The following is a 143,348-nucleotide window of genomic DNA, read 5'->3' as shown; positions in this document are numbered from 1 at the left end:
AAACAAGCATATATACTATATATTATGAACTATATTTTCTTTCAATGGGTGGTATTCTACTTGTTTCCATAGTAACCAAATAACAAGCAGGACTGGAAGTGTCTCAGCAGTTAAGGGCATTGGCCACTCTTGCAGAGAATCTGGGTTCTATTCCCAGCACCCATGTGTTAGCTTACACCAATCTGTAACTCCGGTTGCAGGGAACCTGACACCCTCTCCTGGCCTCAGACATACATGCAGCCAAAACAACCCATTCACATAAAATAAAAATAAATCTGTGCCGGGCGGTGGTGGCGCACGCCTTTAATCCCAGCACTCGGGAGGCAGAGCCAGGCGGATCTCTGTGAGTTCAAGGCCAGCCTGGGCTACCAAGTGAGTTCCAGGAAAGGCGCAAAGCTACACAGAGAAACCCTGTCTCGAAAAACCAAAAAAAAAAAAAAAATAAATAAATAAAATAAATAAATAAATAAATAAATCTGTAAGAAACGAGTGACTACCCATCATGCTTTTAGCCATGGAAGCAACAGTTAGCACAGTGTTATCCCTCTCCCTCAAAGAAGGCATAGCCATAAATGAAATTATATGATTATATTATATTAATAATAATAATAATATAATAATTATATTATTTCCTTTCTGACCAAAGGGCTAGGGCTGTAGTGTGGCCATATATTGTTTATAATATAAGAAATAAACTTGTCTGAAGATCAGAGGACAGAGGCAGCCACAGAGTTAGCCATAGAGGTCAGGCAGTGGTGGCACACACCTTTAATTCCAGCACTTGGGATCACACACCTTTAATCCCAGCACTAGGAAGGTTGAGACATGAAGTGACATGGCTGGGCAGAGAAAGGAGTATAAGGCAGGAGGAGACGGGAACTCACTCTCTTTCAGGCTGAGGAGTTGATAAGAAGTAGTGGTTGTGGTTTGCTCTGCTTCTCTGATCTTTCAGCTTTCACCCTGATATCTGGCTCTGGGTTTTTATTCTAAGATGTTGTTTGAATCATAGATGGTCTTTTAATAATAATAAAAAAAAACCCAGTACCAGATATCAGGGTGAAAGCTGAAAGTTCAGAGAGGCACAACAGCCAGCCACTAGTTCTTACCTCTACAAAATCCTCAGCCTAAAGAGAGCGACTTCCTGTTTCCTCACACCTTATATATCTTTCTCTGCCCTGCCATATTACTTCCTGGGATTAAAGGCATGTGTGCTTCCCAAGCAAAGGCATGAGATCTCAAGTGGTGGGATTAAGGGTGTGTGTCATCATGGCCTGACCTCTGTTTCTCTCCTATACTGGATCAATCTCTTGTAGCCCAGTGTGGCCTTGAACTCAGAGAGATCCAGATGGATCTCTGCCTCCCGAATGATAGGATTAAGGGTGTGTGCCACCACTGCCTGACCTCTATGTCTAATCTAGTGCCTGACTCTGTCCTCTATTCCTCAGGCAAGCTTATTAGGGTACACAATAGATTACCACCATACGACAAATTAGGATTCATATAACACTGTAGCTCACTGGAACATAAGGCTAGCATGTGTGAGGCCCCGGGTTCAATTCCCAGCAGTGCCAGAAGAAGAAAAAAGGAAAAGGAAACCTTGATTTCAGGTTGCCTAATAAATATTCTTTCAGACCAACCTTTCCCCAAAGCCATCAACTCAAAATATTTTATAAAGTTAATGGCTTTGGGGGAGAAGTCATTACAGTGGATTTACTCAAGACCTGTGAGAAACTGAGGAAAAAATGAATGCCAAAGGAAATTTGTGCACTTGTATGATGTTAAGACATGGGTCCGTTGTATTTGCCAGTTAGTGATCTGACCCTTCCTACAATTACTGACCCTTCCTAGCTGTGTGCACTGCTTTGCAAGGGTTTACTTAATATAAAAACTCTATGTGAACATCTTATTCCCATTTTGTGGACGAGGAAATTAAGGTATAGAGGAACATCTCCCACTTCTTATCTAGAGATTGTCCCCTCTCTGTCCCTTCCCTCCTTGCCCACCACTGGAAAACAGGGATCCGGGGCTAGAGAGATGCCTCAGCAGTTAAGAGTGTATATTACTCTCAGCATACACACACCCTAACTAACTCAGCTCCAAGGGATCTAACACGCCCCTCTGGTCTCCCTGGGCGCCTGCACTCATGTGCACATACCCCAGCAGACACACAGACAGAGAGACACAGCAAATATTCTACCAATGACCAAAATCATAGCTAGAATCTCTGGATAAGGGCAGGGTATGGTGACACAGGACTATAATCTTTGGATTTGGGAATAAAGGCAGGAGGGTTAGGAATTCAAGGTTACCCTCTGCTATGGAGGGAGTTGGAGGCTAGCCTAGGCTCCAAGAGATCTTGTCTCAAAAACAAAACAAATTTATTTATTTATTTATTTATTTTTTGCCGGGCGGTGGTGGTGCATGCCTTTAATCCCAGCACTCGGGGAGGCAGAGCCAGTCGGATCTCTGTGAGTTCTAGGCCAGCCTGGTCCACAAAATGAGATCCAGGAAAGGCGCGCAAAGCTACAGAAAAACCCTATCTCGAAAAACCAAAAAAAAAAAAAAAAAAACCCACAATTTTTTGTTTTAAAAAAAATCACTATTTTTCAGGTGGTGGTGACACACTCCTTTAATCCCAGCACTAGGGAGGCAGAGGCAGGTGGATCTCTTGAGTTTGAGGCCAGCCTGGACTATAGAGTGAGATCCAGGACAGACAGCCAGGGCTACATAGAGAGAATCCTTGTCTCAAAAATAATAGATAGATAGATAGATAGATAGATAGATAGATAGATAGATAGATAGATAGATAGATAGATATTCCAGTTCCAGGAATTCACGCTTACTTCTTTCTCCTTTTCTTTTTGTTTCTCTCTTTGTCTCTCTGTTTCTGTCTGTTTCTCTCTTGTGTTTTTAAAATTGTGTAACGTATAGCATTCAAGAGCTCTTGAACTCTTTGTGTAGTGGGGCTGATCTTGAATTTCTGATGTTTCTGCCTCTACCTCTCAAGTGCTAGCACCATGTCACCATGCCCAGCCATATTTCATGTCACCATGCCCAGCCATATTTCATGTCACCATGCCCAGCCATAGTTCTTTAAGAAAAGAGTCTAACTAGATGCTGAAGACATGACAAAGGGAAAAAGTGAGAAATGACTCCCATTTTACAGGCCATCAAATCTCTCCCAGGAAAGGAAGAAATTACAGCTGGTCTCTGAAAGAGTCAAGTCTATGCTTAAAGCTTAACTGGCCTCCATCTCTCAACTTGTTACTTCTTGTCCTCCCTGGAGGGAAGAAGATAAATTCCCTCTGCTCCTCCCAGGCAGGCAGGAATGAAGATGCTGTTTACAAAGTACTTAATTAGCTGGTGATATTACTCATCTTAATTTGAGAGAATTAGCTTCAAACTCACCCGCTGTAGGACTACTGGTCTACCTTTGTTATGCAACACAGGCCAAGTTCAGAGTTCAGTGTCTAATAGGGAAGAATAGACCAACTGAACTCTTCCAAGATGAAATTGCCTTCTCTGTCCTAATACCTGCCACACATAGCGCTTTTTCTGTTGGCCATTTCACCACCCAGGCAGGAGTGGACAATCATGCCAATCCATTCCCTTTACCAGAAAGAAGCGGTCTTATTTGATGGACAGCTAGTGATGTTATCTTCCTATTTTAAAGCGTTACAGTGATGCTAGGAGAGACGGCTCAGTGGTTAAGAGAACACGCTGTTCTTCTAGAGGACTCAACACCCACCATGGACAGTTCACAACTGTCTGTAACTCCAGCTCTCCCCAGGCATCTGCATTTACACACGAAAATAAAACCATTTTTTTAAAAAAAGTATTTTATTTGCTGACTTTCGAAAGAGGGTCTCTGTACATAGCCCTGGCTATCCTGAAACTTATTACACAGATCAGGCTGGCGTCTTACAGAGAGATCCTCCTGCCTGTGCCTCCCTGGTCCTGGAATTGAAGGCGTGCACTGCCACACCTGGCCCACTCCTTTATATTTAAAACTAAAATTGTATTACGTGTCTTGGTGTATATGTTTCTGTGTGTGGTGGAGTGCACCCGCCATTGTATAGGAGAGGAAGCCAGGAAACAGCTTTCAGGAGTTACCTCGTCCCTTCCATCTAGTATGTCCTGGGAAGTGAACTCGGATTATCAGGCTTGGTGCCAAGCACCTTTACCCACTGAGACATCTTGCTGGTCCCAGTTTTAATTTTTTGTGAGCTACAATAATTTCAGTGCTTCTGCAGAAGTAACATGAATAAGGAACCCGGCTATCTATTTTCTTTAGAAAAAAAAAAACAAAAAAACAGTGCTTGAATCCTATGCAAAAGATAAGCACCCAAGAGTCAAGAACTTCGAGTTGGGCTCAGCGGCACACGCCTTTGATCCCGACACTCTGAAGGCAGAGACAGGCAGATATCTGAGTTCAAGGCTAGCCTGGAATACAGAGCAAATTTCAGGACAGCCAGGGCTACACAGAAAAACCCTGTCTCAAAACAAAAACAAACAAACAAAACAAAAAGCCAAAAACCAAAACCAAATAAAACAAAACAAAGAATTAAAAAACAAACGAAGACTGAGACGGCTGGAAGCAGGTTTGCCTGAGGTTTCCCGGCAGCGCAGCGGAGGTGCCGGCCGAATGACCTGGGATCCCTCTGGGCTCATTCATCCCCACATCTGGGGTCCTGAACCCTTCCCTCTGGCAGCTACCCACTAAGAGAAGGCCAGTCAGAGAGAAGGACAGACATAGACACAAATAACTCAAAACTATGGAGCAAGGGTATCAGGGAGATCATGGACACTCCCTATGTAGGATGACCTTGAATTTCTTCTATAGCTCTTTGTCTTTACCTCCCAAATGCTGGGATTATAGGTGCTTATGCCTAGTTTGTTGGGTGCTTGGGATTAAATTTAAGGCTTCATGTGTTTGAAGAAAAGCTGGGTACCAACTGAGCTGCATCCCCAGCCCATGAGTTGATCTTTTTGATAGAGGAAATAGAACTTGAGCAGAGGAGTTAGGTGATCTTAGCTTCATCACTGAGGAACCTTGGGCCAGTATTTTTAACACTCTGGTTCGGTTCCCATTTCTGTAGATTGAGGTTAATATTTCCTGTCTTGTAGATTGCCATGAAACTCAGAGCTGTTTTGTATAAAATGCCTAGCAGAGTGGCTGGTACACAGCAGGTCCTCAATTACACCTGGTAATAATCACAAATTAATCGACGGGGACAAAGCACTTACGAGTCATTTCTACCGAGTGTGATTGGTGTGATTGGATGGAGTGCCGGAGAAGAAAGGAGCTCCACAGGTGTGAGGGTACCCAGTGCCTTGGCAATTAGGCCAGAGTTCAATCTCACCTCCTAAGCCCCAGGCAGCTTGTCTGTGCCACTGAACTCAGCATACCTAACTACTGAGCAACACCAGTAGCCCCTCTCCCCCAGCTTTCGATGAAGCACTTACTTAATGACCAGCTAGCAGAAATCCACATACAGAATAACGAATGTATATGATCTTGGCTAATTACTGCTTACAACTGGCTTCATGAGGGTGTTGTGAGGTTTGATCGAGTTTTGGTTTTGAGCCTGTGGATGTTCATGCGGGGCGAGCGTGTGTACAAACCTACACCAGGGAAACTATGCAGCTGGTCAAGAGGCCTGGCTTCTGTGTGGCTGTCCTCACGGCATCTTTGTTACAGCATGTCTCGAGCTGGCTCTGTGTTGTGCACATCTGTTTTGGCTGCATCCAGTACAGTATTGGACACACAGCAAATGTTCAGTCAATATTTGTTACATAGATAAAGTGGAAATTGCAGAGACATATGCTGTTCTTCAGATATATACATATTTGTCTATCTATGTATCTGACACACTTTTCTCCCTGTTCCTGGGGCCAATTTCCCATGTAGCCTATCAATAGAGTCACATCTAACTGCTTCTCACCCTTTTGGTTAACATCAAGTGTTGAGTCACAGCTATGTATAGCTGGATCATTGGTCTAACTGCTGTCCTGAGGAAGCCTGGGATGGAAATATTCTATATTACACAGTACAAGGCTATTGGTTATGAAGGATATTGAAAAGTGCTTAGAGTGACTGAAGAGTGAATTTTGGCTTTTGTTTCCATTAATTTAGATTAAAATAGCTACATGTGGCTAGTGGCTATTGTTAACAGTCCCTTTGAGGAATGGTGAGAGAAGATCTCTTGTAACCCAGGCTAGCCTTCAACTCTCTTATGTATCTGAGGCTGCCTTGAACTTTTGGTCCCAAAGGCTGGAATTATAGATGGTTCTATACTCTCTCATGTTGGCTATCTCTTGTACTTTTCTATACCATAGTCATCTGGTAGATGACAGACAATTCTGGTGGTAGTTATAATTGGAAGGGCTTCTCTCTAGTAGTCTTATATCACCTTTTGAAAGAATATTCCTTTTGAAAGATTTATTTTTATTTATGTGCATGTACGTACGTGAGTGCTTGTAGAAGCCAGAAGAGGGTTTCAGATCCTCTAGAGCTGGAGCTATAAGCAGCTGTGAACTATGCAATGTGGGTACTGGGAATTGAACTTGGGTCTTTTGGGACCAACTGCTCTTAACTGCTGAGCTATCTCCACCAAGCTCTATCTTCAGCACCCACCTTCTAAGTTCTTTACTCAGCACTCAGGAGCCAGAGACAGGTGAATGTTGAGTCTGAGGCCAACCCGGGCTACATAGCTAGTTCTGGACCACTGACCACTATTACACGGTGAGATCCTATCTGAAAAGTAAGCAACCAAGAAGAAAAAAAAAAAAAATATATATATATATATATATATATATATATATATATATATATATGTTTGAATACACACTTATATATGAATGAAGTGAGGCTATGATACAGTTCCGGGGAAAGGTACAAGGTCCTAGGTTTGCTCTCTCATGTCATATACATCAATTTATATATAATACAAACATATATAATATATAAACAATATATATGTTTCCATGTGTATAAATAAACACACACATATAAAGTAAAAACTCACTATAATTAAGTCACCATTTAGAGTTTTTAAGTGGTAAAATAAAATGTGGAGTGGTAACTATGTTTAAAAAACGAGCTGGGCGGTGGTGGCGCACGCCTTTAATCCCAGCACTCGGGAGGCAGAGGCAGGCGGATCTCTGTGAGTTCGAGGCCAGCCTGGGCTACCAAGTGAGTCCCAGGAAAGGCGCAAAGCTACACAGAGAAACCCTGTCTCGAAAAACCAAAAAAAACCAAACCAAAACAAAACGAATGGTTCTCTGAGCACTGAAAAACCTGTTTCCCTTTTCAGTTTAGTCAAGGACAGCACAGAGGAACAGGTAGTGCTGGTGTGGGCATGAAGGTCTTAGCTTCTTTGGGCGTAGAGTAAACAGGATGAAGAGGATCTGCTGCCCCATTGAGCTCTACAAGTCTGAAAACCTCTTGGATATAAAACTGTGGATTCAGCTGGGTGATGGTGGTGCACACCTTTAATCCCAGCACTTGGGAGGCAGAGGCACGTGGATCTCAGTGAGTTCCAGGACAGCCTGGTCTACAAAGCGAGTTCCAGGACAACCAGGAATGTTACACAGAGAAACTCTGCCTCTAAAAACAAAAACAACAAAACAAAACAAAAAACAAACAACAACAAAAACCAAAAAACTATGGTTCCTTCTGTGCATCTAAAATTGTATGTCACATTCATTACTGAAAAGAACAATGTTCTAAGAATGGTTGTTATAAAAACATCTAGTATTATCAGCTATATAAACCTTTTTAGTTTAGTGGGGTTTTGTAGCTATGTAGCCCTGATGGCTTCAAACTCACTGAGATCTGCTGACCACTGTCTCCTGAGTCCTGGGATCAAATGTATCCACCACCACATACAGCTACAGTTTAATTTTTATGGAGTTAGAGATTATTTACATGTCATTGCTATTTAAAAATGGAAATATCTGAGAGCACATAGAACCATAATAATAAAATTGTATGCTACCTGATTAAAGGACTAATAATCCCGTTTATGAACTTGTAAACCCCTATAGTTATATTCCATTTTTGAACAGGAGTTTAAATTCTAGTTTGTGGTTTATTTTGGAGCCATTTTGAAGGTCCCCTACCACCTCCACTAATGAGAATTACCAGACTGTACTATATCACTGATTTCAACTCAAATCATTTCATAGATATTAATATTTCCTATTTTCTCACTACTCCAGAGTAAGGTAAAATGCTTTTTAAAAATGATTTAATCAGGGTGTGGTGGCGCACGCCTTTAATCCCAGTCCTCAGGAGGCAGAGGCAGGAGGATCTCAGCCAGCCTGGTCTATATATTGAGTTCCAGGACAGCCAGGGCTACATAGAGAGACCTGGTCTCAAAAACAAAACCAAAATCCAAACAACCAAAACAAACAAAAACAGCCAACCAACCAAATCTTTTAACTGGTTAAATTATATTAGCCAAATAGGGTAGACTTAAAATTTCTGTGCCTCCAAGTTTCAGATGCACAGGAAAAAGACAGGGCCAACCATAGCTTGACTGCCAGAACACTGAGCAGTAGGTATAGCTTAACATTTCAGTGTCCTTGGTTTTTGTCTCAGGTAGCCCAGATTGGTTTTGAACTTAAATAGCTAAAGATGACACTGTCCCCTCCCCCCCTCCCCCAGACAAGGTTTCTTTGTGTAGCTTTCATGGTCCTGGAAATAGCGCTATAGACCAGATTGGCCTGGAACTTGGAGATCCACCTGCCTCTACCTCCCCAGCGCTGTGATTAAAGGCCTGTGCCACCACTGCCTGGCTGACAATTTTTGATCATTTTGCCTGCATTTCCCAAGTGTTGTAATTATAGACATGCACCACCAGGCCTAGCTTAGGCACAATCAGCACAGGATGGCCCCTGTGTAGAAATTAAATTCTATTTCTACCTAAAAGTTTCATGAACATAATATGTTTTTAATTATAGAGAAAAAGAGCAACACTTTTTCTTTCTTTTTTTTTTGAGATGCGGTCTGGCTATGTAGCCCAAGGTGGCCTGGACTTGACTGTGTAGCCCTGACTAGCTTTCAGCGTTTGATACTTCTGCTTCAGTCTGCCAAGTGACAGGACTAAATCCCAGGCTTTTATAAGTTTGTAGACAATTCAGCCTGATTAAGTTTAGAGTGTGTTTGACAAAACAGAGAATCAAAGTGCATGATCTAGCCGGGTGTCCCTCTCATGGTTAACTAAGGGATCTCCAATCTGGCGGACCAGATCTGCTGCGGGACAGACTTAAGTCCTGCAAGAGGCCTGTCTGTCTTTACAGTACGTCTAGGGGAAACTTCCATGCAATTCCAAGGGTGACTCAAGGGTCACTGGTAAACACGCTGAGTAGTGTGCAAGGCCCACTCTGTGCGCCGTGCGGCAGGGCAAGCCTGTTCCCCAGGCCTTGCACCACTGGTTATGGAAGAGACAAAAGAAACGCTCTGGCCTCGCCCTTGCGGAACTTAAAAAGTGCGACTGGCAAAGGCAGGGCGTGTAAAAATTCAACGGCAGTTAAGTGGAGGGAAAGCAAAACAAAGAGAAAAGCGCTTCTGTATAACAATCGCTCCTTTGTGCCCTACGGGGCGGCCGTGGAAACTTGAAGGACTTTTTAAACCGAGAGCCGGAGGGACAGACAAAAAAGCCCAACTAAGATGGAAGAAAGGAGGACGTCCTCGAGTGGGAAATGCCAGGTGAGGGCCGAGGGCGGGTGGAGGAGAGCCTCCCCCGGGCGACAGTGGAGGGAAGCCGCCACTGGAGCGCGGCCAGCGAACACCCGGAAAGGCCGGTGGCCACCGCGGCCGGTCGGTTTAACCGAAAGGCGGCTTCCCGAAGCCTCCATTGGCGCGGCCGGGGCCCAAGCGCGGAGGTCGCCCCGTGGGGGCGGGGGCGGAGGCGGGGGCGGGGCCTGCGCGCGCAGGCGCGCTGGCGGGCGTGGCCCCGGCAGGGGGCGGGGCGCCTATATTACGTGCGCGGCGCCGCCCCAGCGAGAGGACGTTGCGTGCTCGCTCGCGCCGGGCGAGTCTCCGCGTCTCGCCTCGCGAACTCGGTGAAAGGAATTGGCGCCGTTCGACACCAGGCGGGTCCGCTCTGCAGCACGCAGCCATCTCCAGCCGCAGCCGCCGCCCGGGCCGACCAGCCGCCGCCGCCGCCGCCGCCACAGGCCGAGGGAGCCAGCCGCCAGCGGGGAACCGGGGCCCTCACCATGAGTTCTTCGCCTGTTAATGTCAAGAAGCTGAAGGTGTCGGAGCTGAAGGAGGAGCTCAAGAAGCGGCGCCTCTCCGACAAGGGCCTCAAGGCCGATCTCATGGATCGACTCCAGGCCGCGCTGGACAACGAAGCCGGCGGCCGCCCCGCCATGGAGCCCGGGAACGGCAGCCTCGACCTCGGGGGCGATGCGGCCGGGCGCTCGGGGACGGGCCTCGAGCAGGAGGCCGCGACCGGCGCCGAGGACGACGAGGAGGAGGAGGGCATCGCCGCCCTGGACGGCGACCAGATGGAGCTGGGCGAGGAGAACGGGGCGGAGGGGGCGGCCGACGCGGGAGCCATGGAGGAGGAGGAGGCGGCGTCGGAAGACGAGAACGGCGACGACCAGGGCTTCCAGGAGGGGGAGGACGAGCTGGGCGACGAGGAAGAGGGCGCGGGCGACGAGAACGGCCACGGGGAGCAGCAGCCCCAACCGCCGGCGGCGGCGGCGGCCTCGGCGCAGCAGCAGCAGCAGCAGCAGGCCGCCCAGCAGCGCGGGGCCGGCAAGGAGGCCGCGGGCAAGAGCAGCGGCCCCACCTCGCTCTTCGCGGTGACGGTGGCGCCGCCCGGGGCGAGGCAGGGCCAACCACAGGCGGGAGGTAAGGAGCCGGCGGAAGGGAGGGCGGCGGGGCGGGCGCGCGCGGCGGGAGGCCCGCGTGGGGACCGTGCCCCAGGCCGGCCGGGATCGGGGGGGGGGTGGGGGAGGGCGGGGAAGCCCGGGGCCGCCGAGAGGATCGGCTCGCCATGCCGGCGGCGCCTCCATTATGTATGTCGGGCGTCGTGGGGGGGGGGGGGGAGAGCTGCAGCTGCCGCGGTGAGGGGGGGGGAGGAGCCGGGGCGGGCGGGCGGGAGCGGCGGCCGCTGGAGCGCTGCGTGCGCGCGGTTCAGGCACATGTCTGAAAAGGGGGGGGAGGGGGAAAGGTCCCGGGGCGGGCGGGCGGGCTTTGGCGGCTCAGCGCCGCGGTATTGTGCAAGGGAGCGCAGGGGCTCGGTGTGACGTCACTTCCGGCGGGAGGCGCCCGGCGCGGGGAGTGGGGCGGAAGCTCAGTACAATGCGGCGGCGGCGGGGCACGCGGGCTCGGGGAGAGGGGGGAGGGGAGGGGAGCCCACGCCGCCCTTCCCCCTCCCCCCCGCCGGAGCGCGGCGCGGCGCACGTGGGCCCCGGGCCGCATCGCCGCGCGGTTTTTATCCTTGAAACGCTTTCCGGAACCTGGGGCTGGCAGAATTAGTCGCGTCTTTCGACTGCGTCACTGTCTCCACGCCAATTCCAGACTGATGAACGTATTTGTATGTTTTTAAAATTCCCATTCGTTGCGTGGGTTACAAAGTCACCGGGCCAGTCTGGGAGAAAAGCAGTAATAGCTCTTGAGGCTCCAAACAGAAAGGGGTGCTTTTCTCCGCTATTTAGTGTGCGGCCCGATGTCTTAAGGCGGTGTTGTGTGTCGTTATAGGAGACGGCAAAACAGAGCAGAAAGGAGGAGATAAAAAGAGAGGTGTTAAAAGACCTCGTGAAGATCATGGCCGAGGATATTTTGAGTACATTGAAGAAAACAAGTACAGCAGGTAGAGGATCCTAACCTAGTTTTCATGTCTCACCCATTCTTTATGCATGGTGGGAAAAGCTGTATCAGGAGACAATTCTGTCTTTCAGAGCCAAGTCTCCTCAGCCACCTGTTGAAGAAGAAGACGAACACTTCGATGACACAGTGGTTTGTCTTGATACTTGTAAGTGAAGTGGACTTTCCCGCTCTTTTTAAGTGCAGTGTTATTTTGGTTTTAAGTGTTAGGAAAAGTGTGCTCTTTAAAGTAGAGAAAACCCGTTAGAGATTTGTTTTAAAACAGGAAGGTAATAATAGCTCATGTTCAGGTTACAGTCGTTTAATATTTAGCACCACTTAGGTTGTATTGGTATTTTTTACAAGTTCTACTAATGGGTAACACTTTTATGACTTGGAAGTTCTCAAAACTTAGGGATGTATAAAACTAATACCGATTTTTGTTCAGCTTTCAGAAACTTGTTTTTTAAAAACCTGCCTGTAACTTGTCCTTAGATAGGTAATATGATAATTTTTTTCTGTGGAACTTTTAAGTGAGCTATTTGGGCTAGTTGAATAATTACTAATGATTTTCCCATTAGCACACAAGTCTATTCCCTCTTCTAAGGATTGTAATATTACCTTTTCAATAACTGCTCTTCTGTTCTCAATTCCAGTTCAGTAGCTGCTGCTTTAACAAACTAAGTTGATTTCTTCCAAAGACCTGGGGCAGCAGCAGTGGGCTATCTGAGCCACTAGCTTTCTTCACCAGCGAATGGTATCAGTGGCAGCGCTGTAAATATGCTCCTTACCCAGTTGGATTGCAATTGAGTACGAGGAAGTATTGCAAACCATGAAATGGGCTTTAGCTGTCAGATTTGTATTTTGATTCTTTCAGGAAGTTCGTTATTAGTTTAGTATTTGATAAGGATGTTAACGTTAGGTGTGAACAGAATAAAAAAATAGATCATTAAATAGAGTTAAAGGTTCCACAGGGTGGAAAGGGGTTAAAAACTTGATTCTCATGTTTCCTTATATAAATTGTGTTCAGAGTCCTGAGAGTTAATTAAATGTAAAACTTGGCTGGTTTCTGACTGCATACCTTTTACAGTCAGTTAAGTCTTGAAGAAAGAGAAAGGAGAAAACAGCTGGTTTGGAAGTTTTGTGGTTTACTGAAATGTAAAGAACTTTGGGATTCACAAGGTGTTTTAGCCATGATGGAATGAGTGGTTAACATTGCTACTTAGGAAGTAGAGTTTCTAGATCCAGTCAGCCAGGAATTTTATGTACAAAGCTTGAGAATTTCAAACTAGATGAATTCAATAATAACCAACAGCTTTCTAATGTAACATCAGTTGGCGAGTGAGAATTCTGAGACGCTGTGCATAATGAGCTCTAGTGACCCAGAGATGGCCAGGCTAAAGACTGGATTTGTATAATCCAGGCAGCAGTTAATTCCTAGTTGTGATACTGTACCAGGTTGGGTAAAGCAGACCTAAAAGGCTACACGTTAACTGTTTAGAGCCAGGTTTGTGGGTTGAGCTGGCTTCCAACTTTTCAGAAATGAGTTAAGGTTCTGGACCCTGGTGTTAGTCTACAAAGCACAGGATGAGCAGCTCGCCTAAAATATTTGGTGGTGGCGTCCCTTCAGTTTTTATTGTCACTGGTAAATTCTACCTGGTTCTGGCATGCTTCACTGCTGTCCTCTACTGCTTGCCTCTAAATCAAGGTAAAGAGCAGAGCAGGTATGTATTGATGTTGCATTGTCTCAATCATTTTACATACTTAAAGCACTTCAAACTTCGGTATTAATTGGCAGTTGACTTTAGTACACGATTAAGACTGCCTTGGTGGGAGTGGGGCTCAAAATAAGAGTAGGAACAAAAGCATGATAAAAAGTTCTCTGCAGTAATATATGAGAAACATCTAAATTTTGTCTACATAGCTGAAATACATTGGATGTCAAAAATAATTTGGCATTTGATATAATTTCAGATAACTGTGATCTGCATTTTAAAATATCAAGAGACCGCCTCAGTGCTTCTTCCCTTACTATGGAGAGTTTTGCTTTTCTTTGGGCTGGAGGAAGAGCATCTTATGGTGTGTCAAAGGGCAAAGTCTGTTTTGAGATGAAGGTAAATGGAATTTTGTGACTTCTCAGGAACTTACTATTGATTGGTTGTACAGGTCAAAGGGACCTCTTAAGTCTTCTCAGGGTCTCAGGGGACTGTTTTCTATTAAATTTTTTTGATATCAGAATATAAAGCAGTAACTTATGTTGGGCTATTCCTTTAAATCTACATTAATTCAGACCTTTGTTAGTGCCATATATCAACTTAGTTCTGAATGGGGGAAGGAATGTGATTAGCTCAAGATTGGATGCTTTCTCTTTGTATTAATAGTGTGGAAGAAGGCGGCCCATAGCCCAAATGAAATAAGTTCAAGGGATGGTCTTGTTTTACAGCCTAATCATGTTATTTCATTTTTAGGTAACAGAGAAGATCCCAGTAAGGCATTTATATACAAAAGATATTGACATACATGAAGTTCGGATTGGCTGGTCACTAACTACAAGTGGAATGTTGCTTGGTAAAGTTTACATTTCAGTGCTGTGGAAGCATAAATGTTTAGGATCTGGTTACAGTATTAAATGAGATCTAGAAAGTGTTGTAAGCTTTGATTTTTATCCATTTGGTGTTAACTATTTTACAGCTAGAAAGTACAGGCAAGGATAGTTTTCCTTTTTCTTTGTTCTTCTGTAATCTTAAAGATGGTTAAAATAGACTACTTTTGACATGTAAACTGTCAATTTAATATATATCCTACCAGACTGTAAATCATTTAAGCATTTGGTATAGAGGCAGATCTGTCAGATTCTTAGTTTGTCTGCTCACTAATGGTTCTTTTAGCATACATTTTAAATAGGTGAGATGGGTCTTTAGGCTGTTTAGACGCTAATTTTAAGTTTTTGTTTTTTCTTTTTAGGTGAAGAAGAGTTTTCTTACGGGTATTCACTGAAAGGAATAAAAACATGCAACTGTGAGACAGAAGATTATGGAGAGAAGTTTGATGAAAATGATGTGATTACATGCATTGCTGTAAGTTCTCTGTATTTATAAATTAAATTCTATCAGTGTGATTAAATTGATTAGTTCTGGGTTAAAGACAGGAGGGGCTTGGGAAAGGAGGCTCAGGTCCTGCTGTGAAGTGTGAGTATGCATCTGGATACCTGGCAGCCATGTGAAATCTTAGCACAGCAGGAGGCATCTAACTTGAGTTTAGGGTGGGAGTGGATAAGAAACAGCCTCCAGCTCTAGGTTTAGTGACAGGAATATACTTGACATGGAACAAAAGCACTTGAATTGAGGAAAAAGACATTTCAAGGATCACTAACACATTTTGACAGAAAAATAAGAATGGCCCGAAAAACATCCTCTAAGGCCTGAAACATGTTATGTTAACTGCAGCGTGAATGAACTTCTGTGTATCTTGAAGTTTAGAAAGCTCTGAAGTTAGTTACAAGCTGTTTTTAAAAAATTCTGTTCAACAGAACTTTGAAACTGATGAAGTTGAACTCTCCTATGCGAAGAATGGACAAGATCTTGGTGTTGCCTTCAAGATCAGTAAGGAAGTTCTTGCTGACCGGCCACTGTTCCCACATGTTCTCTGCCATAACTGTGCAGTTGAATTTAATTTTGGTCAGAAGGAAAAGCCATACTTTCCAATACCTGAAGACTGTACTTTTATCCAAAATGTCCCCTTAGAGGACCGAGTTAGAGGACCAAAGGGACCTGAAGAGAAGAAGGATTGTGAAGTAAGTTATTTTTAATGTGGTATCTGCTGATGGTTTGATAATAGTGAGCAAGGCTAAATGATGGGTAGATTATAATACTGTTAATACTTACTGATGAATGATTGAGTAAAAGTATCATTTGTTTGCCCCCTCCCCCACTGTAGGTTGTAATGATGATTGGCTTGCCAGGAGCTGGGAAAACTACCTGGGTTACTAAGCATGCAGCTGAAAATCCTGGGAAATACAACATTCTTGGTACAAATACCATTATGGACAAAATGATGGTAAGTAAAACTGAAATTTAAAGTGTCTAGAAGAGAGTGGAGGGATAATTCTGAGGGAAGGTACTACTAGTACACACTATACTGGCATTAATCTTAGCACTATAACAAATAAATGGGCTCAGAAAGTAACTGAGGTTAACCATGGCTTGTGTTTTCATTCATTATTAATATCTGTGGGTAGAATTTTTGCTAAAACAAAATAGAATATTAAGTAATCTTTAAGAAACTAACTTCCAGTGACTGCTCTGCCTAAGTTAATTCTTAACAATTTGAAGAGAAAAGCCGCCCCCCTCCCCCTTTTTGGAGCAATGATGAAAGGATGCAATTGAATTACTTGTAAAATGGTACCTGGTATTCTGTATGTAGTTTAAAACTTTTATTAAATGTAACTTGAAGTATACAAAATAAAACATTTTCGTAGGTGGCAGGTTTTAAGAAGCAAATGGCAGATACTGGAAAACTGAACACACTGTTGCAGAGAGCCCCACAGTGTCTGGGGAAGTTTATTGAGATTGCTGCCCGCAAGAAGCGGAATTTTATTCTTGATCAGGTAAGCAGTAGTTTTGAAGTTTTTGTTTTTTTTTTTTTTTAAAAAGGCTAATTGATATAAGATTAATGTCTTTAACTGTTCACTTTTCCCCTTAAGACAAATGTGTCTGCTGCTGCCCAGAGGAGAAAAATGTGCCTGTTTGCAGGCTTCCAGCGAAAAGCTGTTGTAGTTTGCCCAAAAGATGAAGACTATAAGCAGAGGACACAGAAGAAAGCGGAAGTAGAGGGGAAAGACCTACCAGAACATGCTGTCCTTAAAATGAAAGGCATGGATTTTTTTTTCCTTTCTGTGTGTCTGTGTGTTAGTGTCTTAACCATCAGTACTTCTAGAGATGATACTAATCTTGGTAAATAGAAATGTTTCACATTTGTAATTGGTTGACAGAATAACAGATATTCAGAGATAATAGTAGTTCTATAAGTTTAATCTGACTTTATTCCCTGTAGGAAACTTCACCCTGCCAGAGGTGGCTGAATGCTTTGATGAAATAACCTATGTTGAACTTCAGAAGGAAGAGGCCCAAAAGCTCTTGGAGCAATATAAGGAAGAGAGCAAAAAGGCACTCCCACCAGAGAAGAAGCAAAACACTGGCTCAAAGAAGAGCAATAAAAATAAGAGTGGCAAGAACCAGTTCAACAGAGGTGGTGGCCACAGAGGACGTGGAGGATTTAATATGCGAGGGGGCAATTTCAGAGGCGGAGGCAAGTTAATTTTAGTGTTCTGCTTAATTGAAATTTAAAAATGAGCTGAGGATCTTACAGTTAGGATTGTGAAATAGAGCTAAGTAGGAAGTTAATTTCTTAGATAATTCTATGCTACCATGTACAAGTAGTGTATAATTTTAAACTCACGCTAGGTACACAAGTAGATAAAGTGGCATTAGTTGTTTCTCACTAATGTTATAACTTGACTGTATGAACTCTTGTATGGCAGAACTAAACTAAATTCTGCTTCCATTTAGCTCCTGGGAATCGTGGTGGATATAATAGGAGAGGCAATATGCCACAGAGAGGTGGCGGTGGTGGAAGTGGGGGAATTGGCTATCCATATCCCCGTGGCCCTGTTTTTCCTGGCCGAGGTGGTTACTCCAACAGAGGGAATTACAACAGAGGTGGAATGCCCAACAGAGGGAACTATAACCAGGTAATGACTCCAAAAGATGCTGACATCTATAATTTGTCCTAGAAAGTTGTAGGTGGCATTGACGTAGTTGTGAGACAATTAGTCCATTGATCTTTGCTTTTTAGATATACTAACAGTAGCAGTCAGTGAGCACGGGTGTAAAGGGTTTCTGCATGCCCCTTAAAAGTGTCCACCTTTGCTTCAGAGCTCTTCATTGACAGATCTCTTTCCCTTTCTTAGAACTTCAGAGGACGAGGAAACAATCGTGGCTACAAGAATCAATCTCAGGGCTACAACCAGTGGCAGCAGGGTGTAAGTAATTTCTTAAGTGATTACATAAATTATAGTGCTTTATGTTTACAAGATTCAGATGGAAGTTCTTAGGGATTGAAGTGTTCCATATATATTAAGTAGAACAAGTTGTCTATTACTGTGTTATAAATTGTAACCATGGATAGGCTGGAGTTAACAGTTTTGAGATAAAGTAATATTTACTACATATGTTTTACTATAAGGTTCTTTTTAATAGTTTTAATTACATAAACTAACCCCCAAGTCTTGTTTCTTTTTGTAATGTGTATTGGTAAATAATATGGATAATTGGTAAATTAAAACTAAGTCTGTGGTCTGATAGAAATTAAGTGTGACAAGTATAAATTTGTTTCCAGCAATTACTCTGAATTAGATCATTGTCATTTCCTAAAAACAATTTGAGTGGCTTATTGATGTTTTTTTCTTTAAAAACAAAATTTTCTCTTACAGCAATTCTGGGGTCAGAAGCCATGGAGTCAGCATTATCACCAAGGATATTATTGAATACCCAAATAAAACGAACTGATACATATTTCTCCAAAACCTTCACAAGAAGTCGACTGTTTTCTTTAGTAGGCTAACTTTTTAAACATTCCACAAGAGGAAGTGCCTGCGGGTTCCTTTTTTAGAAGCTTTGTGGGTTGATTTTTTTTTTCTTTTCTTTTTTGTACATTTTTAATTGCAGTTTTAAAGTGAATCGTAAGAGAACCTCAGCATTGTGCACGATAAGAGAATGTGTCAGTATTTCAGGGTTCTACATTTTATCTGTAAAATGTGACTTTTTTTTTATCACAACAAAAGTAAAATGTTGCTTTGTACCTGGTGTCTTTTATTAAGCATTTACTCCCCCATTTCTCACAGAGAATAACAGTCGGGAGTCATTGTCACAATAAAATAGCAATGTTAGCAACCAGATTCATGGAAGGACTAAGGTCCTCATGAATTGCATAAGATTCTGTACTGCTCATATTACACTCCATCCTCTCTGTAAACTGGTGGGTAATAGTGGAAGGGAAATTTCTGACAAACCGGGAAGGCTATTCTTTTTTTCTGTTTAACAATGGAATTGGAAAAATTGGGAATGAAGATAAAATTTGGAACCAAGGTTGAGAAGATGGAGTGTATGTAGAAGGGCTGTTAAAAATGTAAATTTGGTTGCATTATATGTGGAGGCTCAAACTTGTGAAGGTTAAATACCATAAAATTTTCCATTTGTTCTGCATTTTGATTCTGAAAAGAAAGCTGGCTTTGCCCATTTCTTATTAAAAAAAAACTTGTTGTAAATCCAGTTGTCTAATGGGATCTATATGAAGTTAGCTATGTCTGTATGCCCTTCTCCCACAAAATACTGTATAACTAGTGTGCTTGTAGTAGTTAACTCCACCATCTTTGTAAGCTAATGAAATTGTGAGTCACCCATTTATATCTTTTAATCATGTCAGTTCTTGAATGGGTATCTCCTTAGCCTGCTGATTTCTTTTTCTTTCTAAAGAAAGTGGGTGGAGAAATTAATTTAGACGTTTGTTTGCAATAAAAAGAATTCATTTTACTCTTGTTTGGGATTCTCGCCATCAAGGTTCAAAATCCCTTTATACTACAACTCCCAAGAGGAGAAATTAAGTGTGTGCTTTCTGGACAGCTTATTCTTTTACTCTGTACTTTAGAACATTTAGGTTTTAAAAACTTAAATGTATACTGACGATTTATAATATAAAGCTGAATTCTTCCCTTCCCCTCCCCCCCCCAAGACGGCTTTTAACATTTATGAGGGGCAAAGGTACTGGATGGGAGAAGTTAATGCTCAGTTGATCATGTTTACAAAATGCGAATGGCTGTCCTCACCTGATTATATACATATGATACATGAAACTTTGGGAACAGATGCTTTTAGAAGCCATCATGCAAGCCGCTAGTCATTGATTTCACTACTACACAATACTGCTAACTTAACTAGCTATGTTGATAACATTAGATCCCCAAATTGTAATTTTATTGGGTTTGCACAGAACACTTAAACCTTCTAAAGGAGCCTCACTATGTGAAGTGAGGAATGAGGAGTCAAACTGTAGAACTAAAACTAGAATTTAGTCTAGCGTGCCAGTATTTTTTAGCCTGCTTCTGGTAAGTTCAGGTTTTCTATATTACTGGTTGCTTTAGGATTTTGTTTAGGTATTTTGAATCAGATGTTTTTTAAAATACAAGTTTATTATACTGTACTTGTGGATATTGCTACAGCTAGTTTTAGAACAAGTTGCCATAGAAATAACACTAAAAGGTATCTTGGCATCTAGGTATCTAGCAGTAAACTTACTGCTAGCAATTACTAGTATGAGTAACTGCTGTATATATACATTATTAGGACTATATTCCTAACCTGAGGTACAATTCAAAAAACTTAAATTTAGATCAGTGTTGATCCTAATATTTTAATTTGTGCCTTTCAAAAACCTTGTATAGATAGACCTCTTACTAGAGACTCAAAAGGAGAAAAAAGGGTCAACTAACAAAGTAGGACTTGATGTATATGTAGCCCAAAATATCAGACAGGGAAAAAAATAAAATGCTTTGTGGGAGTAGTCTCTACACTAAGAATTAGATCTATGCTTGTAAATTCTCTTAAGTAGTTGAGAAAGAGTGAAGGCATACAAAATCAGACCTGAAGGAAAGAATTGACTTAAAGTATGCCCAGTTGTAAACAAAATTGAAACACTGGTTTTGAAACAAATGTTGACTAGAAAAAACCAGGAGATTGCTTTTGGTTCAAGACATAATTTCAATCAAGCTGAGCATAGCAGCAAAGACTTGTCATGAATCTATCTACAAAGGAGCAGAAAATTTACCACAAGCCTGGGCTATATGTTTCATAGTGAGAGCCCTTTAAAGGTACTCCTTTCCCTTCAGTAAAAAGTACTTTTGTAGAAAGTTAATGAAATCCAATGCCTGCTGAGCAAAAGTGGGGGAGGGGGGAAGGTGGCGTGGCTACAGTTGTAGATCAGTGGTAGAGTAGAGCACTTGCTTAGCAGTACTTAAAGGCAGTGGAGTTGGTCAACACTAGTATTTAGGAAAATAGTGTAGATTACTGGCAAGGAAATGTAAAGGTATACAAGATAGAACAAACTTGGTATGGTCTCAGAAGTTTCTGATGGGAACACAGTACATATTGAGGACCTTGGCTGTGACTAAGAAGGCTTACTTAGCCTAAAAGCAATTTTTAGATTTATTCTAGGAAACTCGGTATTTTTAACTTTGTATTTAAGGTTTCCTGTTAATGGGAATTGATGACTTTTTTTTTAAGCTTGCTCATTAATGTAATTATGAGTCTAATAGAATAGACTACACTGCACAAAAATACTTGAATAGCTTTTTAGGTAGTATATAGTTGGATGTAAAAGCCTAGTTGTGTATGTACATCAGCGTGAATATAATTTTTTTTTGAAAAAATGTAGAATAAGCTTAAAACTCCTAATATCCTTTTTACATAAATGTAATATATATATTTTTATTAAAGTGAACAGAATTTGTGGCAGATTACATTCCAGTATTCATTCAGTTGTTTTCCCTAGAAAGATATGAAAAAAATAATTTACCTGAAGTGTTTTTAGTAAAATTGATAAGATGGTTTGAGACAATTTTTTTTCTATATTAGAATATTTAAGGGTACCTTGGAATTGGAAGTGATGTTTGGAAACTGCGAAGTTGTAACTTTTTTTGTTGTAATAGTAGCTAAGCCAAGATTGTTAAAGACCCTGTGTGGTTAGAGATACCTATCCATTGAGGGTAGAGCTAGCCTAAGGTCACTTGAAAGGACTTATTATAAGCCACAGATGATGGAATAATAGCTTTGTGGCTTGTCTAAAACACTCAGTAGCTCTCCCTAGGAAGCCTTTTCCTTGCATGATTTGTAGTTTGCATTTAATATATAAAGATGGAAAAGCCTAGCCAGTTAGTACTTTCTAAGTTTTTAGTACCTAGGTTGTTTTTTGTTGTTGTTTTTTCCCTTCCTTATTTAGTATGGGTACATGCTTGTAAAAGACAAGTATTCAAAGAACTTTGGCTAACTCATGTTGGAGTGGCCTTTGTCTCCTTAATCCTTGTCACTAACCTTTTGTTCCAAAGCCCTTGGGTGCAATCTCTGTATAGTGCTGATTTGAAAGGAGTATGCACCTTTTGAGTTTTGGTGTAGAATAGTGGTTAGAACCAGGGATCATCTTTCCCCAAGATTGATTACTTAGAAAATGAAACATCTTAATTTATAATTACAAGCCCAGTGCCAGTATGGCTAATGGGTGTGGAAGATAAATGTTAGGCCAGTAATCTGTTACCAGGACATTGGTTTGTAGTCACCTATCTGCCTAATAGCTTGGGAAAGTTCTGTATGCCAAAATTTAGTATATACTAGCATAGCAAGAGAAGTGGGATGGAGAGTTTCCTTTTGAACAGCTGGGCCTGCGTATGGGGAGGGTACTGTATTCAGGGTCATGAATGACATTTTAGGGTACTGTGTATTCTGGAAAACTGTCCTCTAGAAAGGTTCCAGCCATCTCTTTTGACACTTTTGAACACCTTGTTTGGCAGTGGCATAATGCCATATTCAACCTCTAAGTTAGTCTGGGATTTAGGTTTGTGTGAGCTAACAGCTGAACTCTGAAGTGTTGGCTTGCTTTCCTTTGATCATCCCATTGGGTAAGACTACAGAAAAGAGTTTACCCACTTTAAAAAAAAAAACCATCCTACACTTGGACACCTAAAAGTTGGTACTGACAAAAATTGAAGCCATAGACCAAAATTTGGTATGAATTCAAGTATTAGAAGCATACTTACATAGACAGCTAAGTAGCTAGCTAGTTGATGGGAGAATCATGGACAAGTAACAAGAATCAAAGGTTCCAGCATACTTCAGTTTTCTTGCAGCTTAGTAATAAAAACAATGTGTTGATTTAAATTTCATCTCCTTTTTCTTAGTCTGTCCATGTGACTGTGCTGTGTGAAGAGTAAAGGGGGCCCAACTAAATGTGTTCCAGTGATTCTAATAGGTATTCAAATTAATTGCTGCTTGTATGTTTACCAGTTATGCCAGGTTTCCAGGATTACCTTACACAAAGCTATTGGCAACCAAGTGGACAGGATACATCTTTAAAGATCTTTTCTAATTTTGCCTTTTATATCAGGAGTGAAATGTTTGGCAATTGACAAATTTTGCATAGGTTTACAGGAATACATTTAAGGACTTGACCCAAGTCTTAAGTTTTTAAGACATTTGTTACCCTCAGGCTTATTTATTGCAAAACAGTGACCTTTAGGGTACTTTCTGCCTTTGCTTACCAAATTTCTGTCTTGACACTAGTAATACCAGGTTTAGAGGTCCAAAATTAGATCTGAATGAAGTAAACTGAAACCTACAAGATGCTAAAATTAATGGGAGACTTGGTATGAACTTTGGTTGCGCCATTCCTGAGGCATTTACTATAAAATATATATATAAACTATAATATCTAAGTGAAATCAATGGGAGGACTTGCTTTCAATTATGATATGGGTTTATGCAGCAAAAATAGCTGCACTCTCAAGGCAACCTAATGGCTTTCAAGGGTTTATGACCATGGTTCATTTGAGAAAAAGGTGCAGAAAAACTTGTAAATGGGCATTAAGTTTCACTGGCAATGCATGTTTTCACATGGTATAGAAGCATTTGCTCTGGAAAATCTATCAGTACATGCAGATTAGTCTTCCAGTGGTGTGCCATAAACAGGTGCTTTAGAGATAACAGTACTTAAAGGTTACATTGTTCTACACTTAAAGTGAACAACAGAAATCTTGTCCAGCTGGTAACCGTAAAATCTTTGTCAATGTCTTACTAGAAACTGGAAGGGTATAGTTGAAAAACCCAAATATTTGCAGCCACATGTGCTTATCCAGCATACGTGGAGAGGCTTAGATAGGATTTTACAACTTTTTATCTAGTAGTGCTTATTCTATAAACTTAAACTGTAATTAATGCATTGAAAACTATCTCCCTAATTCTTGTTGCAACAGCTTTGTTTTCTCAAAATACTTAAAAATAGGATTAATGTTAAGATGCATAAAAAAATACCAGTATTTGGGTGGTAGTAGTGGATACTGGCTATTATATTGACCTGATATAATTAAGACCATTAAGCTGCTTCAAAATTGATTCTAGAGGACTGTTATAAGTCAGAATTATAGAAATTGTTTAATTTTCCTACTTACTAAGGTCTGCGTACCCAAAGAATAGTGCATATTTAACATGACTTTTAAAGGGGTGCTTTGACACCTGTCACAGATTTTTATCTAGGAATTAGAAGGATTCAAACCCTATTTGATCCTTAGCTCTTTCCTGAAAAGTGCATAAACAGGAATCCTGAATTTATTATATAGACCTCCGCATTATATAATCGAAGCAAAGGGAAACCACCGATGGAGTTAGAGGTACGTAGACTAAAAGGATGCTTGCAAATCAAATACTGGTTTTAGCATAGTTGAGATTATTGTTGCCAAATTCAGCCAGGAAGTCACAAGTCTAGAAAAAAAGCTGTTCTATTAAATTTCCCTGAGGTCCTTTTACTGAGATGGAAAAGCCAAGGAGTCAAAGAGGGAGGGGTTGAGGGAGGGGAGAAAGGAATAAAAACAGCCTAGGATTGGTAGATAAAACTAGCAAAAAAACTTCAAAACAGTACTAACACTACAATTCTATTTTAACCAGCTATTTAGCTAGTACCTACTGCTATATCACCTAGTATGAAATTCGGATTATCTGAACAGTGAAGAAGCAGTGAGCAGAGAGGTCATTGAAGGTAAGTTGAGTTTTAAATATTTGCAGTGTAAGAGTTTGGATTGGGATGGACATGGTATGGTGTCTTGCTTAGACTTGACCTAGTAAAGACACAACAATGGAACTCAAAATTATGCCTGGGAAACGTAGGTGTGGTGTACATAGGCTGTGGCCCACTGAAAGTCACCTTTTATAGGAGATTGCACACCCAGTTTCTGAGGAAAATGGAAAGTTACCAAAGGTTTCTGGCAAACATGGAAATTGTGGTGTGCAGGAGGTCTCAGTTGTCATTGTTTAGATGGGATGACAGGTTGAATTAAGCTGGGCATAGTAATTCATTCCTGTAATACCAACACTGGGATGCTTGCAGAGAGAGACTGTCAAAGTACAAGATTAGAAACATTAGTGCTCATGGAAGTATATATAATGGCATGTTGCAGGCAAGTCAATAAAACTAAAAGCTTTGTGGCTCTTTTTATCCAGTTTCTCCAGTTGTGCTGCTGTGTGAAACTGCACTTTGTAAGTATCGAAGATACTGGAAATGTTAGCAGCCAAGAGAGGTTTCTCTTTCACGGTAAGATACAACTGCAGTATGAGAAAGCTAGGAGAACTTAAATCAGCAATTGTTAGTAGAGAGCATAAGAACACTGTGTACACAGCTTGTTAGAATACTAGATTGACCATTTAACCATTGACATGCTGCAAACTCACTTATCAATGGCTAAGTCCTAGGGTGGCTACAGCTGAAAACTTTTAGTAGCACATGTGTACAAACCGTTATTGACTGGTAGTTACACAAGTCTGTACCCTGGCCTTCATGGTGATCAAAAGGAAAACAATCTTTCCTGTTTAAGGATGGATGGAGAACAAAATAGTTTCAGACATTTCTTCAGGTCATCGTAACAGTCATAGGACCAGTAATGGGCTTGTTCAGTTACAATTTCTCCTTCATTCTGTTTGTTTTATTGCATTTGACAGATGTATAACAAGCATACTGTACTGGCGTCCAAGACCAGAAAAGGTTCTCATGCAAGTGACACAAAGGCAGTTCACACACATTTAAGAGTTTTTTTATTGTATACAATAAGACATTTGTGGTTGATCCAAAGGAGTAGTTCTCTGGGTTTCTAAGCTCAAGGTTGCTCAGTTGCTGTCATTGCTCTTGATTTTTCTTTCAGGATCAAGGTGGGTGCTTTCATATAAAATCTTATTTTTAATTCCTTCTCTGGCAATTCTTTCTTGGATTCTTTGCTTAGCAAAATTATACCTACAATGGAACCTTGTAAGAAGGAAAAATGAATAAATTACTAGTTCCTATATGAATAACATAAGGGATTTTAAGTAGTTTTATACAGATTTCCAAAATGACTAACCTGAAGCTGTATTTAAAGGTGTTCTTTCAAAATACAAATGTTTAAAAAAAATAAGTACATAAAATGTAAACTTATGTCACCTTAGATTAATTGTATCTGTTGTAGAACATGATTATTCTGCCATTCATCTGTTCAAACATTGAACAGTCATAGGATAGATTTTGATAAATAACTGCTTAGCTGAGTGAGTGTGGTGGCTCATGCCTTTAATCCCAGCAGCACTCAGGAGGGGAGGAGGCAGGAGCACAGAGAAAACACCTGCCCACCAATGATTTCTGAAGGTGGTAGCGATGCACACCTTTAATCCTAACACTTGGGAGCTCAAGACCAGCCTGGTTCCAGGAGAGCCAGGACACAAACCCTGTCTCAAAAGAAATCTGAATTTTCTGGAATATCCAGCAAACATACCAGCATCCTAAAGTCACCAGGATAAATCCTCCTACTCCAACATCACATGATCTTCTAATTCTACCTGTCAAAAAGAAGCGTGGTCAGTACAATTATGTTCTATGGAGAAAATGTTTCACCACAGAAATGTTCTATAGGAGAAATACTCACTGGTCACTAAGAAATGTCCAAGTCCAGCCACAACAGATCCTAATGAGCCATAGAGTATAGATTCTCGTGCACATGGAATGTTCTCAACATCTAAAATTCCTAGGAGCTTAAAGGTCTAGGATAAAATGAAAAAGAACCTAGACTGAACAAGAAAATAGTTTTAAGAGTTAAAGTACTACTATAAACATCACCATTTATTAGATACCTGCTTAGTGTGCTATATCTAATTTATCGTTTTGGGAATCCATACATTTGAATATAGTGCTACTTAAAATTCACTCTGGGTGAACATAGTAATTGCAAGAAATAGTTAATATGGTTGTATGTATTTGACTTCTAGTATAAAGTAACCAAATATTTGTCCAAGGATATTTGCCACTCACTGGCTCAAGGATGGGGTGAAAAAAACGGAGTTTAGTTTTGATATTCTTAGCCTGACACCTTGTAGTCTGTGATTGTCATCCCAGCAATCCGGGAAACTTGCAGCAAGAGGGCTGCTGTTGAGTCAGAAGTTGGTCTGAGCTCCAGAATTAAAAGTCTCAAAAGCACAACTGCAATATCAATATTGCAATTTAGAAATGTAGCATGTGTTAAAGAAGACACTCTGTGCTGGATCCCAGCACTGGAAAACAAGTCTGGATAACTGAATGACTTCTACAATGCCATTCAGTGCAGCTAGAGGATTGCATAAGACATGGTACCTACAATGGGAGTGATGACTGGGGGAAAAGAGCAAAAGTAAAAGGCAGGTCAGGTCCTTTAAAAATGGGGGGGAGGGCTTGAACCTCACCTGTCTTACTCCTTTGGCTCAAGATCTGCTTGAAGATGAAATGTGACTTGATTCTCATTAAAGTAAAAGTATGCTTTCCAAGATGGTTTCTGTTTGTTTTTGCTTGTATCACACACCAAGCTTTGTGGGCTGTCTTCCCTTCCCATACAGAGTTGGAAAATGTCTCGCCATGAGATCACATAAAAAGTAGGTCATGACTTAGTGGGGGATTCATTGCCCTAAACTGGAGACACTGAACACCCCTCATTCCCTAGAAATGGCTTGCTGTAGCAGAAGAATGATGGGGGGGGGGAGTTACAGCATTCCTTTGCATCCAGGACATCATGGAATGGAGTCAGTGCTATTGATGGGAACTCGAGTGTCAAGAAATTGTATCACCAATGCCCTTAATCTAATCCAGACCTTTTCAATTGGACGCCCTCCTGTGATAAGCACTGCAACTTATTTTGCTCAGACAGTTCAGATGAAATGTAGATAGTATCAAAGCTCTCAATGCAGTTGGAGTATACTTGGGCTGGCTCAGCCCAGGCTGTTTGTTCTTGAGGGAACAGGTTATCCCAAGCTGCCTGGTATCCCCTTAACTCCAATTTCAGGGGACACTTGGTCCCCAGGCATACATGCAAATAAAACAACTATTAAAGAGAACATTAGTGGCGCTGCAAAAGGGTCACACCTGGCCTTAAGCTTCTCCACTGAGGAGTCCCCTGTGGTTTTCCCAATAACCCTTTTGTGTTTACCAGAGTCCTGCCTCCTGAAGGAGGATGGGTGCTTGGGGCGGGGATGTTAGAGGACAGTAGCTGGTTGGTGGTGGTCCTGCCCTAAGGTTTCTAGGGGTTGTATTCTGTCTCATCAGGAGGTGTGCTGAGCCTTCTCACTAGCACCACTCTTCTTTACATCCTCAACCAAATTTATCGGGGACTGTGGGGAGTTCTTAATATATTCCTGCAGCCTGCAGCACAAGTTACCACTTCTGTTCCCTTTTATGGCAAGATTACTAGCACCACCTAAAGGGCCTCTAAACAGCACCTGCATGGCAGGGTAATAACTGCTGGCAAGGCCTTGCAAGATATGTACACTTAGAATTCATTTCAGTCAGCATTCATTTGGAACAATTTACAGTAATGTCGGCTTGTTATTCCACTGGCCTGGATGTGCCCTCTTAGGTAGTTTTAACGTTTCTTCCTCGTGGCTCAAGTTTTCCAACTAAAGGCTATTTACCCGCTTCCCTGTTAGTGAAACTTCATTGTGCTTATTCATTTTGTAAGCTGATAAGTATTTTCAAAGTTTTTGTCATATCCACATGAAGCTGCTGCAAGTCTACGTGACGTAGTCTAGTCTTGAAGCAAACCACGTTTTACCTTTGTTGTACTACCAAACTATCATTCCAAAAGTAATAGTTTAGATCTCTTTAATTCATAAAAATGTATCTGGTGACATCTTTTAGACATTGCACCATGAGCTTTTGATTTTACTTGGAAGGCAATCGTAACCACTGCTACCAAGGAAGGCCCATATGCTCTGCTACGAGCTTTGTATCACATTCTCCACTCCGGGCACACCTATCTGCTCACAGCCATTCTGTGAAGTATAGCTGTTCAACTTCTTAAAGAGCAAGGACTGTCCGTTTTGGTAATAGAGCCCAATACATGCCATACTCAATGGGTTAGGGAATCTACCTCAGTGTGCACGCTTGCTTGTATGTTATGCAAGGAGACTGACACATTAGCCAAGGCTGGCCTAGAACTCATGCTGCCTCAGCCTCCTAAGTGCTGAGATTACTGGTACGTGTCACCTCGCCCAGCTCTTGGGAAAATTCTCATGACCTCTCTACTACCAAAGTATAAGGCGGTGCTAGGTTGGGATTAGTCGCCGTTCTCATGCCGATCCTGCCGGTCTGCTCTTCGCTAACCTGAATCAATTGGCAATTGGGACACTCACATGCGGGATGGGAGGACTGGGCCGCTGGGACAGCTCACGGCCATGGGGGTAGGACTAGAACCCGGGCGCCCTCCCCCGCGTGACCCACGGCGTGCTTTACCTTCCTCTCCGGTTCCTGGGGCTCCCGCGCGGCAGCCATGGGTGCCAGCCGTCAGCCCCGCCCCGCCCGGGCCCGCGACGGAAGCCGCAGGCCCCGCCCACCCTCCCGCGCGGCGGCCGCCATCTTAGGGAGCCTTCCCGTGCCCGCGCCGCAGCCCTCCGCGGCCCCTCCTTTGTTCCGTGGGGCCGTCCACAGTTTTCCCAGCCCCGAAACCGGCCGTCAGGGGCGAGGCGGCAACCTGGAGAGGCGCCACCGGCTCCCGTCCCGCCAAGTGGGGTCGCCCGAGGCAGGGAGAGCCGAGACTCGCCTTCCCCCAGCCCCGCCTCCGCCTCAACCGCCATTTCCGACCGTTGTGCGCGCCCCCGGGCCGGGCGCCGGGCGCGCGCCGAGGGCGGGGCCGGGGCCGCGCGTTGGGCGCCGCTTTGTCCTCCGAGAGGGCGGGAGTCCGGGGTTTGACGGCCCGCGCGCTGCCGGAAGTCGCCTAGCCCTGCTTCCGTAGGCCGCGTCCCCTACGTGTCCTTTGTCCTGGCTCTGGTGACCTTGGCAGCCGCCGCGGCCCCAGCCTGTGTCCCTCGCGGCGGCGTCCGGGCGCTGCAGACCCGCGCCCCTCCCCGCTCGCCCGCCCGTCCTCCCTCCCGCTCGCCCGCCCGCCCTCAGACGGAGGAGGTTAAAAATAGCTGCACGCGGCTCGCCTGGAGGAGACCCGGGACAAAATGGAGGCGGCCGCTCGCTAAGGGACATGCGCCAGGCTGCGCGTGTCTCCCGCCGGCAGGGAGGGGGAGGGAGGGAGGCCGCGGGGCCACGCGACGGCGACCTAGCGGGAGCGGGCCCGGGACGGGCGGGTCGGCGGGCCTGACTTCCCGCCAGTTCAGCCGCGGTAGCGACGCCGCTGTGGGCCGAAGTCCTGGGTCCCGCCCGCGGCCGCCCCCTTTGTTTACCTCTGGAGCTCCCGATGTGGCCTCTTCCGTCCCGATCGGTCCTCCCCGGAAGGCGCTCCGGCCCGGCATTGTGCACAGTCATGCTGCCTTTGACGCAGCGTGCTGCACAGGCCGAGGGGACACCACCCCGACCAGCCTCTCCATGCTCTTGAACCGCTGCCCGACGATCCCAGGGTGGAACAGCGGTTTTATAGTCTCTGTGTTTGCGCGTGGTAGAGTTTGTATTTTTAAGTTCTTTTTTAAGACACAGCAGTTTAAAAGTGGAAAGGGCTCTAGGGAATATAAAAGGAACCGCTGTGTTGACGGCATTGGGATGCTCTGCTGAAATTCTTGGCTAGCCAGGCTTTGAATTCTTGTCTGGAAGGTAATAGTTAAGGTGGTAATGTTCCATAAAGGAGAGAGGAATTCTTTTGAACCCCTAATTGCGCTGTAGAGGACATAACTGGAAAAGTACCGAGGAAATAACTTTCCAGTTTTATTTATGACTGAGAAGTTGCTAGAGTAGACCGACTCGGAGTCCATTTCACTTATGTTGGATGTTCTCGTGGATTCGCTATATTACAGGTTCTTAATTTAACAAAATTGCATAAGATTCAGTTTCTTTGTTAACAATTGAGAGTGAAAAGTAACACAATTAGCTGTCACCTCTTCTTCTCCCTGAAAGTGTAGATGAAGAAAACCAATTGCACCTCAAAGGGAATAGAGTTTATTCTGGAGCCAAATATGAGTGACCATGGCCCAAGAACATGGAATCAGACTGTCCCCAAACCACATTCAACAATAGTTTTATGAGGTTTATATGTTAACAAATGGAAACATCAGGTAGGCCTTTTATGGGATATCTCTGGCTATCGGCTCTCGATTTTATATGATGACATTCTTAGTCTTTGGAATTGGTGGAAACTAGTGTTCTGTTCGTACATTCTGAAAGGACAGTCACAAGGATGTGTGGCTAAACATAGAAGTGGGCGGTGAATGGTTATTAAGGAGGCTAAGGATAGCCTAAGATGCTTTGGCTCCAGGCCTGCAGCATTCCAGGTCTCTACTATCACAGTTAAATCAATCGGCCTTGTAGAATTTTTAACTCAGGAGGGAGGTGAATGTGGGTGTGTGGCTTTTTTCCCTTGGGAACTATAGTTCACAAAGGAAAAGAGCAGTTTGTTGTGATTTTCCAAACTGTTTTCCTTTTCTTAGTTAAAATTATTGCACGAATACATAAATTATTCAGTCCTTTAAAATACCGTGTGGCTATATTGGCTCCCACCTGTAATCCCATCACTCAGGTTGAGAGAGTAGTGATTTCTGTGATTGTTGTGATTTCAAAGCTAGCTACAGAGTGGGACTCTGTCTCAAGAAACAAATTGATAAAGAACTCACTGGAGGGTATTTGCCGACCCAGGGCCTTCTTTGGAGTTTGATAGCTAGGACTGTTAATACACATACGCAAATTTGAAAACCTACCATAACCTGCCAGAATATATGGGGTAAAAAGTGCAGCCTCGAGGGGCCCCCAGCTGGATCAGGCCCTCTGAATAGGTGAGACAATTGATTGGCTTGATCAGTTTGGGAGGCATCTAGGCAGTGGGACCAAGTCCTGTGCTCATTGCATGAGTTGGCTGTTTGAAACCTGGAGCTTATGCAGGGACACTTGGCTCAGTCTGGGAGGAGGGGACTGGACCTGCCTGGACTGAGTCTACCAGGTTGATGGAAGTCCTCAGGGGGAGGCTTTGCCCTGGAGGAGGTGGGAATGGGGGGTGGGCTGGGGGTAAGGGGAGGGAGTGGGAGGGGGGGAAATAGGGGAACCCGTGGCTGATATGTAGAACTGAATGGTATTGTAAAATAAAATAAAAAAATAAAAAATTATTAAAAAAAAGAAAAAAAAGTGAGAAAGACAGGAAAAAAAAGTGCAGCCCCCAACTTATTGTAAACATCTTTTTTACACTCATCTATCTCTGTGTGATTGTAGTGGGCCTGCCCTGTGGGCAGCACTCTCGTTTCTACCTTTGGTCATTCTTGAAATTTTTTCCTGTAATGAGTGCAGTTGTGATATAGCAGAAAGCAATTGTTTACAAAAGCAGAGAGGTAAGTTAAATCGGCAGGCAGTTAGCCTTTAGCTCAGGGTCATACTGTTTAGGAATTTGGGCTGGTCCAGAGACCAGTTTTCCTTAGGAATTTATATGGCTAGTCCAGAGACCAGTTTACCAAGATAGTTTTAGTATTCTTAGGAATCTTTTGATGAGATGGCGTAACTGTAGTTCAGTAGCCTACTACACTCTGTCATGTGGGTCATAGGAATCGAACTCAGGTCTTCAGGCTAGGCAACAAGCTGCTGCGCTGTCTCACCAACCCCTACTTACTTTCTTCGTAAGACTCAACTTTTCAAAGCTTTTGTGCACTTCCGTAGAATTGGCTGTAGCTCCATAGTAGAACATGTGCTTAACATGAGTGAAGTCTTGGCTTCCATCTTCAATGGATCAATAGTTGTGATGGTGTTCTTAATTCACAGCTGCTCTATCCAAACGCTGCATGGCTGTTCTAGTTCAGTTGCTTTGCTAATCTTGTTGATGGAATTTTTCAGTTTTCAAATATGTAACTTTTCCTGAAGGGTCACATCTGCCAACATATTCTCTCATAGTTTTTTAAAAAGTATTTATTTACTTGCAGGTGTGTGCACTTGGTGTACGTTAGTGCACGTCCCATGGTGTGCATGACGTCAGGCTTGGCAGCAAGCTCCGTTACCAGCTGAGCCATCTGTACCCCCCCCATATAGTTTTTTAAAAGACACTGTTGCTAGATATAGCACTCTGGGTTAGCAGTTATTTATTTTAGAGGGCTTGAAATACATCTTCTGCTTTCTTGGATTTGAGAGTCCCTAATAAGAGATTTTTTTTTTAAGATTTATTTATTTATTATGTATACAACATTCTGCCTCCATGTAACCTTGCACACCAGAAGAGGGCACCAGATCTCATTACAGATGGTTGTGAGCCACCATGTGGGTGCCGGAAATTGAACTCAGGACCTCTGGAAGAGCAGTCAGCGCTCTTAACCTCTGAGCCATCTCTCCAGCCCCCTAGTAAGAGATTTGATGTTGTATGTTTCTGCCTTTTTAGCTGAGTTTACATGCCCCCTTCCCCTGCCCCCAGCTCCTCATACTGTTTTTTGCTTTGTATATTGACATCTTGATGATGTGTTGTGGAGAGGTTCGTCTCTGGTCATGTTTATTTAGAGTCCTGAGTGTTCTTGTGTGTGAATGTCTATTATTTCTCTAGAAATAGACATTTACACACAAGAAATTTTGTTGGGAAATTCGTTAAAATTTCATTGAGTAAATTCTCTATGCCTTTAAGTGTATGTGTGTGAGCTCCTAGCTGCAGATTCTTAGATTTGAGCCGTGTGTGTGTGTGTGTGTGTGTGTGTGTGTGTGTGTGTGTGTGTGTGTGTGTGTGTGTGTGTGTGTGAGCTTCTAGCTGCAATCTCTCTCTTTTTTATGTTTTTCTTGACAGGGGTTTCTCTGTGTAGCCCTGGCTGTCCTGGAACTCGCTCTGTAGACAGGCTGACCTACAGAGATCTGAACTATTCAGAGATCTGAACTCAGAGATCTGAGTGCTGGGATTGAAGGTGTGCTCCACCACTGTGCGGCTTTTAGATTTGATGTCTTGATCATAGCCTAGAATGCTTGAACCATGTGGTCATACTCATTACCTATTTTTCCTTGTTGCTGTTGAATGCAGTATTTAATCAACTTTGTTCTTCATCCCCTGATAGTCTTTCTGCTTGGTCGAGTCTATGGATTATGCTTTCCACTGTGTTTACTGTCTGTTCAAATCAACTGCCTATTTATTGTTTTTTGGAGACAGGATCTCACTATGTAGTTTTGGTAGACCAGACAGCTCTTTTCATTCTAGTATTCCCAGTACCTTTTGTTGAAGAGGCTGTCTTATCTCCAGTGTGAAAAAGAGGTAGCCGAGGCTAGAGAGATGACTTGCTGTTCTCAGGATCTGACGCCCTCCTCTGACACCCTCCTCTGGCCTCCACTAACACCAAAATACAAATAAAGGAAATCTTTTGAAAAAATCAGATGACTGTAGCTGTGTGAGCTTATTTCTAGATCCTCTATTCTGTGTTTGTTTATATGTAAGGATATGTTTGTGTAGTCAAGACAGGGTTGGATATTCCTATAATACCAACACTGGGGAGATTGAGGCAGGAGGATTATTGAGATTGAGGCAAGTCTGGGCTACAGAGTGAGATTTAGGCCAACCTAATCTGTCTGTCTTCAAAAGGAGAAGAAAAAGAAAAAAAATTTAATGTAGATTTAAATGCAGACGTTAAGAGGGGAATGTTTATTAGGAAAAGGATAGTTACACACACCCAAGAAAAGTAGGTTTAAGGCAGAAAGAAAGGGCATGGGCATGCAGCATTTAAGTAACTGAACAAAAGCTGTATATGATTTTGCTGACTTTGGAAGTTATATTGTCCATATCACTTAAAAGATTGAGTGAAATGTTTTAATACGCTTAGATTTATCTCAGAAACTTCTTTAGTAAATGAGACCATAAAGTAGTTTATGAAGTGCACTTTACAGACTGGCAAGATCAAAACATATGTCACAGAAAGTCAAAGGAGTTCTACTATGCCCAGGTCACCAGCAGGCCAAGGCACATCATTTGCTGCTTGTGAGATTCTCAGAAAAGCACTCACAGGTGAGACCTTTCATAAGGTCATACTCTCCACCTTAAGCATTGTTCATAATATTCTTACTTGAAATCTCTCTCAGAAAGGAATTCTGAGAAAATGTCCATGCAGTCATCTTCGTAGCAATTTTTATTAGCTATGTAGAAATCATGGCTTTCTGCAGGCACAACTTAAACTGAATTCTGGGATGAGGGACTGCTTTCCCTTCCCATGCCTCTTAATGCCATGGTGGGGCCCACTTGTGGTTCCCTGAGATGGCCAGGTAAGCCCGTATCTCAATACACAAAGTATGGTACCTGTTCTTAACTGTTGGGCCTACAGAGTACCAGCTGTGAGGTGTGTGAGGTGTAATGGACAACAAAAGCAGTATTATTTCAGATCTGAGCACAAGTCAGGCATGATGGCTTATGCCTACAATCCCAGCATTTAGGAGCCTGTAGGAAGATCACCATAAATTTGAGACCAGCCTGGGCTACATAGCAAGATCCTGTCAGAAACAAACAAAAATCTGGATATAATAATAGGTATTTTATTTGTAAATCGTTAAAAAAAATTTGCTAATCCAAGACCTGTGCAAAATTACAATAATATAGTCTGTTAAAATGAAACAAGATTATTCTAAAATTAGAAACAGGAACTGTGGGGAGGGAGGGGAGTATAACTTGGGGTAGAGAGCCGGAAGCAACATGGGTAATGCCCTGGACTGGATTCTAGAACCAGATCAATAAAGGAAAATTAGAAATGTAATTTTAAAAGATAGTCTCCATTTCCAGTAGCTGAAATGAATGCTATTTTAATGTGGATTAATTCTGGATACTTTTATTTCAGAAAATTCATGAAAGCTTCAAGTTGATGGAATAACTTAATGCTATATCCTCCATCTAGCTTCGGCCATCAACCTTGGGCCTATTTTATTTCATCTATCTCTGCCTTTAATTTTTGTTTTTGTTTTTCCAGACAGGGTTTCTCTGTGTAGCTTTGTGCCTTTCTTGGAACTCACTCTGTAGACCAGGCTGGTCTCGAACTCACAGAGATCCGCCTGGCTCTGCCTCCCGAGTGCTGGGATTAAAGGCGTGCGCCACAACTGCCCCGCCTGCCTTTAATTTTTTTCTTTCTCTCATGTGTGTGTGTGTGTGTGTGTGTGTGTGTGTGTGTTGGGGGGGGGGTTGTCTGTGGTCACCATGGCTAGCAAAGTATCAATCTGAGGGAAGGAAAAGGCAGTTTGGTCAACAACGCTAAGTAGCCAGTGTTGATTCATACTTTGGGAGTCTGACCCCTAGTAGTTTAGGTGTATTAAGCATAGCACAATTTGGTGAAAGGTTTCCTGGTGATAATTAACCCAATCCTGTGCACACGATAAAGCCCAAAGTAAGCTAAATAAAGATTGGATGTGATGACATTGAAACTCCATGTAAAGCACACATGACCGCCCCTTCCATAAAGATGGGTTCTAGAGATTGAGAAAAACAGGCTTACAATAAGGGTCTGGGGAAGCTGGTCAGTGGTGGTGCAAACCTTTAGTCTCAGCACTCAAGAGACAGATCTCTGAGAGTTTGAGGCCAGCCTTGTCTACAGATCGAGTTCCAAGGTAGCTGGGGCTACACAGAAACCCAGTCTCAACAACAACAACAAAAAAAAAAAAAAAAGAAAGAAAGAAAGAAAAAAAGAAAAAGGAAGAAAGAAAGAAAAAGAAAAGAAAACAAACAGAGAAATTGAAAACAAAAACCAGTAAGGGCTGGGAAAGGATCCAGTGTGGTCTTTGCCACACAGATAGCACAAAGGTCACCAGGGCATTAACCACATCCGCTCCCAGCCTTCTGGCCAGGTAACAGGTTATACATCCCGTCCCTTGAAGGAACACCCTGTGTGTTTAACATTCCAGGTTTCCCGTAGCGCTGATCTGTGAGCACCGAGACCTCAGTGCCTCCTCCGTGAGTGCATGCACATGTGGAGGCCTAAGGTTTGAGTGGGGAGTCTTCATGGATTGCTCCCCACCTTACTTGTTGAGCAGTTGTGTAGCAGTTTTCTCTGCGCTGAAACATTCCATTCTGGAAGGACTGGCCTTAAGACTTGGGAAATAACCGACTCAGAAGTGTCTGGAAGTCCCCTAAGCTAACCTGATTCACAAGGCTCCTCCCTTCCCAAGGTTACATAAGCGGTAAGGAGCCGGAGCAGAGGAGGCGCTCCACCTGTCAATCTGCCTGTACATCATGCAGAACTCCAGGGTTCCAGCTGTCGGGAGTTGTCAGCCAGCCTTCAGTGATGCAGCCGTCCATATTCCCGTAACAACCCCAGGAAACTCATTGGTGATATCGTTTCTTTGATGAACTTGGTGACATCACGACCTTGGTCTGCCGTCAGTTCCCTGTCTGGGGTGGATGGACATTTGTTCACTCCCCTCCAGGATGGTGTCACACAGCACAGGTTCCCTCGATTGAATCTACAGCTTGCTGATAGGGCTGGTTTGTCAGCCAACTTGCTCTGGGGATCCCATCTCTGCTTTCCGAGTGCTGGAATTCCAGGTGGATCAGGATCCACATGCCCACCTGGCATCTGTGTGGGTTATGTGTGCCTTAACTCCAGTCCTTATGTCTGTGCAACAAGTGATTGAACTGCTGAAGCATCTTTCCAGTTCCCCATTTAATTTTTGTTAAAATATTTTTATTTTCCTTTTTCTTGTTACTGCGACAGGTTCTCACTCAGTAGCTTAGGCTGGCTTGGCACTCATTAGATAGCCCAGACTGACCTCAGACTTGCAGCTATCCTCCTGCCTCAGCCTTCTAAGTCCTAAGGTTATAGATGTGGGCCACCATGCTCAGCTCTTGCTAGACGGTAGAAGCATTACAAATAAATAACTTCAATGGATTATCCCAACCGATACCATCAGCTGGACCAGCTTGCATTTGCACTTACTTGACATCTGAACAAACAATTATTTGTTCAAATCATGGCCCCGACTGTCAGGATATTTTTGTTTGTCACGCCCCTTGCCTGCCATTTCCCACTGGCCATTTATTGGAAGAAGGAGGCAGGTAATTTTCCCTTATCGTTTCCTCTCTGCTGGGGCTGGCTGACTGGTTTTAAGTTGCTCCTGCATCTCCCTTATTCCCGTGAAGCCACAGTGCAGCACCGGAGGTGTCTCTGAATTCAAGTTTAACTGTTGGGGAGACTCCTTCAGAGAGGTGCCATGGGCTCCTTGTCCCTCGCTTTCAAAGATGGGGGTGACCTTTGAAGATCCCTGGGGTCAGCCTGACCCTCTCAGTATCTGTATTACTAACTCTGTCGATAACTTCAGCTTACACAGTGACTTCATTTGTAGCTACCTCCATTTCCCCCAGGTTTTTGGTTTTTCGAGACAGGGTTTCTCTATGTAGCTTTGCACCTTTCCTGGATCTCACTCTGTAGCCCAGGCTGGCCTCAAACTCACAGAGATCCTCCTGCCTCTGCCTCCTGAGTGCTGGGATTAAAGGCGTGTGCCACCACCGCCTGGCTTCCTCCTAGATTTTTAACTGGGGTTACTATGAAACTAGCAACTTCCAAGAACAAGCAGTGAGGCTTTGGGGTGTGGGCGCAGGGTTATATCAACACGAGTGTATACGCATGCTGTGCAAGAGCTGTTCTCTCAGTCCTTAGCTTTTCTTTTCTTAAAAATTACATTTATTGGGTTGGGGATTTAGCTCAGTGGTAGAGCGCTTGCCTAGCAAGCACAAGGCCCTGGGTTCAGTCCTCAGCTCCCGGGGTGGTGGGGTGGTGGGGTAGTGGGGTGGTGGGGTGGTGGGGTGGGGGAATTACATTTATTGCCGGGCAGTGGTGGCGCACGCCTTTAATCCCAGCACTCCGGAGGCAGAGCCAGGCGGATCTCTGTGAGTTCGAGGCCAGCCTGGTCTACAGAGCAAGATCCAGGACAGGCACCAAAACTACACAGAGACACCCTGTCTCGAAAACCTCCCCCACCAAAAAAAAAACTACATTTATTTATTTCCTAAGCCTTTTTTCTTCAGCCTCCATTTGTTCTATCCTGAGGTTTAGTTATGAAGGCTTATGAGATTTTGTTGTACTAACTTATTAAATAACCTACAACCCCGGCTAGAGATGTAGCTCAGTTGGTAGAATGCTTACGTAGCAAGAGGCCATGGGTCCATCTCCAGCACCAGTGATCAGGGCCTGATGGTGCCTGCCTGAAATCCCAGCACTTGAGAAATCCAAGGTCATCCTCCTCAGCTGCATAGTGAGTTTGAGGCCAGCCTGGACTACACGACACCCTTTCTCAAAAACAACAATCTGTTTTGTCTTATGTGTGGAGGATCAAGCCCAGGGCTGATCACATGCACTATCAGCAGCAACCTCAGACCCCCAAGCTTAAAGGAGGAGAAAGCTACAGAATTTCACTCCTTTGCTGTGTTTACATATTGCGTCCCACCTTCCAGATAAGGTTTGCCAGCATCTGCACGGACTTCTGTGGATTATTATCAAAGGGTCATACATTATCTTTCCCTTTTCTGATACGCAGGAGGGATCGTCAAGCATTGAAAATCCCTGGTACCAGTATGAGCACAGCCGCAATGGGCAACAAATTGCGCACCCTAGTGGCCAATGTTTTTATTACCTCGTTAATCGAGAAAAAAACAAAGCCAGTTCTAAAAACTGCACTGAGTATTTGTGTTACGAAAAGATTCTACAACTAAATGTTTTACTGTGTGTGTGTGTGTGTGTGTGTGTGTGTGTGTGTGTGTGTGTGTGTGTGTGTGTGTGCGCGCGCGCGCGCGCGCGATATAGTATTCGAGTGCCAAGGTGCTAAGGTGGAGGTCACAGTAAATTTGAGACAGTTCTCTCCTTCCTCCTCGTGGATCCCAAGGATAGAACTCCAGTTGTCAGGCTTGGCAGCCAGGTGTTTACCCACTTCGATATCCCACTGGTCCCAGACTCTGCAAATTTTTGTCAAGTATGTTTTTTAAGTTTTGTTGTTGTTGTTTTAAAATGAAACACAGGTGCAGATAATCGCCCCAAACCAAATGTATAGCTTAATGGATCCTCTTCAGGAAAACACCCTTGTAATTACCACCTGGGCCAAGAAATGCAGTTTGCCAGCCTCAGCCTAAGAGGACATGTGTCCCATCCAACAACAGGTGGGCAGCTATGCCCTTAATGAGTGTTCTTGAAACTCATGAACCAGTGGACACCATGCCCTGCAAGCACCTTCCGGAGACCCAGGACAAGATGGCACCGGCGGCTTTGTGACGTGAGATTTTTGACTTCTGAGCAGTCAGGCACGGGAGCTGGGGGTTGGAGTGTGGAGGAGGAGGAGGGCAGGGAGAACATCCCTTAAGAACTGTTGCCAAACCTCAGCCAACTCCAGAAACACCCAAGGAAATGGCCAACGAGCAGAGGACCGACAGACGTGGTGATCGCCCGCAGGTCTAAACTCCCTGCAGGGAACGTGGGACTATTGTCCGGGACTCTGGGAAGAGCTGTTTCTCAGGGAACTTATCCTGCCCGTTCCTTCCCAGGCTTCTGAGAGTCTGGGAGGTTTGGAAGGAATGATGCTGCCTTGAGTTTGGCGAGTCTCTCTGGCAGACCTTAGACCTCACCCAGACAAGACTGCTTGCCTTGGCTAAACATTTCAGCTCTTTCCATGCGTGGAAAGAACTGGCATGATTATAAACGTGCCAACCCTTCACGATTATCTTAGTTTTCCAAGTAGCAGAAGCTGCTAAGCCTGGGGGACCTGTGGCTTTCGGATACCATTGTTAGTAATCCGGTGTAGACTGACAATATCGGGCTGCTGAACCTGAGTGTTCTGCACGTTCTGGAGTCTGCCTTGAAGACCCCAAAAGGCAGCTGCTTCTGACTGGACGAGCTGAACTTCACCCGGTGCTATGGCTCTGTTGCAGAGCGCCTCCAAGTGGCTGTGTGAGCGCCTCCAAGTGGCTGAGATCCCAGCTGGATCTCAGTGGCCACTGAAGACACAGCCAGAATTCAGACGCCTCGGCCTTACTTAGAAGATGTCCCAACTTCGTCCACCTCAACTTAAATGATGAGGTCACTCTACATATTCTGACTGTGTGGTGATTTGTCCGAGACACCTATAAGCACTTGGTCCCTGTCGGTGGCAACGTTTGGGCAGGTGGTGCCGTCTTGCTGGAGGAAGTGCATCATTGGCGGCAGGCTTTGAAAGTTCATGGCCTTGCTCCACTTCCAGTTTACTCTCTCTGCTTCCTGGTCGAGGTTGAAGATGCGATCTCTCAGCTGCCTGAGCCAGATGCCTGCTGTAGTGCTCCTCACCCCGGAGCCACCGTACAGCAAAATAAACTCTTCTGTAAGTTGCCTTGGTCATGGTGTTATCATAGCAACGGAATGGTAACTAATACAGACTGCTTTCTGGAATTCCCCAAGCCCAACGACCTGCAACACGCAGCATTCAGCAAATGCTGTAACACAATGCCCAAACTCGACTCGAACTTGGAGAAATTTGCACACCACCAGTTTGGGGGTTCATACTAGATGCCCCACTGCTCCGGTTAAACCGTCATGCCAGGCCAGCTTCGGCACCGAGCAGAATGAGGAGCTTTGGGGTATCAAGACTGTGTGTACCACAGTCTGACACTGGGTGTTTTTCTTGATTGCTTTCTGTCTTGGTTTTTGCCATAGAGCTTCTGACTGAACCTGGAGCTCACCAAGTTGGCTAGGCTGGCTGGCCAGCAAGCTCCCAGAACCTTCCTGTCTCTGCACCCCCAGCCCTGGGTTACGGGCTTGGTGCTGTTGCCTCATGTGAGGGTGGAAGCCAGGTCTTCATGATGTGTGGTAAGCACCCTGCTGCCCCAGCCATCTCCTCCGCCCCTGAAGTATTGCTTTCTTAATCATAACCATTCCTGTCAGTGTTGTGCCCTTAAGAGCCAAATATCGCCAGCTCAGAGGTCCAGCTGCCAAGTTGTACCAGGGTATGGTGATATTTTATTTGTACTGAAATGTAATTTTAATTTTATGTTAATAAAGTTGCCCTGGGGTCAGAGCTATTAGAGCCATAGCAAGAGCGTGGTGGTTAGAAGAGCTAGGTAGATTTCTGTGTGTTCAGGGATACAGCCAGTATTGGAGACATACGCCTTTAAGACCTGGAGGGCGGTACTTACAGGCAGTGATGAGGCAGTCATGTGTTTGGGTTTACAACCAATGAGAAGGCAGAACAGAAAGACTATTTAAACACAGACAAACAGGAAGTAGCTCTCTCGGGGAAGCTAGGAGCACTGCAGGAGGTAAGATTTTATCTCTGAGCTCTGACCTCTCGGCTTTCTCTTTTACATTGGCTCTGTGTTTCTTATTTTAATAAGACGATTGGTTACATCTACATCTGGCGCCCAACGTGACAAGAATCCATTAAAAACTGCTTGGGGCCGGCTCCCTAGCCGGAGCAGCCGGCTCCCTAGCCCCAGCCCAGGTCTGCTTGGGCTCAGGCCGGACTGTGAGCTGCTTGCTTAAAGCCAGTGCTACAAACAGCTCAGGCCTGCCCTGCTAAACAGGGCCCCTGCCTGTAAAGCCAAGCCTTGACTCGGCTCAAGAGGGAACAAGTGGCTGGATTTAAGCTTTAGCCAGCTACACTTTCACTTTCACTTTCGCTTTCGCTTTCTCTCTTGCTTTCTCTCTGTCTCTCTGTTTCTCTCTCTCTCTCTCTCTCTGGATTCACACCTAGGACACTAGGTGGCTCTTTTGAAATTCGCTCGGATTTCTACTGTTCTACGCAGATTTGGTAAGTCATAAAGGAAACTATTTAAAAGACAAATTTTTTTCCACATTTAAAAAAAAATGGGTTTCCTGTGTACATTGGAAGAATGGGTTTTGTTTGAAATTTTAGGCAGTCTGACAATGGAACAACTATATGAAAAGATTAGTATTATGGGAATTATGCAGTTTATCACCATGCTTATTCTCATTTTAGTATTTAAAAAGATAGTCGATTTAAGTGCCAGGATAACAGCTTTAGAAAAACCTGTTAAACCTGTAAAAATTCAGACAGGAGAAATTAACAGTGAAGTTGGTTCAAGTTTGGATCATAAGGTTACAGAAAGAAAGCCTGTTTTCACACAGTCACCCTTAATTTATCCTGTAACCGTACAGCAGATGCCTGATCAAATGGCTACACAAAATATCTGGGCTCCAATTGAACTGATGGATTTTAAAAGGTTTAAGGAGGCAATAGTATCTTATGGCATGCATTCCCCATATGTAAAGCAAATGTTAAACTCTTGGTCAACATATAATAGGATTATACCACAGGACTGGCGGGACCTTGCACAAGCTGTTCTGGAACCCAGCCAGAGACTTCAATTTCTAACGTGGTTTAAGGAGGAAGCTAGAAACGTAGAAAAACAATGGACGGATAAAGGAATACAAGTTTGTCAGGATCAGCTTATTGGAGAAGGCCAATATGCTTCAATACAAACACAATGTTTATATGATGTTCAAACCCTAATTTTATGTCGAATGGCAGCCTTGAATGCATGGGACAGAGTTGAGGAACCAGGAAAAAAACCTGAGTCATTCACAAAAGTTATGCAAGGCCCAAAAGAATCTTTCACAGATTTTTTAGAAAGACTGGCTTCAGCAGTAAACAGAATGGTCTCAGGATCAGAAGCTAGTAAGGCAATAATTGAAGCTTTGGCATTTGAGAATGCGAATGCAGCATGTAAAAGAATAATCAGGCCCTTAAGGGCAAGATCTGCACCTTTGGAAGATTGGATTAGAGAAACAATTAATGTTGAGGTTGATGAGCATAATGATACGTGGGTAGGAGAAGTAATTTCAAAAGGTTTGAGGAGTGTTAGATGTTTTGGGTGTGGAAAGCAAGGACATTTTAAAAGGGACTGTAAACAGGTCATTCCTAGAAGCAATATTTCTTCAAGGAACAATGGCAACAGAATGCCCCTTCCTTCTGGAGTATGCAGAAGGTGTGGTACGGGAAAACACTGGACCAACGAATGTAGATCAACAAAGGACAGACAGGGTAATCCTTTGCCTCAGTTTTCGGGAAACTCCCGGAGGGGCCTCATGCAGGCCCCCATAGCAAAACCAGTTCAAACCTTTCCTGCAGCTGTAGAGGAAATCCCTGCTCTGAGCGATTAAATAACCAAATGACTATTGGAATAAATCATGCTGGTCAGGATGATGAAACAGAGAGAATAGAAAATTCAGGAGAAAACATAAAGAAAATTTTTTGGCAAACTTCTATTAATGAACAGAGACCAAAATTAACGATAAAAATAAATGGTGTTTTGTTGTCTGGTCTGGTAGACACAGGTGCGGACATTACCATAATTGCACCAGAATTTTGGCATCCAGCTTGGCCTCTTCAGGAGGTAAACGTTCAACTGTTAGGAACTGGGACATTATCTGGAGTGAAACAGAGTGCAAGATGGCTGGAATGTATAGGTCCAGAAGGACAGAGAGGAAAATTAAAACCATATGTCGCTAACATAGCTATGAACCTGTGGGGTCGAGACTTGTTGCAACAATGGAATACTCAGATTAAAATCCCTCCAATCTCAGAAACAAATCATAAACTAGCACATGTTGCTGAGAGAAATATTAGAAGGCATTATTTTGAATGGTCACCAGCCATCCATATTATACAGGAACAGGGCACAACAACTGATAATCTTCCAAAAATACCAACAGCTCTACCTTTAAAATGGTTATCAGACAAGCCTGTATGGGTTCAGCAATGGCCTTTAACAACAGAGAAACTCCAGGCTTTAGAAAAGCTGGTAGAAGAACAGTTAAATGCTCAGCATATTGAACAGTCAACCAGCCCTTGGAATTCTCCTGTATTTGTTATTAAAAAAAAAATCTGGTAAATGGAGAATGGTAACAGACCTTAGAGCAATTAACAAAGTAATTCAGCCAATGGGCTCTCTACAATCTGGAATTCCTTTGCCTACTCTGTTACCAAAAGGATGGCCTCTCATAGTTATTGATTTAAAAGACTGTTTCTTTTCAATACCCTTACAAGAAAAAGACAGAGAAAGATTTGCTTTCACAGTGCCTACTTATAATAATTCTCAACCGGTTAAAAGATTTCAATGGAGGGTCCTCCCACAGGGAATGTTAAATAGCCCAACTCTGTGCCAATATTTTGTACAACAGCCATTGGAAGTGATACATAAAAAATTTCCTAAATCTATAATTTATCATTATATGGATGATATTTTATTAGCTGACTCAAATGCAGATACTTTAGAAAGAATGTTTGAAGAAGTAAAGAAAATTTTGCCTTGCTGGGGATTACAAATTGCTCCTGAAAAAATACAAAGAGGGGATTCTATTAATTATTTAGGATATAAAATAGAGCTACAAAAAATTAGACCCCAAAAGGTGCAAATTCGGAGAGATAGACTACAGACTCTTAATGACTTTCAAAGATTATTTGGAGATATTTCTCATCTACGAACTATTGTTGGGGTAAAAAATGATGAACTGACTAATTTGTTCAAAACCTTAGAAGGTGACAAGGACTTAAATAGTCCAAGAGAATTATCACCTGAAGCTGAGAAAGAATTGGCCTTGGTAGAAAAGAAAGTACATGAAGGGCACGTGGATCGTATTGATCCAAAGCTGGATTGCATTTTGGTTATTTTACCTTCTAGGCATTCTCCTACTGGAATATTAATGCAGAGGGAAGATATTATTTTGGAATGGATATTTTTACCAAATAAACCAAATAAAAAATTAAAAACTTATGGGGAAAAATCTCTGACTTGATTTGGAAAGGAAAATTGAGACTTCGTCAATTAGCAGGAATAGACCCAGCAGAAATTGTCGTACCTTTAACTAAGGAGGACATTGAAAAATTATGGACAGAAAGTGAACCTTGGCAAAGAGCTTGCAGTAATTTTTTGGGAGAAATTAACAGCAAATATCCCAAAAGCAACAGAATTGATTTTATAAAGAGAGCTGATTGGATCTTGCCTCGAATTGTACGGCAAAAACCCATATCTGGAGTTCGTACATTTTATACAGATGCCAACAAACAAGGAAAGGCAGGTTACAAATCAGAAAATTTAAGTAAAGTGGTACAAAGTCCTTATAATTCAGTGCAAAAATCAGAATTGTATGCTATTCTGTTGGTATTAATGGATTTTTCAGAACCTCTCAACATAGTAACTGACTCTCAGTATGCTGAAAGAGTGGTATTACATATTGAGACTGCAGAATTTATCCCTGATGCTTCAGAATTAACTTCACTATTTATTCAATTACAAGATACAATCAGGAAAAGGAGTCATCCTTTATATATAACTCACATCCGATCTCATACTGGTCTGCCAGGCCCTTTAGCACAAGGCAATGATGAGATTGATAAATTATTGATAGGAAATGTGCTGGAGGCCTCAGAATTTCATAAAAAACATCATGTCAATAGTAAAGGTTTAAAAAAGGATTTTTCCATAACCTGGCAACAAGCCAAAGAAATAGTAAAGCAATGTCCTACTTGTTCCTTCTATAATCAAACACCATTACCGGCAGGATGTAACCCAAAGGGTACTCAGAGAAATGAAATCTGGCAGATGGACGTGTTTCACTTTGCAGAATTTGGAAAATTGAAATATGTACACCACACCATTGATACTTATTCAGGATTTCAATGGGCAACTGCTTTGAGTTCTGAAAAAGCTGATTCTGTAATCACTCATTTGGTAGAAGTTATGGCCATCATGGGTATACCTGCACAAATCAAAACTGACAATGCTCCATCATATATCTCTGTTAAAATGAAACAGTTTTTTGCTTATTACAATATAAAGCATATTACAGGTATACCACATAATCCTACAGGTCAAGCAGTTATAGAAAGATCAAACAGAACTCTAAAGGATATGCTAAATAAACAGAAAGGAGTAACAAAAACCCCCAGAAATAGACTGCATAATGCTCTATTAACTTTGAATTTTCTCAATGCCAATGAGAAAGGAACAACAGCTGCAGAGAGACATTGGATAATAGAAAAAACTACAGAGTTAAATCAGCCTATATACTTTAAGGATGTGCTGACCTCAGAATGGAAACCAGGGTATGTATTACGTTGGGGACGAGGTTTTGCTTTTGTTTCTACAGGAGAAGATAAGCTGTGGGTACCATCAAAATTGATAAAGGTTCGATTTGAACAAGAGAAACCTCTTAATTAGAGGAGATGATAGTTCATCAACCAGCATGAACATCCAATTTAAACTAACTTGTACAGTAACACATGCCTTTTCATTTAATCAGATAATAACTTGCCAAAAGGGAACATCCCCAAAGTTAGTCTTGGGGAAAGGTTTTTGTTTTTGTCTTTTAGGAGGATGAAGGTTAAGGAATCTGAAGAACACAAGACAAATGAGACAACTGAAGAAAAGGGACAAATCATCTATCCCAGGAAACAGAATGAAATGGCGTATGGGTATATATTATCTAAAAAAAAAAAAATTTATGTCTTCTTAAATGTTTGTTTCTGCTTTTCTCTAAAGATTTAAAACTATTGGTCTTCTAATAGTCCCAGTTCAATTAAAATTTAAAGCTGACTTTGGAGTTGGAGAATGGCTCTCTCCTTCTTTAAACTCAAGCATGTTGTTAAAAGGAAAATACAAACTCCCTGTATCATGCCAGAATAAAAGAGCCATTTTCTGCTATGGGACAGGACAAAAGCCAAATTAATTAAGGGACTATTCTATTACTAATCTCAACTCTTTGATTCTATTCTGATTCTTTAAATTTTTCTTAAAGTATAAATTTTATATCAAAATTTACAAGATTAATATATATAGATATATATATATACATTTTAAACTTTGTTAAGATATGAATGGTCATATAGAGTACTAACTAATTCTAGAAAAAAGGCTTCAATTAGCTGCATATATATGTCTTTGTGTTTGAGTCTCTTATCAGTTTTCTGCAGGAAATCATGGCCAGGCCTAACATCAACTGAAGTCTCCGGAAAGAAGATGGGGCCCCACAACAACAAACACAACAACAACAATTCCACGTGGACAATAATAATATCACTGAACTGACAAACATCATCTATAGATCAGCTTTGAACTACAAGGTGCTCAGAGCAATTTTGAGATGACTAGCTGAGATGATCCAGTCTCAAAGACTACTTGAATAAGGACTTGAGATAAACCCTGAACTTTGGCTTTATACATAGACTGGATAATAATGAAGGATATAGTTATCTTTCCTAGAATTTGACAATTAACCTAAAATTTTTCTTTCAGGATAAAGATAACTTCGCCCATACCCAGCAGGAAGCAATTTTAAGAATGACGCCCACATTCCCAAAGAGGTGGTGTGGGGCGGGTGGTTTTTTTTTTTTTTTTTTTTTGGTCTTTTTAATGGGTTTTGGGTCTGGGATAATTTTCATTGTTTAGGGGGTTTGGTTACAAGTTGTTGTCAAGGGTTAGGAAAAAGGCTAAGCAAAGGAGATTAGATTTAAGGTTCTTGTTTAAAAAAAAAAAGAAAGAACGAAAGAAAGAAAAGAAAAGAAAAGAAAAAGACAATTGCTAGTTTTAAATACTTTACATTATTACCAACTATTAGGATATAAAGAAATGAAAGTTAGTAGTTATAGACATTACAATAGAAATTGTAGTCATATCAGATACGTTTTAAAAATTGAGCAGATATATTTTAGACAGGTCATCTTCAAACCCTTCAGAGATCTACCGAATATGGCATTTAAAATGTTTTAATAACTTAGAAATTTTTCTTTTTTGAGACATGTCGGCTCCTGGCAGTACCAATCTACTTCAGAGAAAATATGGGCATTGAAGAAACTGCATATGGAGTTAACTTTTATTGTGGCAAAAGTTAGCCACTGGACAACAAAGTATCCTCAAATCAACAGGACAAAATGGACAGACAGAACACGAAACAAAAGACTACCGATTCCTGCCAAAACAAGTGTGGTTATGGCTTTATCAGAAGGCATCTTCTGAGGCCAGGACAATATGGCACCATCCCTGAAGTGGCCTTCACAATCTGGAAAAGGTACAGTGCCCTTTTCTTTGAAGGCAGCTGAACAGGCAGTGGGCCGATGGCTTCTGTTGTGCAATGGAACAGCAACTGAAAGCTCACGCCTCTCAATAGTAGACTGGCATTTAATAGAGGGATGTGGAGAAGAAGGGGATGCTGAGATGAAGCCATATATACACAGCCAAGAAGAATGGACAGCTGAATTCAAAAACCATCAACAATTTCCAGAATTTAAAATCCTGAATCATGACATGACACTAGTGGAATTCAGGTGTTTCTGGTACATGGACTGCTCTCACCCAATGTGAGGTTGAACTGTTGACCTTGTGTACAACCTACTTCACAAATGAGTCTGTCAGATACGATAAGCCTATAGGCTGAAGATGATGCCCCAACACTGCTGAGAAACCTCAGGTGACTGTCCAGGCAGCTGGCTGTTTCTGTCAACTCACAAAATTTTTGGAAGTTGCTTTTGTGCACTTCCTGTTTTTATTTTTGTTAGCTAATATTATTTCCTTCTTGGGTCTCTGAGGGAGTTGAAGATTAGTTAGTTATAGTTGAAGATTAATTAGGATAGAAAGTGAATTAGATACATTTTGGACTTACTAAAATAGGATAGATAAGGGAATTATTTTCTCTGATTTGTCAAATACAAATGGACTAGACATCGTTTAGGTATTTGTTACTTGTATATATTGTATATAGTTATTGTACTTTTGTATATAGTTTTTCTTTTGTTAGTTATAACCTTTTGCCTTTTTTCTTTTTATTAAAATAGAAAAGGGGAAATATGGTGATATTTTATTTGTACTGAAATGTAATTTTAATTTTATGTTAATAAAGTTGCCCTGGGGTCAGAGCTATTAGAGCCATAGCAAGAGCGTGGTGGTTAGAAGAGCTAGGTAGATTTCTGTGTGTTCAGGGATACAGCCAGTATTGGAGACATACGCCTTTAAGACCTGGAGGGCGGTACTTACAGGCAGTGATGAGGCAGTCATGTGGTTGGGTTTATAACCAATGAGAAGGCAGAACAGAAAGACTATTTAAACACAGACAAACAGGAAGTAGCTCTCTCGGGGAAGCTAGGAGCACTGCAGGAGGTAAGATTTTATCTCTGAGCTCTGACCTCTCGGCTTTCTCTTTTACATTGGCTCTGTGTTTCTTATTTTAATAAGACGATTGGTTACATCTACACCAGGGTGTGCAAAAAATCCACGAATACAGTGAGGACTAGACTTTTTCTATCTGAGGGGTAAATAAGGATACATGCTTTCTGATGGCAACTTTCTCTTTTACTTCATCTTAAAAAATCCTTTCTGAGGGCCCGGCGGTGATGGTGCATGCCTTTAATCCGAGCACTCGAGAGGCAGAGCCAGGCGGATCTCTGTGAGTTCAAAGCCAGCCTGGGCTACCAAGTGAGTTTCAGGAAAGGCACAAAGCTACACAGAGAAACCCTGTCTCGAAAAACAAAAAACAAAACAAAACAAAGAAAAAAAATCCTTTCTGAAAATCTCTCTTCTGCCTAGCTACTCATCCTCTCTTCTCAGCTGCCTATGCACACCCACACACACACCCCACACACACACTCACACTCACGCCCTTTTAACAGCTAAACTCTGGGAAGTTATATGTTACATTTTCAGGGTCCAATCCATTCTTATAACACATGATAAGTCACACAGTTTTTCTTTTTCTCAGGTTAGGGAGGTCACACTGACTGCCCAGTGAGAAAGTAACACTTGGTCAAGCATGTAGCCTGAGTGGTCAGGGTTCCCAGACAGAGAATGACATTGAAACTCAGGACTTAACAATAACAGGTATTTGACTGAACCTTGAGCGGTTGGAGTACGTGCAGAAAGAAAATTATTGCAGTGGGTTATGTCTACCAAAGTTGTTTCAGTTCTGACATGGATTCAGCAATAAACACTTGGAACTTTTGTTTGTGTAGTCTCTGCAGGGGCAGTTAGTCTGCTTTGAACTTGTTCTGAAATCTAAAATTAGCTATCTTTGTGACTGAGAATACTGTTACTTTCCTGTGTCAGTTATGAAAAATATTCTAGTTTTTTGTTTGTTTGTTTTTTGACACAGGGTTTCTCTGTGTAGCTTTGGTGCCTGTCCTGGATCTCACTCTGTAGACCAGGCTGGCCTCGAACTCACAGAGATCTGCCTGCCTCTGCCTCCCGAGTGCTGGGATTAAAGGTGTGTGCCATTGCTGCCCAGCTCTAGTATTATTTTTATTCATCAGAATTATACAGCTTTAACAGAAATCATCTTCCTGGCCATCCACAACTGTAAGTGTGCCCAATGATGGAAAATTTTCATGAAATAAACACACAAACAATGGGGAGAATACACATAAATGTTTTTAGGGAAGAAATGCAGTGGCCCCTGAGAAAAGTTACAGACAGGAGCAGCCAGTCATTTACCATCAGTGACCCCATGGCCTTGCCAGGTGGGGTTCCCCATCAGGTGGCTCTGGTGGGTTGACCTGTTGAATACTATTTGTCACCTGCTGTATACTCACTTGGCCCTTAGCAACCCAAGTTTTAGATCTTCTGAAATTTTAGGTGAGCCTATCATTTCAAAATAATATTTAAGCCAGAGGTGGTGGGATATGCCTTTAATCCCAGAGGGAGGTGGGGGGAGAAGGAGAGAGAGAGAGAGAGAGAGAGAGAGAGAGAGAGAGAGAGAGAGAGAGAGAGAGGCGTCAGAGGTACAGAATTGGTATAGGATTTGAAGGTTCAAGATGCTGTTTTCTAAACCAGGTTAATCTGAAGTTGCCTTTTAAGCTCTAGGTCCCACAATGCTGCGTGAGGCGAGGAAGTCTGGTCGTGCCTTTCTGACTTGGCGCTCATCTGTGGCCCCACACACTGGTGCCTCGATGAGCTTTCCTAGCGACTTGCCTTGCTTTCGGAAGTTGGCGCTTTGCTGATCGGATCCGTTCTTGGGAAGCTGGAAGGGGTCAAACTGACACTGTCCCTTTGACACTGTGGTGTCGTTTATGTACTCGAGTGTCACGTGTTTGACATTCTCTTTAAAGTGGCCCTTCACAGCGACCCATAATGCCCTAGGAAGAGCAGCTCATCCTGCAAGTCAGCCACACACACTGGAAGCCGCAGCCGGTTCCCGAAGCTCTGCTTTCATCCTTAGAAATTGTAAAGACTCGGGTGTCGCACCTCTCTAATAATACAGTGTATGTGTCTAGATTGCTGGTAAAATAGGCTCTTTCTGTCTTGAAATAGCAGCAAGAAATCAGAGAAGCTGTGGCCCCGGGTAAATGAAAAGCACACCGGATCAAAGCGACTGCTGTACTAATAATACATAATCAACCACAAGAGACTTACTTTGGGGCCGGCAAGTTGGCTCAGTAGGTCGAGGCCCTTGTCACCAAGTCTGATGACCTGAGTTCAACCAACTCCTGTAAATTAGTCTCTGACCTCCACATGTGCAGCATAGCACAGACACACACAGACACACACACACACACACTTCCAGGAGTGGCTCTCTCCCACCACCTTCACACAGGTTCTAGGGATTGAACTCAGGTTGTCAGGCTTGCTTGCCAAACACCTTTATCTACTGAGCCACGTTGCTGGCCCCGGGCCTTCTGTTTATTTTATGCTAGTGGAGGATGGCTTTCTGGGGCCAATTCTCTTCCACCTTGTGGGTCCTGTGGTTCAAGTTCAGATCATGGGGTTTGGCAGCGACGCCTCTCACCCCGTGAGCCATCTCAGCAGCCAGTCAGGCGTTTCTTTCATTTGTTTATTATTCATTTTTAATAATAAAATTATTATTTTATATTATATATATATTATATTTTATATTCTTCTCTCTCTCTCTCTCTCTCTCTCTCTCTCTCTCTCTCTCTCTCCCTCAAACCAAGATGGTGAGGGACTCTTGTCCTCTGGAACCTTCAGGCCAAATAAACCCTTCTTCCTGTAAGCTGCCCTGATCATGGCATTTCATCACAGCAACAGAAAAGTACCTGAATCATCTGTTCACCTTTTTTTTTTTTTTTTTAATAATCGAAATTTTTCATGTCGGCTGGTGAGATGACTCAGCAGGTAAAGGCCCTTCTTGCCAGGCCTGATGACCTGAGTTCGATCCCCAGGACCCACACAGTGGAAAAAGAGACCCCAGCAAGTCCTTCTCTGATCTCCACACGTGTGTTATTTAGTATTTTAATAACACAGCTCTTATTTATTCTTCGATAATTTCATACATGCAAAAGATGCATTTTGATTATGCACACCTCCAACTCCTTCCCCCCAGCTCTGCCTGGGACCCTCAGCTCATCCATGTCTCCCAAGTACCCCCAATGGGTCCCTCTCTTTCTTGTCCTCTCCTTTTTAATGTTTTAAATAATAGCCCACTGAGTCCAATGGTGCTGCCGGTTGGAATGTTGACTGGTCTTTTCACCGCGTCTTGTGTGGGTCACAGCTACAGTAAATTCAGAAGTGCAGTATCTATACCATGACTGGAAGAGAGCCCCCCACAGCACTCCAACCTGTTCTCCAGCTCTTTCACGCTTCCTGTCCCCTTTTCTGAGAGGTTTCCAAGCCTTGGGGGTGGGGAGGGCATGTGTTTGATATAGATGTCCCATTAGGAATGAAAGAACACTCAGTAGACTTTTTCTGGACACTTTGACCAGTTATGAGTCTTACAGTAACTGCTAACCACTGCAGACAGAAAGCCTCACTGGCCAAAGTTGAGGACAGCACTAGTCTATTACTAGGCAATTTGACAACATGGTATTTAGTAAACAATAGCAGTAGGTCCCTTCCCAGGGCCTGGGACCTCCTAGCCATGGGATTAAAAAGAAAGATTTATTTTGCTTTTAAATATGTGAATGCATGCATGTCTGCCTGAATTTATGTATATGTGTGCAGGTCCAAGGAGGCCAGAAGTTGGGATAGGGATCCCCTGGAGCTGGAGTCACAGGCTGTTGTGAGTCACCTGACATGGGGGCTGGGAGCTGAACTCAGGTCCTCTGCAAGGGTGCCTCTTAGCTGCCGAGCCGTCTCTCCAGCCCCAAGCCACGGGCTTTGACAGGGTTGACAACGCCAGGTCTGAAGTCCTTCCTGTGGAACAGTCCTCAAGTGCAAACGTCACTAGTTACCCCCTTAACCTTCACGCCACTGTTGCTTGGTGGGTCAGTGTGCAGCACACAGTGCTGGCTGCAGGGGTCACCGCTGACGTCTTGTCCCCCCCAATGGCCTTCGCAGAACCTTCCGGTATCATAAAAACTAATCAGCAAGGAGGATGTTTTCAGGTCAGTCTACGCCCTGCATCCAGCATCTGTTGTGTCTTCAGCAGTGGGGGTCTTACCCTCCGGTTCTGGTGGGTAACAAACAAGAAGAGCACCTATGCGGCGTTAGAGACCTCTGAGGTCTCACTGGCCAGGAACTCACAGGGAGGTATCCCATGCCTGAACTCAGATTTCCTTTAATAACCCATATCTTATGCTGGGTGGGGTGGTGGCAATGGGGTGTCACTGTCCACACATGCAGGGTATTTATTTTTAAACTCTTTTTTTTCTTTGAGACAAGGGCTCTCTATTGGGGAAAATTATAAAGGCCACTCCACGTAGTTAAAAGGAAGATTTATTTAGTGGATGACTTACAAATGAAGGAATGGATAGGTCGCGGGGGTCTGGGGAAGGCGTATAGCAATCCAGCGGTGTTCTCTGGAGCTCTGCACAATCAATCTCCACCATCCAGGGTCCAGGCGCAGAGCGAGCGCTTGCCCATCCAGCTCTCAGGTTTCCAGCACCTCCCCTCGCCCCGCCTCGTAGGCGTGACAGTTGCCAGAGTCTCAATGGGGGTTGGAGCTTCCAGATCCAAGCTGGAATGGCTACCCACTACAGCTCTCTATGTAGCCCTGGCTATCCAGGAACTTCCTATGTAGACCAGGCTGGCCTTGAACTCACTGAGGTCTTCCTCCTGCCTCTGCCTCCAGAGTGCTGGGATTAAAGGCATGCGCCACCACCTGCACCAAACTCCTTCTATTTTTTAAGTTATATTTTAAAATTATTTTACAAAGCAGTGAGACTCCACAGGGCTTTCACTTGGAGTTCGGTGTCTTGTTTTATTTTGTTTTGATATTGGGTCTCACTAGGTAACCCTGGCTGGCCTCAGACTCCCAGAAATCTGCCTGCTTCTGCATCCCAGGGGTATAAGGACTTTTCATCCATCCTTAGCTTTTATTTACTCACCCCACTTCCTCCTCTACTCTTTATATTATTTAACTTTATTCCAGGAAAAAAAAAAATATCTGTAAGTCACGTCTATTACAGGTGGCTCCCCGGTTTTGCCTATTTTTGCCACCAGGTGTCGCCACAGCACACTTACCCATGCTCCTTCCCTTGGCGAATTCCTAATTTACTAAGTGCGGCAAAAAAGTTCAGTTACTCAAAAACAAACAAATAAAAAACTTGCATTTAGTTGTATCGTGCAACCCAAAATAGCTCAAGACTCTAATGAAGATTAAAAAGAAAATAAATAAAAACATTAAGCAGGTGAAGAGGGAGATATAAGAAAACCAATAAAATAGGAAGGCCAGGGAGGGGGTTCTCCTGCTGCCTGTTCGGGGCGCCAGGAAGATGTGTAGTTTTCTTTACCACAGTCCTTCGGCCAGAGGCACCGTCCTGAATTTCAAATGTTACTGCTTTGAAATTTTAAGGCCAAGTGTAGTGGCACCAGCCTTTAATCCCAACACTAAAGAGGAAGAGGCAGGAGGATCACTGTGAATCCAATTGAGGTCAGCCTGATCTACTGCATACAGAGTTCCAAGCCAGCCAGGACTACACAGTGGGACGTCATCTCAAAAAACAAATTAAGACCGCTTAGACAATGCTTGTGGATTACTAAAATGCGTGGGTTTAATTCTGAAGAGAGTCCTAATATGGAGGGTACAGGCAGGTTCTGCCTGTCTTCTGTGAAGATTAAAAAAAAAATCCTTGTGTGGACAGGTCAAGGGCTGAATGAGTTTCAGGCTGTGAGTGCCGTGCTCCAGGCTCTGGGATGGACGCTGAGCTTCAGGGGCTTACGGAGCATCCTTGGGATCCCCGGCTATGGAAGCCAAGCTGTGGTATGGGCCAGTGATGGCCTCGGCAGAGCCCAGAAGGCTGCCCCTTCATTTCCACGGGGCCTCCAGTGAGCATCGTGATAGTTGGATACGGACCCGGCCGCTTTGCTGTGGAGTGGCCCACGGGAGCATGGAGGACATTCAGCAAAGACCAGAGTGGGGAAAAGGAAAAGCTTTTCACCGTGAGCACGGGACTGGTGGTGTTTTAGCTGCTTGTCTCTGTCTCCCACTGTGTGGGCATCAGGAGCAGGTGAATGGCTTGAGAGAGTGGATGGTCTACTCCAGGACGGGTCCACTGCGGGACCACTGCACCTTGATGCAGATGTGCAAGCTGGAATCCACAGCTGTGCTGGCAGCGGGATTGCAGGAGGACTCTGCCTGGTGGCCAAAGTTGGCCACTTGGTCTCGTGGGAATTTGTTTAGTGCTACACCCTGCAGGTCGGAGGAGAGAGGCAGGTAATTTGCTCCAAGGTAGGCAGGAGAGGTAGGAGGGTGTGCGTGCGTGCGTGCGTGCGTGCGTGCGTGCGTGTGCGTGCATGCTATGAGGGGGCAGGGATGATAACTAAAGCCCCACCTCATCATCTGAGAATGGTTTCTATGTCCACTGGAATCCCTAATTTGCTCTCCAAGGCTGCCCCTCCCTAGAGATCTGCTCACTTCACACAGCTAGCTCTCAAGTGCCTGGGTGGTAGCTGAGCTGTCCCCCTGCATGATGCAAGTAGTGTTTTGCAAGTTTCTGTGTTCTTTGCGATAAAAGAGGCCCTCTGTGTCTGTTACCACGTTTTCATCTGTCGCTTCGCTTTCTCAGGGTGGTGCCCAACAAGCCAATGTGGGATTCGCTGTCCTTGACTTGTGTAAGCTTGATTATCACCCTGACAGGATTTAGATACCACAGAAACCCACCTTTGGGCATGCCTGTGAGCACACTTCCAGCAGGGTTCAGCTGAGGAGGAAAGACCCACTCCACAGAGTGGGCAGTGTCAGCCGGGCAGCGGCGACGCACACTTTTGATCCCAGCACTTGGGAGGCAGAGGCAGGCAGATCTCTGAGTTCGGGGCCAGCCTGGTCTACAGAGTGAGTTCCAGGACAGCCAGGGCTACACAGAGAAACTCTGTCTCAAAAAGTCTCCCCACCCCATCCCACTGCCCCCCCCCAAAAAAAAGAAGAAAAAAAAAGAGTGGGCAGTATCATCCCACGGCCTGGGATGAATAAATAAAGGAGATAAATAAAAAGGAGAAGGCATATAAGCTGAGCAGCAGCAATCTTCTCTGCTTCCTGACTAGATGGGGTGTGCCCACCTACAGCAGGGCCATGGTGGACTGTGCCCTTAAACTGCCCTCCCCCCCAAAGTCAACCCTTCCTTCCTAAGTTCTTTTCTCCAGGTGTTTCGTCTCAGTGATGGAAAAAGTAACCTACTTGGTATAAAGAGATGTTAGCTCCTAGGAGGTTACCTAACCTCAATAAGAATTATTTCTATCAAACTTCCAAAACGGTCAAAGGAGATATTTATGAGGGGCCTTTGTAAAGCGTACAGCTCTAAAGTTGGTGTTGCTTTAACAGTGTACAGATAACTGTGGCCCAAGAAAACGAGAGGATGAATTACATCCTGACTGGAAGACTCTAAATAATACATACTAGGCTTTAAGCAGGCAGCCTTCCTAGCCCAGACTCCCAGAAAAACTGAGCTGGGAGGAAAGAGATAAAGAAATGAAGGTGAAGTTCACTGCTGGAAAATCATGTGTTTTGTATTGTGTGTGTGCAGGGTGTGTGCCCATGGGCTCACGCAGGCAAGAAAAGGACCGTAACTCAGCTCCCCCCATCCGATGCTTCTGATGTGTTGGTATGATTCATGAGCTGTGACGCACATGTTACAGCCCTTACCAGCGCCTTGCTAATAGTAATTCTTTTAAAAGGCGACAAAGTGAAGCTGAGAAGTTACACCATTCTCCTCTTCAGTTTGGACTGCGGGGCGCGGGGGACATGGTCTTGCTGTGTTGCCCTGGCTGGCCTTGACCTCGAGGACTTGTTATTCCTCTCAGCATCCTGAGCGGCTCCACAGCAACTGAGGGCGGGATTCCAAAGCTTGAGAACGAGTACAGGATGGTCGTGACTTCTGATAGGGAATTTACAAACCTCTAGCCAAATCCAAACATCTTCCCACTGTAAGGCCAGGCAACACACCACAGTGGCAAAGTCAGGCCCTGTGATTTTGTCACCAATAGGTGCCAGGCAACTCTCCGCACATGCGCAAGGGTGTGGGTAGCCACATTTATTTATTTTTTCTGAGACAGGGTCTTTCGGCGAGCCCGGAGCTCAACAAGTAGGCTAGCTGGCTGGCCAGCGAGCCCCAAAGGTCACTTTCCTCTGTCTCCTCAGCTTTGTGATTATAAACATGCAGCACCATGGCTGGCTTTTTAAAACACGGGTTCTGGGTCCTGAACTCGGGTCCTCACGCTTGAGCAGCAGCTCACTGAGCCACCCCACCAGCCCCGCCACAGCTGCTTCTGTATCACTCAGCAGTTGTTCAATGGTCCCACACCCGTTACTCCTTGATGCTATTGAGAGTTAAATTATTCTACCGACTGTTTAGTCCTGCTATTGGATGGGAGTTAATCACATATCTAGAAATATTTGAGGGCCAGATAGATGATACAGTGGCGAAGAGCGCGTTTTGCTCTTGCAGAGGACCTGAGTTCAGGTCCCAGCACACAAATCAGGCGACTCACAACCGCCTGTAATTACAGTTCCAGGGCATCCAATGCCTTCTGCTGGCCTCCAAGAACAATGGCATTCATGTGCATTTACCCCACATAAACAGATATGCAGATGCACAATTTAAAAACACATGGGTCAGAGAGATGGCTTTGAGGTTAATATAGCTGGTACTGCTCTTGCAGAGGAGCAGGGTTTGGTCCCCCGCACCCAGTCCAGTGGCTCACAACCACCTATAACTCCGGCTTCATCAGGATTCTGATGCCTCTGTCTTCCATGGGCACCTGCACACACATGCACACACAGAGATACATACATATACACATAATTTAAAATCTTTTTTTGTTTTGTTTTGTTTTTGAGACACGATCTTACCATGTAGCTCTGGAACTTGCTCTGTAGACCAGGCTAGTCTCGAACTTACAGAGATCTGCCTGCCTTTTGCCTACTGAGTGCTGGGATTAAAGGCATGGGCCACTACGCCCAGCTAAAAACAAATCTTCAAAAATAATAAAATAGAACAAAATATTCACAGTATTTGACGTGACTTGTCTCCTTTATGATTCTAGGTATTTTTCCCCAGGGCTGGGACTGAACTAGAGTTAGTTTCCTGTGGCCTACCACTGAGCTGCTTATAGACCCCTGCATTTATTTTTTAAATGCGTATCAGAGCATTGTTCTGGCCCAGAGAGATGGCTCAGCCCTTCAAAGACTAGGCTCACAACCAAAAGTATCAAAGCATTGTTCTTAGCGGAGGTCCAGAGCTGGTATGGTGATGCACAGTTGTAGTTCCAGCTGTTCAGGAGGCTGGAGCAGGAAGGTGACTTGAGCCCAGGAGCCTGGCACTATCAGGCCATCTTGTCTGAAGACAAATAGATCCATAGACGTCACCAGACTGCCAAGGAAAGCTAAGCAAGACATCGAGATACCATCAATTCGTTCCAAAGCCGCGTTTCTTTGCAGCAAGTTTTTGCAACACACTGTTAATATGACTCAGACATCAGAGCATTGTCAAAACACTGGAAACTCAATGGGGCGCGGTTGCTGGGAGACTAAAGCCCCGTGAAATGGTTACTTCTTCTAAAACAAGGAAAGGAAGCAGGGAATGCCCATAGAAGGTTAAGATGGCTTAAGATTGCTCTCACCAATACTGTAAAAACATTTAGGGCTAGCGACATGGCTCAGCAGCTAAGAACACAAGTGTTCTTGCAGAGGGCCAGAGTTCAGTTCCCAGTGATTCACAGCCTCCTGGGACTCCAGCTCCGGGGAATCTGGTGCCCTCTTTTGGACTCCATGGGTACCTGAAATCACCTGCACCACCACCACCCACCACCCACCACCACCACTACCACCACCACCCACCACCCACCACCCACAACCACCACCACCCACCACCATCATATACATGTAATTAAAAATGTAAAGTTCTTGCAGTGCTGAGGACCAAGCCTAGGGCCTTGTGCATTCCAAGTAAGCCTGTCACCTAGCTATGTCCTCTGCCCTCTCCCCACAGAAACTAGAGGGGGGAGGGGAGCAACGCCTTCTGGGGTGATCATACCCACTTCCTGATCCTCAAATGCTCGCTTGCTAAGTACTTTCTGCTGGGTATTAATGTCACACAGCATCTTAGTCAGGGACACTGCTGCTGCGATGAAAAGCCATGGCCAGACAACTTGGGGAGGAGAGGGTTTATTTGGCTTATCCCCATATCATTGTTCATCATCCAGGGAAGCCAGGGCAGGAACCTGGAGGCCGGAGCTGATGCAGAGGCCATGGAGGGCTGCTGCTCACTGGCTTGCTCCTCATGGCTTGCCCAGCCTGCTTTCTTATAGAACCCAGGGCCACCAGCCCAGGGGTGGCACCACCTACAATGGACTGGGCCTTCCCATCAAGCACTAATTAAGAAAATACCCCACAGCTGGATCTCATGGAGGCATTTTCTCAATTAAGCCTCCCTCCCTCTTTGATGACTCTAGCTTGTATCAAGTTGACATAAAACACCAGCCAGCACATGCAGGGTTCCTCACGAAATCACTGGCATCTCACTTTCCACGGCAGCTACCAAGTTCCTTCATGCTTCCCATTTAATCTCTGTGCCCTTGAAGCCGGTATTACAATAATCCCAGTTTTACGGCTGTAGAGACCAAGGCTCAGAAAGGGAGGAATCTGGCCCTTGGCTGTGGTTCACAGTGGTTTGTGACTCACAGTGCACAAAGACTTGAAAATGCTCCCTGTGAGGCCGGCCATTTCTGTGGGCTTGTGTGGTGCTCCGGAGTGGGGAGGACTCCTTCCACCCGCTGCTGGGACTGCTCCTCCAACCTGCCCCCCACCCCCACCAGTGGCATGCCCTGATGCAGTGGTCAGGAGATGGGGATAGCCTGTGGCCTTCGGACCCTGACTCCAGCTTCCCTGAGTGGCCCAGAATCAGAAGTGACAGTGGCAGTCACCGTCTGGGGGTCTGGAGACACTGATGAGGTCTCATGCGTGTCTGAAAATGGCCTACATCATAACCTCTGCAGAAAGAAAACCTTGGGACGTCCCGTGACGTTTCTGTCCTCGACCAGGGCCCACTGACACCTCAGGGTGTCACACACATTTCTAGCCCCTGACAAAAGCGAACATCTCATATGAGTGCTGTAGTTTGGATTTTGCATGTTGTCCAAAGACCTGTGCATTAAAATCTTGGTCCCTAGGGTGGCCCCACCGGGAGATGGAGGAACCTTCAGGACGTGGGGTTAGTGGAAAGTCTTAGGTCACTTGGGGGCAGGGTGTCTTTGATGGGAATTATGGGCCTGGTGTCTTGTTCTTTTCCTTTCTGGCCACGAGACCAAATAACTCTTCTTTATGCTCCTACCACAGGCCCAAAGCAGCGGGACCAGTTGATTGTAGCTATTATAATAATCCCAGTTTTATTATAATACTTATTTATCTGGGACCTCCAAAACTATGAGCAGAAATAGACCTTTCCTCTTTGTAAGCTGATTTGTCTTGGGTGTTTTGTTACAGTGTAAGAAGCTGACTTAACGCACCTCCTCCTTTTGCTTCTCAGTGAACCTTCTAAATGGGATTTTCATTTTCCTAAATTTTGACACCTCACCAACTTTATCTGTGCTGATATTGCCAAAGTGGAGCCTGGGCCGCGTTGAGTTTAAGGGAAATTGTTTCCTTTAAAAAGGGACAGCCGGGGCGGGGGGGGGGGGGGGGGGGGGGGGAGAGTACGCCTTTAATCCCAGTACTCGGGAGCCAGAGCCAGGCAGATCTCTGTGAGTTTGAGGCCAGCCTGGACTACCAAGTGAGTTCCAGGAAAGGCGCAAAGCTACACAGAGAAACCCTGTCTCGGAAAAAAAAAAAAAAAAAGGGATCCTATCACTTACATGGAAATAGGAACGCAAATGTCCTGCTTTCCCTGTAGAAATCTAAGCTGCCAACTTAATACTTTGTTGCAAACTTGATCCTCCCGTGCTTTTTAAATTTGGATGTCTAGGAAAACCAAATTCTATTTTTTTCAGCATCTTCAGCATTTTCAACAACTTCATGCTTGATAAAAGACGAAGTGTTAATGACTTAATTCACACACTGTGGAATGTTCCAGTTACAAAGTGGTAAGACGTCTACTATAAAGAAGTAAAGCCTGGAGCAGGGATGTGGCTAAGCTCGTGGAGTGCTTGCCTGGCACACAGGTGGCCCCGGGTTCAATAGCCGACACCTTGTAAACCAAGCTTGGTGGTGTGCCTATCATCCTAGCACTCAGGAGGTGGAGGCAGGCGGGTCACGCAAATTCAAGGTCTTGTTCAAGGTCAGTTTGGGGCTACAGGAGACCCCAATCTCAAAATAAACAAATAAAAAATTTAAAAATCCATTTGGGTTGATTGCTTCCCAGAAATTCTGTATTAAAAAAGGAGCAATCTGAGAAATGACACTGTTTTGTCTCTGACATGCCAGGAGAGTAGGTCACGCTTAATAGATTCTAAGACAATGTGTTTTTCTGTTCTTGAAAATGCTTTTGTAGGAATGTAATGCTAAAAATAGAGATGGAAATAACATTCATCAGGTAAAAATACAGTAATTTAGAAGGCCTTTTCGGGTACTGTGAGTTCTAGGAAGGGCAATTTTCTGCTGGGCGCTGCTGTTCTGACGACCCACTAGATCTTTCTGGTACAGGGATGCTTAGCACCATCAGGCATTTTAACTCACATTGTCTCAGTGACTGACACTAGACACAGTCGTCCCTCGATACCCATGAGGGCTTGGTCCCAGGACCCCTCTGCCTATCAGTCAGAGTCTGTGAATCCCAAAGTCATGTGTAAAATGGTGTCTCTCATTTGCCTACAATCTATTCAATTCTCCCATGTACTTTAAATCACTTTTTGGTTATTTATGATACCAGTAAGGTGTTTGCTACCCAAATCATTATAATAATTTATTTAGGGAAGGCTGTGCATATTTAGCATAGACAATATATATATATATATATATATATATATATATATATATAATGATATAAATGATATAGATCAGTCTAGAGTTGGTTGACTCCATAGCAAGGACACCATAGACATAAAGAGCTGACTGACTATGTAACAGACTGAAGAGAGGGAGCGGTTCTCTCTCATCCATAGGTATAAGCTGACTTTGGTTCTGAGAGATTTAAATTTCTGTTAAATTTCCTTGTCCATCACTGTATGACCCTAACAAACTGTGTTACGTCATCTGCTCCACCAAAAAGGATGCATGTTCTTGCCTGAAAGGGATTCGGACATGATGAAGAAGAGATGCTATTGCAGTGTGTGTGTGTGTGTGTGTGTGTGTGTGTGTGTGTGTGTGTGTGTGTCTGTGTCTGTGTCTGTGTCTGTGTCTGTGTCTCTGTGTGTGTGTGTGTCTGTCTCTGCTGAGAAGCTTGCTACTGTTGTCCAGAGGGGATCATGTACATATTTATATAAATATGGATATGTTTCTGCTTTCTTCTAAATACCTCCATTTCTGCAAAGCTTGGGTGTAACAGTAGTCACAGTGATGTCCCATGTCCCATCTCTGAATCAACCTGACCTCCCAGGTCTTGCGCCCCCACCTACCTAGCTAGAATCTCTGGTCTAATTCTCGTTTTCTGTAAGAAGACCTTTTCTGTTTCATTTCTTTGGCCTGGGGTGGGAGTAGGTTATTTGATGTGACAGCTGATGGGGCTGGCAAGATGGCCCGGGGTGGGGGGGGGGCACTTTCTGCCAAGCCTGATGACTTGAGTTCAATCCTTGGGACCCACGTGGTGGAAGAAGTTGTCCTTTGACCCCTAAGGACACTGCGGTATGTATGTGTGTGGGAAATAAATGCAATAAAAATTATAAATTGCAATGTGACCTCTGAGGCCTGGCCCTCCTTGAAGAGGAAGAGTGAGCTGGACATGAGCCAAACTCCATCTCCCTCCCCTGAGGGCTCTGATAGGTCTGTAGAATTTCTTTGCTTCAGACAGAACTGGGCTCCCCAAGGCACAAGAACCTTTAAAGGGAAGGCGTGGTGCTGCACACCTTTAATCCCAGCACTGGGGAGACAGAGACAGGCACATCTCTGTGAGTTCAAGGCCAGCCTGGTCTACATAGTGAGTTCCTGGACAGCCAGGGCTATGTAGAGAGATCTCACATCAAAAATAAAAAGAAAAGCATTCCCAAATACGTATAACAATAGTGACTATGGATATCCTATGCATAGGATATCTACTGCTCCACCTCTCACAGTCAACAGTGTGCACGCTGGTTTCACGTATGTGTGCCTTCCCTTTCCAGACATTATAGTGTTTCATACTTAAATTCTTCAGCATAGGTTTCAAGAAGACAGTGACACACATGGCCTGCCGGAGTCCCCAGGCGATAATCTGGGACAAGCTGAGAAACAGCTATCAGAACAGCTATGGACACTCAAAGCAGCTGGGAAAAGGCCACACCCAGGGTGGCAGCTGCATTATCAGAAGGGGACGCCAGGAAAAGGGCTTTCTTCTGTTCTCAGTGCCGGGCACTGGGCAATCCACAGAGCAGAAGCAGATGCCCCAGCAGTCCGAGACCCTCTATGAACTGCACGCCTGGGAAACAGACCAAGTGTCATGGGACTGTATGCTGAAACCTGACCAACAAGACCGAGACACTGCATTCAGTCAACTGAAAACCTAGTAGGAATCAAACTATACAAGGGAACTTTCCCAGAGACTCCAGGTAGTGTGTGGGTCATTGAGAAGGAGTGCACAGAGCTGTGACCAGCTCGGAGATTCTTCTGTGAAGTACAGACATGGACTGGACCAGCATCTGTGATCTGACCACACAAAGGAAGACAGAGAAGGGAGAACAGAACTGCCCACGAGGAACTCTCAGGGACGAGACAGGCTTCTGGGGAAGGACGTCAAGACACTCAAGACTATATCCAGCAGTCATGTCTGAGTTGGTTACTCTTCTGTTGCAGGTGGATCTCTGTGAGTTCAAGGCCAGCCTGGTCTACAGAGCAAGTTCCAGGACAGCCAGGACTACACAGAGGAACCCTGTCCCCCAAAAACAAAACAAAAAAACAGCAAAGAGAGGGAGAGGGAAGGAGAATAATATGCACTGCTTTTCTTTCTCTTTTTTGTTTGCTTGTTTTTTGAGACAGGGTTTCTCTGTGTAGCCTTGCGCCTATAGCTAGGCAAGAGGTATAGGTAGGACTTCTGGGCTGAGAGAAAGGAAGGAGGAAGAGATAATTGAGGCACAGAGGAGATGCCAAGAGACATGGAGGGAATCAGACATACAGAATAAACAAAAGGTAGACAGCCACATAGGCTGGGTGGCGGTGGCGGTGGCGGTGGCGGCGCACGCTTTTAATCCCAGCACTTGGGAGGCAGAGGCAGGCTGATCTCTGTGAGTTCGAGGCCAGCCTGGCTACAGAGTGAGTTCCAGGACAGGCACCAAAGCTACACAAAGAAACCCTGTCTTGAAAAACAAAGAAAGGAAGAAAGAAAAGAAGAAAGAAAGAAGCCACATAGTAAATGTAGATTAATAAAAGCAGGTTAATTTAAATTATAAAACTTAGTGGGACAAGCCTAAGCTAAGGCCGAGCTTTTGTAATTAATAATACGTCTCCATGTCGTTTTTTGGGGGGGCTGGCTGGCGGGACAGAGAAAGACCACTTATACTTATGGTTTGGCTGCTCCCCACCCACCTCAACCGCAGTGGTGGGAGGTGGTAGTGCCTGGTGGGAGGTCTTGGGCTTGCCCTTGAAGGGGATGAACAACTCCAGCTTCTTCCTTATTGTCTTAGTTTGCTTTTGGACCACGGGACGACTTCCACAGCATCTGCGGGCAGCAGGCGTGAGAACAGCTGAAGGAGTAGCAGCATGCACAGACATGTGGGGTTGCAGTCAGACCTCCTTCACGCTTCCTGCTGTGGGGTTCTTAGCCGATCTCTGAGTTAAACTGACACGAGACAGACTAACAGGAGAAAGACTATTTTAATTACATTTGTACCTGGAGTCACACAAAAGACTCCAGGAAGGGCCTGGAGGGCTGGAAGGAACAGGGGGTGGGGCTGTTGGTGGTGGGTGGCATGTCCGCCACACCTGCCTCTTTTCCAAAGGTGGATGTGTTTACCATCTCCGTTCTCACTTGTTCACGATTGGTTTTCTCCTGGTTTTTGGCAGAGTCTTGCTGTGAAGCCCTGGGTGGCTGTGAATTCATGATTCTCCTGCCTTAGCCTCTGGAGCCGAGGATTAGAGATGCGTCTCACCATACGCAGCCACTTTTTCACTTTTAAAACCTTGAAGTGCTTTCATGTTGCACCCTGATTTAGGTGGTGTTCATTTTGGTCATTACAGCGGTGGGTGGGGGCGGGGAGGGTGTCTCTAGGAGGCTTTGCCTTCCTTGGAGAAAGTGGCCACCGAGTGAGGGGTCCATGCTTCATCTCGGGCCACCGAGGCAAAGTTAAAGAAAGGGGCTTTCCCCGAGTAGCTGGTTCTTTGTAAGCACGCAACTCGCCCAAGGGACAGGTTTTGGGATGCCATGTTCTGAACCCCTTCACCTACAGGTGCTATTATCCCAAGTGGATGGTTTTACCTCTCCTCTGTTTCCGTTTTCTCAATCAGTAAAAACCGGACTCTTCACCCAGGAATCGTTTCCTGTGAGGATTATGTAGTAACTTATTCACAGCACATTGGCTTTTTGCCAAGCATGTGCTAAATTTTATATGTATATTATAATACATCAACAAACCATCCATAAGGCCTAAATCTGCCGGCCAGTGCAGCCTGACACCCAGGGCCCTGTCCAGTGTTGCTTAGTTGTGAGGCAGAGTAGGGACCTCGGGACCGTCTCATCGTGTCTGAAGTCACTCCCTAAGGAAAGGGCTCAGTCCCCGCACCACCCTCCCCCCTACTTCTTTTGGTTGAGATAGGGGCTCACGATGTCCCAGGCTGACCTCGAACCTCTGAGTGCTGGGATTACACACGGTGCCACTGTGCCTGGCTTTGGCACACTGACTCCTGGACCTCAGGATGCTTGGGGGGCGGGGGGGGGGTGTCTCTGGATGCTAGGGCATCCTCCAGAGCTAGGCTGGCATTGTGGAGTCACCCTCCACGTTTCCTTGGCAACCTAACCGGAGGGGACGGGCTGCAGGGCACACAGTCCCCCCGAAGGCTGCGGAGGGACGCGGGTCCTTTGGTGTCCTGGAGGCCACCGCAGGGCTGCGCCAGCCGGTGACTTCCCGAATCGACGGCTCCGGGCCGGCCCATGGCGGAGGCGCGGGGGCCGCGGCGCGGGGGCGTGCAGCACGAGCTGCTGGAGAAGGTGGCGCGCCTGCAGCGGGGCGCGCGGCACGCGGAGCCGGAGGCGGCGGCGGCGCGCAGGGCGTCGGGCGACGGCGGCTCGGGCTTGGGCTTCTGGTGCTGGCGGCGGCTGTTCGCGCGCGGGGCCCGCGGGGCGCGCCGGAGGAAGGGCAAGTTCGCGCGGCCCGGCGCGGCGGCCCCGGAGCGCGGCGTGTGGGGGCCGCCGGGGCTGCAGAGGCTGCTGCAGAGGCTGGCGACGTGGCGCCGCCGCTACCTGCGGCGAGGGGAGCGGCCCGAGGGCCTGGAGGAGATCCCGCTGCTGGTGCTGGACCGCCAGCGGGCGGCCGCCGACTAGGGGCGTCCCGGCCGGCCTCGCCAGCGCGCGCCGCGGCCTCGGGTCCGCTAGGTTTTGTAAACGAAAGCAAGAAGTGAAAATAAACCTCGCACTGTATGAATGAAAGAACGCGCATTTGGGGGCGGGGGGTGTCTCTCGGGACCTAAGCGCATCCCAGGCGCAGGAGGGAGGCATCAGCTTGGCTGAGTGCATCCGTGAAGTCACTTGGAGCCTCCAAGCCCGTCCCTCCCTAGGCAGCGGATCTAGTGTTGCCTCCTGAACACCTCCCCACCACTGCCCCTGCCCCTGGGGGGCGTGGAATTGCATCGCCATCCTTGATTTCATTTGTTTATAAGCCAGATGTTGAACAAACACTGCTTTTTAAGGCTTATTATTTGGGACCTTAGAGATGGCTCTGTGGGTAAACCTGGGACCCTAGGTAAAGGTGGAGAACCCAACTCCACAGAGTTCTCCTCTGACTGCCTCATGCACGATAGTAATACTAGGTAAGAATCATTTATTCTTTCACAATTTCATGTCTACACACACACACACACACACACACACACACACACACACACACACACACACACGCCACGCGCGCGCGCGCGCTTGTATGTTCACCTCATACGTCGATCATATCCCTACCCTTTATCCTCTCATTCTCCCGCCCACTCTCCGGAATCCTTTTCCTCAAGTCCCGCTCACTTTCCTCTTTACAGGTTCTTACCAGCATGCAAGCCAATATTAGAAGCAAGGCTTGGGGGAGGGGGTGCTTAGGAGAGTGAGAATTGCTGTTAGAGATAAAAGCTAGGGAGCAGCCAACAGATTTCCCCGGGGCGGGATGGGGTGTGGGGTGACCTTTGGCTCCTCCTCCTCAATAAAAACTTTGTAATGACACTCTGGCCTAGCACACCTGTCAGGATGAAAGTGAAATGTCACCAGTGAGTGCCAGGAGCACTCTCAGGGACTCGGAGGTTAATGAGCTACTGGAATGGTCTTTCCTTGGCTGCTTTCATTCTCCATCCTCATCCTCACTCTTCATCATCCTCACTGCTCCACAGACAGGAGCCGACCCATCTAGCAAGCTGAAGACGATGTGCCCTGGTGTTTCCGTCTCCGTAGAGGCTTTGGGGTTTGCCCCGCCCAAGACCTAGAGAATCTGGGGAGTCTGGGGAGAAAAGCCCGGCAATGATCACGATGTAATTCCACATCATCCAGGGGCAGGGGCAGGGGCAGGGGCAGGGGCAGTGGCAGTCAGGGAGTGTCAAGAAGACACAATTACAACCCATGTAAAGAAGTTCATCGTCTCTGAGGTTCTAGAACCAGGCACCACTGTGTTGTATGAAAGAGCGGTGTTCTGAGCTGAGCAGAGGTTGGCTTTCAGGTGGAAAAGGGCGGAAGCGCACAGAACATATAGACTGTCCATGTCAAATCTACTTTCCTGTACTGTGTGGTAGGGGAAGAAAACTGGGTAACACGGTTGGTTTCTGTTGTAAGGGCTGAAACAGGGAAGAGGTCACAGCCATGAGCCAGACAACGGAGGGATCCTCACGCTGAGTGAAACTGGCCTGTTGGGGACGTTTGGTTAGCTCGCCAGGGAGGCATCAGCAGGCTTGCAGGCCATGGAGGATGGACCCCTCCTTCGCCATCAGCTTTGGACCCCACCCCCGTTTCCCTAGCTACACCAGTTTTAGGAAAGGGACGCATCACAGTTGTCCTTCCTTAGAATTTAAAATACCCCAAGACAAAGGTTGGGGGCAGCAGGGTTTTGTTTAGGCCCCTTGAAGAAGAGCTGCTTTCTTTTGATTAAAAGGTTGGAATCTGGAGCCAGGCATAGGCACACGCCTTTAATCCCAGCAGTCAGGAGACAGAGACAGGTGGATCTCTGAGTCCCAGGACAGCCAGGGCTGCACAGAGAAACCCTTATCTCAGAACACCAAAGGGGGGGGGGGGGAGATTGGACTCTGAGTTCTACCTGTGGGCAGAAGTGGAGCCATGGATTTTATTATGCCTTAAAGATTAGAGCATTGCCCTTCCCTTCTTAAACATTATTCCAACAAGGCCCGCCAATTACTCGGCCTTGGCCATCACCTCTCAGTAAAGCGGACTCATCTGAAGACATGATTAGGAGGTGGGGAGGAGGATCAGCCCCACGCCCAGCGATTTGGCTGTTACATGACGTCCAGTCTCTCTGTAACTTTAACAATTCCTTTGATGCCATTGAGCGTAGTCAGGGCGGTTCCGTTTCCATCTGCTGGCCCTATGCAGGGGCTGAGTCTCAAGGACCTTCTGTGATTTTTCTTGGACAGGAGTGGTGATGGAGTCCTGGGCAAGAACCTGGGAGACTGAGAAGAGCAGGAAAAGGACGACACGGGTCAGAACGCTTGGACCAGGAACAGAGGCTCGCAGCGCCGTTTTTCTGCAGTTCTGGGTTTTAGACTTGAACAGTGTTGTGCACTTGGCATTTTTTTGTGAATTTCTTTATCCTGTCATCGCCCAGCTAGCTTATAGAGTCCGTAAATCTGTGACAGGAGAGACTTTTTTTTTTTTTAAACCAGAAAACCTGTGAAACTTAATTCTGAGAAGGAAACCAGTTTTCTTGGATCTCGTGCTGAACTGATTTGGCCTCAAATCCAATGACGCCTGAATTTAAAGGCTGTTCTGTAGGCCCTGTAAAATCCTCTGCATGGAGAGACTGGACAGACCACAGGAATACCAAACTGCTGAACCCTCACACACCATAATGGAAGTGCTGCTGGATAACCAGCAAGAAGTGCCAACTACTTAATGTTTCCTGGACTTACTTCTTTTATAAAGAGCCAAAGGAAACCACAGTTCATTTCCTAACCTTTAATTTGAATGTAGCTGCGCCTTTGTGTTTTGACCCTTCTGTGGACTCAACCGTGTTTGCCCCTGCTTAGACTGAAGCCAGCCAAGACTTAGGGTTGGTCTGTATGGCACATGCGCTCTCTCCCTCTCTCCTTCCTAGCTCCGCCCGTTTGTTAGCTCTTTGTCTAAAAGCACACAGCTCGGCGCGGTGCTTGGCTTATATTCGGATGGTGGTTGTAGTGATCGAATGAACATCTTCAGCCTTCTCTTTTGACGCAGGCGCCACCCCCAGCCTAGCAGGTTTGGCGTTGCTGCGGCTCCTCCTGGCTACCCTACCTCCCTCTCAGAAGGGGCAGCTTTTATTAAGTTTGCTTGTTAACGGTCAGGTGTCACCTGCTGGACCCCTAGCTCAGGCGCACTGCTCACGCTGGGTGCTCTCAGTTAAAATTTGGGAATGAGGACCTGGTAGTGTGTTCTTTTTCTCTTGACTAGCTCAAGGCTAGGAATTTTCCATATTTTATTATAATGGCAACTTTTAACTGTGACCTTCTGGGCATAAAATAGTACCATACAAGTCTCATTTTCCTAATGCCATCTTCTCCCTAGTGGAAAACCAGGGACATTTTTAATGCAACACCTCATTGTTCAGGCATTATTCTGTTGACTTAAATATTCCAGAAACACATCTCATGGCCCGAGGAAGTAAACCAGCTTAGGTTGTGTGTGTGTGTGTGTGTGTGTGTGTGTGTGTGTGTGTGTGTGTGTGTGTGCAAAGCTTTATTGTTTATTATTGGTACTGGGAATGGAACCCAAGACCTATTCATACTAGGCAAGTGCTCTACCACAGAGCTATTTCCACAGCCCTTTTAATTTTGTCCCAGGCTGTCTTAGTTAGGCTTTCTATTATGATGATAACACAGCATGACCAAAAGCAACTTGGGGAGGAAGGGTTTATTTCAGCTTACAGTTCCATATCACAGCCCATCATTGCGGGAAGTCAGGACAGGAACTCAGGCAGGGCAGGAACTTGGAGGCAGAAACTGATGCAGAGGCCATGGAAGAGTGCTGCTTACTGACTTGCTCCTCATGGCTTGCTCAGCCTGCTTTCCTATAGCATCCAGGCCACCAGCCCAGGAATAGCATTGCCATAGCGAGCTGGTCCCTCCCACATCAATCATGAAAATGTACCAGAGGACTGTCCACAGTGGGTCAGTCAGGTGGGGACATTTCCTCATTGAGGTTTCCTCTTTTAAAAATGACTCTAACTTGTGCCAAGTTGACATAAAACTCGTCGTTGCATGGGTTCTCACCAGACTTCGGATCCTTATGCCCCGCTTCCCAAACAGAAACAATGAACTGACGGCCACGGTGCTGGCTAGCTTCATCGGTTAGAGACATTGTATAAGCGTCTGGTTCCCCCACGCTAACTGCTGCAGAAATGTTAGCTGTAAGAAAGGAGCCAGAAGGTCCCTGAGGTAGGGCTGGCTCCTCCCTGTGTGTCTCCTGAGCATCTATCTCTGTACCCTGCCTCCAGGTCTCACTGCAGATAGCTTCCCCTGTCCTGGCCTGAAGGGCATGGTCTGAGGCACTTACAACACTGTGAAAGTGTTTGACAAAGTTAGATGTCTCTTCTAACACTCAAGGCAATCTCTTAGCTGTGAGTTCCTGAAAATTAAAAAGAACAGAAAGAGAAAGAAAAAGAGAGAGAGGAGAGAGAGAGAGAGAGAGAAGAAAGAAAGAAAGAAAGAAAGAAAGAAAGAAAGAAAGAAAGAAAGAAAGAAAGAAAGAAAGAAAGCAAAATGATATATTTCTAACATGCAGTGGCAGAGGGAATATTCCCATTCAGAAAGGGATTGAAGACATGAAAAGCTTAGGCCAAAGCCTGCACCTTGGTCCTGGGTCTGGGGGGTGGCATCAGCTGGGCTCCAGCAGCCGGGGGCAGCCTGCTGATCCAGTTTTGACACCTCTGGCATAGGCAGTCTCTCTCTAGGATCAGCTCCACTCCACGTTCACAGCTCTCCTTACCCTTCAGGAATGAGGTCTATTAGGAGAAAAGGTCTTAAGGCCAGGATCAGGCCTTGAGCGGGCACAGTAGAAAGGAACAAGAAGCTGGGAGGTGGTGGCGCACGCCTTTAATCCCAGTGCTCAGGAGGCAGAGGCAGGCGGATCTCTGTGAGTTCGAGGCCAGCCTGGTCTACAGAGTGAGTTCCAGGACAGTCAGGGCTACACAGAGAAACCCTGCAGGAATATATCAAAACCAGCATAGAAGGAAGGAAAGGCGTTCCTTTAAGACACGGACAGACACTTCACAGATGGTGAGACTAAGAGCCAGGGAGAGGTCGGAGGAGCCTCGGGGATCAATCCTCTGAACAAAGGAAATAACGGGCTTTCATACGTTTCGGGGTGTTGGCAGGAAGTTTTATGCCATGTGATTTAGTCTGGGGTAGGATACCTGACAAACAGCATGGAGGTGCCAGGTATAAATTCCAACTTGCAGAACAGCTTTTGAAAAAAGATTTGCACACACCTTTGATCCCGAGGAAAAGGCAGGCGGATCTCTCTGAGCTTGAGGCCAGCCGGATCTACAGATTGAGTTCCAGGACAGCCGGAGCTACACTTGAAAAACTAAAAAAACTAAAAAAAAAAGTCATTTTGTGTGTATATGTGTGTGCGTGCATGCACATGAAAGCAGGTGTCTGCCAAGTTCAGAAGAGGGTGTTGTATTCCCTGGAGCTGGAGTTACAGGCAGATGAGAACTCTCCAATGTGGGTGTTAGGAGCCGACCTCAAGTCCTATGCAAGAGCAGTACACAATCTTTTTGTTTATTTGTTTTTTCGAGACAAAGTTTCTCTGTGTAGTCCTGGCTGTCCTGGAACTCACTCTGTAGACCAGGCTGGCCTCGAACTCACAGAGATCCTCCTGCCCCTGCCTTCCAAGTGCTGGGATTAAAGGTGTGCACCACCACCGCCCAGCACAGTGAACACTCTTAACAGCTCCCAGAACACCTTAACTCTCCGTCCCAGGGTGAGAGCTGAAGGGGGGTTGTGTGTGGCCTGATTTCTTCAGGCTGGGAGATCTCACCTCTTAAGAGTACCTGGCCTCTTAAAGAGGCAGACCCAGGTTCTAACATATCAGTGTAATGGATCTGTGTTGTACATTGTGGAGGAAACAAGAGATTCGGTTCTCTTTGAACTGAGTTGTGAAACAGGCCTGAAAATTGACATTCCCTTAAGGGGGGACAGTGAAGGCGTACTGCTGGACTAGCCAGCTGGGAGCAAATTGCTTCTGGTGGGCGTTATAGACGATTATGGAGAAGAAGAAATCATTTGCAGTATCAGCTGACAGTACTAAAGGCTAGGAGATGTGGCAGTTTACAGGGCCACATCTGGGGCAGCAGCTGCATCGGAATTGCCACTTGATTAAACTTAGGATAATTGACAGTCTTTCTCCCGATCCATCCATTTTCTGCACAGGCCAAACAGGAGACAGAGTGAAGCAGAGATCTGGAGGCCACTACAGACCTGCATCCCCCAAGTCTCTTCCTGGCACTGGTTTCTTCAGGCCCTGCAGGGGTTCCACACTGATTTCAGGTCACTGTTTTCCAGGGCAGAGGCAGCTTTAATGGATTCCTTTTGGCCTTTTCAATAATAACAGTCCCCACTCCCTCCACAGACAGGGGGACCGGTATGGGGATTCTGCCAGCTCTTAAGTATATTTGCCCCAATTGTGCATTTCAGGACTGAGGAAGCCACTGCCTCAGGATGAGCTCAGGGCCCCACGGTGTGAGGGAGGGTGGCCCCTCAAGAATAGCACACATTCAGACACCAAATTCTCAGAATAAAGGAGGTTTATTATCCCAGAGGGGCAAGCAGGGTGAGGTGGGGTGGGGTGGGGGAGTCCACAAAGGAAGACAGCAGCAGCAGCAGCAAGCAAGCAGGAGTGGTTTTTTTTTTTTTTTTTTTTTTTTTTTTTTTTTTTTAAGGAGAAAAAGGGAGAGTTTGTGGTAGGGTGAGTCGGTAAGTCCTGACTGGACATGTTAGCTAAATAATGAGTTTTGATTGTTGGGCCTTGGTGTTTTGTCTCAGGAATGAGTCCGTGGCCAAATAAGGGAGTGGACCGTGGGGGCTAGCTTTAGGAATGCAATCTAATGGTTTTTGGCGAGGAGAAGGGTAAAAACAAAACCCACCAGGGCCATGTTTGCCATGCTTGGGCCTGCGAGAGCCCTTCATTTTTTAAGTTTATAAAAAGAGATAAATGTTTTAGATGCAGTAGCATTACCAGTTTGTTATCTGTATTGAAATCTATATTGTAGAAAGGGCAGCAGGTTTATGTTTTTGAGCCATAGTAAATGTTTGGGAGTCCAAACAGTAGCATAGAGGGAAAGAAAGGGATCTGCAACAACTCGCTAGCCCCAGATGTTCCCTCAGAATCTGCATCCTAGACGGCTCCAAGGCAACTGACAGTCCATCCTCACAAACCGCTCCAACGCTGCCGGTGCGTCCTCTGCTTCAGATGGTCCTGTGAAATATGGACATGGACTGACACAGACTGCTCTTCCTGACCTGGACCACAATCCAGCTCCCTTGAGTCCCTAACAACAATGCCCCAATGTCAGCAGGAAGAAGCCAGAGGATGATGCCCGCTTACGCAACCCCCGGCGACCCAATGATAAAACACACAGGTGGGGATGAAGAGCCCCAGCATGGTAAACATGGCCCCGGTGGGTTTTGTTTGTACCCGTTTCTCCCTTGCTAAAACCGTTAGACTGCATTCCCAAAGCTAGCCCCCAAGGTCTGCTCCCTTCTTTGGCCACGGACTCATTCCTGAGACAAAACACCAAGGCCCAACAATCCAAATTCATTATTTGGCCAGCATGTCTGCACTTGGTGGTTCTGTGTGTCAACTTGACACAAGCTAGAGTCATCAGAGGAAGGAGCCTCCCCTGAGGAAATGCCTCCTTGAGATCCAGCTGTAAGGCATTTTCTCATTTAGTGATCAGTGGGGGAGGGCCCAGCCCATGGTGGGTGGTGCCATCCCTGGGCTGCTGGTCCTGGCTTCTATAAGAAGGTAGACTGAACAAGCCATGGGAAGCAAGCCAGTAAGCAGCTCCCCTCCATGGCCTCTGGATCAGCTCCTGCCTTTGGGATCCTGCCCTGTTTGAGTTCCTGTCGTGACTTCCATCAGAGATGAACAGGCAAAAAGTAGATAATGAGAAACATGTTAATTTAAGGGAAAAGAGCTGGCAGAAAGGAGCCTAAGCTAGGCCGGGCATTCAAAACTAATAAAAAGTCTCTGCATCATGATTTGGGGAGCTGGTTGGCAGCCCAAAAAGAAAAGGCCTGGTACACATCTCTATGAGTTCAAGGCCAGCCTGGTCTACGGAGTGAGTTCCAAGACAGTCAGAGCCAGGGATACATAGTGAAACCCTGTTTCTTTCCTCGCCCCCAAAAGGTCTCAAGTCTGGAAATTGGTTGTGGGGGCCATGATGCTCCGTTGCTGTGATTCATGGTAGCTTTGGTTCATTGCTGTGGAATTTCTCTGCTTATACAGGTCTAGCATGGATTTGTAGGTTCCCATCTGTGTCACTTTGGGGGCGCCATGATCAATCAGCCAGTACTATAGGTCTACATGAATCAGACCACTGTGATCACTGAGTGGCCTCGGCTGCCAGTACAGCAGGAAGTCTGCTCACCTTACCCTTGGCCATCCAGAGCTGCCACTTGGCCCTGGCTACTCTGGGCTCCATGACATTTAGTTATCTGACTGAGCAGCTGCAGTTCCCGTAGTAAGAAAGACCTGGCCTACAAGCAAGAGCAATGCCAGAGCTCAAGTGTGCTGGTGCCCGCTCACATCTTCCTTCCTGTGGTAGTGTGTTTTACCCAGAAAGTGCATTCCAGCATTACGATTTCTCTGGCCTTTGAGTCCTCCCATGGTTAAGCCAAGGGATACCAGCATTTCCAGCTCATTCACAGTAGGTGTTTGGTCTATGAACTATGGTTGGTCATGTCTTCATCTGGAGCTTGGAAACTTGCCTCTCTAAGCTTATTTCCTTCATTTCTTTGGTCTTTTAGCAATCAGCCAGCATCATTCTATTCCTTATTTCCCCCGAAGTGTTCCAAAAGATTATGTGGAGTCATTAAATTCCTTGCCTCTCACAAATGGTGAATCAGGAGCCAACAATGTGTTTTCTCTTGTGTAATCCCTTTAGCTGTGTGTAACCCCTTAACTCTCTATACCACGAGGAGGACTTGGGCCAGGTTGGCTGTAGCGGAATTAGAGACCCACCCAACCCTGTTAGAGAAAGCCACCCTTACTATTCTTTCTAGAAGGGCTGGAGAGGTGGCTCAGTGGTTAAGAGCACTGGCTGTCCTACCAGAGGACCTGGGTTCAATTCCCAGCACCCACAATTCTTTCTAGAGCCAGTCATGATGATACATAGATGTTATCAAGTGCTATTCCCAGAGTAACACAGCCACATCTTCATCAGGTCAGGCATGCCTGCTTGCAAGAGACCACCACCCCTGGGCCTGCTGACTGTTGATGGTCTTCTAGAGAAGGAAGGGGTGGGATCATTAGACACCCCCCCTCCAGACTCCAGCCACTCCTAGGCATTTGCTTGCAATTCTGATTTTGCAAACCCTGATTGCATGGTATCTGGGGAGGTGCTAGGGTATCTATGTTGAGGAAAGTTAACCAAGAAGGGACTCCATCTTTTCAGCTACAGAAAAACCATCATACATGCTTAAGACTTCCTAGGCGAGCTGCTTTGGGCTTCCCATGCTCTTTTAAGCAGCCTTTCACCCATGTTCTGTGAGCAAGCCCAATGAGTTCATGTGGAGCTGTACTTTACCCTTGGGACAGTGTAAGGAGAGGTAGACGTTTACACCTCCCCAGAGAAGGACTTCTCACAAGAGTACAGATCTCCAGTTTCCTCTGGTCTGGACTCTATCTAAAGTATCTTTTCTTATGTTCTTGAAAGGGAAGAATTCCCACCCTCAATCAAGAGTTTAACTGGGGCAGGCTGGCATGCTGGTTCAGCAGGTAAAGGTGCTTGTGTGTAGGCCTGGCAATCTAAGTTCAATCCCTGGATCCCAAAAGGTGGCGGGAAAATACAGACCCCTGATAGATGTCTTCTGACCTCTTTATGTATGCATGCCATCACACACACACACACACACACACACACACACACACACACATACACACACACACATTTTCAAGTTTATTTAATGATATTAAACAAGGAAGCCAAAACATACTCTGGCTTGATCCTGGCAGCCATGGGGGCTTACATTCCTCCTCTCTGCTCAACCATCCCCCATGCCTCCTCCAGGGTAGACACTTCCAGGAACGGGGTGTGCTCTCTTTGGATGCCCATTTACCCAGAATTCTAAAGTAGATGCATAGGGTGCAAGAATAGGTAGAAGCTTTGTCACCCTAAAATTGAAAGACTTAATAGGAGAAAAAGCTAAGAGTTCCACATGCTCCCCAATGAGGAATTCCTGAAGTTGGAATGACCTGAACTCAGCCACCACCATCCTGTTTTAGGGTCCTGAGCTGGCCCATCTAGAGTGTCCATTCTTCCTTTGAGGCTTCTTTTTTGGTCCCTTTTTTTTTTTTTTTGGTTTTTCGAGACAGGGTTTCTCTATGTAGCTTTGCACCTGTCCTGGAACTCACTCTGTAGCCCAGGCTGGCCTCGAACTCACAGAGATCCGCCTGCCTCTGCCTCCCGAGTGCTGGGATTAAAGGCGTGTGCCACCACTGCCTGGCCCCTGGTCCTATCTTTTTAATGTCCTAATTTGGGGAACCCACTGGCCAGTCCTTCTCAGAGCTAACCTCCTGTCTACTACCAATACCCAAATCTGCGTTAAGGAGGGTTCTTCAGAGGAGCAGGACTAGAATAATGTAGATATAAGATTTACTAGATTAAAGCCGGGCGGTGGTGGCGCACGCCTTTAATCCCAGCACTCGGGAGGCAGAGCCAGGCGGATCTCTGTGAGTTCGAGGCCAGCCTGGGCTACCAAGTGAGCTCCAGGAAAGGCGCAAAGCTACACAGAGAAACCCTGTCTCGAAAAAAAAAAAAAAAAAAAAGATTTACTAGATTAGCTTGTGCTTAAGGGCTTTGTAGTCCTACAGTGGTCACTTGTATAATGAAGAAGGCAGCAACCTGGTAGCTCGCAGCCCATGGAGCCAGATGCCTCTAGTCCCAGTCCAATGCCAGGGTCTGGAGCTCCCAGGAGAGCTGAGGATACAATTCACTATAGGTTAAGGAGCTGGAATCTGAGGGCAGGGATAAACTGCCTTCCCTCAGACCCTTGTATCTGGCTGCCCCTTGGAAGCTATGGCCCCGTGAGGGGAGGCAAGTTTTAGGACTACTTGGTGCCATGTCCAACCCTGCAGCCAAGCCTGCATGTTATCACAGAGGACACATGAGGTCCCAGGTTTCTCTGGAGTTAACAGATTTTTGAAAACATTCGTTTGTGTGTATGTGTGTGAGGGATGTATGTGTGCCACAGTGCGCATGTGGAGGTCAGAGGACAGTTGTGAGAGTCAGTTCTCTCCTTCCGTTGTGTGGGTCCAGTGGAATGAACTAAGGTCGTCAGCCTGGGCAGTACGCACCTTTACCTGTTGATCATCTCACAGGCCCAACAGACACTTCTGTTTTTAATTTATTCCTTAAAGCTTTGAAAGTCTAACCAGGCTCTGCTGCTCAGCCGTGAATCATAATATTCCTAAGTGTCGTTCTACAGAGAACAAGGCGTACATTTTTAAGTTATTTGAGACACCTCTAGCTGTGTCATTCAGTTGGTCCCAATCTCACAATCCTGCTTTGGTCTCCCAAACCTGGGATTACAGCCATGCACACTGTGCCCAGCTTGACCAGACTTTTTTAAAACTACTTTTTCAATGTTCAGTGTTATCTTTCCCATTGGCTGTGTGGGAGGTTAGTATGATTTTCATTTGTCTGATTCCTTTAGTTATGAAAAATATTTTTTACGGCAAAGCTCTGAGAAATTTCATTATGTGATATTCTAAGAGAATTGGATCATGGAGTTCTGTTTGATTAGCAGATGGATAGAGGGCTGAACAGGATTTTATTTAATAAAAGTGTAATAAGAGTATATTGTTTTTCTACATCAATAAGTTTGAACACATACATTCCTAGCAGCTCCTAGAGAGATCCTCACAACCGCAGACATGCCTTAGAGAATTCACAAAGTATTGCTCATCATTGAGAAAGCTGGAACAGTTCAAACATCCATCAAAGGGAGAATATATAAACAGAATCATGGTGTGTTTGTATAATACAGTAGAATACAATACAGCAGTGGAGACGAGTTAGAACTATACATATTAATATGCATGAATTATAAAAATAGAGAATTTAAAAACCATGGGATATATATGATTTCATTTATACAAAGCTCAAAAATAGGCATATGCAGGTAATAAACCATAAAGAAAAAAACCAAAGGGACAATGTACATGAACTTCAAGATGGTGGTTCCCCTTCTGGTGGAAGGAAGAGGTAGTAATGGGGGAGGGGCCTAGACATGTTCTCCAGGCCTGTTATTTAAGCTGAGTGGTAGGTACAGAGCGCGTTATTCATTTTATTACCCTTTAAATTATACATACAATTGTATACATCTCTCCCCTCTACTTTTCAGGGCTTTGCAAATACTAGGCAAGTGTTCTCCCACCTGATACACTGGGAGCTCCACTCCCAGACCAAAATTCTACTAGATTATACATCATTCAAAATCAAGGCGATTTTCAAAACAGTGACTGGGACATGGAGCTGGCATATATTGGCTGTGGCGATGGAGAAGTTTCACTTTGTCATAGCAGGACTCCAGGGGACATTGTAGAGGAGATCCCCTGCCCTACCTGCTGATAGGAAAGAGGGAATGTGATGTTGGGGCATGGGGAGTAAAACTGTTACAAAGTCTGGACAGCTGATGGTGGGGGACATGTGACAAAAGTAGGGAGCACCTCCCATGGTAGCAGTGTCTCTGGAGACAAATTCTGTGAGCCTGGAGGTTGAGAGATGAGAGGCCAATTGACCCGACATCTTTGTACTGAGGCATCAAGTGAGGGTCTCAACTGAGCTTCCAACAAGGGGAAGCTGACTTCAAGGGACCAAGAGTAGGCCATGGTGCAGTGGTGAGTGCCGGCTGCTTTGTGGACAGAGACGTAAGGCCAAGCCAACCCACACACAGAGGCAGCTAGACTGTGGCAGAATTGATATCCCAATCGGGCTAGCCAGCCAGGTCATTTTAATAAAGGGAAACTGAAGTGGCAGAGGGACCTGAGGAGGAAATGACTTAGTTGCTTAGGATCTAGGTTTGGGTGAGAGGAGAAAGAGGTGAGTTTAGAGGGGAGACATTAGTAATTGCTAGGTTTAATGCTTTAGGTTCTTGAAAATGCCAATGACTTCTTGTAGTGCAGTGGACCAGGGTAAGCCTAAAGTTAATGGTCAGAAATGCTTGGAACAAAGATTCCAGAAGTGACCAGGCATGGCTCATGCCTTTAATCCCAGCACTTGGGAGGCAGAGGCAGGTGGATCTCTGAGTTCAAGGCCAGCCTGGTCTACAAGGTTCCAAGACAGCCAGGGCTACACAGAGAAAACCTGTCTTGAAAAAAACAAACAAAAGATTCCAAAAGTGGTTTAGAACGTTCCTAGTGTTCAGGGTTAAAGTGATAGAGACTGGGACAATGACAGTGATTATTACCTGGGAATGGATGGTGAAATGTGGGCGTAGAATGATGATGAACATGATTGAGGAGGGGGCTGACAACTAGGGGGTCAGGGTGCCAAGATGACAGAGGCAAATAGCATGGGCCATCTGTGGGGATGTAGTCACTGGGAATGAGGACAGGAAAAGGCTGGAGAGGAAGACAGCAAGAGCAGAAGAGTGGGAAGCAGCAGGTAGCTTCTGGTGAAACTGGACAGCTCAGGTTCAGTTGGCTAGAGGCTCTGCAGTGGAAAGGACAGAAGCAGAAATGGAGAAGACAAAGGGCTTCTCCAAGGCCAGGGTGTGGCTGAGAGATGCTTCTTAAACACCCCAGGTGTCACCTACTAAAGCATTTTTGCCTGCCACACTGGAAGAGGGGATAGTAAGGATGAACAGCTGGCTGATGAGGCGATGTGCAGGGTCCCTGGGGTCTGAGCAGTTTGGGTCTTTGGTGATGAGACATAAGCATGGATGGCTGATTGATGGAGGTGGCCCTTGGATAAAACAGCCCAGCCTTAGCCTATGGACTAGAGGCTTCTAGACAGTTTTCTCTAAAGTGTTCAGGTTCAAGTTTTATTTTGTGGTTACTTTTTGAATAATTCGTATAGGTTGACTCAAACCTATCAAAAACTTGGGAAATCCTGCCTCCACCTCTACTGAATTTTGTAGGGGAACCAATGACAAAGTCCTCCAATGGCTCACCTATCTAGGCTGCTGGACAGTCACTTTAACCAGGAAATCTGTGTGATTTTAGGCTAATAACCTCTTAACTGTGTTTGTGACACACAGGATGTTGTGATAAATGAAATGTATTTAAGTGACCTAGCACATCCCCAAACACGTCAGAGGTAGAACAAAAGGATTTTGCTTTTTCTTTTGTCTTCAGTCTAAGGTAGTAATTAAAAAAAAAAAATTTGTGGGAGCAATGCTAGGATATTCCTGTGGTGTCTGTTCACTGATGCTGACAGAGGAGGAAGGTGTATGTTTCTTATACTTGCTTTGGCCAAGTCTGGCAGCCTCTGCTCACTCAGGCCATATTCCAGTTTTGCCACTGGGAAGTTCCAGCTCATATTTGAGGGATAAGGACAGGCCACCTACACTGAGCCCCCACCCCCAGGTGGACCAAACTACCTTAACATTTTTTTTAAATGAGTGTTTTGCCTGCATGTATGTCTGTGCACCATGTGAGGTCAAAGAGGCAGAAGAGGACTTCAGATCCCCCAGGGACTAGTTACAGGACCCCAGGTTCTCTGGAGGAAGGGCCAGTGCTAACTGCCGAGCCACCACTCCAGCCCCAAACTGCCTTTCTTAATTTGTTATCCACCTCTCACGTGTATTCGGAACAGTCAAGCAAGCTGCATTCAAGCTGCTTTGAGGAGTCTGGTTTAGCAACCTGGGTAACTGTACCCAAGTCCTCCAACTCATGTAGGTCCTGTGGGTAGCCTGAGATCTGAGATCTGGTTAGGGCTTCAGGAGTAGATCGAGGCTGTCCCAGCACTAAATCCACTGCCTGCCTGTGAGTTTGGGATATGACAGAAGACAAGGTGATAGCCAGTGTCTTCCTCAACCTGGAGGCCCATTTCGAGTGAGTGCTCCCCAGAGTGAGGGGAGCCAAAGAGCAAGGCTTTGAAATGGCAACCCTCAACAGCATGGAGGGGGTCACTCTCAAGTGGGACTGTGAATTCTTCCCAGCCAGGGCAGGGCTGCAGAGCACATCAAGGCTCATCTGGTCTCTGGAATAGGTCCCTGAGCCAGTGGAGAGGCGTTCTAACATTTCTTTAGTGTTCCCTTGGTTTGGACAGGAAGGAAATTGTTCAAATTTGCAGTTTGAGTCAAGGTGTGTTGAGAGGAACTAGACAGGTTTGAGAATGCTTTGCAGTTCTCTGCTGTGGAATATTTAACTAGGCAAAGATGTGTTGCATTTGTGTTAATAAACTTAACCTGGGCTCCGAGAGGCAGTTAGCAACTAGTTGACAGGAAGCAGCAGGGAGGAGCGGAACATGGTTTTTCAGTTGGGGCGGTGTGGAAGGAGACGGCAGCAAAGACAGGAAGTGAGCCAGTTGCTACTCTCTCTGAGCTGGCAGGTTTTCACCCTAGCCTTTGAATCTGGAGTTTTATTCCAACTACAGAGATTTAGGTAAAGCTGTCACTGGGGGGGGGGGGACAGAATTCCCCCTCCAGGCTACAGCCTGAGCAGCAGGGCTGCTAGTAGCTTAAAGTGCAGCCCCCCGTGACAAAGGTAAAAGAGAAGTTCTGTTTGCTATCATAAGAAAATAAGTAGCTGTTTGCTACTAATTGACCTTTTAGAAAGTATAGGAAGTCATTAATCTTCCTTAGCACAGACTTCCAGAAAATTAGAGCAAGGCCAATACACAGGTAAATTTAGGGACAATTTCTTAAAAAAAGGTAAATGTTCCCTAATATTATTGGCATTCTTTTTGGAGGGAGTACCTTTATGTTGTTTTAGCAGATCTGGGTCTATTAGGAAATTATTGGAAGTGTCCCACTGAGTGTCCCTGAGGTGAGAAGAGCCTAGTTAGAGTAGATCACTCTTTTTTGGCAGAGTGGACAAATCTTGGTAGACCATAAAAACTACTACTCACTTACTTGGTAAGCCTTAACTCGAGGGGAAGAGTTTAAACCAGGGGAGGAAAACATTGAGCAAGGTACAAAAAGGCCAATGGAGGTGAAGGCCAAGGTTGAGGTTGGAGTACCGAGCAGAAGAGGCTAATGGAACTAAGGGGCTCAAGCACACGGGCTCCTACTCCACTGCTGAAGGGGTTGGGAAAGCCTTCCAGTCGGCCACTCCGCCTCCATTCTCCAGAAACCGGCGCTGCTCCCTGCTGCCTGTGCCAAGAGTCATCACCATCTGAGTGAGGGAAGCTGTGACTACAAGAAAGACCTGTCACAGAGGGGCTGGCCACGTTCCTGCCGAGCACATGGGACTCCTGGATCGTACAAACAACCCCTTCCCAGCACAAGTACAGGACAGCATGGTCTCTTAGAGGTCAGAAAGAACTATAAAACATTTCTTATAAAAGTAGTTTTTAATAAATTGATGTATTCAATGTTGTAACATGATAGATAACCCAATGCTATATCAAGGTAGCAAAAGTGAAGGTTCCTGGTGTTTATAAACACTGTGAATGACAGTACACTTGCATTCAACTTCACAAGAATTCTCTTCAGGTTCATGAGGAGTCATTGACAGCTGTCCACCTGTTGACAGTGGAGATGTGTGTGGATAGACTGAGCAGACAATGACAGTCTAACAGTGAGCTACACTCTCAAACCAGACTGACAAGAATGGGACGTAATGGCAGGATGGCCAACTGCGGACAAAACCAACTTTAAATTAGTCACTTGGAGCAAACACAGCCTACAGCAAAGCTACAGGAAATATCCAGTGGAGCAAGAAAACAACACAGGGGTTGGAGCCCTGAAGCAGTGACCGTGTTTCTACCCGTCTTGTGATAGAAGCAGCCATGGAAACAGAGTTCTGCAGCTGTCCGTGGTGCCTAATCTCTCCACACACACACACAAGGCTATCTATCAATGGACTAAACCTGGAATTCCCTGCTCTGTAAGATGCTGGTGATGGGTAAGTATGCTATTGCTGTGAGTCAGAGCAATAGTTGGCTGGAGTTCAGGCCTGGAGGTGCTCTAGAACAATCACCACCTTCTACAGCCCCATGTTACACTTCTGAAGCTGATGCCCTCAATCGTACTTAAAAACGAGTACCAGAAACAAGCTGTCTGATCTTTTACCACTATTACTGTTCAACCTACCAGTAGAGATGGTCTCACTTGGTTACAGTACAGACGCTGTATTTGACTCCATGGATCACATGTAAATTCATGACCAGAGTTGTGACTTGGGATTTTTTCTTCTAAGTTCTGATTGAGAACAAGATTGCTTTCTTCCAAGGGCAAGAAAAGCAAAATTAATTTAACCTACTTTTAACTTGCACTGTAGAGAAGGTCCTCACTGACTGAGATTTTTCTTTCTCTTTCAACCTCAGGTACACTAGACTGCAAGGAATCTCATGTCCAGAACTTGACCTGCTGATTTTCAGGTAACTGGAGCAGGCACTGTTTATTTCCCAGAAGACCTTTATACCCCTTCAAACTTCAAACGCTACAGACAGATGTGAGGACAGAAAGTTACTTGTGTGTTGAGCTGCTGAAATATGGGTGAGCACTGAGGAGCTGTTCCTGGCTTTTTACCCAGAAATGTCTGAGGGGCCATTCCCTTCAGTCAACAGCATATTCAAAACATTTATATCTCAAAGGGTTACAAAACACCATGATCCACATTATTAATAAATAAAAAACCCCAAGTCAACTGTACCAAGCATTTCCTACTAACCTGGGCTTGAGGGCTAGGGCTCTTCTTTTAGTGAACAACCTCCTGGAGAGCATTAGTGTTTTGTCCTAAGTCTCATTTTCAGACCTGAACCAAGTCAACTCTTCATAAAGACCGCATATTCTGTCCTGCTGCATGGTTCCTGAAACACATGCTCTGCCTCTCATGGAGCAGAGTAACTTGCAACGGCTTTCTTCTCTGGAAACAGAACAGTCAAACAGCACAAAGTGGCTTCATTTTCCTTAGGCCAGAGTTTATAACCCAAGGTTTACTTTCCCTAAAGAGGGTGTGCTTATGTTAAGTGTCAATCAAAATCAGCTCATGGAAAAGTTAAAGATGTAATTTACTCAAAGATATGTATGTATCCTCACATAGAGAAATGTTGATTTTCAAATAATGAAGTACCTAAAGCTGCAGTCAGTGCCTTGGATGTTTCTATGCTGCATCCACTACTTTACACAGGACACTCACTCTTAAGGCAGAACATTGATTGTGACATGTAATGATTGGTTCTTACATCCAAGGGTCAACTGAGGGTAGACTCTAGCAGAGAACATCCTTACTAAAGACGACTTAGCTGTAGCGACAACTTCATTCCTAAGATTATGTTATGTATGAGACACACATTTGAGAGAACATAAAAAGATGAATTTAAGACACACAAAAATATGATTTTTCAACAAGAGAGCAATGAAAATAGAATTTCTATTAGGAGGCGAAACTATTCTCATCATGAACTAATAAACTCCAACAAGCCATTTCTGATATGGTGTACACAAAGTATTAAATATTAAAGAATTACCTTTGGAGTGTGTGTTTCTTTAGACTCTAGTTTTCAATGTCTAGTATAAAAGGTAGCCTGACGAGTTAAAAAGCAGTTTAATGTCAGTTTGTACTGCTGCTCAGGAAGCTAGGTTAGGATACTCCCACCCCACCAAAACATCCTGTGCAGGGAGTTTAGTATGTATTAAAATAAAAGTGAAGCCCCTCCCCCAACACATGTGCAAAAACATTTGTCAGTTAATAAGAGTGTCTTCCATAAAAACATCTTCAGTATAGAATTGAGGCATCAAGCCAGCAGATACAAGAATACCACCCTGCTGAGGTGGGCATATTTGGGATGAAAACCAGCTGCTCCACGGGCACCTTGGGAAATGTGCTACTCAGAATAGGAAGGGGGTGGAGAGGAACTGACCCAAGGCCCCAAACCCTTGGGCTATGTGTGTGCTCCTTCATGTCAGGCCAGTTTGGATTCCTGTATCTGGGTGCCAAAAATGGTAACAAAACAAATACAAATCTAACACACAGCTCTTAAGCAGGTGATGGGAACTAACCATGTAGGTACTTCTTCATGTGCCTACTTTTTATGCTGTAGCTCTGGCAATTTTCAGGATGTGTACAAAGATGACCTGCCTAATTTTTGAAGATGAAGATTTTCTTCTTTCACGGTGGCAGAAGTCCATGCAAGATTTGTAAACAGTGATACAAAATACTGTAAACGTAATTTAACAGAGCTTGTAGAAAACAGAGGAAGTGAATCCAAATTTACAAGTGGATTTAAAAAAAAAAAAAGAGGGCAGCTTCATATAAAGTTTTCCCTCTGCGCCAAGTGATTTTTCTTCTTTTTTTTTTTTTTTGTTTTTGTTTTTGATTACAAATATAATCCTGAGCTGAAAAACTGGGATTTGGGGGAGAGCCATCTTTGCATACAAAATATCCAAAGGACATTTACTCTGTTTTCTTTTCTCTAGTGGTATTCAACTGCCAGAGACAGTTCTGAAGGTGTGACTTTGGAGATGCTCATAGTTTAGTGTGACGCCCAGTTCTGGCACCGGCTGCAGCACTTGCCATGGCTGCGGAAGCGGCTGCATCCTCTGCTTCTTCCAGTTCATCCTGGAGCTCCTGGCTGACACTGGACTGCAGTGCAGCAGGAGTGAGCCACTCCTTCGGGAGGCAACTCTGTAGAAAGGGGATACAGGAGCTGAAGTAGGCCAGTCGGTTGATCCAGCGAGGAATCTCTTTCCCACAAAGTATCTAAGGAAGAGAGAGCGAGCTCTGGGTTAGGGAGGAGAGATTGACGCTGACTATCCTGCTGAGGGTGGGTGGCTGTAGAGAGAACATAGTGCAGACCAGCTTGTGGGGCTCCACTCCAGGCTGCTGACAAGCAGCACCTAACTCAGGGGCCGGCCCCCTTCTCGAACCCCTTCTTTCCTTTCAGTGTGTACTTTTTGTTACAACTGTGACGTCAAGGTAATTCAGTTTGGTTTGTCTTGGACCCTTGAACTACTTTGAAACATGTAAAATTACTCTGAACAGTATACACAAGAAAAAGGCCTGTTAGTACAAGATGCTATTAGACTAAGAGAAGCCCCAGGCTGTTAGAAGAGCCTGTCTTGGGTATTCCTGCCAAATCTTTTTCCAGGTTCTTTTCTACTCTCTTCCAGTTTCTACCATCCCACTTTTCCCTGGGCTGCATTCTATGCTTTTGCTTTCAACCCTGACCCATCTGTTTCAAGGACGCTCAGATGGTCCGGAAAGAAGTATCCCAAAATGAAGGCTCCATGATGCCCTGGCAGAGGGACTATAATAGTCAGAACAAGGCATAGAGGCCTGGGTAGGCTTCAGCCTGGGAACTTTAGGGGGTAGAAGAGGGTGTCAGCTGATAACCTGCTGAATTTTCTCTGCCCACTTTTCATTCTTATAATCCTTACGACTGGGAGTCTTCTCCCTCCTATTTCAGATAGTGAGAAGCAGCTCAAACCAATGCTGACTTCACCCTGTATCATCTTGGCTCTCACAAAAAACTGGGCTCAACTGAATTCATGTTTCACTGCCACTTTGAAGGTTTGCCTCTAGTCATGCTAAAGACTATGATCACACGATCTGAAACTAGTATCTTAAAATATCTGCACATATTAGGTTAATGACTTTGGAAGAAGGTTTTGAAGTTTCTTACACCAAAGAGGTAGTTACCATTTAGAAAGCTGGCAACTGCAACACTTTCCCGTCAGGATTCAGCAGCACTCCTTAACCCCTTTTCTATCTTAGCTAAAAGGAAAATGAGGTGGCTTCACTTATGGACAGGTGGTGTGTTCTGACCATTTTTGATTACCCAGCATCTATCACAGTGCCTAAGAGTGAAGTGAGGCAGATGGGTACTTAGATATGTTTAAAGAATATTTATGTGGGCAAGATGTGGGAGACTGCTGAGCAATGAATTCATTTGATACCTTTCCCATCTGTCTACTCCTAAATGCACTAGCAAACACTGTCTTATATTTGAGTAGACCTAAGAGTTACCTGCATAGAGATTAACTACCTAAGAAGTACTTACGAAAACTTAGGTTAACATGACAGCCACTGCTACCCATTTCACACGCTCCTCAAATTTTCCTTCTATTCAGCAATCTGTTCTCCTCCACATACCTTTGTGTTTCAGGGAAGCTGACTTGACCCCAGCTCTTGGGGTTGGGGAGACTGACCAATCTAAAACAGTCTGTAATATCCAGGTATGTCTTAAATATGTACTTAAATAAAGTACAGCCTATGGCTCTTGGTTACAATGAGAAGAGGCAGAGAACTAAGGTCATGAATGGTTCACAAGCCTAAAAAATCCAGTAGCTGTCTCTTTCATAAAAAGTTTGCCCATTCTTGGGTTGATGCTGGATTTTTTTTTTAATTTCCATTTTAAAGAAAGTATTTTATGTGTAAGTGTTTTACTTGCACGTATTCCATGTGTGTAGAAGAGGGCTTCAGACCCCTAAAACTAGAGTGTAAATTACCAAGTGGGTGCTGGGTATTGAACCTGGGTCCCCAAGAAGAGCAGTTAGTACTTTTAATTGCTAAATCATCTCTCCAACAACCTTGGGTCTATGTTTTGAAAACTCTTGAGTCAAAATCCATTAGCAGGTTATTTAGCATTGTAACCATTTTTTTTTTAAGTGAAATAGACTGTTAATAGTGAGGTAATTATGATACTTATCTTCTATGCATTTGTACAAACAGGAGCATTAATATTTTTTACTATGGCTATTCATCAAATAGTATTTGGTTTATACTGTGTGAAGGGTAACATTGTCAACTGGACCAATGACCAAACAGATAAGCCTCTGGGCAGGTCTGTGAGGGATTATCTAGGCTAGATCACTGAGGTAAGGAGACATACCCTAAATGAGAACAGTACCGTTCATGGGCTGGGGTTCCAGATACTGCATAAAAAGGAGAAAGTAAACTCAGCACCAGACTTATCCCTCTGTGTTGGGAACATTATTTTAAGGTGCTTTACTTTTGTTTATTTTGCATTTGCTTAACTCTGTGAAGTTGTGTTACTGTGCCTGTCTAGAATACCTGATGGTCTAAAAAAGAACTGAACGGCCAATAGCAAGGCAGGAGAAAGGATAGGCGGGGCTGGCAGGCAAAAAGAATTACTAGAAGGAGAAATTTGGGAGACGAGAGAGATCTAGGATCGAGAGGAGGAGGACATCAGGGGCCAGCCACCCAGCTACACAACCAGCTATGGAGTAAGAAGGAAAGGTATACAAAAAATAGAGAAAGATAAAAGCCCACAGGCATAAGACAGATGGGTTAATTTACAGTTAGGAAAAGCTGGCAAGAAACAAGCCAAGCTAAGGTCAGGCATTCATTAGAAATAATAAGACTCCCTGTGTGTGATTTATTTGGGAGTTGAGTGGCAGGTTCCCTAAAAGAGTCAAGAACAACAACTCCGCTTCCTACTGTAGACGGTGGAGCCATGCCTTCTCTGCCATGGACTTCCCTTAACTACATGCCACAATAAACGCTTGTTATTATTTGTTTTTTAACTTTTCTTCCCCAACTCTCTCCCTCTCTTTTAAATTTATTTATTCCTATCGTATGAGCATTGGTGTTTTGCCTGTATATATGTCTGCTTGAGATTGTCAGATCCCCTGGAACTGGAGTCAGAGACAGTTGTGAGCTGCCATGTGGGTGCTGGGAATTGAACCTGGGTCCTCTGGAAGAACAGCCAGTGCTCTTAACTGCTGAGCCATCTCTCCAGTCCCTCTTATTTTATGTTGTAAATAAAAAAAATTGTGTGTGTGTTGTACATATGTATGTAAGTACACATACGCCATGATGTGTGTGGTTAGAGGTAACTTTGTGGAGTCAGTTCTCTCCTTCTACCACGTGAGTCCTGGGGATCAAGCTCAGGTTGCCAGACTTTGCAGCAGGTCCCTTTAACCACTGAGCCATCTTGCTGGTCCTTAAAGTTGCCTTTGCCAGAAATTCTGTCACAGTAATAGGACAAGTAATGAATAAAAAACCAGTACCAGGAGTGGGGCTGCTGCTCTAATAAACCACTGGATGAGCCACTGGAACTGGTTTATGGGAGGAATGTTGAAGGCTTTTGGAATTTCAGGCTAGAAAAGCCCTTGAACTCTGTAAGCAAATCTTAATGGTCCATTCTTGAGCTTGGAAGAATGTTGAGAGAAATGTAGATGGTGGAGTCCCAGCTTACGAGGTTTCAGAGGGGACCACAGACTCTTATCAATAACTGGGCTAGAAGCCATCCACATGATATTCTGGCAAAGGATTTGGCTGCATTTTACCCATGTCATGAGAACTTGAGTGAAGTTTAAATACAGGAGTAATGGGCTAATTAGTCCGACAGGAGAAATTTCAGGGCAGGATAGCATTTAGGTTATGGTGTGGCCACTGATTTCTGCTGTCATCTAGATCTATAGCCAGAGAGACCAAAAGTGAAGCAAAGACATTAAAAATGTGCAGTTTGTTCAGGAAAGAGCATAAGCAAAGTTTTTTTGGTTTTTGTTTTTGTGACAGGGTTTCTCTGTGTAGCTTTGGAACCTGTCCTGGAACTCACTCTGTAGACCAGGCTGGCCTTGAACTCAGAGATCCACCTGTCTCTGCCTCCCAAGTGCTGGGATTAAAGGTCTGCACCACCAGTGCCTGGTGAACATGAGCAAGTTTAAAGTTGCAATTGAGGCCCTTGTTGAAAAGAGGCTATAATTATTGAAGAGAAACCTATTTGGCACTGGGGCAATAGGAAAGGTGCCCCGAGGACAAGACCCTACCCATCAAAGCTCAGACTTGTGAAAATGCAAATTCATCTGACAGGAGGAAGTCTAAACCACGAATATAACCGAAAGCGTTCCTTGTTCCTGAAAAGCAATGGCCAGGGAAGTGTCTGCCCAGGACTGACACACTGAAGTTGCTACACTGTTGTCCAAGGAGGCTACATCCTGAGCTGGCAGCAGAACTTGGTAGTATCATCCACACAGAACTGGTTTCTGAGGCATAAAAGACATAAAACTGTGTGAATTGTTGAATCTTATACTGAGGACAGGCAATGTATGGCAGGATTGGAGTTCCTGAGAGGCCAGCCTGTGTAAAACCGTGAAGGTAAACCCTAGTTCAAAATGGAGACCTCAGTTAGTTGGAGACGCCAGAATCATGTTGTCTGCCAAGGAAAGCTGCATGTACGAAGTAGAACTGGCACAAGAGAGCTTGGGGAGTGGTGCTATCCAAGCCCTTTAGGTGTGTGTCCAACAGGAGCCCCAAATGCCAATACGGAGCTATGGGATTTGGTGTTTTCCTTGTTGGTTTTTGGTCTTGCTTTGGTTTGATCATTCTTTGCTATGCCCCATTTCTTCCTTTTAAAATACAGTATTTTTTTTTGTATTTGAGCCATTGTATGCTGGAAGTAGGTAACTTGGTTTTATTTGAGAAGGGCATACAGTTAAGAGATTACAGTTATACTTTCCCCCCACATCGAGACAGCCCAGGCTGTCCTGGAACTGGATTCGTAGACCAGGCTGGCCTCAAATTCACAGAGATCCACCTGCCTCTGCCTCCCAAGTGCTGGGATTAAAGGTATGAGCAACCACTGCCTGGCTACAGTTATACTTTTATGTTGTGGTGTTGGAACTGCTAAAGACTATAGGGACTTTTGAAACTGGACTGAATGCATTTTGCATTATGAAATGCCACAAGCTTCTTGGAGTAAGGAGAAGTTATGACTTACAAGTGTTAAGTTTGAGTATCAACTAGACAAGGAGTGAACATATGACAGTTAATACATATTGTCAACTTTGTAAGATTGAAGATAAGCAAACAGATAAACCTCTGGGCATGTCTGTGAGGATTATCTAGGTTAGGTTATTGAGGTGGGAAGACCCACCATAAATGTGAATAGCATGACTCATGAGCTGGAGTCCTGGGCTCGTTTCTCTGTTTCCTGACTGTGGACACAATGCAGCTCCAGGCTCCTGCTGTCATGCCTTCCCTGCAGTGACGGACTTCCTGTACATCAAAATAAACTCTCATTGTTTTTCCTTCTCTTTGAGATAGTGTTTCTCAAAACAGTCCTGGAACTTACTATGTAGACTAGGCTGGCCTCAAATGCACAGATACCTACTTGCCTCTGCCTCCTGAAACTCTTACTTTTTAAAGTTACTTCTGTCATAGCAACAAATAACTAATGCCTACAGAAGAATCATCTTGCTTTTAAACACAAATCTAGCAACCTTAGGAAGCTCAGTGACACACTGATGAAAATATGAAGAGGTATGCACAGGAGTATTCATTACAACACTCTGCGTGACATCAAAAAGACTAGGCTAACTCAAGCACCAGCAATAAGAAACTAGTTTAATACTGTCATATGAAGACTGTTAGCTGAGAAAAAAAAAAATGAGCATCTCTATATATCTATATGTAACTACAGAATGAACTCTAGGACATAAATAGGCTCCCTTATCTGTGATTTTACTGCGGCAATTTCAGTTATAATCTGTCAACTTTAGTGTAAAAAAATGCTTTTACATCAGCTGGGTGGTGGTGGCACATGCCTTTAATCCCAGCACTTGGGAGGCAGAGGCAGGCGGATCTCAGTGAGTTCAAGGCCAGCCTGGGCTACAACACAAGTTCCACGACAACCAGGACTGCTACACAGTGCTGTGGGATGCAGAAATAGGAAGTAGGAATTCGGCTGACTGTGACAAAGCTATCCCTGGAAGAAGCCAAGGGTCCTTCCAGAGGATAAAGCCAACTTAAGGAGTCTTGGTGGTACTGGCTTTTGAATATTAGCCATTTCCTGCTATGAATTTCTCGTGTGCTACTGTAGCTTTTCCATTCCTAGAATGGTGTGTTTGATCATCCATTGGGGACAATTCCCCTATACAATTAGAGTATTTGGATAACATTCCCCAACTGCTAACAGCAGTCACACAGCCAGACCCCTCACTTCAGGCCTTTCTGTAATCATCGTCATAAGCAACACCCAGCCAGGACCTTCTCTGGACAAAAGTATCTTATCTGAGATACTCCCCAGACTTTCTAAGAACAGACTGCAGACAGATAGCATCCAGACTATCTGTTAGAGAAGGTCAGGTGGATGTGCTAATTAAGCCTAACCTTCTTCTTCCAAGTGCTATCTCTAACAATTAACTCAGAACTAAAGGGCTTTTACACACCAGGTACGTCAAGCTGTGACACAGGTTGCCTAGTTACCTAGCTACACTTCCCCCACCCTGCCATAAAATGGGCAGCAGAGTTAAGCTGAGAAAGATATGTGGGATAAAAGTCAGTTTTATTTTCACTCAGTGACTTATAGAATCCTAACATCTTACCTAACCACTTCTAAGAATATAGTTTGAGCACATATATGCCCCCTTTCAGATTTATACACTGAATTTAGCCTTTGGATGATTCATTCCCCATTAGCCACTTCCCTTTTGGGTGGCTATGATAGCTGACAATTACTGCTCTTTGTGTGGATCTTATCATCCCCTCCTCTTAACTCTGAGGAATTCAAGCCTGGTGACCCTGCCTTAGCCAGAGCATGGGTATATAACTGTAAACCTCAGAGACTAGAGAAGACTACAATGAGGAAGAGCTAGATAGGGAAGAACAAGATGGAAAAGAACTAGATTAAGATAGAACTAGATGGGAAAATTAAGATAGAACTTAGAACAGCAGAAAAGTGTAGAGAGAAATCAGGCAAGAAAGGACTAAGTATGAGAGCAGAAAAGAAGCTGTGTAGAGAGAGAACTGACTCAGAAGAACGAAGTGAATGGACTAAAGTTTCGTGTATATAGATTTATTTGATATCATCAAAGATTAGATCCCTCAGCTGGTTGCAGATTCTTCCACGGACCCTGGGAAAAGACTATTGAGGGGCTGGACCTCAACAGTCTTTGTTAACACAGAGAAACCCTGTTGCGGCGGGGGCAGGGGCGGTGGGGGTGGGGGGAGAAAGGCTACATCAAACCTTCAACACCTGCATTTCTAAGGCAGAGGCAAAGAGCCAGGCAGATCTCTGTGAGTTCAAAGCCAGCCTGGTCTACATAACGAATTCCAGGCTAACCAATCTATGTAGAGAGAGACTGCCTCAAAAAAAAAACAAAAAAAAAAACAAAAAAAAAACAAAACAAAACAAAAAGACTACATCTGTATAACTTTGTTACAGCATAGTGTGATGTTTTTGTTGTTAAATTTCACTGCAGGTATTTATGTGTAGTGGTTTGAATAAGAAATGTTCCTTAAAGTCTCAGGCATTTGAATACTTAGTCCTGTTGGTGGCACTGTTTGGCAAGGCTCAAGGCTCAGGAGGTGTGGCCACGATGGAGGAAATACGCCACTGGGGCTTAGAGCTTAAGAGCGCACCTACTCCCAGTGTGCTCTTTCACCACTTGCAGTATGTGGTTCAAGATGTGAGCTCGCAGCATCCAGCTCCTGCCGTCATGCCTGCTACTTGCTGCCCTGCTTCCCCACCTCAATGGACACTTACCCTCTGGAACCGTAAGCCAAGTAACCCCTTCCTTCTAGGTTGCCTTGAACACGTGTTTTATCACATAAATAGAAAAGTAACACATCATGTACACAAAAACTATAGTATAAGTTAGGTATGGTGGCACACGCCTTTAATCTCAACATTCAGGAGGCAGAGGCAAGTGAATCTCTATGAGTTCCAGGACAGACTGGTCTACAGAGTGAGTTCCAGGGATACCCAGAGAAAAGCTGTTTGAAAAAGAACAAATAAGTTATCTATTAACAAGAGCTGGGAAAATTCAAAATTCAGGTAGGCAATTAAAATATACCAAGCAAAAAGTTTCAGGAGAGTTTGTGAGTTTGAGGCCAGCCTGGTCTACAAAGCGAGTTCCAGGACAAGCTCCAAAGCTACACAGAGAAACCCTGTCTCAAACAAAACAAAACAAAACGTTTCAGCAGCTAAGAAGTGCACCCCTCCACCCCCCACCCTTGCCCACCAGACAGGGTTTCTCTGTGTAGCCTGAGCTGTCTTTGAACTCAGAGATCCACCCACCTTTGCCTTCCCAGTACTGGGAATAAAGGCATGCACCACCACTGCCCAGCGCTAACAGTTTTTAACCTATATATTTTTTTTTAAGTTAAGAGTTTCAGTGTGTTATAGTTTGAATCTTAAACATTACCTCAAGGTTCATGTACTAAGTGTGGTTGCTAGCTTAGGGCACTACTGGAAAGTACAGCACTTGGAAGGGGTAGGGTCTGGTGGAAGAAGCGTGGTTGGGGTGGCAGGACTGCCCTTGAAGGGATACCGGGTACCTGCAGTCCCTTCTCCCTTGCTAGGATAAGCTGCTTTGCTCTTCTGTGTAGTTCCCACCAAGGCATACTGTGCACAGGCCCCAACCAATGGCAATCCACTATGAATGGACAATGTCTTTTTTTCATGTACTTGTCATGGTTATAAAATTCGAACATAAGAATACAATCAAGTGAGTAAGAGGCAATTATCTGTAGTCATTCTACCCACTATAAAAGAATGAGCAGAATCACCACTTAAAACATTGCTGACTCTAAAACTGCCAACTCTAGGGGCTGGAGGGATGATGGCTCAGAGGTTAAGAATACTGGCTGCTCTTCCAGAGATCCTGAGTTCAATTCCCAGCAACCACATGGTGGCTCTGGAAAGAGCAGCTGTACTGGATACATAAATACAGTAATTTTATGCACGTGAAGAATCAGGGAAAATACCAAGGTTGAATACAGCGACATAGAGAGTACACCAGGAAAGTGTTATTTGCAGAACTTTTAGGACGAAATTGATTTACCTCTGATAAAGCTGAAGAAAAGTGATTGCAGTTTTTGTGCATCAAATGGTAGGCATTGCCTTTATACTCTTTCCCCAGCTCTTCTACAATTTTTTCTATATCGTCTTCTAGAAAGTCCGTACTCCCTAAAACAACAGCTTCTCTTAAAGAACAAAAAACAAGATAAAGCAGTTTCGATCAAGTTATTTATAATAAGCATTATTAAATACTTGCATATTTCCAAGTATATTGCAATAAATAAATCAGAGCTAACATATTCAGACTAAAGGTAAGTGAGATATTTAGTAATTTCAATGACTTTAATTTCTATTTTTCTTTATGAAACATTTATTACTAGAGAATCAGATTCAAGCTAAAAACACTGTTATACACTCATAGCAAAGAGTTGGCCATATTTTCACTAAGGAAAAAAAACTCTTGGTATTAACCACTTTTTTTTTTTTTTTTTTTGGCTTTTCAAGACAGAGTTTCTCTGTGTAGCTTTGGAGCCTATCCTGGAACTCACTCTGTAGCCCAGGCTGGCCTTGAACTCACAGAGATCCGCCTGCCACTGCCTCCCGTGTGCTGGGATTAAAGGTGTGCGCCACAACCGCCCGGTGGTATTAACCACTCTTGTGTTGCATTGAGACAAGCCATGAAACCTGGCTAAATTTTAAAATATATTATTCAAAACATCAAATAAAAACACTTAAATATATTTCCTGAAAATGTAACAGATATTACTCAATGAAAGGCAGAATTTTAGATATAAGCTAGTTGTAAAGACAGCTAATAATTATTAGAAAGTCATTTTATTAGGCACAAATGGAGACTTAGGGGCATCAGTGCTGAGTTGTAAGAGCTATGCACTCAGAAGTAAGGAATAAAAAAACTAACAAAGCTATGTCCAGAGATACCTGCCTGGTTTAGGTTTAAACACCTGCACTGATGTTATCAACAACAGTTTCCAGGTTAATCAGTTCAGTTATTTTAAATTTACAAGTGTTTCTTACATTGGGAAAATGAAGAGATTTTTTTATAGTAGGTTATAATAACAGAAATTCCACCCTGTCCATTCTCCCTCTGCAATAGGGAGACTAGGCAGGAGATCACTAGGTGAGTTTCCTGAGGCAGAATGTAAGACAAACAAAGACAGCTATATTGAGAAGCAGACAGAAAACAACTTAGAAAGATCCTGGACAAAAAGCAAAGATAGGTTATTCCACACATTATTTGATTTTCCATCCTTATACAACAACTTAATTCAATTTAATTTAAAAATAAAGTGTTAGCCACTGAGCCAAAATTTACAACTATTTTAACTTTTTAGATTTTTAATCTATAGGATAAATTCTTTATACCTGAAAAATAAGCTCTGACACCTACAACAGTGTAGCAGAAATTCCCCTCCCTACTTACTTAAATTTAAATGTTTCTCCTAGTTCAGAAGCATTTCCTGGGGAAATTTCAAATATTCCAGAAAAAGGATAAGGATGGCCACCATAAGCAAATTCTGAAAAGATAAAAGTCAAAATTTTTAGTATATATTGCATGAAATGTAATCAGAATGCTGAATCAGCTTTAAAATACCACAAAGATAATGCCATTTGAGTATTTTTCAGCTTATAAAGCGCCCTTTGCAAGGTCCTGTTTGGCTATTACCAGTAGAGAATACCTGTCTTTATAAAAGCTCTGAAATGCAACAGCCACAGACATTCCGAAATGCTTGTGACTGCTCTGTATACTGCTCTGCCCCTACTCCAGCAGAATGACCAGTATTCAAAAGTGATCGGTCTTTGGCACCACCACACCATGAGGCCAGCAGCTCAGGACTTGTCCACTTTTCAAGCTTGCACGTCCCTGGAGAAACTGTCCAATGAGTGAGTTTTCATGGTTGTTTCTTGAGATGAGCTGTCTTGTTTGGTGTGCTTTGCCATGTGCTGCATGGATCTGCTCCCTGCCTAGAATATTCTTGATTTACACTGGATTAGGAGTGAAAAAAATGTGACACCATGCATGGGGTATACGTCTGTAATCTTAGCACAGGACGCAGGTGGACCATGAGTTTTAGGCTAGACTAGGTAGGCTGGCTATTCCTAATGAGTTCCAGGTGGGTCTGAACGATATATAAATAGAAACCCTGTCTGAAACAAATATCAAACCTGAAACACAGTAAAATGCCAACATTAAATACACAGCCACCCTCATTTTCTTCACAGCAAGTCTTGTAGCTAGGAGGGCACTATAGGTATGTTCTCCTAACACATGTATTTCCAGCTATATGCTCTCATCTACAACAAAATGCAGATAACTTCAAGTCAGGAAAGAACCAGCACTTCTGGCTTCAATTCTGGCATTTCATTTAGATATTAGGTGGTAGAGTCTTAGTAGATATAAGCAATTTCAAATAAATGCTTAAGTAAGTTAGTCTTATCACTTAAGATTTACTAAATAACTAGGCATGGTGGTGCATTCCTATAATCTCAGTGCTAGAGAGGTAGAGGCAGGAGAATCACTCTAAGTTTGAGGACAGCTTGGTCTACAATGCGAGTTCTAGATCAGCCAGGGCTATGTAGCAAGGCTGTCTCAAGAGGCTTAAATAAATGAACATACTTGTTAAATATACAGTCTTAAGTTTTGAGACAAAGCACAGGAAATAACAGGGCAGATGAGGTTTAGTTTTTCTCATTTAAATTTTATTTGCATGTATGTGTATCTAGGTGTATCTGCTACCATGCACTTGCCCAGAGGCCAGAAGAAGACAATGGATACTCTGGAGCTCGAGTCACAGTTATTAACTCTAGGCTCGTTACACTCACACCAAACAGAGTTGAAGTCTTGAGGAAGTACTCTTAACCACTGAGCTCCAAGGTTATCTTTTCATTCACAGACTCTGCAGAAATTTTTAAAAAATGATGTAGATGAGGGTGCTTAACACTTAATTTTGAAATATATTAACTACTTTTTTTTTTTTTTAAGGATTTGGTTACTTACCCTAAACTGACCTGATAAACTATGCAGCCCAGGCTAGCTTTGAACTCTTAATTCCCCAGTCTCTGCTTCCTAATTGCTGAGATTATGGGTGTCCACCTCTATGCCTGTCTTAAATTTTGTTTGTCTATCTGGTCTTGAGGTAGGGTCTCATTCTAGCCTCAAACCCACAACCCTCTTACCTTAGCTTCCGAAGCACTGGGATACAGCCATACACCACCATGCCCTACTCCTCTTTAGGATTCAGTAAATCATTCTATATAATTTTTATTAAAATACTGTATATACTGAGATTGGATTTGATAAAAATCACTGTTTTTTTTGTTTTTGTTCTGTGTAGCCTTGGCTGTCCTGGAACTTGCTCTGTAGACCAGGCTGGCCTTGAACTCAGAGATCCACCTGCCACTGCTTCCCAAGTGCTGGGACTAAAGGCGTGCGCTGGTGTGCTGCCATCACCACCTGGCTTCATACTTGGATTTTTTGTTTTGGTTTTTTGAGACAGGGTTTCTCTGTAGCTTTGGAGCCTGCCCTGGAACTCACTCTGTAGACCAGGCTGGCCTCGAACTCACAGAGGATCCGCCTGCCCCTACCTCCTAAGTGCTGGGATTAAAGGTGTATGACACCACTACTAGCTCATACTAGGATTTTTAAAAAATTATTTATTTATATGTTATGTATGAGTGCTCTGCATGTATACCTGCATGCCAGAAGAGGGCATCAGATCCTATTATAGATGGTTGTGAGCCACTATGTGGGTGCTGGAAATTGAACTCAGGACCTCTGGGGCATCCAGTGCTCTTAACCGATGAGTCATCTCTTCAGCCCCACATGGATTTTAACCTTCTTAAAAGTATAGTAAGGGAAGACACAGGTCCTTTTAGTTTTTATTTTTTGTACAAGAAACACTTAATTACAATTTCTCTGAGTTTCCATGAATGTTTTGAATCACCTTTTTGTTTTTAAATTATTTTATGAAGGAGAGTAAAAACTGTGCAGGTAATAGAGCACTGGACTAGCATATAAGAATATTTGGGCTCAAAAAAAAATTAAAAGTTAAAAAAAAAGAATATTTGGGCTCAAATTCTAGTTCTGTTAGTTATTAGCAGTATGAATGGTGACAGGTTAGAGCCTTAATTTCTTTTTATTAATACTTACAGCATGATCATATGGTTCCAAAGTTCACAGCACTATGGAAACCATAACACACTATTCAAATTTAACCAAAAAGGAGTAATACAACTTAGGCAAAAGGCCAGAGAGGAAACCCACAGCCTATAATCCCATCTACTGCAATACTTTAATCATTGACAATTTCAGCTGAAGCCCTTCCCTGTTTCTTGAGGTTAGCAAGTGTACTCATTTCAAGTGAAAGTAAAGCTTAAATGACAAATCTTTATAGCCAAGACTGAATATGCTAAACTACAGCTAGAAGCTACTATGACAGAAAAATAGATAGGGGCAGGGACATATCTCAGCACCTGCTTAGCAAGTCCCAGGCCTTGGATTCAATTATCAGCACCTCTCCACCCAAACACAAAGACAGCAGAAACATCACATGGAAATATTTAAGTAAGTGGATTTTTTCCTTTAAATTAATGAATAGGTAGGTAGGTAGTTTACCCGGGGTGAATTAGAATATTCTAGGAAGTTATAAAGACTGCCTAGCTTTTGCAAATACAGGAACTTCTGCTAAAAGGCAAGCTTCTAATACATGCTAGATGTTACTAAAGGCAAGACTGCTTAGCATAGACTTTATTGATACTAACAAGCCTGCAAATCCAATGTTCTACTAAAACTCCCTAAGGAAATTGGTATTTCAAATTTGCCACTAGCCAAATGATTACTTTGTTATGCAGTTTTCCAAAGTGTAAAAGTTTCTTAGAAACTCGTATACATATTAGAGAAAAACAATCATGGTTTAACAGCTTCAGAAAGAAGGACTTTGGTTTTTGAGACACGGTCTCACTTGTAGCTCTGGCTGTCCCAGAACTCACTCTGTAAACCAGGTTGGCCTTGAACTCACAGAAATCTGCCTGCCTCTGTCTCCTGAGTACTGGGATAAAAGGTATTTGCCACCAAACCTGGCTAAGAAAAAGTTTAGAAGACACAGTAATTAGAAAAAAAAAAAGATAATGAAATGAATGTACCCTCTTGTATTCTACAACAGACATACTTTTTTCTAAGCACAGTATAAAACAAATGTGTAAGTTTTATTCTACTTTCTGCAATAACATATGTAAGTCACTTAAAAGAAAAGGGACAAAGAAAAACACCCAACATTATAAATCTGCATTTTAACTGGCAGAATCCTCAGAAAGCATATTTAAACAGTGTACACACATACCTCTGCCATACACTTCAATTCCAGAATGAAAAACTCCAATTCCAATGGATGAGGTGTATTCATTCATCCAGTACTAAGGAGAGAAAAAAAACAACCTTTGAATATCCATTCATTTATAGTCCAACTCTACAGGACAGATAGAGTATAAACCCAATTCTTCTTATTTTCCCTTACAATGCTGAAACTCTGAGAGAAACCTAGTCTGCTCTCCCACATCTAACCTGGAAGGCTTTCCTGTGTCTAGACAAATGTGTCAACTTAAGTCCAGCACACTATTTAAGGTTTAGCACATAATAAATAAAATTTAAATGAAGTGAAATCTAAATTTGGATCAGGTTAGTAGCAAAAATTGACATAAAAGTGCCATTAGTGATTAAAATAGCACACACAGAGTTGAGTCATGGTGACACATGCCTTTCATCCCAGCACTTGAGAGGCAGAGGTAGGTGGGTCTCTATGAGTTCAAGACTAGCCTGGTCTTTAGAGTGGGTTTCAGATTAGCCAGAGCTACACAGTGAAACCCTATCCCAAAAAACAAAACAAAAACAAAAAACACCACATATAGACATGCATATCTGGTTTCCTAACTATTTTTCTTCTACCCTAAACTTTTTCTTTCATACTCTAGAGAATTCTTTGAAAGTGGGAATACTTTATTCTTTGTCAACATTTATGGTTTGTTTCCTATCCCAATTCAGCCTAAAGTTTGAAACTAGGAATAAGCAGTATGAACACAATAGAGAAAATAGATTCATCAGAAAAAGCAAACACTAAAACCAAAAAAGTTGTCACACAAAATGTCCAAGAAATTTGGGACACCATGAAAAGACCAAACCTAAGAATAATAGGGATAGAAGGAGAATACCAACTCAAAGGTACAGAAAATATATTCAACAAAATCATAGACAAAAACTTTCCTAACCTAAAGAAAGAAATACCGGGGTTGGAGATTTAGCTCAGTGGTAGAGCGCTTGCCTAGCAAGCACAAGGCCCTGGGTTCGGTCCTCAGCTCCAGAAAAAAAAAAAAAAAAAAGAAAGAAAAGAAAAGAAATGCCCATGAAGATACAAGAAGCTTACAGAACACTGAATAGACGGGATCCAAAAAAAAAAAGTCCCCTTGCCACATAATAATCAAAACACTAAACACATACAGAACAAAGAAAAAATATTAAGAGCCGCAAAGGAAAAAGACAAAGACAAAGTAACATATAAAGGCAGATCCATCAGACTTCTCAACAGAGACTATGAAAGCTAGAAGGTCCTGGACAAATGTTATGCAAACACTAAGAGGCCACGGATGACAACCCAGACTATTATACCCAGCAAAACTCTCAATCACCATAGACAGAGAAAACAAAATATTCCATGATAAAACCAGCTTTAAACAATATCTATCCACAAATCCAGCCCTACAGAAAGCACTAGAAGGAAAAATCCAACCTAAGGAAGTTAAACACACCCATGAAAACTCAGGCAATAGATAATCCCACACCAACAAATACCAAAGAAGGGAAACATAACACTACCACAAAATAAATAAATACATAAATAAATAAACAACGGGAATTAACCATCACTGGTCATTAATATCCATCAATATCAATGGTCTCAACTCACCTATAAAAAGACACAGGCTAACAGAACGGATATGAAAACAGGATCCATCCTTCTGCTGCATACAAAAAACACACCTAAACTTCAAAAACAGACACTACCACAGAGTAAAGAGCTGGGAAAAGGCTTTCCAATCAAATGGACTTAAGAAGCAAGCTGGTGTAGCTATCCTAATAACTAAATAAAATAGACTTCAAACTAAAATCAATCGAAAGAGATCGGGATGGACATTACAAAGGAAAAATTCACCAAGATGAAGTCTCAATTCTGAACATTTATGCCCCAAATACAAAGGCCCACATTTATAAAAGAAACATTACTAAAGCTTAAATTGCACACCAAACCCCACACACTAGTAGTGGGAGATTTCAACACACAACTCTCACCAAAAGACAGATCTACCAGACTGAAACTTAACAAAGAAATAAAGGACCTAACAGATGTTATGACTCAAATGGACTTAATAAATATCGACAGAACATTCCACCCTAACACAAAAGAATATACATTCTTCTCAGCACCCCATGGAACCGTCTCGAAAATTGACCACATGCTTGGTCAAAAAGCAAATCTTAACAGATACAAAAACACTGGAATAACCTCCTGTATTTTATTGGACCATCATGCCTTAAAGTTAGATTTTTAACAACAACAAAAACTATAGAAAGCCTACAATCTCATGGAAACTGAATAATGCTCACCTAAAGCACCAATGGGTCAAGGAAGAAAAAAAAAAAAAAGAAATTAAAGATTTCCTAGAATTCAATGAAAATGAAAGTACAACATACCCAAACTTATGGGACACTATGAAAGCAGTGCTAAGAGAAAAGTTCATAGCACTAAATGCACACATAAAGAAGATGGAGAAATCTTATACCAATGACTTAACAGCACAACTGAAAGCTCTACAACAAAAAGAAAAAACTCACCCAGGAGGAATAGACACCAGGAAATAATCAAATTGAGGGCTGAAATCAATGAAATAGAAACTAAGAGAACAATACAAAGAATCAATGAAACAAAGAGTTGGTTCTTTGAAAAACATGAACAAGATAGACAAACCCCTAGCCAAATTAACCAAAAGGCAAAGAGAGAGCACCCAGATTAACAAAATCAGAAATGAAAAGGGAGACATAACAACAGACAACGAGGAAATCCAGAGAATCATCAGGTCTTATTTCAAAAACCTGTACTCCACAAAATTGGAAAATATGGAAGAAATGGACAATTTTCTGGATAGATACCACATACCAAAGTTAAATCAAGACCAGATAAACTATTTAAATAAACAACCCCTAAAGAAATAGAAACAGTCATTAAAAGTCTCCCAACCAAAAAAAAGCCCAGGAACAACAGATGGTTTCAGTGCAGAAGTCTACCCGATTTTCAAAGAACTAATTCCAATACTCTTCAAATTGTTCCACACAATAGAAACAGAAGGAACATTACCAAACTCTTTTTATGAGGCTACAGTTACCCTGATACACACAAAGATGCAACAAAGAAAGAGAATTACACACCAATCTCCCTCATGAACATTGTTGCAAAAATACTCAATAAAATATTGGCAAACCGAATCCAAGAACACATCACAAAAATTATCCACCATGACCAAATAGCATCCCAGGGATGCAAGGATGGTTCAACATATGAAAATCTGACAATGTAATACACCATTATAAACAAACTGAAAGAAAAAAAAACCCACATGATCATCTCATTAGATGCTGAAAAAGCCTTTGACAAAATCCAACACACCTTCATGATAAAGGTCTTAACATCAGGAATACAAGGAACATTCCTTAAACATAATAAAGGCAATTTATAGCAAGCCATCAGCCACCACCAAATTAAATGGAAAGAAACTCAAAGCGATTCCACTAAAATCAGGAACAAGACAAGGCTGTCCACTCTCTCCATATTTATTCAATATAGTCCTTGAAGTTCTTGCTAGAGCAATAAGACAACAAAAGGAGATCAAGGAGATACAAATTGGAAAAGAAGTTAAACTTTCAATATTTTCAGAGGATATGATAGTATACATAAGTGACCCCCAAAATTCTACCAGGGAACTCCTACAGCTGATAAACACCTTCAGTCAAGTGGCAGGATACAAGAGCAACTCAAAAAAAAAAAAAAAAAATCAGTAGCCCTCCTATACACAAATGATAAGAGGGATGAGAAAGAAATCAGAGAAACATCACCCTTTACAATAGCCACAAATAATATACAATACCTTGGGATAACACTAACTAAACAAGTGAAGGACCTGTTTGTTGAGAACTTTAAGTCTCTAAAGAAAGAAATTGAAGAAGATATCAGAAAATGGAAAGATCTCCCATGCTCATGGATAGGTAGGATTAACATAGTAAAAATGGCAATCTTACCAAAAGCAATCTACAGATTCAATGCAATTCCCATCAAAATCCCAACACAATTCTTCACAGACTTGGAAAGAACAATACTCAACTTCAAAAAACAAAAAGACCCAGGAAAAACAAAAGACCCAGGATAGCTAAAAGAATCATGTATAAAGCAACCTCTGGAGGCATCATCATCCCTGACCTCAAGCTCTACTGTGAGCTATAGTAATAAAAACAGCTTGGTACTGGCATAAAAATTGACATACAGACAGACCAATGGAATCGAACTGAAGACCCTGACGTTAATCAACGCACATATGAACACCTGATTTTTGACAAAGAAGCCAAAACTATACGATGGAAAAAAAAGTATCTTCAACAAATGGTGCTGGTGTAACTGGATGTCAACATGTAAAAGATTACAAATAGATCCATATCTGTCACCATGCACAAAACTCAAGTCCAGATGGATCAAAGACCTCAACATAAATCCAGTTACACTGAACTTGATAGAAGAGAAAGTATGAAGTAGTGTGGAACACACTGGCACAGGAGACCACTTCCTAAATATAACACCAGCAGCACAGACACTGAGAGCAACAATTAATCAATGGGACCTCCTGAAACTGAGAAGGTTTTGTAGAGCAAAGGACATGGTCAATAAGACAAAAAGACAGCCTACAGAATGGGAAAAGACCTTCACCAACCCCACATCTGACAGAGGGCTGGTATCCAGAATATATAAAGAACTCAAGAAACTAGACATCAAAATACTGAATAAATACAATTAAAAAATGGGCTAAAGAGCTAAACTGAGAATTCTCAAAACAATCTCAAATGGCTGAAAGACATTTAAGGAAATGCTCAACATCCTTAGTCATCAGGGAAATGCAAATCAAAATGACTCTGAGATACCACCTTACACCTGTCAGAATGGCTATGATCCAAAACACTAATGACAGTCTATGTTGGAGAGGATGCAGAGCAAAGGGAACACTCCTCCACTATTGGTCAGAGTGCAAACTTGTACAACCACTGTGGAAATCAGTATGGCAGTTTCTCAGAAAATTGGGGATCTACCTACCTCAAGACCCAGCCAATCATACCACAAAGATACATGCTCAACTATATTCATAGCAGCACTATTTGTAATAGCCAGAACCTGGAAACAACCTAGATGCCCATCAACGGAAGAATGGATGGAAAAAATGTGGTACATATACACAATGGAGTACTACTCAGCAGAGAAAAACAATGAAAGCATGAAATTTGCAGGCAAATGGATGGAACTAGAAAAAATCATCCTGAGTGAGGTAACCCAAACCCAGAAGGACAAACATGGTATGTACTCACTCATTAGTGGATTCTAGATATAAAGCAAAGAACAATCAGACTGCAACCCACAGCTCCAGGGAGGCTACATAGCAGGGGGGGACCCTAGGATGACCATGGCTTATAATAAAGTTTGGTTTTACTTAATCACTGGGCAAGCTTCAGTGAAACATTTCACTATTAGGATAAGAATTTGTACTGTATCAAGCTGATAATAGAAATAAAAAAAATATTTGGCCACAAGCAATGTATCTTCCTGTGGTGGTTTCAATGAGAATTGCAGCCCCCCCTCCATTGGTGGAACTACTTGAGAAGGATTAAGAGGTGTTGCTTGTTAGAAGAGGTGCACTGTAGGTGGGCTTTGAGGTGTCAAAAGGCTGGTGGGATTCCCACTGCTCTCTCTCTGATTCCTACTTGTGGATTAAGATGTGAGCTCTTAGCTACTCCAGCCAGCAGGCTTCTGAAACTGTAAGTCCAATCAATTGTTTTCTTTTATAAGTTGCCTTCATCATGGTATTTTTCTTCTCTCTCTCTCTCTCTTCTCTCTCTCTCTTCTCTCTCTCTCTCTCTCTCTCTCTCTCTCTCTCTCTCTCTCTCTCTGCCCTCTCTCTCTCCCCTCCCCTGTCCCTCCTCCCTCCCTCCCTCCCTCCCTCCCTCCCTCCCTCCCTCCCTCCCTCCCTCCCTCCCTCCCTCCCTCCCTCCCTCCCTCCCTCTCTCTCTCTCTCTCTCTCTCTCTCTCTCTCTCTCTCTCTCTCTCTCTCTCTCTCGGTTTGTTGAGACAGGGTTTCTCTGGGCAGCTTTGGAGCCTGTCCTGGAATTTATTCTGTATATCAGGCTGAAGTCCTCTTGCCTCTGACTCCCACGTGCTGGGATAAAGGCGTGTGCCACCACTGTCCAGCTTGTCATGGTGTTTTATCACAGCAACAAAGAAAACTAGGACACTTCCCAATTAGATATCAAAAACATTCACTACAGCTGAGAAGGTAGCTGAGTTATAGAATCCCAGCTCATGTACAGGCCCTGTGTTTGGTTCCCAACTCTGAAAAAGTAATTACAACCATACAGGACATAGCAAGAATATCCTGAAACAGATGTTTATACACACATATAAAAAGTTGCTGTTTGACAAAGGTAGTATTTAGAACCATTTATTAACAATGGATAAATTAGGGGTTGGGAATTTACTCAGTGGTAGAGCGGTTCCTAGCAAGCCCAAGGCCCTGGGTCCTTAGCTCTGGGGGGGGGGGGGGGAAGGATAATTATTAAACTAGTTATGGTGGTGACAATAATCCCAGCATTTGGGAGGTTGAGGCAGAGGGTGGTGAATTTAAAATCAGAATGGGTGACACAGCAAAACCCTCTCAAAAAAAAAAAAAGGAAAAAGGAGGGCAAGAATGTACCCATAGGGGTGGGCAGGAGACAGAGGTAAGGGTAGTGTGGAAGGCAATGAATGAGAAGCAAGTATAATGAAACATATGAAGATACCAGATGAAACTCATTACTTTATATGCTAATCAAAAAAAAAAAAAAAAAAAGAAAAGAAAAGAAAGAAAAAGAAAAAAAAAGAAAACTCTAAAAAGCAAAGAACACCCCTACCCTATCTTCATTCTTTTTCAAGACAGGTTTTCTCTGTGTAGCCTTAGCTGGCCTCAAACTCAGAGATCTGCCTACCTCTGCCTCCTGAGTGCTGGGATTAAAAGTGTGCATCTTTTAAGAGGACAAATTACTAAAATATATTGGCAAAAACCTGATAAATAAAAATAACTTCTATGTATCCAAAAATTCTAGTGTGTCTAACGATCAGAAGCCAGGAATGGTGATGTATGCCTGTAATACTAGTAAAAAGGAGGCTGACACTAGGGGACTGAAAATTTGAGACCAGCCTGGACTACACAGTAAGTCTGATGTCAGCACTGGCTATATAAGACAAGACTTTGTCTCTAAAAAAATTTTTTTTTTAGCTGAGAAAAGTGAACTTAAGTAAAGCAAAACATCTTGCTTGAGCTTACAGAAAGAGAAAAATCAACATATATATGATATATATATATATATATATATATATACATATACATACACACATTTAAAAAAAAATTTTAACTTTCAGTCAATGAGCTGCCTTAGAGGGTAAAGGTGCTTGTTGCCAAGTCTTATGAGTTCAGTACCCAGGAGCCACATGGCAGGAAGAAAACTGGCTCCTGCAAGCTGTCCTCTGACTGTTACATGAGCACCATGGCACACAGACACACACACAAATAAATGTAGTAGAATAATTGTCATTAAAGAATTGTGTATACTTAAGTAATACCGAAAGATAAAAAAAAAACACATAGGGAGAAAAAAATGCAATAAATATAATAAAGTTTAATATATTTTGAATATCCTCTCTACTCAAATCTACTGGGTTCCCATTTTCGACAACCAGAAATTGGAAGGCAAGAACATGAAGGGTATAATTTACTGAATATAATTTGGGAAGGAGGGGAGCATAAGTGCATGCAGTAAAAACCATTTTATGTGTAAATAACCACAGAAACAATTTGTAGTCAACCAACATGAACTAATAATAATAACCTCACTAGTAAACAGGAAAATACTTATCTATCCCTTTTTTGACTATGACTGTCAATACTTTGTGTTAAGAAAAGGATGAGGAAGACTGCACATTTGTGAACAAATCTAGGTCGTTACTTAACTACTCTGCCTCTTGGAATCTACTCTATAGTAATACTTGTACACATACAAAGGCATGTTCTAAAATATTATTATTGTCTATAATACCAAAAAACCTGAAATAAGAAGTATCAGTAGAGGAATGGTGTATTAAGTTAGTTTTTTTTTTTTTTTTTTTTTTTTTTTGTCAACTTCACACAAGCTACAGTCATCTGGGAAGAGGTAGGCCCTCAACTGAGAAAACGCTTCCATAAAACTAGTCTGTGGGGGCATATTTCAACTAAAGATTGATGTGGGAGGGCCCAGTTTACTCTGGTTGATGTCATACCTGGCTGGTAGTACTGAGTTGTATAAGAAAGTAGGCAAGCAAGCTGTGGGAAGCAAGCCAGCAAGCAGCATTTCTCAGTAGTCTCTGCTCCAGTTCCTGCCTCCAGGTTTCTTCCTGGAATTCCTGCTCTGACATCCCTCACTGATGGACAGTTATGGAAGAGTATGTCAGAAAAACCCTTTCCTTACTAAGTTGCTTTTTGTCATGGTTGTTTTATCAAAGCAATAGAAACCTACCTAATACAAATGGTTAAAGAAACTAAAAATCCATATTATGAATTATCACACAATTACTAAAAAGGAATGAGATAATGACTTATATAGGATATATAGTTACAGATTGTTGTTTGCATGCCTGTCAGGGAGCTTTGTTCCAACACTTTGAATCAAAATTTAGAAAGTAATATAAAGTGAAAAGAAAAACCAAGTCATTATATCTGTAGCATGACTAACCAACTATACCAAAAGGAAGGGCTGGGGACTGAGGATGTAGCTCAGTTGGTAGAGTCTGGCATGTGCACAAAGCCCTGGGTTTAATCCCCAGCACCACTGGGCATGGTGGCACATGCATGTAGTGCCAGCAATGGTAAGTAGAGGCAGAAGAATCAGAAGTTCATGGTCATCTCTGGCTACATAGTAAATTTGAGGCTACCCAGGACTATGTGAGACCCTATCTCAAAAATAAATAAGATCCGAAATACATCAAATTGTTGGCAGTTCAGTGATGGACATAGACAGGGCAGAAATGATATTTAGCGGGATCTTTTCACTTTTTTTTTTTTTTTTTTTTTTTTTGGTTTTTCAAGACAGGGTTTCTCTGTGTAGTTTTGGTGCCTATCCTGGATCTCACTCTGTAGACTAGGCTGGCCTTGAACTCAGAGATCTGCCTGGCTCTGCCTCCCAAGTGCTGGGATTAAGGGCGTGCACCACTTCCACCCAGCAATCTTTTCACTTCTAATTATATTTCAGGACTGTTTTTCTAGGTGTTATGTATTACTTTAACAATTAGAAAAAGGGCTGGATATAGTGGTTCATGCCTTTAATTCTAGCACTTTGGAGGCAGAGGCAGGTGGATCTCTGTGAGTTTAAGGCCAGCCTGGTCTACAAAGTGAATTCCAGGACAGCCAAGGCTGTTACACAGGGAAACCCTGTCTTTGAAAGTGGGAAATTTTTTGAAAAAGGTTCTAAACTTTAGAATCTAAAGTAAGTATTTTAAAGTAGAATATTAGGAATGCTCAGTTTCTGATAATTTAATAATGCATTGAATAATCCTACCTTCCAGAACATCACAGACTGGCTATGGCTCATTTGAATAGTTGGAGCTTTGGCTCACTATAATTGTTGTCCAACATGCTGAAATCAAAATTCAAAATTTCAAGTCTAGTTTCTACTGACTGCACATTGCTTTTGTACCACTGTGAACTCAACTCACTGATGAAGCAGCCCGACTGGGGCACTGTCTGACGGAGACATGTCAAAATGATACAGAAGTTGACCACAAGTGGCTTCTACTGCCCAACTGTGGGAAAATTTGAACATCAGAAACTTTTTTTTGAGATAGGGTCTCATTATGTCATGCTGGTTGTCCTGGAACTCACTCTGTAGACCAGGCTGGCCTTGAACTCAGAGATCCACTTGCTTCTGCCTCCCAAGTGCTGGGATTAAAGGCGGGCACCACTACCTCCAGACTTGAACATTGAGGAAACTCTTAATAATGAACTATAGAGTTGTGTTGGTTTGAATAAAAATGGCTCTCATAGGCTCATGTAATTGAATGGTTAGTCATCAGAGTGGCACTGCTTGAAAAGGATTAAAATGTGTGGCCTTGTTAGAGTTCATGTGGTCTTGTTGGAGGAAATGTCACTGGGGAGTGTTCTGAGGTTTTAAAAGCCCAAGTCAGGCCCAGTTTCTTTCTGTTCTTGCTGCCTGCTGATCTGAATGTAGAACTCTCAACCTCTTCTCCAGCACCATGTCTGCCTGCATATTGCCACCATGATGATAGTGGTCTAAACCTCTGAAACTGTAAGCAAGTCCCAATTAAATGCTTTCTTTTATAAGAGTTGTAGTCATGGTGTCTCTTCACAGCAATAGAACAGTAACTAAGAGTATTCAATAAAAAGATGACTCTCTGAATCTAGAGTAATTTGTTTTTTAAAGGGAAGGAGGAAAAGCTTAAAAAAAAAAGAAAATTAGGCAGTAAAATGTAGATGCACGGCAGAATTGAGTCATCACCACTTTGAAGCCCTCATTTGAGTCAGGCAACAAATGAGTGATAAAATTACTGGAAGAGATGGATGAAAACTGATGATCACATAGTGTCAAGGTATTCCCCCACATCCCTTTAAGTTACAAAGAGAAAAGATACTTCTGCAATGGAAAAGTGTGGTAAATACCACCTTACTCAAGTGACTAAGACTACTGAGAGTTGGGTTAGCTGATGTGATGTGTCATACAGTACAAAGGCTACATCCCCTTTGGGTTTTCTTGAGAATGTATTAAACAGAATAATAACAAAGAAGAATAACCTAAGTCTGGACATCGTAGCACTATGAGGAGAGAGACCTGGTCTTTTAAATATGACAGGAAAAGGCAAATGACTATTCTTAGGAAAATCAAATGTAATGAATGAACCCTGACTAAGACCTACACTAAAAAATATTAAAGCTAAAAAGAACACTATTGGGATAGCTGGGGGAAATATGAATATAAACTAGATAGTACTGTAGTAATTAAAAATTTCCTGGGTACAATAAAGATATTGCAATTAGGTAGAATGTCTTCTTTATACTTACACATACAAGTATTTAGATATTAATTGCTATGTTTTCATTTGTTTCCTATGAAAGACAGAGAACAGGAAATAGAAATGAAATGTGGCAAATGTTAAAAATTGGTCAATTTAGGCAAAGGGTACATATGTAGACTATACTATACTCTTCTTTCAACTCTTCTGACTATCTAGACAAAACAAAACAAAGGGTAGGGGGAAGGCTAGGCATGGTGGCACATAATGCAATCCTAGCACTCAGGAGACCCAGGCAGGAGGGTTGGGAGAAATTCAAGACCCTGCTGAAAACAAAACAAAAAGGGAAAGGATAGGTAGGAAGCAACTAATGAGAATGATTAGTTCTTTGCTTCCTTGCAGCAAGAGATGCCTTCCTAAATTTCTCCCTATTCTCTTTTTGCTCCCTTTTCATATTAAGAAAGCAGAAACACTCACTGTAAAGTCTCAGGATTATATGTAGGCAGAGTTTCTCTGTGACTTGGCAGCTGCTCCCAAATAACTATTCAGAGACTTATTAGTCATAAATGCTTGGTCAATAGCTCAGGCTCATTACTAGCTAATTCTTCATTTTACATTAACCCATATTTCTTATCTACTCTCTGCCATGTGGCTGTACTTTCTTTCAACACAGCACGTTCATCTTGTTTCTCTGGAGGTCTCCCACAATTCCTCAGACTCTGCCCTTCTTCCTCCCAGCGTCCTCTGTCTGGCTATCTTGCTTATACCTCCTGCCTAGCTACTGGCCAGTCAGCTCTTTTTTTTTTTTTTTTTTTTTTGGTTTTTCGAGACAGGGTTTCTCTGTGTAGCTTTGCGCCTTTCCCGGAACTCACTTGGTAGACCAGGCTGGCCTCGAACTCACAGAGATCCACCTGGCTCTGCCTCCCGAGTGCTGGGATTAAAGGCATGGGCCACCACCGCCCAGCTTAGTCAGCTCTTTTATTAAACCAATCAGAAGGTACCTTGGCAAAGACACATCTTCACAGTGTACAAAAAAGATTATTCCATAACAATTATCTGCTAGTCATTTCCAGTTAAGCAACTAATTGTTTATACAGCTTGGAACCAATGCTTTGGTCAATGTACTACTGCTATCCTTAACAACAGTACCAATAGGCTTTATTCTGGGTATAGATAACTCTAAAGTTACCTCTCTTCATGTGCACTTCTTTCAAAATATAGAACATTTTCCAAAAAAAGAGATATATGTATAGTGTTTTATTTCCAACTAATGTTCACTATTAATCATAACTTTTCTTTTAGGTAGACAGTAAATAGTCTTCCAAAAGTGCTTTGTAACACATTTCCAGAATGGGAATCTAAGTGTTTTATTAAAAAGGGACACAATTTTATGAAAAAGGTTATACTTAAATGGTGACTTCTGACAAGAGAGTAAGATCAGAAGGCACTTGGCCGAATGAGGTCCTTGAACTCAAAAAATCTTTTATTCTCTTTTCACAAATGAAAGTAATTGCTCTCATACTTAATAGATTCCATGCTTAGAACTAATATATATTGTGGATTCTATTATTTCAGTCTAAACTTCAAGTCTTTATATTCTAGAAATAAATGGCTATGCTTTGATACATTTTTTCATAAAATGAGAGACTCTTAAAAAGGAGAAACATGTATCACCTCAAAATCTGGTCAGAACTTTGGAATTAACAATAATGACATGTGGCCTATAGAAAGTGTCTGAAGAAATGCTGAGGCAACACGATGATAAACAAATACCAGACAGTTTTCTTTGTAAGTGGTAGTTTCTTTCAAATGGGAAGTTGGACAATCAGGTTGCTTTCGCTCAAGGTTCTAGAAAGCCACAAATTCCTACAAACAGTTTTTGTTGTTGTTGTTGTTTTGGTTTTTGAGACAGGGTTTCTCTGTGTAGTTTTGCGCCTTTCCTGGAACTCACTTTGTAGACCAGGCTGGCCTCTGCCTCCCGAGTGCTGGAATTAAAGGCGTGTGCCACCACCACCCAGCTTGTTTTGTTTTTTAACAAAAAATATTCCTTTGGACAGAATTAAACAACTTAAGTACAATTCTCATTCCCAACATCTATTTCTTTGAAGGCGTTTAATACTGTGTAAGGCACAATATTGTTGTTGCTTAAAAACTACTTACAGGAACACCACATAACACATTACATGACTTATATGAGCAGCCCATAATAGGCAAATCTATACAGATACAAAGTAGAAAGTAGGTCACACACTGCTTATGACCACAGAGTTTGGGGTGTGAGGAGTGACTGCTGATGAGTATGAGTTTTCTGTTTATGGTAATGAAAATTTTGTATAGTTCTCAATGTAGTAAAGGCTCCACTAATTTGTAACAAATGGCACAAGAATGCATGTACAAGCACATTTTGAGACAAGCGTTTTGCTATGTAACCCAGGCTAGTTGGAAGTCACAATCTTCCTCAGTCAGCCTATTGAATAGAGAGGTTACAGACATGCTCTAACACTACACTTGGCTGAGTATATTGTCTTATTAATAAAAATTATAGTTATCTGTTTTGACTAAACAAGATCTATTTTATGCATGTCGTGAATCCTTCATCAGTAATTTTTCCAAGTATAATACAGATTTTATTCTTTTAATTGGCAATGCCAATTTTTTCCTTGTTAGCAATCTGAGAACAAAGAAATTCATAAGGAAATAAATTTGTTTCTTATTTTGAGATGTTATACAGTAAAACTTTATAATGAGAGGAACATCTCATCATGTAGAACTCACATGCCACAATGATTCTTTAGTCAGTGACAATCCTCATATATGATGACACCATAAGATTATAATAGTGCTGAAAAGTTCCTATTGCTTAATGACACATAATTAAAGTAACAGTGCAAACTATTTATATGTTTGTGGTGATACTGGTATAAACAAACCTATAAGTATATATAATATATTTTATATAAGTATAGTACATATAATTATAGTACAAAGGACTTGATAATAAAAATGTTATTGGCTTAAGTATTACTACACTTTTTGCTGTTATTTTACAATGTACTTCTCATACTTATTAAAGAAAAGGGGGGAAAACTTCCTGTAGAGCTAGATGCTGTGTTATGTGGACAGAAGTCTCAGCATCTCATGTTTACCTCACCTTTTATTGTACCCATAGGTGACACGTACTATGTGCACTGGGTTTCAACCACAGCACCAGGCCATGGTGAGGTGAGTGGACTATATCATGTAGGTTTGTGTAAGTACACTCTAGGAAGTATGTACCTGATAACACAAATAGGTAACTGATGTCCTGCTTAATCAATACTTGCCTCCATATAGATTATGAATATGACTCTCAATGAAAACAAACACAAAATGCGAACTATAGAAACCCTAAAATTTTTTCTAGCAACACTAAAGGAAATAGTTCTTGAACTTTCTATTCCTAGCCAAACTTTAAATAGATTACTTCTTAAATTACAGTCTGCATTTCTAATCCTAAGCTGCCTTCTAAACATGTGCTTTTAGTTACAAGGGAAACAGAACATAAAAAAGTAGCACTTCAACAGCAGCAGAAAAATTAAGTGTGTATTCTAGGCACCACCTCTTCACACGCAGCAGCAGCACATTTCAGAAGAAACTGAATTTTCATTACCAAATGAGTAAACAGATGCTTTTTCTTGGTGTGAGCATTTTCCTGAATACATTCGCCACTGAAGGGTAAGCCTTTCCTTGGAGAGTTGGTCAGAGAGAGATGCCCCCCAAATGTTTCTGCTCCTGTTCAGGCTTCCTAGATCTATTATTAGAGAATAGGCCTGGAAGGCTCACTCTTTACATAAATGGCAGGCTGCCTGGGAAGACAGGAATTTAATTCAAGGTCAGCACGCCTTATCAAGTCCTGTCTCTGCTAGGCAGACAGTATGGGTGAGGGCCTGTTTTGAGATTGAATGAGATGTCTCCTACAGTGATTTAGCACTGCTAATTATTCATGCTGAAGTAACTAATATCCTTTCACAGGTAAAGATTGTAACATTAGTAGTAGTGATTTCCAGTGCTTCTCTAACTTGGTGTTTATTCCTTGTCATCATTGTTTTGGTCCTTTGGGCTTTTGGGTTTTTTTTTTGTTTTTTTGTTTTTTTTTTTTTTGAGTCACAGTCTTGTTATAGACTCAAGGCAGGACTTGAATTCCTTGGATGCACTAGGTAGCCTCTGGAGTTAGGATTACAAGTATGTACCACCAGGTCCAGCTCTTTTAATTACTTTTATCTTTTTTTGTTTTGTTTTGTTTTTGTTTTTTGAGACAGTGTTTCTCTGTGTGGCTCTGGCTATCCTGAAACTCAGTCTAGACCAGCCTGGCCTCGAACTCAGAGGTCCACCTGCCTCTGCCTCCCAAATGGTGGAGTAAAGGCGCACACCAAGACTGCTTGGCTACTTTTATTATTTTTCTTCTTATTATTATGTATGCATGTGTCTCTGTGTGATTTTTTTTTTCTTTTATGGCTTGTGTGTGGGTGCATGGTATATAAAGGTTGTGTGTTAAGATGGGAACTGTCACTGAATCTGGAACTCACAAATGTGGCTAGGTTGGTAGAGACTGGCCTGTCTCTGAGCCCTGACCCCGAGCTGGGGCTGCAGAGCATGCCTGGCTTCTACAAGGGGGCTAGAGATCTAAAGTCAGGTCCCAGGCAAGCAGTGTCCCGGCAGAGGCACAGTCGTCCCCCCCCCCCCCCCCCCCCCCCCGCCTTTGTTTTTTAAAACAGGGTTTCCCTGTGTATGTATATAGTCCTGGCTGGTTTGGAACTCAAGAGACCCACCTGGTTCTGTCTCCCGAGTGCTGGGATTAAAGGTGTGCTGCACCACCACCACCACCACCACCACCACCACCACCACCACCACCACCACCACTGCCAAGCTTCACAGTTCTTCTTACCATTACTTTTAAAGAATTATTTAGCTACCACCAAAACTTATTAGAGCAGAATCTCCCTACGAAGCTCAGGGCTTTTTAAACTTGCAATATGGAAATTCATGCTTTTGTAGAAAATCAAGTATAATGTATCTGTTTAATTCCATTTTATAAACTAGAAACATTTTTTTCTAACAGGAAATATTATAAATATGCAAAAATGAAATCACAGCCAAGAACAAGCATCTATGAAAAACAAAACAAGCTGCTGAACTAGATTATGACTGGATGTTAGCAAGATTTCTGTTAATTTGTGTTGAATATGTCTTTATTGATTTTGTTGTCTAAATAGTAACAGATGTCAAAAGTTTAAACAACATACTTGAGAAAAAAATGGATTATCCAGGATATTTTATTCAAACAGTCTCAGAAGCTGGCTTTTTATTTGAACCAGGGGCAGGCCACCTCTGTTCCCAGAGTGTGGTCCAACCAGAGTTGAGTGGGCTAAGAACACTTGCCAGAGTGGGATGAAGAGTTACATGTGACACCAGGGGCCGGTCCTGCAGACAAAAGCCATCACACAGAGGTGGTGCTGTACAAAGGAGGAATGCACCAGACCTTGGGGCAGATCCACTAACCGCGGCTCCATAGCCAAGTTTTTGCAGTGCTGGCGTCACAATATGATCCCTCAGGAATTGTATGGGGGAAAATGGCAAACATTTTCATTTGAAACTTAAAATTTCTCTAGACTCAAGGGGCCATAATCTTCTAGTCTGGAGCACAAGGGAATTTCTTCAACTGTATTTGAACTAATCAAGTTAGAAAAATGTATCCAAATATTACCACTAACAGAAACAGCATAGAAGACACTGAACATCAGTGAACATCCAGCTGTTTAGCCTTGGTTTGTTAGTAGATTTGGTAACTTTTTAAGGTACTCAATCTGTCTACCAAAAAAAAAAAAAAAAAAAAAAAAAAAAAAAAAAAAGCTGGGCAGTGGTGGCGCACACCTTTAATCCCAGCACTTGTGAGGCAAAGGCAGGTGGATCTCAGTGAGCTGAGTATAGCCTGGTCTAAAGAGTGAGTTCCAGGATAGCCAGGACTGTTACACAGAAAAAACCCTGTCTTAAAAAAAACAACAACAAACCAACAGGAAAGATAAGAAAAAAAAAAGTTAATGTGATGTTAATTCGATATTTTGGAGCTTTGGTGTAAATACTGGCTTAGTTATTTACTAATTCAAATTGGGAGATGTCTAAATTCTCTGACCCTTGATGTCCATGTGTACATGATGAGGTAATAAACAGAATCCATCTTAGAGGGCTACTGTGAGGGATAAATGAATCAACACCATGTGTTCTTAGAAGAGTGTGTGGTCTCTAGTAAACACTAAGTGTCAGAAATCTTGGCTCAAACTTGTAATACCAATACTCAGGAGAGTTTAAGGCCATTGAGGCTACAAAGCCAGTCACAAACAGAAGAAAAAAAAAGATTAAAGGAAAAAGGAATAGGGATGTACTTTCTATACTGAAAAAAAAAAAGTATCAAATGCATATATCTACTGAAGATTATAGACTATTATTTTTCAGTACACTAGAAAAGGCCGGTGTGTGTGTAAACAAGTAGATCAGTTCTAGTTATCTGCCAATTGTGAATTCTTAACAATTTTCATGATTCTTTCAGACCTGATGTCAAATTACCAAGGGTGGTGACTCACTAAATTGAAGAGCAAACAATGTTAGAGTTAATCTGACTCTACTTTAAGACTCCTACAAGATTTATTTATATTCTGGAGAAGTACAGGGTTGAGTACAAGGTCTCTTGAAATAAGACTGTATTTTATAGGTTGTTTATATTTGTGAGGGCCATGAGAGAGCTAGAGAACCAAATCTCATTTTGGTACAAGATCTTTACTTCCTAATGTCCAGGGAAAAGGTAAGCATACGGACAAGAGCCATTGATGTACATTTTACCTCCTCTGATACCATTTAGTCTTATTTATTCACTCACATCTAGAAAACTAAGCATCCCACAGTATTAACAAAAGGAAAGGAAACAACAGGAAAGATATGTAGAAAGGCAATAATATACATTATTACTTTGGGTTCAATTTTGCTTCAATACAAAAACTGGCTTAAATACTTCTATTTATTATTTTAAACTACTGTATAATCAAATGAATTGAGTTATTGCTCTTCATCTGACAGAGACCTTTCATGAAACTTCACTTTAGTCAATGACTTGCCTTATCAATTTAATAAATCCTGATGCTTCCAGTTTGAGATCGACAATGACAAATGCTGTTTCCCTGGTCTGGAACCCGAAACACTTAATTCAGCCACTTAGGACTTGGAACCACCTTCTGTACACAACAGTGTTAGGCAATGTGAGTAAGTGTCAAGTATGGCTGTTTTTCTCCAAATCTAGAGCAAGTGTTTACATAAGATGTTGAGTGGAATGTTTGACTTGCTTCCCCCCAAAAAAGAGTGCTCAGTAAATAGGAAGTATTTCATTTACTGAATTAAAAGCCTCAAATAAACCATGAATAATTTAAACTGCAGGCTAATTAATCACACCATAGTACTGTCTCCTACTAACTGTCCTTGGTGATCAAAGCATTATTTTACAAAGTTATTATATAAAATCATTTCATTATATTATTTATATAGCAGTCAGTACTTAAAAGTCTTGAAGTTTAAAATTATTATATTCTTAATTATAAAGGATTAGCTAGCAACTTTTTTTGTAGTATTTTAAGTTTTTGAAAAAGTTCTATAAAATTTTTTTCTGATTTTGAGAATATATCTTAAACTGAAGATGACTAGTCATTAATGAATTCCTGAATTGTTTCACTGGGTTACACCAGCATTGTAAATAAACACCACATAGTAGTATTCATTGAGGACATGTGATAAGGTCCTTCCTAAATATGTGGTTTTAGTTACATGTGTACATAGGGATTATTGTATAAAATATATTACTTAGTTGATTCTAGATAAATTTGAGAAACACTGTTCCAGAAGAGACTTCTAAATTGTACCTCAGTTTAAACTTTATTTTACATTGGTTGTGTTGTTTTGAGATAGGGTCTCAACTCTGTAGCCAGTCTAGCTCAGAATGTAGTAAAGGTTGGCTTCGAATTCATGGGTGAGCCATAGCCTCTCGAGAATTGACTGCAGTATGAGCCACCATATCTAGCTTTAAATGCATACCTACCTGCAGAGTTATAAAAAAAAAAGGCAACTTTGATTCAAGAAAATATATGCTAACAACTGTGCTAGACAGTGAGACAGGAAGATGAATTTGATCTCTGACCATAAGAACTCATTAAGAATGCAAATCAGGCCCAGCAAGGGTGGCACATGCCTATAATCCCAGCACTTGGGAGGCAGAGGCAAGAGGATCTCTGTGAGTTCAAGGCCAGTCTGGTCTACAAAGCAAGTAGCCAGGGCTACAGAGAAATGCTGTCTCAAAAAAAAAAAAAAAAAAAAAACAAAAAGAATGTAAATCAGTTACAATTTGGTGTTAACAGAAGCATAAAAGAACAATTTTTTTGAGTGGTCTTTCTAAAGTGTATCTTCACTTACTCTGTCTATGTGAAATATGTAAATTATAAACCAGGTGGTGGTGGTGGTGGTGCATGCCTTTAACCCCAGCACTCAGGAGGCAGAGGCAGGTGGATCTCTGAGTTTGATGTCAGCCTGGTCTAGAGTTCCAGGACAGCCAGGGATACCCAGAGAAATCCTGTGTAGCCATAGCTGGCCTGGAGCTTGATATGTAGAAACCCCCATTTCAAAAAACAACCAACCAAAAAGAAAGAGAAAAAGAAAAGAGAGAGAGAGAGAGAGAGAGAGAGAGAGAGAGAGAGAGAGAGAGAGAGAGAGAGAGAGAGAGAGAGAGAAATGGAAACTATTGTTAGGGAAATGAGTGGCTGTCAATACAGACCACAGTTGCTAGCCTTCTGTCACACAACTTTACTTCCTAATAACTATCTTTATTGGCCCTAATTTTTCTATATGATCATGAAATGTGTTTAACAACTTCAGAATAAGGAGGAGGTTAATTTATCACTTCTCCTAAAACATGAAATTATGGTGCCCCTTCAGGTACTACCACAAATAGAAAAACAGAAACTGCTATGGCCTTCTATTGCCTGAACATCACACAATGTGCTTGCTCACTTTGCCATGAACTCAGTACAGAGAAACACTATTTTAAATATTGTATCTAAATTCCAATTTGAAAAGCAGGCAAAACCAAGAAGATATCTTTATGCAAACTAGAATTTCAAATGACACGAACCACACAACTTCCACACAATTCAGCCACACCAAGAGCTGCTAGAGGCAATAAACATGCTAGATCCTTCTTAATAGTTCTTGCACACTGTTGGACAAGCTAGAAATTCTAATTACTTTTTGGTATTATGAACTTTTCTCATGCTAAGTTCCTCTTCCTTTAAAAAATATTTATTATCATGTGTATGATGTGTAAGGGTGTACATGGAAAACAGTGCATGTGGAGACATGGAAGTCAGTTCTCTTCTTCTATGGGCTCTGGAGATTGAACTCAGGTTACCATGTGCATAGCACATTTAAGTGCATAGCAAGCACTTTTACTGATGTCTTAGAAACTGGTTTCTATTGCTGTGAAAAGACACCATGACCATGGCAACTTAAAAAAAATTATTTATTTATTCCTATTTTATGTGCATTGGTGCTTGCCTGCATGTATGTCTGTGTGACGGTGTCAGATTCCCTGGAACTGGAGTTACAGACAGTTGTAAACTGCCGTGTGGGTGTTGGGAATTGAACCCAGGTCCTTTGGAAGAGCAGCTAGTTCCCTTTACCACTGAGCCATCTCTCTAGCTCCAGCAGCAACTCTTTTTTTTTTTTTTTTTTGGTTTTTCGAGACAGGGTTTCTCTGTGTAGCTTTGCGCCTTTTCTGGAACTCGCTCTGTAGATCAGGCTGGCCTCGAACTCACAGAGATCCACCTGGCTCTGCCTCCTGAGTGCTGGGATTAAAGGCGCGCGCCACCACTGCCGGCTCCAGCAGCAACTCCTATAAAGGAAAACATTTAATTGAGGCTGGCTTACAGTTTCAGAGTCCATTATCATAATGGCAGGAAGTATGGCATCGTGCAAGCAGACATGGTGCTGGAGACATAGCTGGAAGTTCTGTATCAGATTGGCAGACAGCAGAGAGTGAACATCACACTAGACCTGGCTTGAGCATCTGAGACCTCAAAGCCCATCCTCTAGTGATGAACTTCTTCCAGCAAAAGCCACACCTACTCCAACAAGGTCACACGTCTTAACAGTGCCACTTCTTATGAGACTATTGGGGGTTATTTTCTTTCAAACCACCACATTTACTGAACTATTTTACTCACTGAACAAATTTGCTAATCATCTTCTTTTTAAACAACTTCTACAACACTGAGAGCATTATAATACTTAATTAACCCTAATTTTGTACATGTATTACGGAGACTTTGAAGCTAGTGTCCAACAAAACAATCATGCTTTTAGTACTTTAATTCGGTTAGCACTGTTTTTTCCCTATAGCGTAACATTTCTTTAAATAAAGTGAGGAAAGTTGAACTGCACTTTAAGGTTTTTGTCGTCTCCCCCCCCCCAAGGCAGTACTAGAGATTGAACATAGGGCTTCATGTTCTGGGCAAATGCTTTATCACTGAGCTACAGATAAACTACAGTTACTAAGTAACTGCTAAAGCAGGTAAATGGTGGCTCACTTAGCTTACACAGTCCTGCAAATGATAACACTACTAATAACAGTCACCAGTTTCTAATGCTTATTGGGTACCAGTTATCATTCTAAGCATTTTAATTGACTCATGATCCTTGCAATAACTCCATGATATGGACACTGCTATGATTCCCATTTTAGAGGAACACAGCCACAGAAGCTGACTTCCCCAAGGCTACACTACCATAAAACCTAAGGATAGAAACCATGTTCCCGCCAGGCGGTGGTGGCACACGCCTTTAATCCCAGCACTCGGGAGGCAGAGGCAGGTGGATCTCTGTGAGTTCGAGGCCAGCCTGGGCTACCAAGTGAGCTCCAGGAAAGGCGCAAAGCTACACAGAGAAACCCTGTCTTGAAAAAAACCAAAGAGTTGCCATGGTCATGGTGTCTTTTCACAGCAATAGAACCCCTAACTAAGACACTTTCCTGTTGTGAGAAGCTTGAAATCTATGCTGTTGCATTACTGTTTGGTACTCACAAATAAAAAACATGTCAGTTCTCGTTGTTATTGGTCTTAGCAATACAGAGACAGCAGGAAAATGACAGTGAATTAGAAGCCAGGCTAGGGTATACAGCAAGACCCTACCTAGAAAAGGAGAAACACTTTTATAAATAAAAGTAATAAAATTCTGGAGAAGTTGATTTTAAAAGACCAATCTCCAGAGCTAGAGAGATGACTCTGCTGTTAAGAGCCATGGTACCGCTCTTTCAGAGGACCACATTTCAGTTCCCAACACCGACACTGGGCAGTTCACAACCACCTAGAACTCCAGCTCCAGGGGATCTGATGCCCTCATTTAACCTCCATGGATCCCTGCATGCACATGGCACACATTCCTCTCTCCTCCCTCTCTCTTCTCTTCTCTTCTCTTCTCTTCTCTTCTCTTCTCTTCTCTCTCTCTCTCTCTCTCTCTCTCTCTCTCTCTCTCTCTCTCTCTCTCTGACACACACACACACACACAAACACACACACACACTTAAAAATAAAATAAATCTTTTTGAAAAAGGAGAAAATCTCCATCTTGAGATTGTGGTACAATGCAGTGGGTGATATATAAAGGTCATGGTAAATTCCTCTGCACTTCAATGGCTCTGCACTGGAAAAACATTTTAGTAGATATACTTGTTAGCTGGAATGATGTAGTACAGGGAGGAAAGTGATGAAACAGAGTGACAACTATTCTGAGGGAAACGTGCTCACACTGGCAGGCTAGAAGAGAGTGGCTCTAACGCAACACGGTCAGAAGTCTGACCACGGCATGGGCAGTCGTCACTCCATGCAACAGGAGGAAAGGGGGCAATAATAGGCCAGTGGTGGTGGAAAGAGGAGAAAACTCTTCCATTTTTTAAAATGCACACTTCAGTGACATAAGCTGTGAAGTCATCTTGGAAAGTGAGCTGAGAATAAGGAGTAGGAGAGAGGGTATGAAATACTGTGGCTGTCTTGGAGACTGGAAAAGTCGATTGACCAGAGGAATAAGGAAGCACTGCCAGATAGCATTTAAGGGCTCTTTGGGGATATGTGGTCACAATTTCTAAGTGAGATCAGTCAAAGTGGTTATGTGTTTTCCTCTAACCACATTCAGCTGCTGAGGTGTGGAGTAGATAGAGTTGTTTGAATTGGAGCAGCTAGAAGTGTGGCAGAGTGACTAATGGAAGGAAGACTGTGGAATCTAACCCCAGACTATGGGGGAGTATGAATGATTAAGGAACTAGCTCATGAGACTGTGGAGACCAGTAAATCAAGACCTAGGGCAGCAACACTAACTTCAACCATGGCCTAGCCAGGCTGACTACATTAACTATCACAGAAAAACAGTTTAGGATATATAGTATTATCATTTTTTATTTTATCGTCATTGTTATTATTGGTTACTGTCCATTCATGAGTTATTATTATTGGTTACTGTCCATCCATGAGTTATTATTATTATTGGTTACTGTCCATCCATGAGTTATTATTATTATTGGTTACTGTCCATTCATGAGTTATTAATATTATTGGTTACTGTCCATCCATGAGTTATTATTATTATTGGTTACTGTACATTCATGAGTTATTATTATTATTGGTTACTGTCCATCCATGAGTTACAGGGAAGGAGTGTGAAAGTAGGACAACAGAGAAACACAGTGTTTTCCTTTTTTCAGTGCAAGGGATGGAATCAAGGCCTGGCACATGTTGGCCAAACGCCCTAAGCCAGTGGTTCTCAACCTGTGGATCACAACTCCTTTGGGGGTTGCATATCAGACATTTATATTATAATTTATAACAGTAGCAAAATTACAATTATGAAGTAGCAATGAAAATAATGTTGTGGTTGGGGGTCACCACACCATGAGGACCTGCATTAAAGGGTCGCGGCACTAGGAAGGTGAGAACCACTGCTAAAGCCACTCCAGCCTTATGGGGAGAAAACACGCTGGATGAGAATATAGTTTAAGTGTTAAGAGTGCTTAACATCTGTGTTCTACACTTACATTGTAGGCAGGTTTTTCTCCTCTCTCTCTTTCACTTTCCTTCCCCTTTCTTTGATTTCCTTTCTTTTTGTTATTTGCTTTACTTTAACTTAAAGAGGTACCACGTGGCTTCCTTTCTCCTTATAATGGCTGGTAAACAAAAACCCTTAAATGTTAGCTCTTTTAATAGGAATAATCAAGGTCTTATATCTACCAATTATCTCCCTCCTCAAATTATTAAACGTTATTACACTTAAAATTTCATTTTTTACAAACGTCTTCAGTTAGCTTTGGCCAAGTTAATATGGGAAGTATGGATTATTTCATAAATGGTTTGAAACACGTGGTCCCTACTTGGGACCAAACATACAGATTATTTCTACAATTTTTTTTTTGTGAGGATGTTCTACTCTCATTTCTGTGGCTGTGACAAATACCCTGACATGAAGCAACTTAATAGAGGAAAGGGTTTATTTGGCTTCCAATCCCAGGTTACTGTTCATCATGGCAGGAAGTCAAGCTCATCTACAGTCAAGAACAGAGAGAAACAAATGGGTCCCTTGCTTGCTCTCATCTAGCTTTATCTTATATAGTTAAGGACCACCAGAAGAGGGAATGGTGCACCTACAACTGTATCTTCCCAATTCAACTGACAAACAAGATAATCCCCACAGACGTGCCCACAAGACAATCTCATCTAGAAAATTAATTCCTAGTTAAGGCTCTCTTCTTGGGTGACTCCAGGTTATGGTGAGCTAAACAATTTTAATTAAAACATCAAATTAAAATAAAAAAAAAAGCTGAGCATGGTGGCACATGCCTTTAATTCTAGCACTTGGGAGGCAGAGGCAGGCAGATCTCTGAGTTTGAAGACAGCCTGATCTACATAGTGATTTCAAGAATAGCTAGGGCTATGTAGAGACTCTGCCTCAAAACAAACAAACAGTTGCTGTCCTGTGGATGACACGAAGCTATGTAGAGAGACTCTGGCCCAAAATGAATAAATAAATGAATAAATAACTCTCCTATGGAGGACATGAAGCTGAAAAGTCATTGCTGTGGAATAATCCTTCTGTACACTGTAAATATGTATTGTTCTCATTAGTTAATACAAAGCTGACAGGCCCGTAGCCTGACAGGAAATATAGGTGGGACAGCCAGACAGAGGACTCTGGGAAGAGGAAGGGTTGAGTCAGAGGAGACACCAGCCAGCCAGCTGCCAAGGACATGTAGAAAATGAAATAACATTCCATGAGTCACGTGGCAGAGCGTAAAATAGAATATGGGTTAATTTAAACCTAAGAGTTAGCTAATAATAAGACTGAGCTATTGGCTGAGCATTTATAAGTAATATTAAGCCTCTGAGTAGTTAGTTGGGACTGGGTGGTTGGTACAGGAAAACTCCAACTACAGGTCATAAAAGACCAACAGGGGGAAAAAAAAGACCAACAGATTTTAAATTTTCAATAAGGCAAATGACACTATAACTGCAACTGATAAAACTTATTAGGGGATTTTACTATTATTTCATATCATTTGTGATGGCTGTTCTTGGTTATCTACTTGACTACATCTAAAACTGACTAAAACCCAAATGGCTGGGCACATGTGTGAAGGGATTTTTCTTAATTAAATCATTAGAAGTGGGAAGACCCACTTCTAATCTGGATCTTTGAAGTGGAAAGACATACCTTTAATCCAGATTTTTTGAGGCAGGAAGATCCACCTTCAATCTGGACCATACCATTTGCTGGCAGCCTATACAAAGGACATGGAAGGAAGCTTGCTCTCTCCCTAGCAAGTCCATTCCTTCCCTGGCATTAGAGCCTATTTCTTTGGGATTCTGGATTATACTGAAGACCAGTTGAGACACCCAGTCTCGTGGACTGAACAACTACTAGATTCTTGGATTTCCTGTTGGTGGACAGTAATTGTTGGACTAGTTGGACCACAGATTGTAGTCATTCTAATAAATCCCACATATATGCAGATACATATATATGTATATATATTCTATAAATTATGCACCTCTAGAAACCCCTAACACAGCATGTCTGTTTTATCTTCATCCCCCACCTTTTGCTTTCTTTCTTATGTAGCATAGCTATGTTTTGTTTTCTCTCCTTGACCATGTCTGTTAGCTTCCAAAATAGTATGTGTGTGTGTGTGTGTGTGTGTTTGTGTGTGTATTTATAAAAGATTTATTTATTTATTATGTATACAGTGCTCTGCCTGCATTTCTGCCTCCTGCAGGTCAGAAGAGGGCACCAGATCTCATTACAGATGGTTGTAAGCCACCATGAGGTTGCTGGGAACCGAACTCAGGACCTCTGGAAGAGGAGTCAGTGCTGTTAATCTCTGAGCCATCTCTCCAGCCCAAAATAGTTATATTTTAATGAAAAAATTTACACCTATATTCAAGTATAATTTTTCCAATACCAGCAAGATTCACTTCTATCTACTGACTAATCTCTGCATAGCTGCTCAATACTTTTTATCTTTTCTCTAACCCAAGTAATTAATATAACTTGAGAATTTAGTCAGGCCATGAAAAAGCATAAGATTAGCTTGACTTTTGTTTCTTGTAGTAACTTTTTCTTGCCTTTATAAACCATTTTAATTTTAGTTTAAGGTAGACCAGGCTTTGACTGAATTTCCTGACTTATTTTTGCCCAGCACTCAAGCCTTTTTAACTTTAACTCACTACTCAAGTGTTCCGTTTTTTAAACAGCTCTTCACCAGCTACCACTGTCCTTCTGTTAGGCAAAGGTGCTTTCTCCTATCTGTAGAGTCTACCCCAATCTGACTGCTTCTCTTTGGTACTGCTTGGTTTATTTTCAAAGATCTTCACGAGTCTACTTGAGAACATAAGTCAGAAATATTCCTAAAATCTATTTCTTGCTATATATTTACTTAGAGGCAGCATGTGACTCGACCTAGGGTCTTGTACTTGCTCTCCTTTTGGAACACTTTCTCTAGATAACCACAGTGTACACCTCTCGATCACTCTATTTGAAACTCTAGTATAAATTACAATACACCACCCTGACTTTACTGTCCCTTTGTTTCTGATTTGTTTTCTTCCTTAGCACTTACTGCTATTCAATATGTTATGCATTTTGCTTATTTAGTTTTATTCTAAGATGGCTCAGATATAGGAGCTGGGCATTTACTTATTACATTTTTTGTATGAATTTTCTGGATAAAAATTTAAAAGAAAAAAATCCCTACTTTTATCAATAAGGAGGAAAAAGATTGATAACTATATAGGCTTTCTGGGCATATATTAAAAAATAATTAAAAGCTAGGATTCAGGGATCTCGACAGTTGTTTTTGCAGTATTACTAATCATAGCCAAAAGTAGAAGTAATCATCAACAGGTGACTAGAAAAACAAACTGAGGTACATAAGTACAGTGACTGCTATTCAGCCTTCAAGGGGAAATGCTCACACATAAATGGACAGACACTGAGGAGGGCGTGCTGAGTAACATAAGGTAGAGACCAAAGGGCAAACCTTACAGGACGTGTTCAGTCAAAACAACAGGGCAGAAAGCACAACAGATGGTTTCTGTTTTACAGGATGAAAAGGTTCTGGAGGTTGACTGGGAAATGATGGGAGAACACTTAATATTACTAACTTCACACAGTTAAAATGTTTAAGATGGTAAATTTTACACTGTATTTTAATACAAAAAATCTGTAAGACTGCTTTTCAAAGATCAAAAAATACTTCTAGAAAAAAAAAATAAAGCCAAGAAAACTTAGGTGTAATAATGAAGGGAAACTGGTCCAGCCAGATATTAATATGAAATTGCAATAATAAAATAATATGGTAATGAAATTAGAATTAATAATTGTGTGTTGGTAAAAACTCAGTTTTGTAATGATAACACTGTAATTTAGCAAGGAAAGACCATTCTGGGGGAGTTTAGAGGAACAGGATTATCATGCTGCTTAGTTTTTATTGTTAACCTAATCTACAACCTAGAGTCACCTGGGAAGAGGGAACCTCAACTGAAAAATTGCCTTGATCATATTGGCCTGTGGGTATGTCTGGAGTATTATCTTGACTGCTAACTGATGTTGAGAGGCCCGCCCACTGTGGGAGGTACTACCGGGAGGCAGGTCTGTATAAGAAAGGCAGCTTAGCTGCTCATGGGCCACAGAGTGGGCCAATAAGTGGTCTTCCTCCACAATTTCTGCCCTGACTTCCTTCAATGATGGACTGTGACCTGGAAGTGGAAGCCAAACAAACCCTTTCTTCCCCTAAGTTGCTTCTGGTCAGAGTGTTGTCTTACAGCAACAGAAAAGTAGCGAATACAAATGCCAAGAGAAAAGCAAACTGCAGGAGGCCCAGAGACCCTCCTGAGATTTGGGTTAGAAGCCATAGTATTGTAGCCTGGAAAGGATTTAGCTGCACTACCTCTGTCCTGAAAATGAAGGTGATTCCAAAGTGGTTGACGACTAGGTTGTTTGGCAGGGATTTCAGGCAGCACAACACCCAGGCGTTGGCCTGCTTACTACTACTCATTCCTCTTAGATGTGTAGCTAGCGAAGAGCAGGAAAGTGTGAGCAAGGTGCCCACCGGCAAGAAAAGGATTGTCAGTTTAAAGATACAGAAAAGGGCCAGGAAGACGGATGGCTATGTGGTAAATGTGCTTGCGGAAATCTGAGTTTGGTCCATAACCCATGTAAAGATGAAAGGGGAGAACTGACTCCACAAGTTGTCCTCTGACCTCCACGTGTGCCATGGCATGATCCCATGACAGCCCCCCATCATGCAACACACATATAATAAAAATAAAGATGCAGAAAAGGCACGTGTGAAGACAGCAGCTGCAGTTGTTAGAGCCTAGTGCCTTTAAAGAGAAACCTTGTACTCTGTAATGACATAACAGGAAAGTTGTCCCTGATTATAACAACAACAATAAACCTCTGCCTATTGAAGACTATTGTGAAAAATGCAAATTCGATAGAAGAGAGCCTGAGCTGAGAATGAGGAAGAGGTTCCCTGATCAAAATCAAGAAAATAACTGCCTAAGAAAGTATGTTCTCAGGCTGAACTGCTAAGGTACATGGAGGCCACAGCTGTGGTAAAGGGGACCAGATTACATCTAAAACTGGCAGCAGAACTTGGCATCATTATTTAAACAGTACTAATTTTGCAGGCATGCAAAAATAAGAAAGTATCATGAGGCTAGCTAGCATCATGGTTCCAGAAAGCCACTGAGGCCTGGCAATTGTCTGGCAGGGTTGGAGTCTCTGCAAGGTGGCCCTGAGATGACACAGTATAAAAGCTGTGAAGGTGGAGTCACTTAAAACAGAGATCCCCAGGACAATAGGATGCCCACCAAAGAAAGCTACAGGTACTGAGTTTAGCTGGCCCGAGAGAAAAGTCATACAAGCTGCAGGCAGAACTGGAGGGAAGGGACTACTCAAGGGCTGTTAAAACCCAGATTATTTTAGTTACTTCTCTATTGTGATAAAACACCATGACCAAGGCAATTTATAGAAGAAAGTGTTTACTTTGGGCTTATGGTTCCAGGGGGATAAGACTCCATGTCCATCACAGTGGAGAAGGGTGGCAGCAGGCAGGCATGGTGACAGGAGCTGCTGAGAACTCACATCTTGAACCTTAAGCTGGAAACAGAAAGCAAACTGGAAATGACATGTGGCTTTTCTAACTTTAAAGCTTGCACCAGGTGACATACTTCCTCCCGCAAAACCACCTTCTAATCCTACCCGAACAGTGCCATAAACTGGGAACCAAGTATTCAAATGCCTAAGATTATGGAGGGGCATCTATCCTTGAAACCACCATATTCCACACCCTGGGCCCCTATAGGCTCATAGCCATATCACAATGCAAAGATATTTAGTCAAACTTTGAAAGTCCCCATAGTCGTTTAGTCTCAACACTGCTTAAAAGTCTAGTCTCATCTCAGACTCCAGGCAATCTCTTAATTGTAAAATCAGAAAGCAAATTACATACTTTCAAAAATACAAGGGCACAGAATATACATCACTATTCCAAAAGGGAGGAATCATGACCTAATGAGAAATACTGAACCAAAGGAAGACCAACCGAAACCCAGCAGGACGAACTCCAAACCCTGTAGCTCCATCCATGCCTGATGTCAAAGGGCTTAGATAGATCACTTTGCCCTTCCAGATTTGCTGCTTGTAATATGGTTTTCTCTCTTGGGATGGTTCCATTCCCTATATACAGCTCTAAGAAGAGATGTCCATGGCTCTGGCCACTCCAAAATCTTGGATCTCCAACACAACACAACTTCACTTCTACAGCTTCAAACAATGGTCTTTACGGAAAAATACCCTTGCCACATACTGCCTGGCCTCACTGACTCTTGAAACTGTGGAGGAAGATTCCAGTATCCTTTCACTTATCCTTCATGACTCGAAAGACAGAACCACATGGACGACACTGCCAAGTATGGCATCGGTTTGGGACAGATACTTTGTCCCTTAAAACACAGAAGCTTTTGTTTATCCTTTCTAGGAGCAGAAAACTGCTTACACATTTTCCTTTTACAAGTTAGTACCCCTCCCTTCATTTCAGTGCAGATCAGGGATTAATCTCCTTATCTCTTTCATCACAAACAAAAACATTAAGTCTCCCTGGTTTTTTTCCTCCCTTTTCAAAAACTATGTTTTGTATTTCTTTTTACCCAGTTGTTCTTTTTCACTGTAGATTTGCTTAAGAGTAATTACTATTACCTACACGACAAAGTCAATATTAGGCTATCTTGAATTCTTCTCTGCCAAAGAAATTAGTCCATTACTTTTAAATTTAGCCACAGGTAAGTTCTTAGGACATGGGCAGAAAGTAGCCACATCTCCCCCCTTCCCCCCCAAAATAGCACAGGAATGGTTTCTAACCCAGTTGTTAACATTGTTCCCTTCTGAAACCTCTTGAGCTGGGCCTCCACAGTCTGCATAGCTCTCTGCACTACCTTCCAGGCTCCTACTAAGATGACCTGGTAAGCCTTGCTTACAAGCATTCTATGCTTATCTAGTTCAATATCCTGAAGTCTTCCATATTCCACCCAGACCCCATATGGTCAAGTTCTTCACAGCACTAGCCTACCCCCTGGTACCAAATTCTGTTCTGTATTAGATACTTTTCTACTGCTGTGATAGAATATACTATGACCAAGGCAATTTACAGAAAGAAGTGTTTATTTGGGCTTATGGTTCTAGAAGAATAAGAATCTATCACCATCACAGGGGGAAGCTTGGCAGCAGGCAGGAAGAGCTGAAAGTTTATATCTTGAACTATAAGCAGCTAGCAAACTCAAACTGCCCTGAGTTTTAAAACTCTTGAAGCCCACCTCCACTGACATACTTCTTCCAACTAGACCACACCTCCTACACCTTCCCAAAGAACATCATCAACTGGGGACCAAAATATGGGGGGCAGGCATCTCAATCAAACCACTATACATATGATGCCACTAAGATCTCCAGACACCAAACAGAGCTTCAGGGCTGGGTGTTTAGTTTCAGTCTTCCTTTAGCCTGATCTTTCCTTGCTGTGTTCCCATTCTTTCCTTTTGGAAAGGGATTTTTCTACTCTGTACCACTGTTCATTGGAAGTATATAATTTGGTCTTTTATTTTGTGGGGGTTCACAGAATACTCAAGAGTCTCAGAAGAGACTTTGGAATTTTTTGTTTTGTTTTGTTTTAGACAGCGTTTCTCTGTGTAACAATAGCCTTAACTATCCTGTAACTCAATCTGTAGACCTCACAGAGATCTGCCAGCCTCTGCCTTCCAAGAGCTGATATTAAAGGCAGGCACTACCACGCCAGGCCCAAGACTTTAGAATTTTTAACAGTATTGGAACTGTTAAAACTATGGGACATATGAAATTGGAATGAATGCATTTTGCATTAAGGTGGGTATGGGCCTATGGGGTCCAGAAGCAGAAAGTTATGACTTAAAAATATGTTTGGGTATCATGTTGACAAAAGGTAGACTTGTGTATTAGTTAATCTTGATTATCATCTTGACAGTATTTAGAAACAGCTAGGAGACACACCTCTGGGCACATTTTCTAGGGCATTTTGAGAGGGGCTGAACTGAGGAAAGACTCTCTCTGAAGTGGGCAGAATCATTTCCTGGGCCGAGCTCCAGGACCAAATCAAAGAAGAAAGCAAGTGGAGCACAGTATTCATCACTCTCTACTTTCTGACAATGAAGTGTGACCAGACACTCACATATTTGCCACTATGCCAGGGGCTGTACCTTCAAACAGTGAACCAAAATAAATCCTTCTCTCAAATTGCTTGTTAGGAATCTTACTACTGCAATGAGAAAAGGAACTAACACAACATCCTACACCTTTGGTCACTAATATGCTCATATCTAATTGACATCTGAGTATTTCCCTATCATAAAAGATTTCTACACTTAATTGTTTTGTATGCTTCAAATTTTCTGTTTTAGTTCCTAGGTGAACAGTTACTCTATGCAAAGTCTAGGAACTGCTAAGAGGGAACACTGACTATTGGTGGAAGGGTTATAATTACATCTTTACTGATGGTGTGGTAAGTGGAATGACTCCCCCAAATAACCACAACCTAATGCCTAGAATCTGTCAATATATAATACGGCAGAAGACTATAGATGTAATTAAGTCTTTAAAAGAGTTAAGTGACTGAAATATCTGCATGGGTTCCCATTCAGTGAGATGAGCCTTTAAAAGACATACCAACTTAAAGAGGGAAGGCCCAGGAGACAAAGGCATGAAGATCAGGAATTCAGGGCAAGCATAGTCACCATAAGATTCTGTCTCAAAATCAACCAACTAACCGCAACAACCAAACAACAAAATTACATACATGCAGGTAAAACACACAAAGAAAAATCAATTAATCTAATTTGAAGAATTTAAGAACATTCAAAAAGTCGGGGACAGCAAGGTGGCTCAGGTGAGTAGTGCTTGCCTTGCCAGCATGAGGAGCTGAGTTCAATCTCCCATACTCATGTTCTGGGAAAAAAACAACAATGACCAAAAACAAAAGCCACCGGGCATGGCAGCAGCACATATCTTTAATCCTAGCACTTCTGAGGCAGAGGCAGGAGGATCTCTGTGAGTTCCAGGCCAGCCTGGTCTACATAGTAAGCTCCAGGATAGCCAACGCTACATAGTGAGAGACTGTCTTACCCACCCCCACCCCCTAAAAAAGCCAAGCACAATAGTTTTTGGGTTCTTTTTTTGTTTTGTTTTTAAAATATTTATTCATTTTTGTGTGCACCAGTGTTTTGTTTACATGTATGGGTGTGTGAGGGTGTTAGATCTCCTGCAAGTGAAGTCACAGTTGTGAGCTGCCATGTGCGTGCTGGGAATTGAGCCTGGATCCTCCAGAAGAGCAACCAGTGCTCTTAACAGATAAGCCATCTTTCTAGCCCCAAGCATTTGTAATATCTGTATAGGACAGGTAGAAACAGGTGGATCCCTGGGGCTCACTAGCCAATTAGCCAACTGGATGAGTTCTAGGCCAGTTAGATAGCCATCAAAGAAAAAAAAAGGTGGCCAGCACCCAAGGAACACTCGAAGTTGTTTGACTTCCAAATGTGCATGCATATGGACACACAATTCAGAAAGTCAAATGTGTGACAGACACCTTAATTACATTCCAAGCTAGTACCTACAACCTGCCTACAAAGGCTAGAAAGCCAGGGATCCACTTATTCAGGTTCAGCATAGTTACATGAGCCAATTCTGAGCAATCTCTGGAGGTTAAGAGGGTAGCTCTGTTAAAGTAAGGATATGGGTAGAACCCTCCCCACATCCCACGACATCTTACTTCCACATTCTGTTATATGATGACACCAAATTAGTGCCATGGCAGTAACTGTGCAACTCTGAGGACACAAAGACAAATGCCAGCAAGCTGAGCACAGAGAGTAGGGAGGCTGCAAAATCTTAATGACATGACTGTGCTGCCGAACTATCTCAGGGGCTTTTTAATCTCTGGATTTAAGACATTATCGTTCCGATTTAAGCTGCTGATTGTCAAGTTGTTATTTCACACAGATCAACCAAAACTAAGAGGTGGGCCAGGCCAGGTGACCGACGGAAGGGTTTATAATAAAGAGGGATTTAGGTTTACTTCCAAGTTTTTGATCTGAGATACTGAGTAGAGTGTTGGCTATTAAAAGTGGCAGAGGTGGGCTTTGGGGGATGGGGTATATAGAGGGAGAGGCACAGAAAGGAGGGACGAAGTCTGCGGCTAGACATGTGTGTTCAGACTGTATGGAGCTGGTTAGGTGAGGAGTATACTTAGTATATGATACATGAGCACATGGACGTCATTTACAAAGCTGAGTCAAATCTACAGATGTAGAAAGGAAAGTCAGATCTTATCATACACGTTAACTTCATATTCTCTTGGAGAAGTCGGAGAAGCAGGACAAAACAATGCAGTCCAGATAAAAATGCCCTAACCGGGAGAGTTCTAGGACGCTTCTTTCCTATTTTCTGTTGTTGTTTTGTTTGATTTTTTTTTTTTTTTTTTTTTTTTTTTTTATCCAGACAGGGTTTCTCTGTGTAGTCCTGGCTGTCCTGGAATTCACTCTGCAGACCAGGCTAGCCTCAAACTCAGAGATCCACCTGCTTCTGCCTCCAAAAGCTAGGATTAAAGGTGTATGCTACCACCACCCAGTTTCTTTCCTATTTTTTAAAAGACTCTGAAAATACATAGGCACTATTTTTAAAAAGGAAGAAACTTGCTTCTCGCATGGATTGGTATATATAAACACTTGCATATTTAAATTTTTAAGAAATTCATTAGTAGCTAAGATAGCCTGACATATGCAAATTCTGGATCTATGAAAAATAAAGACTATGTTAAAGTAACTATGACAGAGATTTATTCTAGTAATTGCAAGAAATCTAAATCATTCAACTTTCTATACATACAGGTAAATTAGGAATATATGAACAATCCATTCCCAAGTTTCAGAGAATTACTCCTGGCCATATTTTATTGGTAGTAGGTTGCCCCAAAGTATACAGAGAACTATAATCACCAAAAAGAAAGTAGTAATTCAGCACAATCTTTTGAAGACTCTCTTAGTTCTCCACAGAAAGGAGGGTAACACAGACAGCCGTGCTCATTCTTTACATGTACATGGTAGGTGTACAAGAGGAATGGTCTATAGCCATCTAATCCAGTGAACAGGAAAACACAGTCATAGCGGAAGCAGGTGACAAAGACACAAGGATACGTGACAATTGATCAATGATTCCAACAGGAAAAACCAATGGTTGAGTATGGACCAGTTCATGTACCAGGCTCATAAACAAAAGCAATTATCATCAAAGGCATCTACAAAGAACAGAAATTATAACCAAAGATAAAAGGAATTTACCCTGGGCATCAAGCAAAAAACATCAAAAAAGGAAAACAGATTTCAGAAAATGGGTGGAACAGAGAAAAATGTCTACCTTAATCCCCTTGGCTTTGTTCTAAAGACTATGATCACATCGTTCCCCTTGAGGTAAACAAGTATCTTCCCCTGGCTCACAGAGTCCTCCCAATCCTTCACTCACTCTACTATCAAGTTATGAGAGAGGTTTCAGTTGTGTTCTTTCATGCATCCTACCTTCCAGGTTAACTGGACCAGTTCAAAGTTCCCAGTCCAGCCTGAGCTTCCCGATTCTTATCCTTCTTCATGCTGACTGATCTCTGCCCTTGAAGATCCTACCAGTGCTTCTAGTTCAACCCCTTTTCTCTTTCAGCATTTCCTAATCCTACAACCACTAAAGAGTCTCCTTTGGGTCCTCTCCTGCTCTTATTAAAATAATGCTGTTCTGCTCTAAATTACAACTCTTCTTGTGTCTTCCTTATGATATCTCAAATTCCTTAAAGCAGAGAGGTAAAGATCCTATCTGTGGTTTCTACAGGGTCAAAATTAAATAAGTAATGGTAAGTTTTTGAATTAGTGATATCAGCATTCACAGACCAAAAGCCCTCAAAAGAACTTACAAGGGCAAGTTTCTTAAACATTTTTATTCAAATGCTTTTCTTCCTCTTGATGAAATAAAGCAATATGTAAGAAATAATTATGGGATTCATTCAATAGAGACAATACTGAATCAAGATTGTCATCTGGAAATTCTAGATCCTGCCTTTAGTCACCTAGGAAGGTCACTTACTCTTTTTTTCTGTCTGCTTTTTCTACAACTATCTACTAGAATGACAGGGGAATATATTCTTTTTAAGTACTTCATATTTTAACATCATTTAAAACAATCTTCCCCTAACAAAACATGGTTTGAATAACCCTAGCCCTTACCACTTCGAAATTAGTAATGATTTTCCCTACTCACAAAACACATACTACATGTCATGTAATGCATTTTCAATTTAATCTAAAAAGCAAAACTTTATTTTACAGATTTCTTTTGGGTTCTGAAACCATGGTCACTGGTCACTGCATAATCCTAATTTATTAAAAATATAGATGATATCTCAATATATAGTCTCCAGAGTAAAACATTTCCAGAGGGTATGTTTATAAGTCTTCATCAATTAAAAAAAAAAAACAAAAACAAAAACCCAAAGTCTGGTGGGCAGGAGGCACTAAACTAATAAAAGGGTAATATTAAGTCTGAAGAAAGGATTCCCATGTAATGCAACACAGAGTTTAAACCCAAAGAATAATTTCTTAACCAGTAGTGTAGGCTGTTAGTCATATGCTCTTCTAGAATCTCTTGTTATTCAACTTTTTCTCTCATGATTCACTTTCCCTAGTCTGTTAACCCACCTCCTTTCATCTCCAGGCTTACACTGGAGCCTACTAGAAGCCTCACTTCTAGTTTCAGGTAGACCATATGCCCTGTCAACATCAACTCCAACATACGGCATGAGGAATCCCTGTCTATCAACAGTTCCCTGTTCATTTAAAAACTTAAAAACAATACGAAGAGCGAGCTTAGAGCTGTAAATCAGAGTCAAGACGCCCTACTGTTGAATTCCTCCTAAGTATTTTTAAGCCAACAGAAATAATGACAGAAATAATAAATTTTTCATGTGTCAATGCACATACAAGAAATGTCAGGCTTTTCAGGCGAAGGTAATAATCCTTTACAAAACAAAACAACAAGTACCCCAAGGCAAGGGAACAAACGCAAACTTGCATCTCACTGTGGCGGTCACTCTCTACACGGTGCTTCTTCCATGGGTATTGCAACTGCAAGCACCAGTCTTTGAACCCTAGTCTGTGTGCTTGCAGTTCTTCAAAGTTAGATGTCATAATAAACAAGGCTTCCCTTCCCTCTCTAGTGGTCACGTCATCCACCTGTTGCATCACCTGGAAAATGGTCTTCGGAATCTAGGAAAGGAGCACCTCTGTGATCTCTAAATAATTCAACGGGGCTATTTTCTAGATAAATTTTAGCTTCATTCATTTTAATGAGGCTGCCTTGCAGGCGAGGGTGTCTTGGCTCCCGTTCACCTTTGGGGAGACTCTAGCATCCGCTTCGCAGCTGTGACTTTCTAGACTTGAGGGGCTTGGGAGTTGGTGGAAGACTTGAGCATTTGGGGGCAGGCAAGGGGCGGCAGGAGCCGGAGCAGAGAGGGGAGCCGGGCAGCCCGGAGGCCGGGTGGCGGCGGGGAGGTCGCAAGGGCGACGGAAGCCTCCGCGGAGAGGGCACGGCTCACCCGCCCAGGGGTCGGGCCCACAGTCGGGGGGGTGGACGGGGGAGCCGAGGGCCCGGGGAAGGGAGGCTCCAGCCCCAGCCCTCCCGCGGGCGGACTTGGGCATCTCCAGGAGGCGCGCCGGCCAGTCTGGAGATTAGGAGACAGCGCGACCGTCCCCTCCCCCCACCCCGGAGAACTAAGCCGGAGGCGGGGACGCCAGGCAGGCAGGAGGCACCGGGCCGGGGTCCCGGGCCGGCGGGCTCGGGCCGCCAGGGGCCGCACTCACCATGTCGTACACGTTGAGCACCACTAACTGGTTAGCCCCCATCCTCCTCCCCGCGGCCGCCGCCTCGTCCTCCAGCCGCTCGGTCTCCGCGGGGCGGAGGCCGCTGCCACCCCCGCGGGCGCTTCGGGCAGGGCACGAGCCGGGCACTAAGAGTCCAGCCCGGCCCGCCGCAGCCGGGGCCGGAGCATCCGGCAGCCGGGGCCGCTCCCGGGAGCCGCTGACAGAAGCCTGGGCGAGCACCGGGCCAGACCGGTGGAGAGCCCGCTCCGGCTCAGGCGCCTCCCCTCGGCCGCAGACACGTGGGGGAAGGCGGAGCCTGGGCGGGGGGCGGGCTCCAGGCACCCCGGAGGCGGGGCTCGCCCCGCGCCAGGGCTGAGCCCGCCTGCGCGCTAACTCTCTTAGGCGCCGCACCTCGAGACCTAAAATGGCGGCAGGCTGGGCGCCTCTTCACCCCGAAGGCTCGAGGTCGCGGAAAGACTCCAGTTCCCAGGATGCAGTGCGAAAAGGCCCCGTTTCCTATTGGGCGTACGGGCAGCCTGACTACATCTCCCAGCATGCTCTAGGATTTCCCCCCGCCCCCCCCCCCCCCCGCCGCAACCTCACGTTTCCCTGGGAGACTACAGCTCCCAGCGTGCCGTTTTCGGGATCTGTCCGCGGAACCTTGACGGTTCGTCCTTGGCGGGCGGAGAAGTCGGATCCCTTTCTATCGTTCAGCGCTGTTTCTGGCGCTGGTAGCGCGAGACGTGAATCTAACGGCATGTGAAGAAGTGAAGATTAAGTTTTCCAAAGCCATTCTTTCTTTTTTTCTTTTTCTTTTTTTTTGCAAAGTGTAGGAGTGAGGAAATAAAGGAAGTAAGGTTACTGTTGAAAGGTAGGGTGTAACAAACACCCAGCTTACCTTCAATATGGAATTCACATTTCGTGTGAGTATCCTGCTCACGTGGGAAGAGTGGAGCAACTCATAGATTAGCTCAGTTTTAGGACACAGAAAGCGTTTGTGCACCCATTCAACAAATGTGTGTGTGTGTGTGTGTGTGTGTGTGTGACTGCCATATGCCATGCAGTGTGGTATACGGAGGAATGCCAGATCCTGAGTTTCCAGTTTATGATTGAAATTGGACAGACAGACAGAAAGACAGAAAGGCAGGTGCCCAAGGAAGCCATAAGAGGGCTTTGATGCAGTTGTTAAGTTGCTTGACCCGGGTGCTGGGAACCAAACTCAGGTCCTAAGAGCTCCACTAAGCAAATGCTCTTAGTGGGTGATCCATTGCTCCAGACCCTGAGGTTGGATTTTATTTTTTAATATTTTTATTTTTTATTTTTTGGTTTTTTTCGAGACAGGGTTTCTCTGTGTAGCTTTGGCACCTTTCCTGGAACTCACTTTGTAGCCCAGGCTGGCCTCGAACTCACAGAGATCCTCCTGCCTTGGTCTCCCGAGTGCTGGGATTAAAGAGGTGCGCCACCACCGCCCAGAGGTTGGATTTTAAATGAAGACTTGGTAGGGTTTGGGCCAAAGAGTGACAAGAGTGTGTGCATAAGTCTTTTTAAAAGATTGCTTGAATTTCTGTGTGGGATTTTAAGAGGCAAAGAAAATGGAAACATGACGGTTAATATGGTAGACTGTAAAAGTAGCGTCTCAAATTATAAATAACCTTTGATGTTTCTCTCTACTGACTCTAGCAAGCCTTGACTTGCTTTGGTCAACGAGACATTAACAGATGTAATGCAAGAGAGTTGAAAAGCACTTGGGTTTGAGGCTTGGCTTCCTCCTGACCTTGGGAGTCTAGCATTATCTGAACAAGGTTGGACACTGAATTTGGTGCCGGCGCTTGTGGGTGGTTTCAAGAACAGGTTCCAGACTTTTGACAGAGATTTGGGTAGATAGTACGCTATTTAATAATATATGAAACTTTGGAGCGAGAAGCAGGTTGGGAAGAGGATAATCGAGTTATTGTTAGGTCATGTTGTATTTTAAGTGCCTTTTACAGGCACTTGAGAAATGGAGTAGGGGCTGAAGAGATGGCTCAGAGGTTAAGAGCAAAACTCTGCTCTTCCAGAGGTCCTGAGTTCAATTCCCAGCACCCACATGATGGCTCACAACCATCTTAATGAGATCTGGTGCCCTCTTCTGTATACATAATAAATAAGTAAATAAATAAATAAATAAAAAGAGAAATGGAGTAGGCATTTGCATAAATGAAATGGAGTCATAACCATTAAACTGACTAAAATAGACATTTAAGGAGAATTTAAAGCCTAGAGACTGGTTGGATAGCCTAGTATTCTACTTAATAGTTCCTTGGCTGTGACAACACTGGCCAGAAGCAACTTAGGAGAAGAAAGGGTTTGTGGGTCACACAGTCCATCACTGAGGGAAGTCGAGGTAGGACAGGAACTTAAAGCCGACACCTTGGAGGAACACTGCTTGCTGGCTCATTCACAGGCTTATGCTTGTTTAGCTTTTTCACACAGCTCAAGAACCTGCCCAGGGAATAGTACTGCACACAGTGGGCAGGGCCCTCTTATATCAATCAATTAAGGCAACTAAGACAATGCCCACAGGCCAATCTGGTTAAGGTGATCCTTTCATTGGAACTCCTTTCTCATATGGCTCTAGGCTATGTCAAGTTAAAAGTTGAAGCACTAGGAAGCATAGAAAAAGGTGCAGTTGGAAAGAAGTATTAAATGAGGAGGGGAAATGGGAGGACAGGATGAAGGAAGGAATATCGAGAAGGACATCTACCGTTAATGGCCTTTTGAAAAGCCATATGGACATTTACTATTGTAGAAGCTTCCTAAAATATGTACACATGTGAAAGGAATTTAAATAGTCACCATAAAATGAGAGAGAGAATGCCCCAACTAGATATCTTAAGCCACCAAGTAAAACCTCCAATGCCCAAAATGGCTTACATCTTGTTACATTG

The 143,348-nt window shown here is 43.1% G+C and overlaps 4 protein-coding genes and 2 long non-coding RNA genes across 13 annotated transcripts; 4 read left to right on the top strand and 2 right to left on the bottom strand.

The window, feature by feature from the left end:
* The first annotated feature begins 10,017 nt into the window (after positions 1–10,017).
* On the top strand, positions 10,018–19,413 carry Hnrnpu (heterogeneous nuclear ribonucleoprotein U). The gene is made up of 14 exons (XM_076548044.1): positions 10,018–10,867; positions 11,720–11,831; positions 11,920–11,993; positions 13,799–13,938; positions 14,293–14,392; positions 14,789–14,901; positions 15,354–15,617; positions 15,761–15,880; positions 16,302–16,430; positions 16,527–16,695; positions 16,877–17,131; positions 17,392–17,573; positions 17,793–17,864; positions 18,315–19,413. Exons 1-14 carry the CDS (start codon positions 10,228–10,230, stop codon positions 18,366–18,368), a joined length of 2,424 nt encoding a protein of 807 aa, XP_076404159.1. The 5' UTR covers positions 10,018–10,227; the 3' UTR covers positions 18,369–19,413.
* A 3,568-nt stretch (positions 19,414–22,981) lies between these two features.
* On the top strand, positions 22,982–27,456 carry LOC143267840 (uncharacterized). Its single transcript, XR_013043446.1, has 2 exons — positions 22,982–24,676; positions 25,138–27,456. It is a non-coding gene; the product is annotated as an uncharacterized LOC143267840 (long non-coding RNA).
* Positions 25,709–30,503, bottom strand: Cox20 (cytochrome c oxidase assembly factor COX20). 3 transcript variants are annotated; one of them, XM_006974210.4, is made up of 4 exons: positions 30,352–30,503; positions 26,586–26,700; positions 26,436–26,499; positions 25,709–25,933 (listed from the first exon to the last, which is right to left on the bottom strand). In XM_006974210.4, exons 1-4 carry the CDS (start codon positions 30,418–30,420, stop codon positions 25,798–25,800), a joined length of 384 nt encoding a protein of 127 aa, XP_006974272.2. In that variant the 5' UTR covers positions 30,421–30,503; the 3' UTR covers positions 25,709–25,797. The 3 variants fall into 3 exon arrangements, with proteins under 3 accessions (XP_006974272.2, XP_042114630.2, XP_076404160.1); XM_042258696.2 differs by lacking the exon at positions 30,352–30,503 and adding an exon at positions 29,414–29,557; XM_076548045.1 differs by lacking the exons at positions 25,709–25,933; positions 30,352–30,503 and adding an exon at positions 29,414–29,560 and having other exon boundaries at positions 26,234–26,499.
* Positions 30,504–67,433: 36,930 nt separating this feature from the next.
* On the top strand, positions 67,434–68,080 carry C11H1orf202 (chromosome 11 C1orf202 homolog). Its single transcript, XM_076548043.1, has one exon. The coding sequence runs from the start codon at positions 67,583–67,585 to the stop codon at positions 67,970–67,972; it is 390 nt and encodes a 129-aa protein (XP_076404158.1). The 5' UTR covers positions 67,434–67,582; the 3' UTR covers positions 67,973–68,080.
* A 1,228-nt stretch (positions 68,081–69,308) lies between these two features.
* Positions 69,309–70,788, top strand: LOC121821180 (uncharacterized). 2 transcript variants are annotated; one of them, XR_006061879.2, is made up of 2 exons: positions 69,309–69,407; positions 70,264–70,788. It is a non-coding gene; the product is annotated as an uncharacterized LOC121821180 (long non-coding RNA). The 2 variants fall into 2 exon arrangements; XR_006061878.2 differs by having other exon boundaries at positions 69,326–69,425.
* A 13,759-nt stretch (positions 70,789–84,547) lies between these two features.
* On the bottom strand, positions 84,548–141,211 carry Desi2 (desumoylating isopeptidase 2). Of its 5 annotated transcripts, none has more exons than XM_076548040.1 (5): positions 141,025–141,211; positions 102,284–102,356; positions 98,368–98,461; positions 96,970–97,111; positions 84,548–87,919 (listed from the first exon to the last, which is right to left on the bottom strand). In XM_076548040.1, exons 1-5 carry the CDS (start codon positions 141,178–141,180, stop codon positions 87,686–87,688), a joined length of 699 nt encoding a protein of 232 aa, XP_076404155.1. In that variant the 5' UTR covers positions 141,181–141,211; the 3' UTR covers positions 84,548–87,685. The 5 variants fall into 5 exon arrangements, with proteins under 5 accessions (XP_076404155.1, XP_006974273.1, XP_042114627.1 ...); XM_006974211.4 differs by lacking the exon at positions 141,025–141,211 and adding an exon at positions 140,422–140,823; XM_042258693.2 differs by lacking the exon at positions 141,025–141,211 and adding an exon at positions 139,604–140,112.
* Positions 141,212–143,348: the final 2,137 nt, after the last annotated feature.

The sequence above is a fragment of the Peromyscus maniculatus genome, chromosome 11, assembly GCF_049852395.1.
Source record: "Peromyscus maniculatus bairdii isolate BWxNUB_F1_BW_parent chromosome 11, HU_Pman_BW_mat_3.1, whole genome shotgun sequence".
NCBI lineage: Eukaryota > Metazoa > Chordata > Mammalia > Rodentia > Cricetidae > Peromyscus > Peromyscus maniculatus.
This window is presented reverse-complemented; position numbering and strand designations above follow the sequence as displayed.

Excerpts from the sequence above, each read along its gene's own strand:
- Cox20 (XM_076548045.1), bottom strand. The coding sequence starts at position 29,452 with ATGGCTGCCGCGCGGGAGCCCCAGGAACCGGAGAGGAAG. Across the intron at positions 26,701-29,413 it reads CCCAGGAACCGGAGAGGAAG|ACCTTTAAGCTCCTAGGAAT; the intron begins GTAAAGCACGCC and ends ATTTTATCCTAG. Across the intron at positions 26,500-26,585 it reads TGGACATTTCTTAGTGACCA|GTAGAATTAGAAGATCATGT; the intron begins GTGAGTATTTCT and ends TCTTTTTGACAG.
- Hnrnpu (XM_076548044.1), top strand. The coding sequence starts at position 10,228 with ATGAGTTCTTCGCCTGTTAATGTCAAGAAGCTGAAGGTGTCGGAGCTG. Across the intron at positions 15,618-15,760 it reads AAGAGAAGAAGGATTGTGAA|GTTGTAATGATGATTGGCTT; the intron begins GTAAGTTATTTT and ends CCCCCACTGTAG. Across the intron at positions 16,696-16,876 it reads TGCTGTCCTTAAAATGAAAG|GAAACTTCACCCTGCCAGAG; the intron begins GCATGGATTTTT and ends TATTCCCTGTAG.
- C11H1orf202 (XM_076548043.1), top strand. The coding sequence starts at position 67,583 with ATGGCGGAGGCGCGGGGGCCGCGGCGCGGGGGCGTGCAGCACGAGCTG.
- Desi2 (XM_076548040.1), bottom strand. The coding sequence starts at position 141,180 with ATGCCGTTAGATTCACGTCTCGCGCTACCAGCGCCAGAAACAGCGCTG. Across the intron at positions 98,462-102,283 it reads AATTGAAGTGTATGGCAGAG|AATTTGCTTATGGTGGCCAT; the intron begins GTATGTGTGTAC and ends TTATCTTTTCAG. Across the intron at positions 87,920-96,969 it reads TTTCTTCAGCTTTATCAGAG|ATACTTTGTGGGAAAGAGAT; the intron begins GTAAATCAATTT and ends TCTCTTCCTTAG.